Source organism: Onychomys torridus, chromosome 8 (genome assembly GCF_903995425.1).
Source record: "Onychomys torridus chromosome 8, mOncTor1.1, whole genome shotgun sequence".
Taxonomy (NCBI): domain Eukaryota; kingdom Metazoa; phylum Chordata; class Mammalia; order Rodentia; family Cricetidae; genus Onychomys; species Onychomys torridus.
Window position 1 is genome coordinate 61509394 of NC_050450.1, and position 112045 is coordinate 61621438.

A 112045-nucleotide genomic window follows, 5' to 3' on the forward strand; every position below is an offset into this window, starting at 1 on the left:
TGTTGGATGAAAGAGGCAAGATACAAAGAGAGCTCATCCTGTGTGCATGCATGGACTTCCCCAAAAGGCAGGACAAATCTAAATGGCCGCAGACCAGAGATTGCTGGGCGTAGGTACTGGGGAAAGAGTGACCGCAAAGTGTCAGGAGGAGCCAGAGATGGTGGTGCACGCCTTTAATCTCAGCACTGAGGAAGCAGATCTCTGAGTTTTAGGGTAGCCAGGTCTACAGGGCGAATTCCAGGACAGCCAGGGCTACACAGAGAAACCCTGTCTTGAAACACCAAAGTGGGAGGATGCAGGAGGGACCCTTCTAGAACAATGGGCCAGAGAGTAGCTACATGTATTTGTTAGAACTCATCAAACTGTCAAAACAAACAAACAAACAAAGCAAATTCTACCTCAACTTGGTTTGATTTAAAAAAAAAAAAAAAAAAAAAAAAAAAGGAGCCAGAGGGGTGTAGTTTGGCTGGTAGAGTGCTTGCCTGGCATGGCAACACTCTGCTGGTTCATCTCCAGCTCCACATAAACTGTCCTTGGTGGTACTTGTCCATGATCCCAGCACTTGGGAAGTGGAGGCAGGTCAGTCTGAGATGTTTGAAACTGTATCTTAATAAATAAGAAAGAGCCATAGAAGAGGTAAGTGTACCTGTCTACCTATGGCTGAAGAGGGGCCCCAGCCTTGAGAACTGGCAAAGAAACAAGCCTCTTAGTGTTGAGGAGAGGGACCTCTGTCAGCCAGAAGCCTCTTACTACTGGACAGAAGAGGTCTACAGGGAAAGACCCAAAAAGAATGGACCATGATGCCTTGGACACTGAAGGATAGGAGCCAGCCTGGTCATGGCCCACAGTGGGAGGGAAGAGGTCTGGACAATTCAGACAATGAGGAAAAGCCAGCCCTGGGGCCGTGGCTGGTACCCAGCCTTCCCCATAGACCTCCCCTTGACTGTTAGGTCAAGAGCTCTGTTCCAACAGCATTGGAGGGGCTGTTGAGTGTTGGGGTGACTCCCTGAGGATACCATAGAGTGTGGGAGTCAGATTGCCAGAAATAAGCTTTTGGTATCCTGAGTAGCTAAGGAGACAAGTTGGAATCAATGCCACCCACCCTGTTGAGGACTCAGGCTGCCCTCCAGGCCTGGGCAGTGGCTCCAGGATGGGCACTGACCCCCTCCATACCCACAGAACGCTAAATTTAGCCAAGCAGGGGAGGTTGTCCTGGGGCCGAGTCCTTGGCAGCAGGGCCATGTCTCCCTAGAAGGCCCGGCCCAGAACCAGAGCTGGCCACACGTCCTTTGGGCTTATAAGGCAGGCCTGGCAGATCTCAAGTGCTGGAGTCTTTGGGTGGGATCTGGGCCAAGCCCTTAGACTTTGGGGAGCCTCTCTTCCAGCCACAAGCAAACTTGAGAACAGCTTGTTCCATGACCTTTGATCAGGTGTTCAACTTCCAGAGCCTTGGATATTGCATCTGTATAATGGGCATTCTACTACCTGTTTTACAGGCCCATAGTAAAGAAAAGGCTGAAGAACTCCATTGGATGGAATTCTGACATCTGTTTTCCCCACCTGTGCTGACAAAGCCTAGGGCCACAGGTGTCTGTCCCTAAGAGTGAACAAAAGGCATTCACGGTGTGTGTGTGTGTGTGTGTGTGTGTGTGTGTGTGTGTGTGTGTGCAACAGGGTTTTTCACTGAATGTAGAGCACACATATTGAGCTTGGATGGCTGGCCAATGAGCTCTAGGGATCTGCCCATCTCCACCAGTCCAGCCCTGGGGTTACAGATGCAGCTGCTGAAACCCCACAAGTGCTGGGGATCCGAACCTGGGTCCTTATACTTGCACTCCTGAACCCTGTAGTATCATGTGGTTGGCTTACTTTAGCAGGGTTATTATCAAGAAAAGAAAGTTATGCTGGGTGGTGGTGGCTCATGACTTTAATCCCAGCACTCACAAGGCAGAGGCTGGGAGATATCTGTGAGTTCAAGGCCAGCCTGGGCTACAAAGCCTGGTTCCAGGATAGCCAGATTTTTACATAGAGAAACCCTGTCTCAAAAAAAAAAAATTTTTTTTTAAATAAAAGAAGAAAAAAAGAAATAGAAGAAAGCTGTGTCTTTGGCCCCACCTTGGATTTTCTAGTACCTTCAAATGATCCTCTCTGCCATATTTCCAGCTGATGCCCAGGCTGTAACAAATGCAGGCCTGATGGTCTATTCAACTAGCTATAAACCTAGCTTCTTGAGGATGGGATGAGAAGGGAGAGGAAGAGGAAGAACAGGAAGTAGAAGAGGAAGGAGGATGGTGAGAAAGAGGAGAAGGGGGAAGAAAGAGAAGGGAGGAGGAAGAGGTGAAGTGAGGGAGATGGTGGCCGAGGCATGAAGCAGCGTTCTGGACAATGGCTGCCTTCCTCTTCCTGTCTTCTCTCCATCCTTTCTCTTCTCCCTCCTTTGGAGCTGGTCCCTCTCTAGAATATGATGTGAGTGTCGTGGAGGAGGGCACAGTTACAGCTCAGTCTCAGCACCTACTCACTCCTATCACAGGTGGCCTGTCTCCTGGGGCTCAGGTCCCAACAGCTGGACATGAAATAAGCTGGGAGAGGAACAGGCCCTTTTGTTTGGGGTCAAGACAAGGCCAAGGAGCCTGCTGTGGCTCTGGTTCCTCAGAAAAAGAGTGAAGGATGTGGTTCTCACCACCCTGACAGTGGCGTCAGACAGTTGTGAGAGGTCCTACTGGAATGTCAGTGTGTGTGTGTGTGTGTGTGTGTGTGTGTGTGTGTGTGTGTGTGTGTGTTTCAAGAGGGAGGGACTGGTCTTGGGTGCTGGGACGGGACATTCAGAAAACAACCCTGCTTGCACAGGGGCTCGGTGCCCTGCCCTGGGCTGTTTGCTCCCTGCAAGTGGCTTATGAGGAAGAAGATTGCTTATCAGTACTCAGGCCTGGGGTGCAGGACAGTGAAGGCTACCAAGGAGGCCTGTGCTTCTACCTGATTCTTCTAGTAGGCCCAGAGTGAGCTTGCTCTCTCCTCTGACCCTAGGGGTATAACGTGAGCTAGCCTCAGACCTGGGTCTTAAGACCCCTATGCTCAGGGTCTGGGTCACTACTGAGGAAGGCAAGGGTTGCCCTGGACCTGAACCCCTAACTCAACAGTAGTTTCAAATTCTGTCTCTGGGGTTGCTGGGACCCATCCCCCAAGGACTTCACTCTGTGAGGAAAGTGTTACATTATCCCTCTTTACAGGAAGCAAACTTAGAGAGGCCAGACAATGTCCCCAAGCCCTCAACAACTGGCAAAACTGCGTAATATTAGGCTTTCCCAGCTGGGTCTTAGGACCCCACAGACATATGTTTCCCTAGTATTTTCTAGATATCTACCTCCATGTCCCTTCTGGTGGTAGGGAGGGGATGGGAGTGCTGTCAGGAGGTAGAGTCAAGCAGGTCAGATGGAGGCAGAGAAAGGCTGAGGATGGAGAAGCCAGCCTGATGTTGAAGTTAATGGGTATAAAGCAGGCTTGGATTTGAAGGGACTGGTGGATGGGGTTGTCCAAGGACAGTTCTAGGCTACAGGATCTGATATCTATTTCTACCCATCTCCCTCCAGGTCCTCAGGACTGAGCTGCCTACTCTGAGACCATAGGTGTGAGGATGGAGATAGCATTCTGAGGAATTTCACCTCAAGTCCTGGCCACACCCCTCAATTCTGTCCTGTCAGGTTCTGGGAGTTGGGGGGTAGCCTGTAGCTTTATCTCTGCCCCCGTGACTGGTGGCCATGGTGGTTTCCGGCCAGCAGCTCCTGTTTCCGGAGGCCTAGAGGGGGCCCAGGCGGGGCCTAGAGGGGCAGTGGGGCTGGGCCTGGGTGGCCCCACTGGCTCCGCCTCTGTCTATCTTTGGGAATTTAGTTCCCAGGCACCACTGGCCGGTACTCCACTGCCTGCCAGCAGGCAAAAGCTGTTCTGATCACCCAGGGTTTTTCCTCCCAACCCAGACCCCACCAACTAACCCCTGCCTCCTGGCCTCTGGCCCCCAACTGCCCTGCTCTGTTCTTAGGGGGCTGAGAAGTCCCCAGTCACTCCACTGCTATAGCTGTGGATGCAGATGCTGGCCTGCCTTGGACCACAGAGGCCTGTGGGGGCTCATTTCTGAGTCCCTCCTGGCCACCATGGCACGGCGGCTGCAGGATGAGCTGTCAGCCTTCTTCTTTGAGTATGACACTCCCCGGATGGTGCTGGTGCGGAACAAGAAGGTGGGAATCATCTTCCGTCTGATCCAGTTGGTGGTTCTGGTCTACGTCATTGGGTGAGTCCTGAGTCCCCTCCTCGCCACCTTTGGGCACCAGACCTGGGGTACTGACTAGCCCCTCATCTTTCTATGCACTGGAAAACCCTCCTGCTGAGCCTCCATGCTATTAGGAAAGAATAGGCTCTGTTGACCCACTGCCAAGACAGAGATGCCGAGGCAGGATGGGACACACTGCTCTGGGTGCACGGTGAGCAAGAGGTGATGCCATTGTGGGTCCCGAGGAAGTGACATTGTGAATGGTCCTTCCCAGTGAGTGAGTGAGTGGCGCTCGCTCTAAGAGCTTCTTCCACCTCCAGCCTCCCCCAGGCAGCTACTGAGACAAGGCAACACCCATCTTACTAGCCAGAAGACAGGCCCTGAATGAGGGACAACCTGGGGTATCCGGGAACCTGGGAACTGAAAGACCCTTGGATTCTGAACACTCAGCATGTAGATGGAGGCTTGAAGCAAGAGGTAGTCTCCATTCTCAAGTGTGACATCTCCTTCCCGGGCACAGGATCAAAGCTGCACAGGTCTACCTCAGCCATCTGGCTAGCCTGGAAACCATGCAAAGGCCACATTTTAAGGTCTTTTTTTTTTTTGTTTTGTTTTGTTTTGTTTTGTTTTGTTTTGTTTTTCGAGACAGGGTTTCTCTGTGTAGCTTTGCGCCTTTCCTGGAACTCACTTGGTAAACCAGGCTGGCCTTGAACTCACAGAGATCCGCCTGGCTCTGCCTCCCAAGTGCTGGGATTAAAGGCGTGCGCCACCACCGCCTGGCCAAAGGCCACATTTTAAAGTTCAGTCTGGTTGTCCTGAAGTTAACAGGCCTGGCAGAATCTTACATGAGCATGTGTGTTGAGTGGGCTAATGTCATGGTGTCATTCGGAGGTACCTGTACCCTTCCCATGTCCTATATGTCTAGGCATGTACCAATGGCTTTACGTATCCTTTGCTGGATGTACATGCATGTATGGATGTGCCCCTGTCTGTCCTGGGTCTGAGGTAGTTAGGTGCCTGAAGTGTCACATGTAAGGAACATAATGTTTACCCACAGTCATGCCGAAAATAATCCCTAGAGGCCCTGGGGTCACTAAAAGGGCTGGGCCCTGATGAGAGGCTGCCAACACCCAGCACCCCAGGCTGGCTATGCTGTGTGGTGCTGAGGGCTCTGCACATTCGCATTTGGGGGCCTGAGACAAAGGGCCTGAAGAGTTGCCCATGTAGTGCTAACCTCTTGGGAGTGTCTAGCACCCAGAAGAGCCTTTCTTCTGCCCACTGGTCCCCTGAGCTTCAGAGCTGGCCAGATGCAGCCAAGGCCAGGACCCTCTGCTGCCTTTTGGGCTCTGTCTCCCTCTTGCTCACAAATCAATTTGGCCAAGCTTGGGAGGAAAACTAAGGCCCAGAGAGGAGCCACGGAATTTCCAGGTCACAGGGCATATCAGCCTTAGCCCTCAGCCTTTGCTCTGCTCCTCCCTTTCACCCCCACAAGGCTTCTAAGGAACTGTCTAATGGGCACCAAGGGCCACATGTCGAGCACAAGAGGAGCCTGAAAGTCCACCATTCACTTATTCCTAGTTCCTCCAGGAAATAGAAGTCAGTACTCAGGCTCAGCCTGTTCCTCACCTGGGGAGGCCAAAAAGGTTGTCCTCACTCAGGCCCCGAGGGCTCTCTCCTGTGATTTCAGAGCCTGGCTGTCAGAACACAAGGACAGTCCACCTACCCGAGCCCTGCTTAGGATGAGTCCCAACTGCCCCCACCCCCACCCCAGCTCTGACACACTCCTCCAGTGACAGAAACCTCACCTCCTCCTTCTTTCCTTTCTTCTGGCCCAAGATGGTCCATCATTTTCAGATGGATGTAGCCCTTGTTGGTGTGAGGGGTGGGGGTGTAAGAGATGAGGGATGTAACTAGTCTCATTCAAATGTCCAATTCATACAACGGAAGAACCGAAGGCAAGGTCTTCAGGTCTCCAAACCCAGGCTTCCCTGCCCACTGGAATTTTTGCTAACTCTGGCTGTGGCTCCTCTGTCTCTGTCGCCCTCATCTGGCCCCTGCCTGATGCTACACTTACTCCTACAGACAAGACTCCCAGCACCTCGGGCATCTCAAGCCTCAGTTTCCCCAAGGTTACATAGGACAGCCTTTGGAGAGGACCATGCTCTTGCTTATGAAGGGAAGGGCTTTGCTCTAAGGATCCCCCTCTTTCCTAGGTGTTTGTCTGGATATCCGGTCCTGTGGGTGCTGCAGGGAAGATGGGGGTTGGGGAGGAGGAGCAACCAAGGGATTCAGTCTCCAGGCACCAGACATAGAAGCCCGTGTTGGAAATGGGAAGCGTGGAGGTGGAGAAAGCAGCCGTGAGACTTAGGAAGTCAGACAGACAGACAGGCTGAGATGCCAAGATGTAGAACAGGCTTAGAGGAGGGAAGTTTAGGCTGTGGTCTCCATTGGCCATGTTCTTCCTGTAGATTCGAGGGACGTAGGGGAAGCAAGAAACTGCAGAGGGCAGAGCCTCTGCTGGCCCAGATGAAGGTGATGTCACGGATAAAACGCTCCAATTGGAGGGCTTGAGCTATGAGACAGACTGGTCTGGAAATGAACTCGGTTGTGTGAGTTCAAGTGGGCCAGCCCGTCTGGCCAGGCATGGTGGTGCACATGTTTAACCTCAGGCAAAGGTGGGTAGATCTCTGTGAGTTCAAGGCCAGCCTGATCTATATAGTAAGTTCTAAGACTTTAAGGCAGCCGGGGCTACACACAGAGATCCAGGTTTTTGTTTGTTTGTTTGTTTGTTTGTTTAAAGAATTGGTCCAGTTGAATTTTGTATTTGTTTGTTTCTTGAGATAAGATCTACATAGCCTTAGCTCTTTTGGAATTCACTATGTAGACCAGGCTGGTCTCAAACTCACAGACATCCATCTGCCTCTGCCTCCCAAGTGCTTGGATTAAAGGTGTGTGCTATCAGTTGAATTTTTTGTTTGGTGGACTGGAACTTGCTTGAGACTGACTCCAAACACCTTAATATTGACTCTTAACTAACTTGTCTTTCATTTATTTAATGCTGGGGATTGGACCTACGGCCTTGAGCATGCTAAGCACACTGTCTACTATTGGGCTATTCCTTAGCCTTCATTAAAAAAAAAATCACACACACACACACACACACACACACACACACACACACACACACACACACTTCTGACCTGAATTAGGCATGGTAGGTGGTATTTACCTATAATCACAGCACCCAGGAGCCTGAGACAGTCATATTATGAATTCAAGATTAACCCGGGCTACATGGTGAGTTCCAAGCCAGTCTGGTACAAGATGATACTCTCTCAAAACAAATGAAACTTCACAAGTCTGTGGTCATTATTATTACAAGGTTGCATACTTATCACTTCTAATTACATTTCCATTACTCTAAAAAGAAACATTGTATCCCTTGGTAATCAACCCCCTTTCTCCGCAACAGCTTGCCTTGCCTATTCTGGGTATTTCCTATAAATAGAACCATACGCCAGGCGCCTTTTCCCATCTGGCTTCTTTTACTTGCCATGTTGGTTATAATGTGTAACCCAATGTTTTTATGGCTAAATAATATTCCATGTGTTGATTCATCACATTTTGTTTATTAGAGTATCTGTGGTTGGACATTTTAAGCTGTTTCCACTTTTTGGCCCTGAGTGTTTGTGGACCAATACTTTGGTGGACGTATCTTTTTTTCTCCAAGGTATATATCTATTAGTGGGATCAGGTCAAGTGAAAGGCCATGTTCAAAGTTCTGTGGAACTGCAGAGCTGTGTTCTAAACTGTCCTGCGGCATCGGAGATACCTTCAAGATGTCTGCTATGGAAAGCAGATCTGGGTCCCCAAATAAATTAGTTACCTCTCTTGTAGCTGTGACAAAAGCAGATAAAGGTGGAAGAGTTTATTCTGGCTCACGGTTTGAGGGCACATCTGTCATGATGGGAAAGGCGTGCTGGTGAGAGCCTCTCTGGCTGTAGCAGCTGGGGGCGGGGGGGCGACGGCGGGTCTCCCTGTGCCCACAGTCAGGAAACAGATCACCTCATAGTGCTGCCCACATTCAGGGAGGGTGTCCCCTGCTCAGTAAAACCTCCCTTGAAAGGTACTCTGCCAGGGCTGGGGATGTAGCTCAGTTGCATAGCATACACAAAGCCCTGGATCTAATCCCCAGACACATCAACAAGGATGTGCATCCCTGTAATCCTAGTCCTCGGCAGATGGACCCAGGAGTTCAAGGTTACTCTTGACACCATTGTGAGTTTGAGACTCAAATTCCTCTCCAACAATTTGCTTTATTACTTTTGAATTCAGCCTCATTCAAGTTCTCAGGACAGAGGCAGAGTGAGGCCAGATTCTCTGCCATTATATAACATGGATGACCCAGATGGTCCAGTTCCTGAAAGGATTTTTGCTCCCCTGTGAGGCCTTCTGATCTGGGCCCCCCACTATCTGCATTTCTCCTAGCATTCTCGTCTCCTAAACTCCCCTCAGAATGGCCCATGAGGCTCTGTTTACAGCATTCAAAGGCTTCTCTGGCCCACAGCTCCAAACTCTTCCAAAAAGACCTAAGGTTTACATGGTCAGGCTTATGAAAGCAATGGCCCCACTCCTCAGTACCCAGATCTACACTAGGAAGGGTCCTCTACAGGAAGGGCACTGACAGAATGTATGTGTAGCATAGAAGGAGAGTCACCAGATTGCCTTTACACAATAGGTATGAGCCAGGTAGCTCCACAATGGCTGTCTGCATGCTGGAGAAGCTGAGAGCCTGGTAGCTAATCGATCTGCAGAGCTAGATACCTCAGGGGCCTCAATGTGGCACTGGAGGACTGGAAGGTCCTGGGGAGTCACTAGTCCTCAGCTCACATTGGAAGACAAAGAGGCTAGGGGTCTGATATCAGCTTCAACAGTGGCAGCAGCTGCTGCAATGGGCACAGGCCCCTGGAGGAAGTGAAGGCAGGCAGGCCACACTGCTTTTCCTCCGACCTCTTTATCTCTGGGCCTGTATCTCTGGAAAGGTAAAGCTCACTCTGAGTTAACTTCCTCTCTCAGTTAATCCTCTGTGGGCACGTCCTGAGGTGAGTCTCCTAGGTGACTCCAGATGCAATCAAGTTGACAATATCAACCAGCACACAAGCAACCAGAAATGCCAGCAGTCTGTTCAGACTTCTTGAGGGAAGGCTCCTAGAATTTGCTCATTTCTGTGCTTTTGGTATCAAGAACAATGCCTGGCACCAAAGATGGGCTTGATGCATAAATGTTTATTGAATGGCTAACTAAATGTGTAGGCCTGAGTTTGTAAGGGCAGACCATAGATATAGAGGTGGATCTTGGGACAAGTGAACCTGTGACAGCTCACCCAGAACTCTGTCCTGGGCTGAGAATGGAGGCCAGGGGAATGGGGAAGAATTGATGAGAGAGTTTCATTTTCATGTGTCTTGAGTACATAGCCTTGTTAAGGATTTGCTGAGTGGGCAGTGCCTTCGAGGTAGGGGCGTCCTCTGTTATACCGAGGAAGCTGGGGTTCAGAGAAGTTCAGTCTCTAGTCTGAAGCCATACATTTGGCAAAAGGCAGGTCTAGTCCTTAAACATGGGCCACTTCACTGTGTGTCCTCTTCCCAGGAACCACTGGAGAAGGGAGCCCCAGGAGAGGTGAAGAGACTGGAAGATGCCGGTGTCTTTGACCCCAGACTCTTTGATGGCATTCCCAGAGTGTTAACCACAAGGCCAGGTCAAGACATGGCTTTGGGGGAGATGGCTCAGCGGTTAGGAGTATGTTCTGCTCTTGTAGGCGAACTAAGTCAGTTCCCAGCACCTATGGCAGGCGGGCAGCTCATACTCATCTGTAATTTTGGCTCCACAAGATTCAAGGCCTTCTCTTGGTCTTCATGGTTATCTATAGTTGAGTGTTCAACTCCCCACCCCCACCCCCCCACACCCACACATATATATACACAGTTAAAAATAAAATCTTCTTTCAAAGACATAGCTTTGGAATGACAGGCCTGTTGCCGTCATGCCAAAGCTATTATTACCAGGGCTGAGGTCACAAATGCCAGGTTTGACATTCCCTTTTGACCTCCAAGACCAGCAGCCCCAGGGGCAGACACAGCCCAGAAGTTGTATAGGTCCCAACCCACAGCCGAGGCAGGGGAGGAGCTCCGGGGAGATACATCCATACTAGTGCTGTACAACCCTGAATGGGAGACCTCCAGCCCTGGGTCTCCTCCTGCTCCTGTTTGACCTCTGACTTTTGGGAGAGGAGTGTCCTCAGACATCAGTTTCTCCACCTATTGTGTGATGTGTTGTTATTGGGCAAAGAGTAATTGAGGCTCTGGGGATGGAGATGTGAAGAGGGAAAACCAGTGGCTTCTCAGAGAAGACTCAGGATGTGCAACAAAGCAGCCCCTTTAAGCTGGGGTGCGAGACAAAGGCCTGACTGCAGAAAGAGACCATGCAGATGCGGAACCCCTCTCCCTGAGCGGTTCCCAGCAGGGCAGCCTGGCCGCCAGCCTCAGAACCCAGACCTTTGTTGTGCCTCACCTGTTGCTACTTATGGCCTGCAGGGGGCAGCAGTGACCACACTTTGGCTTGGAAAAGGGATGGTTTCCAATGCAGGAGAGGCTTAAAGTTAGTGACAAGGCTGTTTCCCGTGGCCTAGGACAGGGACATGATGACATTGACTCTGGCACTAAGGCTTGGAGAATCCTGTCCCCAGAGCGGATGACTTTGAGCTCTTTGTCTAGGTAAGGATGGAAGGAGCAGAGCATGCGCACCTACAGTTTTCTCCCTGGGGAGGACTGCGGGTATATGCTCCAGTGGGCAACACACACTCAGTCGACTCAAACGGTGTCTTCTAAAGAAAGAGGCTATTCCTGGAGAGACGTGAGATACAAAACTCCCAGTGTAAGCAATCGAAATGAAACTAAGCTAGTTCCCACAATGGAAGGGACTTACTTCGTTGGCTCATGTTCTAATAAAGCCCAGACATTGTTGTTGCTATTGTTTGTTTGTTTGTTTGTTTGTTTGTTCTTTTTCTTTTTTCCCAAGAGGCTGCAGCAACATGGTCAGGAATCTGGGCCTCTCCATCTCCTGGCTCCATCCTCAGGCTATTGCTGGGAGATGGCAAAAATGGCTAACGGTGGTGTTGGCCTCACAGCCGTTTTGTTTAGCCACCCAGCACAGTGGAAGTTCCTTTGCTAGTAAATCCAAGGGAAAAAAGAATCCGGCTTTGTTGTTGATACTCTTCTAATGACAATTAGACTGTACTTCTGCTAGAGGGGTGGGACATTGATCGGCATGCCTTGGCCATATGCCCGTCCCTGGGAGTGAGGTCAGTCCCACTGAACCTCCTGGATTCGACATGAGCCGCTTACACAACAGCCTGAGGGGGGGAGCTGGATGCTGCAAGGGGGAAGGTACGGTCTCTAGCCCCACATCCTGGCTTCCCTTCTCTTTCCCACTTTCTACTCAGTAATGACAGATGGCTTCTTCACAGCGTTGGCTAGGTGCCGGCCCACATCCTAAGCAACTTCTTTGCATTAACTAACTTAACATAAACAAGCACTGGTGTTGTTCCTGTTTTATAGATAAGGAAGATGAAGAGGAAGGACCCACTCTAAACCTCGCAGCACTGAGGAGCAGGGCTGGCTGGGAGACAAAGGCAGACTCCGGGACAGTCGGGCAATCCAGCTGTCCTTCCACTTTGCTGGAAGTTGTGTGGGAAGAAAGAGGGTGTTGGGAAGGAGGACTGGGGTCAAGAGCTGGCCAGCTGGCCCTGACGGACAGCTCTTGGAAAAAGGATTAGGAGGGACAGTCAATCTGTAGCTGCATGGGTTGGCCTCGGTGGCAGTCAGAAAGGTGGGAATTTAGACCCAGGCCAGCAGGGGGCGACAGGCAAGGCTGTCCTGCCACCAGGAAAGTAGCTCAGAAACGGATCTGAAGAGGACAAGAGGGGGCGGCCCAGAGGATGCCAGGAAGGACAGAGGCTTTCACAGCCATTTGTGTCCTTGGATGTCCTGCCCAACACTGCACAGAATCCTAACTCCTCTGTCTTCCCCGGACCTGGCAGGTGGGTGTTTGTCTACGAAAAGGGATACCAGACTTCAAGTGGCCTCATCAGCAGTGTGTCTGTGAAACTCAAGGGTCTGGCTGTGACCCAGCTCCAGGGCCTGGGGCCCCAGGTCTGGGATGTGGCTGACTATGTCTTCCCAGCACAGGTGAGCTGGCTCAGGGCTGCACCATCCTCCCTCCCACAAACTGTGGCTCAAGGATCCCCGAGGGACCAGTCCAGCTACCTGCTCTCTGGACTTCTGTCTCCTTTGCTGTGAGCCCTTTTATTCCACAGTGATGTCATGGGATGTGGTGTCTGCTGGGTGTCAGGTGGGCTCGAGAGCCCTGCTGGGGGGCAGTGTTTAGATGCTTGGGGCTGTTCTACCAACTCTGCCTGTTATCTCCCTGTCCTTCACTTCCAGGGGGACAGCTCCTTTGTAGTTATGACCAATTTCATCGTGACCCCTCAGCAGGCTCAAGGCTACTGTGCAGAGGTGAGGACTCTGCCCCTCTCCTGGATCCACAGGGAGATAACCTAATGGAATCCCCTTGGGCCTTGGTGGTGATGTAGGACGGGCTTTCTGATGAGGTTATGATGCAATGTTGGACAGAGAGTCACACAAAATAACCCTCAACCATTGTTAGTACCATTGTTGGGCATTGGGCCTCTCCATCCCAGCCTCCAGTCCCCTGCCAGCAGCTCTCAGCAGCTGGACAGAAGCCTAGGATAAATGTGGGAGAAGGAGGCTGTGAGCAGGGGTCTCCCACAGAATCTGAGATTTTGCTCCACGTCTACACTGTGGCCCTAGGGGGTGGAGCAGGAGAGGGTACTCCCTAGGACCACACCACAGGGCCTGGGGCCAGCAGCTCTCCTCTCCCCCAGAACCCAGAAGGTGGCATATGTCAGGATGATAATGGCTGCACTCCAGGAAAAGCAGAAAGGAAGGCCCAAGGTAAGACCAGCCCCTTCCTGTCTGCCTCTCTCTGTACTCCACATCTCACCAAGCCGTTCCCCACTGAGAAAGTCTATCCTGCTCTCATCCTGGCCCTCAGCTCCCATGCCATGGAAGTCCACCATAGGGTGGGACACCAGGGGTTTCTCTCTCACTACAGGTATCCGCACAGGCAAGTGTGTGCCCTTCAACGGCACAGTGAAGACCTGTGAGATCTTTGGCTGGTGTCCTGTGGAAGTGGATGACAAGATCCCAAGGTAACTGATGTCCTGTCCTTCCAGGGAGCTAGAGGCAGGGTCCTGACTCACAGACGTCTGTGTCTGGCAAGAATGGGTTCTTTATACTTCTGATCCTACCCCTCACCCTATCCGTGTGGCCCAGGCCAAAGAGTCTCCCTGGTCTAGGAGCCTGTAAGCCTGTGCCTCTGTAGCATGGCTACCCCAACTCCACCATACATCAATGCACGCTATGGGGGACCCCTGTGCACCCTGCTATATGCCAAGCTCTTTCAGAGCATGCAAACACTCTTGGGGAGGGGCACTGAGTGAATGCTGTTTCCCCAGCCCTGCTCTTCTCCATGAGGCTGAGAATTTCACCCTCTTCATCAAGAACAGCATCAGCTTTCCACGCTTCAAGGTCAACAGGTTCGTGGGAAAGGAAGGCAGAGATGCAGGTGGTTTGTAGCAGCTGCAGTGCTCTCAACACTGTCTCCCTCCATCCCTGCTGCCTGCACTCTGGAGACAGCAGCCTTGGCTGACTTTCTGGAGGCTGACTGCTCTGGAGGGGGACATTCTAGAGTTCTTGAGGGTCCCTAGAGCTGAGCGGAGAGAGCACCCTCCCAGCTGGCTGCTACCCATGCCTTCCACACAGGCGCAACCTGGTGGAGGAGGTGACTGGCACCTACATGAAGAAATGCCTCTACCACAAGACCCTGCACCCACTGTGCCCAGTCTTCAGCCTTGGCTATGTGGTTCGAGAGTCAGGCCAGGACTTCCGCAGCCTGGCTGAGAAGGTATGGATGGGATGGGGTGGTGCCGGCAAGGAGTATACAGCTCAAGGTCACAATACAGGCCTGCCAGTCCCATCCTGTCTCCCAAATTTCCCTGGGATAGGCCAAGTGTGTGCATTGGACTTGAGCCCTAGTACCAGAGCCCCGAGGGTCCGCAGGGCCTGGTCGGATCCATGGAGGAGATGCAAAGAATGAAGAGATGTGGGCAGACAGCATCATCTGGCTATTCAAAAAAAAATGATCCTCCCTCCCTTCCCTTCTCCCTTTATTTCTTCCTCTCTCCTTCCCTTCCTTTCCTCTCCCTCCCTCCCTCTCTTTCCTCCCTTCCTTCTCCCATTTTTTCCTTTTTGTTCTTTTGAGTCAAGGTCTCTCTATGTGGCCTAGGCTGTCCTCAAACTCTTAATGCCCTTGCATCTGCCTACTTAATGAAGAGTAGAGGTATGTGTCACCACACCCAGTTTCTTTTTTAATGATTTTTTTTTTCTGCTGAGGATGGGCCTCATGCATGCTCAGTAATAACCCCTAACCTGGAGCTGTACCACAGCCTGAAATCACTGTGGTGGGGATGGACCTCAGGGCTTCTCATGTCCCCTGGATTCCAAGACCACAGTCCTGTCTTCGTTATAAGGCTCTGGATCCAAATCCTGCTCTGCTTCCCAATCAGAGTGTGCCCTCAGCCAGGTCTCTTAGGTTCAGTGTAGCTGGGAATTACCAGTGAAGACAATAATAACACCATTCCCGTGGTGGTGCTGTGAGGATCAAGTGAGCATGCACCTGCCAGCTAGCACTTCAGCTCTGCCCGGCATGGGGCAGTCCTACATCCTGTTCTCGCTGGGTCCTTCTTGTGCTTGCTCTTGCAGCTGCCTGTTCAGGGATGGCAACTCTTCCCTTCTCTGTGAGGTCACTAACAAGCCCCATTCACGACACAGTTGTGTACGGTAGAAGTCTGCAGGTGTTTGCTTCCAAGAGCTACTCCGAGATGGAAGCAGCCAGACAGTGGTTAACTGTGGGTGCTTAGGCTTCTGTTTGTTCATCATGATTTACAACCCACCCTGCTTCTAGAACCCATGCCTACCCTCACCCACTGAGTGTGGAGATCCCTGTTCCTGCCTCCAGGCTCAGCTGCTCAGCTCCCTGCCCACTTCTCTGACCACCTCTCCGCTCTTGGCCTGAGCCACCCACCTGTCCTGCCTTTCTTTCTTTCTTTCTTTCTTTCTTTCTTTCTTTCTTTCTTTCTTTCTTTCTTTCTTTCTCAAAGATTTATTTATTTATTATGTATACAGAAGAGGGCACCAGATCTAATTGCAAGTGGTTGTGAGCCACCATGTGGGTGCTGGGAATTGAACTCAGGACCTCTGGAAGAGCAGCCAGTGCTCTTAACCTCTGAGCCATCTCTCCAGCCCCTTACTTCACTTTCTGAAGTGTTTTCTTCCCACACTGCACAGGTCACTCTAGTTCAAAGGCTGCTTGCTTGTCTCCCACACCACTGTGACTTGAGCCCGCGACTGAGAAAGGGTGACAAGTGCCAGATGACTCTGTCTCCTTGGACCCGACAGTCGTAGAGGACAGAGGTCAATAAGTAATCACACAGAATACACATATGACAAGCCGGGTGCGCTAGCACACATCTGCGATCCCGGCACACACAGGAGGCAGATGCAGAGTTCAAGGCCAACCTAGACTACACAGTAATACCCAGTCTCAAAAAACTACGAAATGGGAAGAAGACTCAGCCGTTAAAAGCACTTGCTGTTCTTCCAGAGGACCCAACTTTAGATTCCCAGCAATTCACATTGAGTGGTTCACAACCACCTGTAACTCCAGCTCCAGGGAACCCAATGACCTCTTCTGGGCTCTGAAAGCACCCATACACACACATATATACATTCAGAAAATACCCATACACACCTATACACATCTCTCAAAATTAATAATATAATTTTTCAAAGATAGTGCAAGCACCAACTATAAGACAGTTGTTGTTGTTGTTGTTGTTTTTCTCTTTTAAACTCATGAAGCCATCTTGCCAGTCTAGACAAGAGTTTTAGAATCCTGAAGCCCAGATCCTATGTGCTTGTGTCTCTGGCAGGGTGGGGTGGTTGGCATCACCATCGACTGGGAGTGTGACCTGGATTGGCATGTAAGGCACTGCAAACCCATCTACCAGTTCCATGGACTGTATGGGGAGAAAAATCTGTCTCCAGGCTTCAACTTCAGGTACCTGAAAGTCTCCTGCCAATTTCTAGAATGCCACAGGTTGACAGATGTACCCAGAGGGGACCAAAGGACCCTGGATGGCCTCCATCCTGTGTGAGTTATCAAACAGGAAGCCAGCAGGAAACAAGACCTTGAAGGCTTGAGTCCCTAGCCCTGGGTCTTGGCTCCTAAGATGTCTGCCTGGTGGGAGTCAGGGAAAGGCTGAGTTCAACTCTCCCGGAAGGAGGCTAATCATTCTCCTTGAGCAATGCCTGGAAGACCTCTTCCTAATACTTTGGCACCTTCTTCTGCCACCTGCCCATCCCCCCACCTCCAGGTTTGCCAGGCACTTTGTGCAGAACGGGACAAACCGTCGTCATCTCTTCAAGGTGTTTGGGATTCGCTTTGACATCCTTGTGGATGGCAAGGTGAGTGTCCCATGTGAAGGGATGGCCGCCAAGGAAGGCCCCTTCCTGCTCCAGATGTCTGTTGTTATGGATATGAAATGTGATGGGAAGGGTGTGTTCAGAGATCTGCTTCTAACAACCATGGACAAGAGGGATGACCCTGGCCAGGCTTAGAGACACTGACAGGACTCCTACCATCTCCTTGGGTCCCAGGAAGCAAGGCCAGGGTTAAAGCCTGGATTTAATGACTAGGAGCTGGCTCTCGGGAGAGTTGGAGCCCTGGGCTACAGGCAGTGGGGATAGTTTGGAGTAGAGGGAGAAGGGCTTGACCTTTTCTAGCTGGGTCCCTTCTTCTGATCCGGCTCTCCTCTGGGCCTTGCCACCAGGCCGGGAAGTTTGACATCATCCCTACTATGACTACCATTGGCTCTGGAATTGGCATCTTTGGAGTGGTAAGTGCTGGGCTGGGTTTCAGCCACTCCTCTTCTACATTCAGTTAGCAGAACCCCCAAAACGTGACTTCAGCTGCCCATCATTTCTGAGGCAGCAGCTGCTTTCCTACCACCCTAGACCCACTGTGTACCTGGGGAAACTAAGGCTCAGAGTTAAGGTAAGAGAGAGGTAGGATGAGGCTGACCTGGTCCCAGGAGGGGTTTGCAGCACCTTATCCTGTCTTCAGGAACCTGGGGTCTGGAGTGGAAGGATTCAGCTAGGACAGGACCGCAGTCAGTAGGGACCGCACTGGGACACGGAAGGCCTGTATCTGCCCCAGATTCCCACTCTCCATCCCTGCCCTCCCTGTCCTCAGGCCACAGTTCTTTGTGATCTCTTGTTGCTCCACATCCTGCCCAAGAGGCATTACTACAAGCAGAAGAAGTTCAAGTACGCGGAGGACATGGGGCCTGGGGAGGTAAGAGAACTCCCGAACTTCTTTAGCAGGGCTCTTCAAAGACCTCAAGCTTGTGGGTCTGTATTGGCAGGCTCTGTCCTGCAGGACTTGGAGCTACTTCTGGGGCCTGATTTGCGTTCTCACATTGCATACACAGGGTGAACATGACCCCATGGCCACCAGCTCCATTCTGGGCCTGCAGGAGAACATGAGGACCTCTTGACCTCAGCCTTGGGCTCTGAACTTGACTCAGTGTGTGGTTTCCGTCAAGGGCTGGTGGCTTCGAGCCAGGGCAGAGGCCATTCCCAGGGGCTTTCCTACCAGGCACACACCAAGTTGCCCACCTAGTTCAGAGTGGAGACAGGCAAGACACTGCAATTCAGAGCTCTGGGTCCAATTCCACACTTCCCCTCCTGAGGGATGTCCCCTGCAGTTTCAGCCACTCTGGGTCCATGTGGTTGGGCTCCTCACACACCTAGACCCTAGCTTTGTGTTTATGGCTCAGGCTCTCACTGTCCATCCCAGGGCCTCACCTGCCTAGATTTGTGCTCTTCTACATGGAAGCCACTAGCCAGATGTGACAATTTGAACTTAAATTAAAATATGATAAAAATACGCCTCAGTTGAACTAGCTAAGTGGACATGTGTGGCCCATGGCTACCACGCTGGACAGCATAGGATGTTTGTCATTAAAGGAAGTTCCGAAGGAATTCCCTGGGAGACTCATCAACAGTGCAGGGGCCTGGCACACATCCCACTTCCTAAACCAGAAACACAGGCCACTTTGTACCTGAGGCTTAAGAATTGCCATCCTGGAGCTTTGGGACTTGTAAGCTCCCAATCAGCCTCGGGTCAGCACCAACTGGCAACTGTAAGCACTGAGCAGGGGCTCAAACACCCCCAACCAGTGTGTAGTGTGCTCATGTGCCACACAGGCATTCACAAACCCCCATGTGCACACCGCCCCTACACACACAATCCTCCACCCCCACTGTGGGTTGGAACAGCTTGGGTACTCCAAGTGCAGCCATCTGAACACACCTACAGCCCCAGGCAGGGACACATGGTCTTCATGCAGTGTCACCACCATGGGACGATGCTCCTTCCTGAGGGAGTCAGGCCAGACCAGCCCTTCTAGCCACAGACCCTTACTCAGCTACCTCAGGTGGAGGTATAAGCTTGATGAATCCTGGCTCCTTGCCTGTGGCCCAGTCCCAGCTTCCATGGCCTGCCCAGCTTGGTTGGAACATGAAGCTGAGGAGGCAAGGGGTGGGGTACAATAAAAAAAAAAAAAATGAGGACAAATTTCTGTCTTCTTTGTTTTCCTTTTAAACCCTTCTGAAGTTCTGTGCACCTGCGAGATGCACAGCTGAGCTGAGCGTCTGAGGTCCCTGTGGGCAGGCTGGTGAGGGGTGCCTGAGCCCAGCTGGGTCAGTGAGCTCACAGTGGTCCCTGAGCTCCGTCTCTGCACAGGACAGGGCACCAGCACTCTACCCAAGCCTGAGCAAGCTCTTCTCCTGGCTGTGAGGGAAGTTGAGCATCCCAGAGGGAGCCTTGGGAAACAGGGTTGAGAGAAGGGCTTATTGTCCCAGGGTGGGATTTGGGGGCACTTCCACAAAGGAAGTGAGGCTCCATGTGGGCACGCCCTCCAGCCTGGGCTCACAGCCAGCCAGGGGTTCTGAGTACCCCCACCCTGCTCTGTCTAGACCAGTCTGAAAGGCACAATTTCTCATACTGATGGATCTGTACAGTTCAATGTGGTGGCCACTTGCCAGGGGTAGCCAATAAACACCTGGAACCATTTCACTTTGTAATGTTTTTTAAACAGTGCTTTGCTATGTGGCTCATGCTGGTCTGAAATTCACGATCTTCTTGTCTCAGCTTCTCAAATGCTAGGATCACAGGTATTTGGCACCGTACCCAGTTCTTATTTACTTTTAATTCACCAAAATAGCTGTATGAAGCCAGTGGCTAGTGGAGTGGACAGCATGGGCCAGTTGTTCTCTCAGACCTTGGCCTTCTGCCCCCTTCCCCAGCCAAGAACCTTCCACCCTCCTCTTTCCCAACCTCCGAAGCCTGTGCTTCCTCTTTCCTCCTGAGTGGCAGGGGGAAAAAAAAAAAGCATCCAAACAGCCCAGATACCTCCAGCCCAGGCAGCCTCTTCTCTCTCACCCCATGCCCTGCGTGTTTTCTTCTCTTGCATACATCTGGCTCATGTTCTGCTGCAGACCAGCCTACTCCCTCTTCATTGCTGCCCTTCCAGAAAGACCAGTTCACCCTTGTCTACAACCGGCCTCCACCCCCATCACTTCCAAATGCCTTTGCCAAGGTCGCTAGCAGAGTCCTTGATGCAAAATCCACAGGGATGCTCGGGCTTGCATCTTGCTTGGCTCCCAGCATTTAACAGTTATTCTAAGATCCCTTACAGTGGTAGCCCAGTGCAGCCTCTCCTGACTTCCTGGCAGGCCTGGAGAGTAGAAGAAGAAGGCCTCTTGCAGCTCTCACACAGCTCACCCTGTGTCCTTGGTGAGTGGCCTCTCTCCAAGACTCCTCTGTATGTTAGGGGAACTGTTACCTCTGCTAGGCTTAGGATAGAGATACACGTAAAAGTGCCCGGGACAGTTTCTGGCACACTGATACACACTATTACCCATTGTCTCTGGATACATACATACATGCATATATATTGTCTTCTTGGTGCTACAAACCTTGCTCCTTAGTTGGGAACATGGCTGCCTACAACTGCTACGCCCACAGCTGTGACACCTGTGTAGCTGTAGCAAGTATGCCGCTGTGCTGGGGTCCAGCAGCTGAAGGGTTGAGGTTGGAGCTTCCCGGAGCGTGGCCTCAAGCGGTTCCCCCACAATCAGCAATCGTCATGCAGCTTGAGGATCCCAGGAAGCCCTGGAGAACGAAATGGCCTTGACAACAGTCCTTGTTGGCACTAATCATGATCTTTCTCTGTATGTCTTATCTGTGTCTTCTCCAGTTAACAGCACAACCAGTACAGGTCAGCACCAACATGACTGACCCAGGTCACCTGTACCCGGAGCACCTCCATTTATCAGACCAGTGTATAAGGAACCTCAAAAGACTTCCTCAAATACATCTCTGGGGTCGTTCCTGTTTAGAGTAGAGCAGCGCGAGCTCTTGTCAGAAACAGCCAGAAAGCCCAAAAATGAAAGTAAAAATAAAAATGTTACGAGGGAATAAACATAGCATGCCAGACCCTTCTAGAGAGAAAGAGTTAGAGAAAATTCCCCAACACACACTTCCCGGGGGGTATACACAGTACTTCTTAGGAGGGAGCTGGAGGACAGCCCCTAGGTGGACCCCCGAAGGTGGAAGTTACCTAGAGCCGCTCCCATATACAGGAAGTTATGATAAAGTTGGGAACAGATGGGTAAATTATAAAGAACGGCTTGGAAAGCAAATGGGTATATGATAGTAAAATATAACCCAGACTGGCAAGAGTTTGGCTCCCCACAGATGTGGTCACTGGCGCGAGACAGATTTCACAAAATTCTGAGATCATGCCCTCAGACAATAGCCACGGTGAACTCGCGCTGCGGAAGTGATACACAAAAATAGATATGGATGTCTCTTGTTATTGTTTCTTGCTGACTCTGAGTAATTGTAAAAAATAATGGCCTGATGTAACCCCCTGCCAAGTTCCTTGATTGTAAAAGTATATAAACATTGCCTATACAGAAGTAAAATTGCAGCAGCACATCAACACATGTGTCTGTCTGTCATTCTCCTCGCCGATTCCTGACTTCTCCTTGAGCCTTCTCCCTGGTTCTCCCGCAGTGGTGGTCTCCCTCTGGGTGGTCTGCGGCAGGTGGCGCCTCGAACAGGGACTTGAAGGACAGGTAATCTTTTCCCCCCTTTTTTCTTTCCTCCTCAGAAGTCAGGTACGGTTCTTACCAGGGAGCTGCAGTCCCGCCGGTAAAGGATCACCGGTTAAGTGTAAGTAATCAAGGAGCCATGGGGCACGCATTGACTAAGAATGAGAAAATGCTGGTAATTATGATACAGCATATGTTAACTAAATCAGGGTTTCGGACATCAGTTGCAGATGTGCAGCAATTTATTGCCTTCTTAAAGAAGACCAGCCCTTGGTTCGTTGAGGAGGGATCATTGACTGTGGATGAATGGAAGAGAGTGGGGACAGAGGATTACGCCACCCCACAATCACAGACAAAGATACCTAGAGATATCTTGCAATTGATAACAACTAATGCCGTACAATCATGGCGAAAAATTCCCCCTCAGGGAACCAAGGGAGGAGCATTGGCTAGTATTAAACAAGGTACTGAAGAATCCTACCAGGATTTTATAGCTAGGCTTGAGGAAGCTGTCTCTAGAATGCTCCCCCCCTCAGAGGGGACGAGTATTCTATTGAAGCAGTTAGCATGGGAAAATGCCAATGCTCTATGTCAAGATCTGATTAGATCAATAAGAAAAACTGGAACCCTCCAGGACTACATAAAAGCATGTCAGGATGCCTCACCGGTTGTAGTGCAAGGAATGGCCTACGCCGCAGCCATGAAAGGACAAAAATTTAGCGCCTATATCAAACAAACATATGGGAATGGCAGGAAAACTGCCCAATCTCCAACTTGCTTTCAATGTGGAAAGGAAGGACATATGCAAAAAGAGTGCAGACAGGGAGGCAGAGCCAGACCTAAAAAGGGGGCTCCTGGCCTATGCCCTCGCTGCAAGAGAGGAAAACATTGGAGAAACGAGTGTAAATCAAAGTTCCATAAGGATGGAACGCCCCTAGGAAAAGGGGGCTCTGACGATGAGCAGGAAGAGACAAAAAACTAAGTCAGGGGTGTTCTCCTAACCCCGCAACAAAGGGAGAGGAGAGGAGGCAACAAGCACCTCACTCAGGGCTAGACCCTGAGGCTCCAGAGTTCACTGTTCATGATTTGTCTAGAGCAACTCCAGAAAGTGCAGGCTTGGATCTTGCTAGCACTAAGGACATGATACTGTCCAGATGGGATGGAATAGCTTTAGTTCCTACCAATGTAAGGGGCACTCTGCTGCCACAAACTGTGGGACTAGTCATTGGACGAAGTTCCAATTATCAAAAGAACTTTGAGGTTCTTCCAGGTGTAATTGATGCAGATACAGAAAATACTATTAAAGTTATGGTAAGGCCATCAGCAGAGACCATACAGATTCACAAAGGACAGAGGTTGGCTCAGCTGATCCTCTTACCTCTTGTTAAATTACCCAATCCTGTCATGAAGGATGCCCGGGGGCAAGGACAATTTGGGTCCACTGAAGGAATGTTCATGGTACAGGATCTCGGAGAGAGACCCTTTAAGTGCATCTTGATTAATGGACGGAAATTTCGGGGTCTAATGGACACAGATGCAGACAGGACTTGTATAGCTGCTTCAGAATGGCCTAGTAATTGGCCCATTCAAAAAACAGGGTCCTCCTTGTTGGGACTTGGCTCTGCTTCAGGGGTTATGCAGAGCACTGCATTATTGAAGTGGAAAAATGAAGGTAAAGAAGGCTTGATACAGCCTTATGTGCTCCCATCTCTCCCATTCACTTTGTGGGGGAGAGACATGCTTGATTCCATGGATATTAAACTAGTGACATCAGATCAAATTAGTTATCAAAATTTTTCATAGGGGCCACTACAGAACATCTGTATACAGACAAAATAGAATGGCTTACTCAGGAGCCTGTGTGGGTGAGTCAATGGCCCCTAACAACAGAAAAGATACAGGCTCTGGAACAACTAGTGCAAGACCAATTACAAAAAGGGCATATAATAGAATCTAACAGCCCATGGAATACCCCTGTCTTTGTTATCAAGAAAAAATCAGGAAAATGGAGACTGCTGCAGGACCTTAGGGCCATCAATGCAGTGATGAAGGATATGGGGCCATTGCAACCTGGCCTGCCCTCTCCTGTGGCTGTGCCTCAAGGATGGCATATAATTGTCATAGACTTACAAGACTGTTTTTTTACCATCAAACTTAACCCCTCAGACAGTGAATATTTTGCCTTTAGTGTTCCCTCAGAGAATTTTAAGCAGCCTTTCAAAAGATATCAGTGGGTAACATTGCCTCAAGGAATGAAAAATTCTCCTACATTGTGCCAAAAATTTGTAGATCTAGCTTTGCAGAAAATAAGACAAAAATATTCTGATTTATATCTCATTCACTATATGGATGACATACTTCTGGCCCATAAAGAAAAACCTCAGTTGGAACACATATTAGAAGAGACCATAGAGGCACTAACCCTGTATGGATTAGTGATAGCCCCTGACAAGATACAGAAAGACAGGCCTCTAAATTATTTAGGACAAATAATTAAGGAAGATTATATTACTTCTCAAAAGGTCTCCATCAGAAGGGATAAATTGAAGACTTTAAATGATTTTCAGAAATTATTAGGTGATATTAACTGGCTTAGACCTTATTTAAAAATTACCACTGGTATGTTGAGCCCTCTATATTCAACTTTACATGGTGATTCTAATCCAAAATCCAAACGTGAGTTGACAAAAGAAGCTATTAAGGCCTTGCAATTGGTAGAACAGGCTTTAACTGCAGCTAAGGTTAAACAAGTAAATTATACAGAGCCATGGTCTTTGATACTTTTTGCAACTTCTTATACACCCACTGCTTGCCTGTGGCAAGATGGAGGATGGAATGGTTACATTTACCACATACTCAAGCTAAGATGTTGGCTGATTATCCTTATTTATGCTCCATATGTAAAGGCCGCAATCGGTCAAAAGAATTGTTTGGGAAGGAACCACCTAAGCTTATTATTCCATATAATAAAGCACAATTAGAACATTTATATCAATTCAATGAAGATTGGATTTTGGCACTACAGAATTTTACAGGTCAGATATTGTTTCATTACCCTAGACACCCTATAATAGAATTTGCAAGAAATATGGAATTGATATTTCCTGTCTGGTTCTCTCATAGCCCCTTAGATCATGCTGTAAATATTTTTACAGACGGTTCCTCCTCAGGAAGAGCTGTGGTTTTTACCCAGACACATGGCCTGTGGATAGAGGAAGGAGAGAAGACTTCTGCACAGCAAGCAGAAATTAGAGCAACTATTTTGGCCTTTGAAAAGTTCTCTCAAGAGTTTAACCTTTTTACAGATTCCAAATATGTAGCTAACTTGTTTCCAGCGTTGGAAACTGCCCTTTTGTCAGGGAAGTCCCCCATTTTACCATTTTTACAGAGATTACAAAATTTAGTCCAAAAAAGGTCACAAAAATTTTATGTAGGACATATTAGAGGACATAGCAAATTACCTGGTCCACTGGCTCAAGGTAATGCTATGGCAGATTTATTGACCCAAAATTCTTCGGGAGTGTTTTCTGTACATGAGGCTCAAAAAAGTCATGCCATACATCATCAAAATGCATCTGCTCTGAGAAAGATGTTCTCTATAACAAGGGAACAGGCCAGACATATAATAAAAAAATACATTCATTGCCCCCCAGTGCATCACCCACAAAAGATGGATGTAAACCCTAGAGGTTTAAAGCCTAATGTCATTTGGCAAATGGATGTGACTCACATCTCTTCTTTTGGAAGAATGGGTTATATACATGTCACAGTAGACACATACTCCCATTTCACTTATGCCTCAGCTAGGACTGGGGAAGCAGTCAAAGATGTGGTTCAACACCTTATACAATGTTTTCAAATCATGGGTCTTCCCTCACAAATAAAAACAGATAATGGGCCTGCTTACACTTCTAAAGCTTTTAAACAATTTTATGGCCAATGGGGAATCGCCCATGTTACAGGGATACCCTACAATCCTCAAGGACAGGCCATTATAAAAAGGACTCATCAAAATTTAAAATTACAAATAGAGAGGCTACAAGCCTCTAATGGATATTTTACTCCTCATCATGTCTTATCCCATGCCCTGTTTGTGCTTAATCATCTAAATACAAATGACAAGGGACTCAGTGCAGCCCTGATTCATTGGGATCGTAAATTCCATAAGACTCCTTTGCCACTAGTATATTGAAAGGACTTGTTGTCCGGTACATGGAAGGAACCGGATGTTCTTATAACTGCGGGACGAGGGTACGCTTATGTTTTCCCACAGGATGCCGACTCCCCCATCTGGATCCCAGATCACCTTATCCGACCTGCAAAGGGAAAAGAGAAGGCGCAAACACCGCTGGAAAAAACAACAGAGGAAACTGATGACGGACATAAAAAAGATGAAGTTCAGCGGCGAGAAACCGAAAATGACTTGGTCACAGATTCGACTTCTGACTCAGAACACAAAGGAACTTTTAATTAAACAGGGAAAACCCCTTACAGCTTCTTTTTATTTCCTTGCCTTTCTAGCTTTAATTTCCACCCCACTGCCGGTCACTCAGGGAATTTCCTACTGGGCGTATGTCCCTAATCCCCCGATTATTCAGCCTGTAGGATGGTTAGATCGAGAGCCTATCAAGGTGTTAACCAATGACTCAGTCAGATTGGGTGGAGCACAGGATTCTGACGCTCGTAGCAGCTCCTCCTCCTTAATAAATTTTGAGGGCAGAGCAGATTCGCTCCCAATCTGCCTGACGCTGCAGGGGAAGGTGCCTTACGGCTGCTTTCCAACATCTTACAGGACCTTCCTGACTGACAGCCCAGACAGAGCAAACACTGGCAAGAGGTGGGTATGGGAGCTCCAGATACAGACTTTAGGGAATCAATTGTATAAGGATAATTTTACTCAAGTCAATCTCATTCCTATCACCCCCTGTATTCAAAAGTACCGGGATAAAGATCAATTTTGGGATTCTTCTCTGTCCAAATTCCCAACATGGTTGACTTGCGGTTTTCCAAATGCAGCTACAAGGTATAAACCACAGGGGTCGTCAGGATCCCTCAGGATATGGGATTACTCTAATTCTAATGATAAGGAGGACACTTATAAGAGTTATCTAAATACTCATAAGGAGAAATTTCATAATTATGTTTTTAAAGGACATGGAGAGCCTCTTAGGAGATGGTTCTCTCCAGGCTTTGTAAAACCTACATGGTTTGCAAAACAAGGCAACATTACTAGGAGACATTCTGGTTTGTTTAGGCTTGTTGCAGCTTCCAACATGATGCTAAAAAAAAGACCTAACCATACTCAATCAGAGGCCGTTGGCCTTAGAGCCTGTGTGTCTTACCCTAATGCCATGCTCTTAGCACAATCTTCCTTTATTAATATTACTCAGGATGGTAATTCTTTTCAAATAATATGTAATTCTTGTAAATTGACTAATTGTATCACTTCCGCGGAGCCAAAAGATCTAGGGACGGTTCTCATAGTCCGGCGACCTCCATTTGTCATGTTGCCTGTAGAGTTGGGCCCTGAACCTTGGTATGACAATTCGGCCTTACAAGTTTTAAATACTTTAAAAGATTTGATTCGTCCAAAACGGTTTGTTGCTGCTTTGATTCTAGGTATTACTGCTCTAATTTCGATTATTACTACCTTTGCTGTTGCAACAACCACATTAGTTCAGGAAATTCATACAGCTCATTATGTCAATACTCTTAATAAGAATATTACTATGGCTTTACTTGAGCAAGAAGCTATAGATAAAAAATTAGAGTCTAAGATCAATGTTTTGGAAGAAGTGGTTTTGGCCCTAGGACAGGACATTTCCAACCTCAAAACCACGATGTCTGCTCGCTGCCATGATAACTTCAAATCCATCTGTGTTACCCCATTGCCTTATAATGCTTCCCAGCCTTGGGAAAAGGTTAAGGCTCATTTACAGGGAATCTGGCATGATACAGATATTACCCATGATCTGGCCTCTTTACAGAAAGATATTTCGGCTATGAGTCAGGCTCATTTGCAAATAGGCGGACTACAAGATCTAGCTACAGAAATAAAAAAAAGGAATTAAGGATATGAACCCCATAGATTGGCTACAATATTTCATTTTTATTGGAGTGCTCATTTTACTAGTAGTGCTTGTTGTTTTTCTTTTTCCTTGTCTTATTAAATGTCTCTATACTTCTGTGAAGACAGTGCAGCAGGACGTGTTTGAACTTCATTTTAAAAACAAAAAAGGAGGAACTGCTACGCCCACAGCTGTGACACCTGTGTAGCTGTAGCAAGTATGCCGCTGTGCTGGGGCCCAGCAGCTGAAGGGTTGAGGTTGGAGCTTCCCGGAGCGTGGCCTCAAGCGGTTCCCCCACAATCAGCAATCGTCATGCAGCCTGAGGATCCCAGGAAGCCCTGGAGAACGAAATGGCCTTGACAACAGTCCTTGTTGGCACTAATCATGATCTTTCTCTGTATGTCTTATCTGTGTCTTCTCCAGTTAACAGCACAACCAGTACAGGTCAGCACCAACATGACTGACCCAGGTCACCTGTACCCGGAGCACCTCCATTTATCAGACCAGTGTATAAGGAACCTCAAAAGACTTCCTCAAATACATCTCTGGGGTCGTTCCTGTTTAGAGTAGAGCAGCGCGAGCTCTTGTCAGAAACAGCCAGAAAGCCCAAAAATGAAAGTAAAAATAAAAATGTTACGAGGGAATAAACATAGCATGCCAGACCCTTCTAGAGAGAAAGAGTTAGAGAAAATTCCCCAACACACACTTCCCGGGGGGTATACACAGTACTTCTTAGGAGGGAGCTGGAGGACAGCCCCTAGGTGGACCCCCGAAGGTGGAAGTTACCTAGAGCCGCTCCCATATACAGGAAGTTATGATAAAGTTGGGAACAGATGGGTAAATTATAAAGAACGGCTTGGAAAGCAAATGGGTATATGATAGTAAAATATAACCCAGACTGGCAAGAGTTTGGCTCCCCACAGATGTGGTCACTGGCGCGAGACAGATTTCACAAAATTCTGAGATCATGCCCTCAGACAATAGCCACGGTGAACTCGCGCTGCAGAAGTGATACACAAAAATAGATATGGATGTCTCTTGTTATTGTTTCTTGCTGACTCTGAGTAATTGTAAAAAATAATGGCCTGATGTAACCCCCTGCCAAGTTCCTCGATTGTAAAAGTATATAAACATTGCCTATACAGAAGTAAAATTGCAGCAGCACATCAACACATGTGTCTGTCTGTCATTCTCCTCGCCGATTCCTGACTTCTCCTTGAGCCTTCTCCCTGGTTCTCCCGCAGTGGTGGTCTCCCTCTGGGTGGTCTGCGGCATACAACGGAGGTTACATTTCCATGTTCTATCTCTTATACCTGGGTCTGGTTATGTGACAAAATTTGAGGTGGTGGGATGTATGGGGGAATGTTCTGTGGCACTTTCTGGGTACTTTCTTTAGGAGAGTGTTGAGCTGGAGAGATAGCTCAGTGATTAAGAGCACTTGCTGTTCTTGCAGAGGACCCAGGTTCAGTTTCCAGTCACATGGTGGCTCACAATCACCCATAGGCACACACAGGTGCACATACATACAGGCAAACCATTTAACCACATAAAATAAATAATTTTAAAAAGAGAGAGTTAGTGTTGATCCTTTGTTGTTTTTCTCCATTCCAAAACCTGGAATGTGTATGTGATGACTAGAGCTCTGGCCCCCGATTCAGAACCACAAGGACAAAGGCCATCTCCAGAGCTTGCTGGTACAGGGGGTGAAGAGAGCCACATCTGGAAGGTTTTGTGGAGTAGAGCCATCATATCCACCCAGAAGTGTTTCTCAGGGCTTACGCGTGAGACTTTTGTTGCCTACGTCAGAATTTTTATTTTACTTGGAACAAGTGTTTTGCTCTTGGCCTTGTTTTAGATGATTTGCTTCATCCTTTCCAATGCTCTACTTAGGACTGTGGGTCCTTGAGGGCTCTCCAAACTGTCCTGTTGAGGTATAGCTCAGCAGTAGCTCACTTGTTTAATATGCAGGAAGCCCTGGATTCCATCTCCAACACTGGGACAAAAATGGCTCTTTGGCCCAGCCCTTTCCTGAATCCCTGCTCTATAGATCCCTTCCTCCTCTTGGAAGATCCTCGAGCCCCGGGTCTCAGTGCCCTTCACCTGAGTCTTTCCCATCAGCACTGGAAACTCTTGAGACCAAGGACTGTTCTTGATTTCTCCAGCACAGCCTGACCCCTGAGAGGTGTCCAGCTGATGAAGGGCTGCTGGCCATTCTGGATATCCAGGACGACATGGGGGAAGGCTTCCTAGCAGCAGAAGTGTTGAGCCCCCAAATACAAGTGGGGCTGGTAGTGAGGAGTGAACTGTGGAGGGCTTGAGGGAGACCTGTTCTCAAGGTAGTGGGGACAATGGAAGATCCTAGGAGGCAGCTGTCCCGTGTTTCTGAAAACCTGTCCAGGTTGGCCAGCAGGCAGTGGGACTGGGTAAGGGGAGAGGCCGGGGGAGACACTAGTCAAGGGGAGACATAACTAGCGGTTGAGCTCGGGGCAGGAGGTGGAGAGAGGTAGGTAGACTTTAGGGATCTTCTAGAGGTAGCATGGCAGAACCACGTGCTACACTAGCTGGGTCAGAAAACCTGCTACACAGGTGTAGGCTTTCAGGTAACTCCCGGTTTCGGACTCCAGCTGGAGACAGGGACACAGGGGAGACCGAGCTGGAGACAACAATATGGGTCTGGGCTTGAGGTAAGCAGTGATGTGGGGTTCTCCAAGAGACTAACAGCAGGATCGAACCAAGGGTCTGTGAGGGCCAGAGTCCCCAGGCCTCTTGGTCCTGTCGGGCTCTTTCCCATCTCTTCAGCCCCACTTAGGGGCTTGTTGCCTCCTGCTCCTCCCCAAATCTGAGTGCTGCCCAACCCAGTCCTCCGCCGGTCCTCCCTTCTCCTGGCTTCTTCCTACCCCAGGAGAACACTCAACTCCAGGCCCTTCTCCCGCTGCCTCCGCCTAGCCTCTCCCTGGCAGGCACCCGGGCCTCATCAGTTCCGAGGAAGGGATGCTCTTGCCTCTACAGGCCAGGACGCAGGATTGAAGACTCGGGAAAAAGCACCGTACGCTTCAAGCCAGGCTGAGGGGCTCACGACGTGGCCCGAGGGATTTCGGGTTCCCTTAGCCTGTCTGTCTGCGGGCGCCGGGGGCGTGACGCGTCCGGGCCCAACCGCAGGGCCCCTCCCGAGCCACCTCCTCCCGATCCCGTCGAGACCCCGCCCCCTCCGGCAGGACCGGGCTCTGATTGGACGGCGCTGCGGGGCGCTGCGCGGCGCAGCCAATGATAGCGGGCCGGCGCGGCGGCGGGCGGGGGAAGCGAGCGCTGCCTGGAGCCGCGGCGCCGGCGGGTTGAGCCGGGCGATCCCAGCCCGGCGAAGCAGGCAGGGCGGGGCGCGCGGCGCGGGAGCGAGCCTGGCGCCCACCGTGGAGACTGTCGCGAGGTGCCGAGGTAGGGGTCGGCGGCGGGGACTTGGAGTGGGGAACTGGGGTGCGGACGGCTGAGCCGCTCTGTGCAGCGAGCGTGTTGTAGAGGGGTGGTCTGCGAGGCCGCGTCTACGTGGGCAGCCCAGGGACCTAGCGTGCAGAGATCCCCACTGTGTCTCCAGGGCCAAGTCTGCGGGGTGGCTCCTCGAGCCTGCGTCTGTCTAAGCCAGCTATGCGGGCGCCCGGCCACCTACGTCCCTTTCGCAGATGCTGTCTGCGGGACTGCAAAGGAGCCCCACGCATGGTGCCCCGGGCCCCGGCTCTGGGTGGAGGCCGTGTCTATGCGGAGTGGGCCTGGACGGGTGCACCCACGTGTGGATCTCGGCGGAGCGCTCCTCCCACGGCCCTCCCGTGAGTCTTCCGTGGAGAGCTGGGGGCGGGGTAATGAATGGGACGGATGCAGCGAGCGGCTTCAGCTGCTGCGTAGTCGTCCCCTGGCTGAGGGTGGCGGAGGCGGGCGATGCAGCTTCTGGTTCTGGTGGGCATAGGATTGATGCTCCGAGGGTACACACGTGCGCGGGGAGCTGTGTGTGGTGTTTGGAGGCGGGTGTGCGTGCGTCACGTGGACACAAGAGTGTGCTTGTGTACTTGGGGGGTGCGTTTCAGGATGGAGTGGTGTGTGAGCACGGGTCACGAGGACATGGGTTACATATGTCAAGGAAGGGGTGTGTGCTTGTCTTGAGGGTGTTGCAGAGTGAGCAGAGCTCTCTGTCACGTGCCCTGGGTCCCAGGACTGTGTTCCAGTGAGTGCCTCTTTGTCTTGGCCAGGTTCAGGATGAGAGAGAAACACACAGCTTGTGTCCTTGAAAATTCCAGGGAACAGGAAGAGGCCAGGCCTTCTTCACATCCTTGTCTCCTCCATCCAACACACACTGTGCACAGGTCAGACTGTTCTAGACCCACACACTTCAGGGAGCCCACTGCTTGCTCCTTGGTCCCTCCACACTCAATCTTTACAGCAGAAGTGGGGCTCATCTTAAACCTCAGCCAACAGAACTGCTTCCCTGCTTAAGACTGTCTGGTGTTGGAGGCCTTCTGGTTTCTGTCTACAAAGGCCTGCCCAACCCCACACCAAGCCCTGAGTCCCACTTTGGGAATGGTCTCTCTTAGGCACAGGGTGAATCCCCAATCCCCAATCCTGCTTAGTGGTCAAAAAAGAACTTCAGTGTCACCACTTCCAGGAAATACCCCCGAGGCCAGTGTAAGTAGACTGTGGCTTCTCTTCAGATATACCCCTCCATCAGGGACCTCTCACGCAGAGCAAGCACCTTCCCACCTCATGGCACTTGCTTCTGTGTGCCAGTCCCTCTGACTAGAGATGCGCTTCCCCAGACGTCCACACTGTTTACTGCCTTAGTTCTCTCATAGCTGCTTAGAGCTTGCATCTGAAATCCGTAGTATTATCATCTTATTCCTGTGCTGTCTTGTTACAATAGCTGTCCTCCCAGGGTATCCCACATAACCTATCATATATTCATTTCTTATTTGTTGCTTCCTGCCTCTACCAGAAAGCGAATGGTGAGAGCAGGGACTTTGTCTTTTGGGTTCACTGGTTTTTATCTCCCAGTCCCTACAGAGCAAATTCCCATGAATAGTCGTGGCGGGATGCATGGCTCTGGATTTGCATGTCAGGAGTCACGGTGCCTGTCTGTTCTGAGGCCCCTGAAGAACCAGGGGCAAACTCCGAACATATTTGCATGTTAGAAATCCTCCCACTAGCGACTGGTGTGGAGGAGGGGAGTGGGATCTGAATCTGGAGGTAGGAAACCCCAGGAAGTAGGGAAAGAATGGTGGAGGTCAGAATCTGGCTGTTTTATCCCCGAATCTGTGCTGTTTATGGGGTTCAACTTAGCTCAGCCTGCCAGCAGTGGAGAGATCAAAGAGGCGTCTCAAAGGAGGTGATGTCTGAACTGGTCTTCAGGAAGTGAAGCCAAGGGAGGCGTGTTCCTGGGAGAAGGCACAGTGTGTGCGAAGGCCTGGTGACACAGAGCCTGCAGTTGGGGAAGCTTGAAGTGGTGGCAGTGGGGGGGGGGGGGGGGGGGGAATAATCCTTCTGAGACTCTTGCCTCTATGGCCGGCACTGTGAGAACTAGGGAAACGGAGTTCCCACCTCTGTGATGGGGGCGGAGGAGAATTAACAGTCCAGGGATGATGCTTGAGTTGGATGGGTCCCTGATGGAGCTGAACTACCCAGGAACAGGGAGGGGAGGAACTCTCTGGAAAGAGGGCGGAGGAGGCTGAGAGCTGGCATAGAAGAGGAGGACCACAGATGTCAGTTTCCACAGGTGGGCCGAGGGATGCCTTGAGGACAGCTGCAAAGGGGGAGGCATGAGCCCACCTGGGTGTATGGGGGATCCCCAGAGGTAGTGGGAGGGCCATCCTCACAGCAGGCATCCTTGAGCATGACTTGGCACCAGCCTCCTGGGTCTCCCTCAAGGGGACTGAGTCATCCCAGGCTGGGGCAGGAGCTGCAGAGGGTACCATTGCCAGAGCCATCAGACCCTTGTCAGAAGCATAAACAGGCTATAGAAAAGCATCCCTGAGATGTCAGGACAACTGGTGTGTAGCCCACAAGGCTACTTACTGCCTCCTTGCATCCAACCCCACCCCCCCCCCCGACACACACACCAGACCTTTGCTGATGAGGGCCTGCTCATCTTCTGCCTGCATGGTAATTGGTCCCTGGTTCAGCCTGGCTCTGGAACATTCTAACAGAACTCAGAATAAGATCTGAAGTTACTGTAGATAGGGCTGCTTGAGCCCGTGTGGGTGACAGCAGGGTCCTCTTCTGGACTCTAGGACCAAACTGGATGGGGCATGTCCTCAAAAGGAGGTCAGACGAAGTGGCCTTCTGAAGCCAAGAGTTTGTGTACATGGGAGTGGCAGACACTTGGAGGGTGGGGTGCAGCTTGGAGGAGAAGCCGGAGCCAGGCCAGTCTAGAGCCAGGCACCTAAAGTGGGTTGTTTTGGTAAAGTGGGGCTCACTCTGAGTTGCTTCCAGATACACACACATTCTAGCCACATATTACTCTGGCACAAACTTCTTCTGTGTCCACAGTTCCATCCACTTCCTTCTAGGGCTCCCAGAGAAGACAGGACAGTAACCATCTATCTTACTCACCTGTGGGAAAACTGATGCTTCAAGAAGCTTAGTGTCCTTACCTAGCCCAGCGTGGTGGTGGCACAGGCCTTTCATCTCAGCCCTTGGGAGGCAGAGGCAGGAGGATCTCTGAATTCAAGGCCACCCTGGCCTACAGAGGGAGTTCTAGGACAGTCAGGGCTACACAGAGAAAACCTGACTCAAAAAACCAAAATAAAAATAAGAACAAAAAGCTTAGTGTCCTAACCCAGGTAGTATAGCTCCCATCTGGGAGAACAGGATTTGAACTTTGCCTAATGAGAGAAGACCTGTGGCTGGGGCTGTTATCTAAGTCAGTGGAGGGATTGACTCCCTGACACCTCCCCACCCCACCCCAGCCAACAAGAGTCTTTGCTGTGCCCTGGGACTGGGTCTCAGCCTGTCTGTCCAGCTTTCTGTTTGTCTGCTTATCTGCTGAGTCAGCTTCTACAAAGCATTCTTAAGGCTTTAGTTTGAGAAAACCCATTGAGTGCACTGCCAAGGAGGAGTGGACCCTCAGGCCAACCTTACAAACCATCACCAATCCCAGGCTGGTGGGACAGGGCATGTGTGGGGAAATCCAGACTTGACCTCTGGAGTTCCGCTCCCCTGGCCCTGGCTACACGCATGTGCCGGTCTAAGGGGCCAGAAGTGCACATGATCAACTGGTACAAGGGGAGCCCTCAGAGAGCGAGAACTGCTTGTCTGCACAGATGTGCTCCTAGGTGCAGCGCCACAGCACAAGGATGCACAGCCCCCAGCCTCTTCCAAGATGTTCTCTCTGGGTCAGACACAGGCCCTCATGCACACAGCATAGCCAGCCACAGGCCAGGCACAAGGCCCTGTCTCCTGGACACTCAGCAGGAACTTTGGGCCTTCCCTGCTGCCTCCCTCCAGCCAAGCCCTGCTTAGTCACCTGAATTTGATCCAGGCAAGAGGGAGGCATGGATGGAGAGCCTGACGTCAGCTCTCACAGCCTCCTCCCACCACCACCCTCGCATCCATCTGTGGCCCCAGCTCATCCCATGCAATCACAACTCTTTCTCTGGAGCTTGTTAGTGGCAGGCGCTGTTCCATGTCCCTGCCAGGCGTCAGCATCTTTACACCTCACAACCACATGAGTGTGAGACTTGCCTTGTGGCTCGCTTCACTGATGAGAAATACCCAAAGTTATCTGCCCTCCCCACCTCTAAGAGCCAGGAAGTGGGCAGCCTGGCATCCCAGCCTGGGTACCAAGCCAGGTCATAGTCTTTAGACCAGAACAGGAAGGCTTCTGCACCCACTTGCTGTGAGACCCCAGAGCATCTGAGGAAAGGGGGAGAGGGAGCTAAAAGGAAGGTGACTTTTTTGGAGTTGTAACCTGAGGGAAATTATATGCAAATGTTATGGGCCAGGGCGGCTTGTGGCTTCTATCTGCTGGGGGCTTCCCTGAGAGCAGAGGGTGAGAACTTCTGACTGTCTTCCATTCCCTGATGTGGTCTACTGCCTGAGGCTAGTTGGGGTTCCCTCACTGAGGCTGCTTTCCTATCCATGTAATGGGAACAGGGCTGTAGAGATCACTATGACGTCGACCACTTGTATTCAGCAAATATTTATCAAGCTCTTATGTGCCAGGCACTGTTGAAGACACAAGTGATCTTATGGAGACAAAGCAGACCGGAGAACTAATCTCAGTGCTTAAGACCTGGTGGGGAGGCCCGCCCTGTGGGGAACGGAAGAGAGGGTGGAGGGAGTCAGGCTTGGGGAGGCTCTTCTCAGCCTTGAAGCTCCCCTCACCCTCCACACCTCTTCCAGGGAGGCCTTTCAGAGCTCCAGCCTCACAAGCTCCCCCATCCTCTTCCTTCCTTCATGGCAGCAGCAGCTCTGCTGCCTCCTGCCTCCTGCCTCTGCTGGCTCCTGGCTCCCAGTCACTCAGCACAGGTGGTCCCAAGCAGAGGCTCTGACCCTTGCCCTGTTACAGTCTACCTCCAAGTCTGCTGGTAGGCAGGGCGGCTACCGAGGCATAGCATCTACCGTACAGAGGGGGAAGCCTGGCTTGCCCCAGACCCGTGGTAGGTTGGCAGCGGAGGTGGCTTCCCTGCCTGTGGATAGGGTATTCCAGCCAGCCCTACCACCTTGACAGCATTCACAGCCAAGGATGGAGAGCCACAGATAGAATGAGCATGTCACCCATGGGACCTGTGTTCTCTGAGTTGCAGTCAGGATAGAGGAAGTCACCAAGCGACCGGAAGGGCAGGGGTTCAGGAGTCCACTTACTTCCTTTTCTGAGAAGATGCAGAGTGAGGCCCAGGAGGGAGCCTTGGGTGGAGGTGGAGCCAGAATATGGGCTGTGGCAGAGATGGTTGTCCTGGTCTGAGAGTAAGCCAGGGGTTCAGCATGCAGCTAAGGGTCATGGCTGAGGTGAAGGGTGGGCCTGAGGCTGGGAGTTGACTTGAGGCTCAAGCCAGGGCTGCTGCTAGGGCTTTTAGCTGATTGGGGAACATAGACTGCAGTAGATGCAAGGTATGTATGAAGCCAGATCCAGGAGCACGTCGGCCCCAGTAAAGCAGCCACAAGGGACGTTTTGTCACATGGGCAGGCCGGAGGAAAAAACAGGAGTACAGACGCTACACTAGGGTCTTGTGTGGCAGAACGGCCCCTAGTGTACCCTCCTCTGGGCTAGGAGCTCCACTGGGACAGGGAGATTTGCTTTGGGGTCTTGAAGATAGTGAGAGGAGGTGACAGAGGCCCGAGACCTCAGGAATGCTCTTGAAAACAGGGAGAGGGACCAGAGTGAAGGTCTGGGATATCCAGAAGGCATTCCTGGAGGAGGTGTCCGGGTCTGCAGCTCCAATGCCCAGCCTGCTTATATATAAGGGGCAATATTGTAATGGTCTGCCAGCAAGTGTGGTGACTGTTGAGCTACTGGGCTGCCTGGATGGTTGGGACTGAACTGACCTGGGACTCTGTGCCTTAGTGTGACTAGGCCTCCAGGTCTGCCACATCAGCCTGTCTTGACTGCAGAATCAGTTTTGTTGCACTTCTCTATGAAGCCATCAGGGTAGGAGTGACTGTACCTATTTTACAGGCAGGGGCATGAGGGGGTAGCGGGCTGCCATGCAGCAGAGCTTGGTGAGCTACTAGGAGTCCCTGGATTTATGTGCCAGCAAGCCAGGCCCAGGGAACAACCAGGAGGTGGGTCTATAGCACTGTGGCTATAGTGGGAAAGGGGTCTTGGCCCAATCCACTTGCCTGGCCAGGAGTGACACTCTCTCCTCTCTCAGGTTCCCAACAAGGTTATACAGAGGATCCACTGACTAAAGGGATGGAGAGTGGCCCAGCCGTCTGCTGCCAGGACCCTCGGGCGGAGCTGGTAGATCGGGTGGCAGCCATCAATGTAACCCACTTGGAAGAGACAGATGAGGGCCCAGAGCCTGCCAGGAATGGTGTGGACCCTCCACCCCGGGCCAGAGCTGCCTCTGTGATCCCTGGCAGTGTTTCAAGACCCACCCCAGTGCGGCCCAGCCTCTCAGCTAGAAAGTTCTCCCTGCAGGAACGGCCAGCTGGAAGCTGTCTGGAGGCCCAGGTTGGGCCTTACTCTACGGGACCTGCCACTCACATCTCTCCTCGGGCCTGGCGGAGACCCACCATCGAGTCCCACCATGTGGCCATCTCAGACACAGAGGTTGGTGAGATGGAGTTAGGAAGGAGTTGTTCATAGGCCTGCCAGGACAACCCGGGATTTTTTCCCCACCATCTGTCCCATATACTTAGCTTTCTTTGATTTGCATACTTTGAGAGTGGAGAAGCTCCCTACCTAGCCAGCAGAGTTTCCTTCCTACCCAGAGAAGAGCCATCTAAAGCAAAGGGTACCTCCTGCCTTTTTCCCACCTTCAGCCCAGACAGAGGACCCTCTCTTGTTCCTAAGAAGCCTTCTGAGAGCTTTGGAAATAGATCATGTACATCCCAACCCCCTGATCATCCCAGGCTCGAGACATAATCCTGCCTCCCGAGAGTGCTCTGACTTAAAAACTGCAGTGTGCTTCCAGTTTCTGGTCTTTCACAGACTTGGGTCTGAATGTGAACTTGGGTAGTTGGTGGGAGTGCAGCATAGGCAGGATTCCAGCCTTCATATTTTCACATATTACCCCAGGCTTCTTGTCTCTTATGGTGGCGATGCTACCCCCCAATCTTCCCTGATCCAAATTTGAAAGGCTGGTGAGAGCTGGGGGGTCTGGGAAGTAGGGCTGGGCCCTGAACGGTCTCCCAAGAGGGGAGCACTGTTGTATCTGAATGAGCTGTCCTTGATGCTCCCTCTTCCCCAGGACTGTGTAAAACTGAACCAGTACAAGCTGCAGAGCGAGATTGGCAAGGTAGGACCTGGGCAGGATTGGGGAGGGGAGTTGCAGAGTGCTCTCTGAGTATCTTTCTTTCCCTCTGATGGGACTGGGGAGTAGAGCCAAGAACACCCCAGCCTGATTGGGTTCACCAGAGGAGGGTGGAGATAACTTTGGACTCTTGACTGACTTCCAGGGTTCTTGATGGGGGTTAAGGGAAAGAAGAGGCTCATGGAGTTGTGAGGTGGGGTGGTTCCTAGGGCATAGGGGTCCCTTCCTCATCTCTGAAATGTGAACCCAAGAACCAGGTGGCAGGAGATAGGGTGGGGTTGGGGTGCAGAGGCTGGGACCAGAGCTGTCAGGCCTGCCATTTCCTGAGCTAGACCCAGAGTGAAGGTGGCTGTGTTTTGGGGACTGACCAATGGCTGTCTGCAGGGCGCCTACGGTGTGGTGAGGCTGGCCTACAATGAAAGTGAAGACAGACACTATGTGAGTCTGGGGTTGGGAAGGGGTGTTGCTTAGGTAGGCTCCAGAAGCCTGGGCAGTAAGCAGGAGTGCTGGGGAAAGGGGCCAGGGCTACCTCCTCCTGGGGAGGTTCCTATTCCTGGGGTGTGCTAAGGGATTGAGCTTGAATGTTCCTTTGGGATACACAAGCAGAGGCTGGCTTCCTCTGAAGGGAGAAGAGAGGGAAGGCCTAGACTCAGTCATGGCATAGCAGACACATACCTGGCCACATGCTCGGTGCCAGTGGCAGCTGCCAGTGTGCCCATCTGGACTGTAATCCCCATGTAACCAGCCTTTTCTAGCCCCTGGTGGCTGTGCATGTGTGATAGTTCTGTTCCTTTCTCCACAGGCAATGAAAGTTCTTTCCAAAAAGAAGTTACTGAAACAGTATGGCTTTCCTCGTAAGTATACCTTGTCTTTGGGGGCTGTAGGCTTGGGGTGGAGCAGGAGGGAATGGTCCCTAACTGCTTTTGACTAGGAGTCGGGGTGGATGGCAGGAAACAGGGCAATGGCCTGGGAGTGGACTAGGCTTGGTGAGCTGGAATGAGATCTCCCGGCCGTGTGAGGGTCTTTCTCCTGGACCAGGGCCTTAACTTGGTTTTTTTTGGTCAAAGGCCGTCCTCCTCCCAGAGGGTCTCAAGCTGCCCAGGGAGGGCCAGCCAAACAGCTGCTACCCCTGGAGCGTGTGTACCAGGAGATTGCCATCCTAAAGAAGCTGGACCACGTGAACGTAGTCAAATTGATCGAGGTAGCGGGGATGGCGAGGGTATGGGAGCTTAGTGGGTGGGTGGGGCGGGTGCTCAGCCTCACCAGGGCCTAGGGAGCAGAAGTGGGTGAGACCAGCCTTGGATGGGGCTGTGGGGGGTATCAGAGGCAGTTCAGGCTGATCCGGGGTGTTCTTGCTGAGAGTGAGGGGCAGTCCTGGAGGTAACTGTGAATCCCTTCTCCATCACGGGGGAAGAAGGACCCAGTGTTACATGGAAGGCCTTTCAAGGGGGTGGGGGTGGGGATGGGGTATCAGTGACACTGAGGCCCCTCTGTTGGTATCTGTACAGTTCCTGCTCTGTGTCCAGGGTAGCTGCAGGGCACAGTAGGGGTCTTGGGTCAGGAAAGGACAGAAGGCCTGGGTTCCCCAACCCCATGCCTTCTCAAGTCCTGTGCCCATGTCTGCTCCTTCTGACCAGGTCCTGGATGACCCTGCCGAGGACAATCTCTATTTGGGTGAGTGACCCAGCTCATTCTCCCAGCAGCTTACCTAGGGCTGGTCCCAGTGAGGGCTCCCCAGGAACACACAGGATGTTCAGGTGGCCATGTACATGCACTGACCTCCTGGACTGTCAAGTCCTGGACTCCCTTGTGCGGTGCTGCAGAAAGAGACTTAGATTAATCAGATTCCGTGCCTATCCCTGGGCCCCACTCCCTGCCCCGAACCAGTCCCAGTCAGCGTGACTCTGCACTCAGTAGATACAAGAAGCTGGCTGAGTCAGTGAGCTTGGGGACCTTGCCTCAGTTTTCCCACCTCTACAATGGGACAGTAGGGTTGAGCGTGTAACCCAGTGGTAGAACACTTGCCCAGCATGCTTGGAGAGCTGCGCTCAATACCCAGCCCTTCAAAATATGATAGTTACAATAATAAGATGAGATAATGGTGGCATATATCTCGGGTTGATGTCAGGAAATGTGCACATTTGTAATTATCCTTATTAGTGTGAATGTTATTTAAGTTCCTTATCCTGATGGTTACTTTGGCTCTTTCTGGAGGAGGTTTGGAGAAATGGGTTAGGAGTTGGAGGTGAAGTTCTAGAGACTGCCCAGCATGAGCAAGACGCTGCATTTCAGTTCATCACAGAGAGGGAGTGGGGCCAGAGAGCTGGCTTCCGCATCAGGAGGCAAGGCTTTAGTCAGGAGTGTTAACAAGTCCGTCCCTTCTCAAGCCTCGGGGGTCCTCCCTGGGAAAGGGGTCCAGGCTGACAGTCTCATCTAGCACCCGAAGATCGAGTCAGGCAGGCCCACAGCGAGCCCGCTCCCATCTGCCCTGTCCCCCTGCCCCTCTCCAGAACAGGGAGGGACCCTGGCACCGGCCATCCTACAGCCTTACAACACCTTTCCTTCTCTTCTTTTCTTTCAGTGTTTGACCTCCTGAGAAAGGGGTGAGTTCCCCGTCCCAGTCAGGCAGGTCATTTCTAATCCAGGTCTCCCTCTCCTCCCCTTTGTCCCCCTGCCCAGGGGCCAGCTAGTGTAAGAGAAAGCAGAGCTGTGCACCTGCGGGAACTCTTGCCTCAGGGGTAATAAGAGACCTGGGACCATTCTGTGAAGGCTGGTGGGGGCTATGGAGGCTGGGGAATCAGGCTGGGAGAGGGATGGGCTCTGAGCCAGACCTTGAAAAACCAGGAAGATATTTGGATGGGATAGGGGCAGGGAATGTTTCCAGGCAAAAGTGTACACACGGGATATAGTTCATACTTGTATTTAAATCATCAAGGCATCTTTGAGCTCTGCTACAATTCATGATTATGGGAGGGAAATGCCTGAGAATCAGAGAAGGTAAATAAATGGCCTGCCTGAGGTCACACAGCAAGTTGTTGATGAAGCCTGGTGTTCTGACACTGTTTGCCCTGTTTGATCTATCAGACCATTTGCAGAGCAGCTGACATAGACTAATGGGCACAGGACCCTGGAGTGAAGGCTGTGAACTATCTCTTTGCTAGTGCTTTCCTGAAAGACTATTAAAACACAAACAAACAAAACAAAACCCCACCTGCATTCAAATCAAGCAGTAGGGACTGAGTCTGTACCTGAGCTGGTAGAGTACCTAGTATGCACCAAGCCAGGGTTCCAATCTCCAAAGAGACTTCCAAAGCTACACAGAGAAACCCTGTCTCAAAAAACCAAAACCAAAACAAAACAAAACAAAACCCCACGGGTAGCAGCTAACATCTGCAATCAGGAGCAGTTCAAGGTCATCCTTAGCTACATAGAGAATTCCAGGCCAGCCTGGGCTACATGAGACCCTGTTTCAAAACAAGTATATGTTTTTTGTTGTTGTTATTATTGACAAGATCTTTATTTAAACTTGACTGAACTTGAATTCATGGATGATCCTCCTTTATCTGCCTCTGAAGTGCTGGGATTACAGGTACTTGCCATAACACCAGGCTGTTTTTTGTTGCTTTGTTTGGAAACAGGGTTTCACCATGTAGCTCTGGCTGCCTAGAACTTGCTGTGTAGACCAGGCTGGCCCCCAGGTGACTGAGATCCTCCTTCCTCTGCCACCTGAATGCTGGGGCTAAAGGTGTGCACCACCACACTAGGTTTAAAAAGTAAAAGTTTTGCATTTTGGGGGGTGGGGATTTAGCTCAGTGGTAGAGCGCTTGCCTAGCAAGTGCAAGGCCCTGGGTTCGATCCTCAGCTCAGAAAAAAAAAAAAAAAAAAAAAAGTTTGCATTGTCCATCTCCGTGACTGATAATCTGGAACAGTATGTATATCTTTTTCACATGCTATACACTCTGAAACATGCTATTTCATTAAAAAAAGAAAAGCAGACCCACCTGATTGATTTCATGACTCTTGGGTCTGGGTCCACAATTTTAAAGCCATTGATTTAAATGGCATCTTTGTAATTATCTGGTTAAACTTAATTCTCGCAAGAACTACAGGCCAGTGGAAATAGAGATAAAGCTCCTTGAAAACATGATTGAAATGGGGATAGATAGGTTACAACTTTTGGGCATATGGGAGAAGCTAGTATCTTGAGTTCTCTGAACCCAGGAGCACCAGGTTCCCTGGAGGGCCTCTGTTCCTCCTTCCTGCAGCCATCTCTATTTCAGAGTCTGCTCTCTTTCCCCACAGGCCCGTCATGGAAGTGCCCTGCGACAAGCCCTTCCCGGAGGAGCAAGCTCGTCTTTACCTGCGGGACATCATCCTGGGCCTCGAGTACTGTGAGTGACACTGCCTGTCCACTGGGACTGGAGCTAGAGGATACAGGAGCAGGCTGCGCCCACGCTAAACAGCCATTGAGCCCTTCCTGTCAGTCAGCGCTGGTCTACCAATCCGCTTTAGTGGGGATCGGGGCGGGGAAGTGTGGGCGGGGCCGTAGCTTACTTCTCTAGGCATGCGCCAGGTCCTTCTCCGTGCATCTCGTTCACAATTGTGTTGTCCCAGGGTGTTCTATCTCGGTCTTTTCTGCTCGATTTTAGCCAAGCTTCCCCTCTGCGCAGGGCTTCAGGAGATGTGGGCTGGAAGAGATTTGTGTCCTGGAGTGATGGTAGGGTGGGTTAGCGGTGAGGAGACCTCAGGCGAGAGAGCTAGGCGCGCATAGCTTCTGTGCCAGAAGTGCATTCGTTTATTTCTCTCGTTCACTTCCCTCACTCATGTGCACCTACTTGGAGCCGCACAGACGATGGTCTAGGACCAAGGGAGCTCTGCCCAGGAGTGGCAGGTGGGGAGGCACAGGTGCTGTGGAGGCTTTCCGAAAGAGGCCGCATGAGATCAGATCCTGAAGGAAGAAGAGTAGGATCTCACCAGCCAGCTTTGAGGGTTGGTGGTGGGAGAGCCAGTCAGGCAGAGAGGAATGGGGCTGTACTGTTTGAAGAATGGCACTCAGTCTGGATGGGGCATCTAAGAGGCAGGGCCTGGTGGCCAATGAACAAAGGTGCTGGAACTGTCTTCGGGCCCCACGGTGAGGGCTGGAAACATCTCTGAGAAAGACTTTCTGACTAAATCCTGTCCATATTGTGAGGCCCTGAGGGCTCTAAAGCAGGGGAAGGCCTGACAGGATTTACTTCTTAGAAAGCTCTGTCTGGCAGCTGTGTGGTGGCTGGATAGGGTGTGAGAGGCAGCCAGCTGGCCAGGGGCAGGCTATTTCCACAGCTAAGTGACAGATGGTGAGGTCAGGATTAGGGCAGTAGCAATGGGGTGTGAAGGAGGTGGGGTGGCCGGCCTGGGGTGACTGACTGGTCTAGGAAGAGGAGGGCCCTCAGAAAAATAGGGTTCTGGGCTGAGTTGGGGAATGGGGGTGCTGCCCATCTCTCTAACATCTTAGCTGGACTTGTGAGCAAATTCTCCCTCCCTGGGTGATGTGTGACTTACAGTGACATGGGCATCTTTATATTGCAGAGCCTTTCTTGTGTCTTCAGATTAATGCTTTGTATGTGTAGGGAAATTGAGGCACACGGAGGCAAATGTTTAATACATAGACTCCAGCAAGGGTTTATAGTATGAGAGGGATGGGTACATTTTATCCTTGGTCTGTTGGTCTAGTCAGCTGCAGGAACAGCTCTTCCGGAGCTTGGCTCCACCCCCTTCCTTTTCTGGGTCTTTCTCCTCTGCTGAGGGCCTGTCTGCCATCTCCTAACTCCACTTCAGAAGCTTGCTAATCTAGGGTTGGTTCTAGGTAATAGCTTCCTCAGGGCCCAGCTGATCCTAATGAAGGGCGTCTCCGGGGTAAATGTTAGCACCAGGGAATGGACAGGTGGAAGAGGAAGGAGCCCCAAAGACTTGTAATTCTGGTCTTGTGGAGGGACAGTTGGAGCTGGTCAGAAAGGCCTGGATGATGTAGGCAGGTGCATTAAGATAGACACTGAGATGCAACACACACACACACACACACACACACACTCACGCACTCGAGTACATTTTTCTTAACTTAGGTGTCACTGTGTGGCCCAGGCTGGCCTCCAGCTCCTTATCTACTGCAGTCTTTTAAGTGCAGATTATGGTGGATGACAATGTGTACCACTCTCCCCAGCTTGGATTATTTTCACCTTGGCCTGTCATGGCTACTTGCTCCGAGGCTGAGAGGAGTTGTTGAGGTCTTTAGGATCAGGAAACAATAGAGGAAGAACATGGAGTTTCTTTTTTCCTTTCCTTTCCTTGCTATATTGCCCAGCCTGGTCTAGAATTTGCAGTCCTCCTGTCTCAGCTGGATTACAGGCATGTGTTACTGTACCTGGCTAGAACAGAAGTTTTCTGTTTTGCTGGTGATGGGGGTCGTAGACAGATGTCAAGTTCTGATACTGAGATGTAATTGATATTGTTATCTGTTGGACATCCACACACATACAGAGCCTGAGTTTCCTCTGACTTCCCTCCTCAGCAGGAAGTGTGTTGTTTGTCGTGGAAGTCCAAAGACTCCCAAAATTCCCCTCCGTGTCCTCACTTGCATAATGGAACAGTGAGGCTCTCATCTTCTGAGGCTCTTTCATATCAAGAATGAATGTGGGCTGGGATGCAACCGCTTGTTCCTAGGCTGGGTGAAGGCAGGAGAGGGGCTCTGGGCAGCGACCCCCAGGCTTGCATTACCACCTGCTTCTCTCTGCAGTACACTGCCAGAAGATCGTCCACAGGGACATCAAGCCATCCAATCTACTCCTTGGGGACGATGGGCATGTGAAGATCGCCGACTTTGGGGTCAGCAACCAGTTCGAGGGGAATGATGCTCAGTTGTCTAGCACGGCAGGGACCCCGGCGTTCATGGCCCCCGAGGCCATTTCTGATTCTGGCCAGAGCTTCAGTGGGAAGGTGACTTTCAGGGCCTGGGCTAGGTTGGGGGTTCAGGTAGAGGGGCAGAACAGCTTGCCGTGGGGGGCCACTTTGCAAGCTGAGGGTTCTAGGCTTCTTGCATTTGGATAGTGGCATGCTTGCCTCTTCCCTGGAGCCCAACACATACTCCAGCTGTGGCTCCTCTCATTTCCTAGCAAATGGTTACAGTCCCACTTGTATCTGTTACTGCTGCTTGTCTGTGTGGGGCTCTGTGCTGGACTGTGGGCCAGGCAGAACCAACATAGCCCCAGTCATATCCTTCTGCACGGTGATGAGGGCTGAGAGTCATGGCCCAAGGAAAGCGGGGGCCTCCTCAGGTCTAGACTCGGCCATGGAAAAAGGGAATTTGAGATGGAGGCAGAAGATTGAAGGGCATAGGGCTGGGTGGAGTTTAGACTCTCATGTGGCCAAAGGTAGTTATGAATGCAGCCCAACACCAAAATGTAAGCTTGCTGACGACAGAGAGCAGGGTGGGGAGTGTGGTTTTCTTTGGTTGCATGGGGTTCTAGTGCCTGGTTTATAGGCTTGGAATTTCCTATTTGGGCTGGGTATATAGTTCAGTGGTAGAACATTTGCCCTGTGTGTGTGTGCGCGCGCACTGGGGTTTATTTCCCAACTCTAAAACAAAAAAAGATTTTTATTTTTGCTATAATTCTAAATTCACTGGAAAGTTAGAGCATAAAGGCATACGGTGTGACTTGTAAGATCAGGAATGTTGTGAGTGTTTGGCTTGCGTGCATGTCAATGTATCAAGTGTGTGCCTGGTGCCCACAGACAGAAAGGGCGTTGAATCCCCGAGAAATGGAGTGATAGAAAGCTACGAACCACCATGTGGGTGCTGGGAACCAAACTTACATCCTCTGGAAGAGCAACCAGTGCTCTTAACCACTCTCTCCATTCCCCCATGTAACTTTTTACCCAGATTCATCAGCTTTGTCACATAAGCTTTTTCGTTGTCCTTATGTCCCTGCATATTTCTATTGTACTTTTCTGGGCCATTCAGAAATTCATTTTGAGAAAACAGAAACAGTATATCTGTTTATCACTATGTACTTCAGTGGCTTTCCTAAGAGGGAGGACATTCCCTTAAATAAGCTTGGTACAGTGACCAAGGTCAGGAGTCTATCAGTAATGAGATTGTCCTACAACAGATTGCACACATCTACATTTTTATGAAATGGTGTTGAAATGGTGTCGGCTTGCCCGGTGTTCTGTTTGTTTGTTTGTTTGTTTGTTTGTTTTCTTTCCGGATCCTGGAGGAGATCATCAGGCTCACTTGTCCCATCTCCTTAGAGTTCTCTGATCTGGAGTAGTCTCCCCCACTTTTCTAGGGTGAGGGGTGGGGACGGGGCTCACATATCCCATGCTGCCCTAGAACTTTCTGAGAACAACCTTGAACCAGTGATGTCCAGCAGCTACCTCCCAAGTGCTGGTTAACAGACATGCTGTCCTCTGTCCTTCCCACCCTCCAGCTTCTTGGCCTCTCTCTCTCTGTCATTCTGATCTTGGTGTTTTGAAAAGCAGCCTGATGTCTGGTGTCCCCTGGTTGGATTCTAGATGATGATGATGGTGGTGGTTGCTCTCTGGCATTGGATGCAGTTGTGCAGTAGCTGAAGTGAGAGCCTCTTGAAGCTGGAGCTGGTTATTGAGCATTAGTTCAATCCATACTGCTATTTTGAGAGTACATCTGTGTCATGGAGGCAGCAGATGACCCCACGGTGAAGTGTGGCTTGTAACCTGCTGAGTCAGAAACAGTGTCTCTTTTGGGCTTGTCCCTGGAAGGTCCACAATCCCAGGAATGTTGCAGTTCTGTTCTGGTTATCCTTGTGATCTCCCGGTGCTCAGCACAGGGTCCAGCATAGAGCAAGCCCCAGGGAGTGTTTGTTGATAAATGTCTGCCTAGGGAAGGAGAATCCCCGGGGGGCTCTTCGATAGCCTGGTAAAGCTGGGTGGGGATGGGGGTGAGGATGAATTGGTGGAGGTGCTGGCCATGTTTACTGATGTGAACTTGTTTCTCTCTAGGCCTTGGATGTATGGGCCACCGGGGTCACTTTGTATTGCTTTATCTATGGGAAGGTGAGTCCTGAGGAGCCTGCAGAACTGACTCTGCCTGGATCCAGGGACCCAGGAGTGGATGACAGATGCCGGACCTTCTTTTGTGTCCCTAGACAAAATGGCTTTGGAAAAAGCCCACCTGGGCCAGGAAGGTTGAGGGAGGAGAGGCCTTTTGTTTGTCTTTCTCCCCTTTGGGAGGGATTGAGTGGAGTCCTGGGACAGCACACATCCAAGAGGAGGTGACAGGTGTTGCCTCCTCCTTCCAGCCAGAGTCAGCCCTGTCCTCCTTTCTCTTGATGCCATTCATTCCTTCATCCACTCAATCATTTATTCAAATTGTTGGGTCTTGGGGACCTCTAACACTGATATGACGTAGATTCCTGCCCTCGGGTGCTTTGGCTCTGGTGACCACATTTAAAAAAGCAGAGGGAACCTCAGTAAATGGGTCCCCAAATGCCAGACCCTGAGAGAGTGAAGGTTTCACTGCAGGCAGCTTTACTGCTGGTGGCAGATGCAGCCAGCCTCTGACTCATCTGCTCAGTTACATTTGCTGAGCCCTTGCTGTGTGCCCTGAACAAGTTAGGTGGGGCCCTTCCCCTCCGATGGTGGGGGTAGGGCATGAGCTGCCTCCCACCCCTGGCCCCTTGCAGTGCGGATCAAGGCCTACATCCTGTCTGTCTCCCTTTCCCACAGTGCCCATTCATTGATGAGTACATCCTGGCCCTTCACAGGAAGATCAAGAATGAGGCCGTGGTGTTCCCTGAGGAGTGAGTTGTCCATGCAGGGGACTGTAGAAGCTCCCACCCACTCCTGGGGAGGGTATCTGAACGTCAGCAGAGCGCTCACCCTGTCAGGGTTCCATTTTTTTTTTACCCTTCAGAGTTAGTGTGGGGGGGTATTGATACCTGGGAGGGGCCAGAGCCGATGGGGAGCCTCCTGTCCTTGCATTCAAGGAATGTGGTTAGGGTTATTCCTGGTCCCTAGGAGGGGAGAAAGGGGTCCTCAATCAACTGTGGCATCCTCATCCCATGCCTTCCCTCCGCTAGGCCAGAGGTCAGTGAGGAGCTCAAGGACCTGATCCTGAAGATGCTAGACAAGAACCCTGAAACAAGAATTGGGGTGTCAGATATCAAGGTGGGTCTGGGCCAAGGTCTCTGTCCCTTCCTGAAGGAACCTATACTGGCACGTGTGTGGGGTGGTTGGGATTTGAGGGTTGAGGAGTCTTTCAAGGTCAATGTTAGGGATACCCGGGCACCTTTGCTGGTTGCTGTTTGTATGTCTATGGCCCTGACCCCTCCCCATCTCCTGGGCTCTGCAGTTACACCCTTGGGTGACTAAGCATGGGCAGGAGCCCCTCCCTTCAGAGGAGGAGCACTGCAGTGTGGTGGAGGTGACTGAGGAGGAGGTGAAGAACTCAGTCAAGCTCATCCCCAGCTGGACCACTGTGGTAAGAGGACGAGGGGTGGGGCCCTCTTGTCTTAGAGTGTGGGGTACTGCCTGGGCTTGCTCTGCTCTTGCCTTTGAGGGAACAGTGGGGCATCAAGCCTGTCAGCCACAGCACAGGGGCCATGGAAGCCCTGCTCTATTGGAGTCTAATGGAGCAATTAGACTTATTCAGTTGTGGCAGAGACCTGAGGCGTGGTGAGGCCCGCCACAGGAAGAAGCAGTTCCTTGCATGCATGCATTCACTGACCTGCTGCCCTTCCCTAGATACCACACTGGTGTCTAGGTGTGACAGTGAAAGACCCAGAGACTTGGTTTAAGGCTCCCACCTGTCGGTTAGACCACACCCTACCCCCAGAAGCCTCCTGCTTGCTTAGGCTGGGACTGGGTGTCCAGGCCTGTTCTCCATACTGACCTGTGCTCCCCAGATCCTGGTCAAATCCATGCTGAGAAAGCGTTCCTTTGGGAACCCATTTGAGCCCCAAGCACGCAGGGAAGAAAGATCCATGTCTGCACCGGGAAACTTACTGATGTAAGTACAGTAGGCTGAGGCCTGTGGGCTGTTCCTTGGGCTGAGGTGTGGCACCAAGGCACATCCCTGACTTGTACTAGTGTGGGAGCTGTTCCTAGATCCTGGGGATGTATCCAAATTTCAGAGCAGGGTCTCATTTGCACCCCTGGCCAGGCCCAGTGTCCTTCACACACACACACTGAAGGGTAGATCATCTTTTGGAAGCCTGCTGTGGTCATGCTCTCCTACTGGGTCCAGCATAGCTCTCTGACTTCCAAACCTGTGCTTCCTTCAGCCCTTGGTAGTCAAAAGTCTGCAGACAGATCGGGTCAGCTCCTTACCAAAGGTTGGTGTCTGTGGGGAAATGGCCACTCTGTCCACTTTCCTTAGCCCCAGGCTGGCTGTTTGATGCTCTTCTGAGTGGCTCATGTCATCCACAGCCAGCATTTTGTGAGTGTTTGTCCAGCGAGTTCATGTGGACAGGCTAGCTGACCCCTGTGTACTAAGGGGTCCCTGCTTTGAACCATATACATGGGTTCAGCACTTTGTGGAAGAGGCCAGAAAAGCAGTTCTCTGAACTTTGAGTCTGGCTTCCAATTTTTCTGCTGTAGTAAAATTCACCTGCCAATTAGAGTTTGTGCACAGACCTTCAGAGAGTACTACTTTCAGTACCAGAACATCCTGGTTCTAGGGCAGTTGGGCACCTCTCCAGGCTGTGAAGGGAGCTCCAGGGAGAAGGACTGTACTTCTGGCTTGCCCTGTGGTGAAGGTACTTTCCCAGGGACGTGACTGTGGACATTGTGTAGGTGCCCTTCCAAGGAGTGGCCGCACAGTGAGAGGTAGAGCTGGGAGAGCACTGATATCTACAAGTTTCCTGATTCTTCTTGAGGTAGTTGATATCAGGGTCCTGATGCTGGAGTTGCGCCTGGTGGATCCTATAGACTTTGACAAACTGGAACAGATCTGAGCATGAAAGGGAGTCTGTTAGTGATTATGTGGGCTCAGCAATCTGAATCATTGTGCAGTAAACTGAACATCAGGCCACTCCAGCTCAGTGCCTGTACCTTGATGCCCCCTGGTGGTGGAATGAAGCAGCCACTGGTTAAGGACAGGTCCTAGCTTCCAGTTTGTTCCCTGGAACTGCACAACACTAACAAGGATAAAGTATGTTTTAACCTCATCAGGGACCTTGGGGTCCTCTGTAGACCACATTTTTTACATTTTGTGGTATTTTTAGTCCAGTTCCATGAGGTTTATTCTTTGATTGGATAGTTTTAAAGCAAAGGTTGGGAGTGGGGATGCGTGATCAGATTCAGGAATCTGTCGAAGAATGGAATTCCAAGACTGATGGTAACTCTGCCCTGTGTCAAGGCAAAGAAAACACAGACTGAAAGGCCTTCTACCAGTGGGGGCCAGTCAAGGTTAATGTGGAAGGCCTTTGACCCTTTGACCTGGCCGGTACATCTGGGATTGCAGGAAGTCAGATCACTAGAGGTTCCTGAGAGTTTTAGATTTCATCTCAGTGGGGAGCCACACAAGAGTTGAGGCCAGGGCCTGGGGAACTAGCAGAAAGACTGCCATGATGGAAGAGATCCTAGGGAGGCCTAGTGTGGAGTTGGGGTGTGAAAGGCTGTAGCTATTCCTGTGTGAATGTGTGTGAGAGTCCTGGCGTACACATTCTACCTCCTGAGGCCCCTCGTGTTTTCTAACAGGAAAGAAGGATGTGGAGAAGGGAGCAAAAGCCCAGAGCTTCCCGGAGTCCAGGAAGATGAGGCTGCATCCTGAGTCCCTGCATGTGCCCAGGGCCATCGGCAGCATGCTCATTCCTCGCCTCCAGAGGCCCACCGCCCTCATGCAATAGTCGTCCCTGCAGGCAGGGGGCTGGGGACTGCGGCCCCTCTCCCGGCCCTCCTCCCCCATTGTGCTGCATGACCTGCGCACAGGCACATCCATGGACAAGTTTGGAAGGTGTATCATTTGGGGCTTGGGGTTCCTGCTTCTCTCTGTTCTGATCCATCTTGTGGGGAAGTCTGGGACCCACAGACTATTAGAAACCGTACCTGACTGGCTGGTGAGGCCCAGGGCAGAAGGCAAGAGACCAAAATGGCAGATGGAGGCCTGGTAGGCTGCATCTCAGAGAACTCCCATAGGGCTTGGTGGGCCTTCCCAGATGCCACACCACAAGGAAGGATGATTACCTCACCTCTGTGTGGAAGGTGCTGAGTGCTAGGCTACTCAGATCTCTGGTGTGGATGCTACAAATAATGTGTGCCTGGGAGAGGACTGGTGTTGGAGAATTCAGATTCCTCTTTTGTTGTCTTTTACCTGAAGGCTGGGGTGGGAGCAGCTGTTATGGGGAACATCTTCCTTCAGCTTTGAGTAGTTCCTGGCACATTGTTTGGCAGTCACGTGGACCTGACATTCATGGACTGTGTTTTATACTCGGCACTAGCCGGAAAAAGGGCTGAACTGAATCCAGCTCAGAGCATAGGCCTGAGCCAGGAGCAGCGCACCCTCCCTGCCTACCTCCCTTCTTCCCACATGGATCTCCAGAGCCAAGGGTGCAGAAGAGACATCGGGAGTGACGCTGAGGGCTATGAACACTCAGAACTGTGGCCCTGCAGATGTGGAAGTAACTGGGATCCAGGCTCTGACCCTACACTGGCTTACCCATCACTTGCCTAGGATGAAGGATGACCTGCCTAGGTGGGAGGCTCAGACAGATGAGGGACCCCACAGGATGCACACCCTGCAGGCAGGTGGCCCTTCTGCTAGTAGCTTCAGTGCAGGACATCTGTCAGCCCATGCAGGGCAGAGCTGCACGCTTCGGGCACACATGTGGACAATGCTTTCTGGAGCAAGTGTCAGCTGTCTGGATTCTGTGATCGTCTGGCTATTCTAATGTTTACTGACAATGCTCATAGAGATTGGTCCCCAAAGGGTGATGACCAGGACTCAGGTACACCCCACCCCCCAAAAGCATCCCATGAGATCTCAGCTGCCCACATGGGTTGCAGAATGCAAGAGGGCTGGACTAGAAAAGAGGGAGATTTGGTGGGAGCACTGAGTTCCAATGCATCTCTGTGCCAGTGGGTGTACATTGCGCCTCCATGTGCACTTGTGTGTGCGTGCCCATCTGCTGTACACAGCACACTTGCATGTCTCGCCCTGGCACATGCGTCTGTAATATAGTTTCTACATCTACTTAAGCCTAGGAGCAGAGGGTAGCCCAATGTCAATGGGCTCCCATTTCAACCCAGCTCCTCTGCACAAAGGCAGCCAGTGTAACCCAGGTCTTAAAAAAAACAATCATCTAAATATATCTCTAAGAATACTTTTATAGAGTGAACGAGAGAGAGGCAGCTTTCTGAACGGGACCCACTTGGGAAAAGCTTGGAATTGGGTGGCTGGCCTCACTGTCCCCAGCAGAGCCAGGAAGGCATGCTCACTGTCATCGGTTGCTGAGAGCTTTGGTTGGCATTGGTTTTGAATGTAGCACAAGTGAACAAACTCCATAAGAGTGTTTTAAAAATCAACTTCTTAGGAAGTGAATTAAAAACAATAAAAAGCCCATTGTTGAGTTTAAAAAAGAAAGAAAGGCTTTGTATATCTTCTGTGTCCAGACGTGTGTTTTTCTTGTCCCAGCTGACTTGGCTTGATCTTCTGGAAGGCTCTGAGGCACTGTAGGCCGCTGAACAGCATGGCAGGATAGTAAGAGGTAGGGAGAGGAGAGGTAGAAGGAAGAAGGAGGTGGAAGAAAGGTGGCTCATGAGGCCAAGGAGTTCCTGTCCTCTATGCAGCTTAAGCCCCAGGGCCCCCACTTGGAAAGAATTGGGTGCTTGAGAACCAGTGGGGTGGCCACAGGATACACTTCCTGCCTCATAGGGGTACAGGAAGGCTAAGCTGGGTAGCTGGCCTGCCCTGTGTCTTACCCATGCCTTATCAGACTCCACACCAGTACTGTAGCCATAGGGTCCTCCAGGCTAGTGATGTCAAGTGTCATTCTTGAGGGCAGACAGCCCTGAGCTTGAACACAAATTTGGCTACTTACCTGTCTTAGGGTTTCTGTTGTGAAGAGACACCATGACCATGCCAACTCATAAAGGGAAACATTTTATTGAGGTGGCAGCTTATAGTTTCAGAGGTTTAGTCCATTATCATCATGGTGTGGGGAGCATGGCAGCATGTGGGCAGACATGGTGCTGGAGAAGGAGCCGCTGCATGTTGATATGCAGGTAACAGGAAGTAGACAGTATCACACTGAGTGAAGCTTGAGCAAAAGAGACCTCAAAGCCCGCCCCAGCAGTGACACACTTCCTCCAACAAGGCCACATGCACTTCAACAAGGCAACATCTCCTAATAGTGCCACTTCCTGTGGGGACCTTTTTTTTTTTTTTCAAACTACCACACTACCTAATAACCCTGACACCTTTGGCAGGTCATTAAAGGTCATTTTCTTTATTGGGATAGTGAAAATAGTATCGGCACTTTTATGGAGTTTTTGTGACAGGAAATTGAGTCCTTGTTTCAAAAGCCTAGCTGTAATACATACTCAGTACACGAGCTCTTATGGGGGAAACCTGGGGGTTATTGCTCAGCCGGGCTTATATGCCTGCTGTTTGCCCAGCTGTGAACTTGCAGCTGGATGAAGCCAGACACTGATGAGTGCTGAAGACCAAGAAGATGACCAAGCTAGGGGCTGCCCCAGGGGGTGATAAGTTTTTTCCACCTGAGAAATGCAGACCCTTAGTATTCCTGGCTGCTTCCTGGTCCTGTGAGGGGCAGTAAGTACAAGGCTGTAGCAGGAATCTTAAAGGTACTTATTAATAAAATCAAACCTGAGCCAGTTATTGGGGTGAATGCTGGAAGATCAGAGAAGCAGAACAAGCCACAGCTTTCTCACCTCAACAGTTTCTCAGCTGGTCTTGTTTCCTCAGACTGGAAGCTTCTGTGTCTTCATCCAGAATGGCTCTCAGCTGAACTGCTGCTCCAAAGCCTAAAAGCTTAACCAGCCAAATGCTTCTAGTTTCTGGTCTTCACGCCTTATATATCTTTCTGCTTTCTGCCATCATTCCCTGGGATTAAAGGCGTGTGTCACCATGCCTGGCTGTTTCCAGTGTGGCTTTGAACTCACAGAGATCCAGAGGGATTTCTGTCTCGAATGCTAGAATTAAAGGCATGAGTGCCACCATTTTCTAGCCTCTGTATCTAGTGGCTGTCTGTTCTCTGACCCCAGATAAATTTATTAGGCTGTACAATATTTTGGGGAACACAATACCACCACACAAGGCCTTCTCCAGAGGGATGATGGTGGCCAGACAAGAGTTTGTCAAATACCATGCCAAAAAGTGGGTTTTGTTCCCATTCCCTTCCTATCCTTTCAGCCCTTACCTGTCACCTCACTGGTCTCCAGCCCTTAATCCCTGCCAGCTGCCTAGTAAGAATCCCACTTTGGTATCCAAGGTCTGCTGCTGGCTCTCTGGCTACTCTGCTGACTCAGGTTCTATCTGCCCCCCCCCCCCGCCCGCCTATTCTCTTCCATCCCCACTATGTTTCTATCTCTCCTATCCTTCCAGGGTACTGCCTTTCCCATACCTCTACCTCTGCCTGTCAAAGTCCATTACACTCTTAAGCAAGGTCTATTGAGTCATGAAACTTGAAGAGCATCATGGGTGCTTGATGGGATTTTCCCACGAGTCTCATCCTTTTAGTGTGCATACTGGTGGGACAGCTGAGGCCCAGAAAAGTGATTTAGGAAAGGGCCAGGTTAGGGCCTGCATCTCTTGCTCACTGAACCCCCACCCAGGCCTTGCCACACAAGCTCCCAGGAGAACTGCCAGCCCTACACATGCAAAGATGTCTGGGAAAGCCAGAGTCTGAAACTACTATACCACATAGCGGAACTGAGCTCCAGTAACAGTGGGTCTGCTTAAAGGTTTGGGAGGCAGTGAAGTGTGCCTTGGGGAGCCTTGGTGCCTACCAAGGCCTGGGAATGTCTGCAAGCTATGAATCCTGCAGACCCTTTCCTGATCTCTGTTTCCTTGTTCACTCAGCCTACAGGGTGGCTCAGCTGGGGCTGAGGGCTGGAAGTTATTGACCGGGTTCCAGCTTTACCAGGGGACACACACCCCAGGTTACAGGGTTACCTTCACTATAGACAGATGAGCACACTCCAAACAGCCTTCATCTTGAATGAAAATAGACAGTATCCTCTCTGGGGAGCCAGGTGGTAGGTGGTGCCGAGTCCTGGGTGCCTACTGAAGACGAGGTCAGTACAAGTAGCAGTCTGGCTGGACTAGGCCTCTGAGGTGTCAGTACTACTTAGTTCCAGGCTTAAATGGCCTTCCCTCCCTAACCCCCCCCCCCCCCACACACACACACACATGAACTCAGCTCTACCTGGTGGCCACAGAAATTCATTTCTCTAGCTGATAATGAGAACAGGTCAAAGCTTGGGTCTTCACTGTCCTAAAAGTCCAGTGTCCCACCTGTTCATCCCTGCCTGCTCCTTTCCACAACCAGGGACTAGTTACTAGAAAGTCACGTGGTTGGAATTATACAGAATGTAACTTTTCTCTGCCTCAGGTAGTTTGGTGAACAGTAGGATTTGACATGGGGAGGGCTCTCCTGTGTTCCAAGCTGACCTTAAACTTGCTGTGTGGCCAAGAATGGCGTTGAGCTTCTGATCCTTCCTGCCTCCACCTTGTGAGTGCTGGGATTACAGCCGTGTGCTATCATGCCTAGTTTGTTCTGTGCTGGGGATTGAACCAGGGTGTATGCTGGGTGAGAACTCAGTTAAAGCAGCCACACATAGCCCAAATCTTTGTTTTCATAATGGAAAGGCATATTTTTAAACTTTTAACAGTTATTTATTTTACTTTTTTTTTTTTTCTCTATAGATCAGGATAATCCTAAAAACAATTATCCTGCTTCAGCCTCCCGAATGCTAAGATTACAGGTGTGAGCCACCATGCTCAGCTCTGACTGTGTGGGCATGTGCTTGTATTTAAGTATGTATGTATGTATGTATGTATGTATGTATGTATGTATGTATGTGTTCAAGTGGGTGTGTGGAGGCTAGAGATAAATGTTGAGCCTCTTCCTTGATTATTTGACACAATTTTTTTCTAAAGTTTTCTTTCTTTCTTTCTTTCTTTTTTTTTTTTTGGTGTTTTTTTCTTTTTTTCTTCCTGCTCCCTCATAGGACTCATACGTTTAATTTAAGTCAGTAGCCTATTTTCCAGTCTAGGCTCCACCTTTTTTGTTTCCTTTGATATTTGGGGCAAGTAACACATGCAAGCTTTGTACTCCTAACAGTCTTACAAGAATTAAAGAGGAAAAAAAGTGTGCCAGTATTTGTACAGAATTTAGCATAAAAAATGCTTTAAATTTTTTTCCCTTTTCTTCCAAGACGGAGAATTAGGGGTATAAAATCTGTTTCACACTTCTAGGCCAGGTCTTCACTAGCCTTGGGAAGTCGGCAACAGTTATCCTAACTTTAACTGAAGATGCAGACAGGGTGCTTTACAGGGTAGGAATGAGAGCCAGGGAATACCTAGTCTTTGTAATCTTCCCTCGGAAAAGCCACATCTGGTTTCCTGGAGGCGAAGAGTAGAACAGGAGCATTCAGTTTCCTGTTTTGAGACAGGGTTTCTCTGTGTAGCCCTGGCTGTCCTGGAACTCACTCTGTACACCAGGCTGGCCTTGAACTCAGAGATCTGCCTGCATCTACTTCCCGAGTGCTGAGATTAAAGCTGTGCGCCACCATGCCCACCCAGCTTCTAAAGATTTTTTTAAAATTTGTTTTAAAATTATGTGTGTATGTCTGTGGATGGGTTTGTTACATGAGTACAGTGTACTCAGAAGTCAGGAGAGGATGTCACATCTGGAGCAGCAGTTGTGATTATAAGCTGGATGTTGGTGCAGGTCCTTCACAAGAGCATTATATACTCTTAACCACTGAGCCATCTCTCCATTTATTTTTTAGACACTTGAGTCTAAAATGTCAGAACATTCTGCACTTTTAACCACTGAACTATCTTATCTTTACTTTAGTTCTTTGTTTATCTGTTTTGTTTTTTGGTTTTTTTGAGACAGGGTTTCTCTGTGCAGCTTGTGCCTTTCCTGAAACTCACTTGGTAGACCAGGCTGACCTTGAACTCACAGAGATCCGCCTGCCTTTGCCTCCTGATTGCTGGGACTAAAGGCATGCATCACCACCGCCAGGCCACTTTAGTTTTTGAGACAGGATCTCTCAGTAACCTAGATTCCCAGACTAGCTAGGCTGGCTGGTCAGTGAGCTCAGGGATCTGCCTGTCTCTGCCCCTCTAGCACTGGGGTTTTAGATGCTCACCACTTTGCCAGGCTTTTACATGAGTGCTGAGGATTCAGAACAAGGTCCTGGAGGAACTTTACGGTTGAGCCAACTCTGCAACCCCATTAGCTGTAACTTTTTGAAAGTTATTCTTTACCGCCTCCTAAATTCTCTGTTGTTTCACATCACCAGGCTGCACAGTGGACAGGGAGGCAGAAGAGGTGAGCTGGGTCAAGAGAAGGGAACAGAGCCGCCTGGGTAGCAGCCTGGAAGCTTAGTGTTGACTTCCCGATGTCCCTCGCTAGCTGTGGCTGCCCCATAACTTCTTTTGTATTTGTTTTTGCTTTTTATTTATTTATTTATTTTTGATTTTTTGAGACGGTTTCTCTGTAGCTTTGCGTCTTTCCTGGATCTCGCTCTGTAGACCAGGCTGACCTTGAACTCACAGAGATCCACCTGGCTCTCTCTCTGCCTTCCGAGTGCTGGCATTAAAGGCATGCGCCGCCACCGCCCGGCCCCACAGCTTCTTTGAACTGCAATACCAAATCTCTCTGAATTGAATCCTCAAGCTGCAAACCTCTTTCAGGAGGGAGATAGGCCTGTGTAGCTGAGTAATTAACTGCTTCTGCCTCTCCTACCTCCCACACTGTAGGCCCCCAGAGCTAGTGTGATGGTAGGGTTCCTGACTGTCCTGCCCAGCTGGCCATCCCAAACATAAACATTTCTTTAAAATACACACTAGGGAGCCAGCGGAGGTGGGACATACCTGTAATCCCACCTCAGAAGGTGGAGGCAAGAGGATTAGAAATTCAAGGTCATTCTACCCTGCAAAGTGAGTAGCAGGCCAGCCAGTTGCTACAGGGCAAGATCCTGTCTCAAAACCAGAGAACAGATATAGCTCTTTGGTCAAGGGTTTTGTTAGTATGCTCTATTGTCAGTACAGAAAAAAAAAAAAATGGAGAAAAAAAATACATTCCATTCTGTCAATCCTGTAGGGTAAAAGGGCCAGCCAAAGAAACCCACCCTGACCCTGAACTCAGAGCCAGTGAAAAGGACACTTTGGCCCTGAACCTGAACCAAAGAAACACACCCTGACCCTGAAACCAGAGCCAAAGAAACACACTTTGGCCCTGGAACCAGAGCCAGTGAAAGAAATACACCCTGGTCCTAAAACTAGAGCCAAAAGGTTGAAAAGGACCAGTGAAAGAAACACTTGGGCCTGAAACCGGAGCCAACTCTGCCCCTGACCAGCTGAGCACAAAACCAACCAGCCCCTGAGCACAGAATGCAGCCAATCTTTGAGCTTGTCCAAACTCAAGGATTGAAAACTGACCAAGTCCCACCCTGAAAATCTCCACCCTGGAAAAACTGCCTCCAAGAAGCCCAGAGTAAGCCCTGTGCCTGTTCAGTTTGCTGCTCCCCTTTTCCACCCTGGCAGAGGCAGCCACCCTCCTGGATTCTTCCCTCCAGACAAATCTCTTGAATAAGGTTTGGGTGACGACCTTCTTTGGCAGGAGCAGAGATCTAGCCTGAGCAGGGCAGAGCACGGCTGTAACACTTCATCTGGAGAAACCTTCCTCTAGTGGAGCAGAGTTGTTACACTCCCCAGGACCTGAACAGAACTGTAACAACTTTGCTGGGGAAACCCTCCCCTGCCCAGGCAGAGCTGTTACATTGGGGAACCCTTTCCCTGGAGCAGAGCTGTAAACTGCTATGCTTTCAGTGACTTGTGGTATTCCTTGGCTCCCGACTTATCAGGATCCCTTCCCATCTGAGCTTCAATGCTTACAAACCTAATTTTGTACTTACTTTCGCATTACATTCAACCAAAGCTACCTATCTAAGGAATTCCATCTTTGTCCCATGGTGTAGGCCCATTTTAAGAAAAAACTTGGATGTGCTACACCACTCCCCCCACCCCATCCCCCAGACAGGGTTTCTCTGTGTAGCTATGGTGTTTGTCTTGGATCTCACTCTGTAGACCAGGCTGTCCTCGAAGTCACAGAGATCTACCTGGCTCTGCCTCCCGAGTGCCGGGACTAAAGGCGTGTGCCACCACCGCCTGGCTTTCTGTTGGATTTTTTTTTTAAAGATATTTATTTATTATGTATACAATGTATACAATGTTCTGCCTGTATGTATGTATGCCAGAAGAGGGCACCAGATCTCTTTCTAGATGGTAGTGAGCCACCACGAGGTTGCTGGGAATTGAACTCAGGACCTCTGGAAGAACAGCTTAAGTGCTCTTAACCTCTGAGCCATCTCTCCAGCCCTCTTTCTGTTGGATCTTATAACCCCATATAATAGCTCATTTAGCCTTGCATTCTTCTCTGGAGGTGTGTATTGTTCTATTTTCTGATGAAGGAACTGGGACTTGAGGGTTAAGTGGCATGCCTAAGAACACCCCCGGTATGTCTTATCCTTGAGTTTTCTGTTTTAGAATTATTGGTCTGTGAATAGATTTTTTAGGGGCTCGGATATACTATGGTCTCACCTGTTCCTGCATCAGATTGGGAGATAGGTCTAGAGAGGACCCAGAGCTAGCTAAAGGTGACACTGGAGAGATACAAAATCAGCACTCATGGCAGTCAAGAGGTACCTTCTGGAAGTCTGAAGCCTTTCCTCTTTCCCAGCCAGACTCTAACTAGAAACATTTGCAAGAAATCATTCTAATGAGTCTTTGATGGGTAGAGCTCCCCAAAGCAAGAAAACGGGGTCTAGGCTCTGGCTTTGCCCCTTGGGTAGATCACTACCATCTTGGAAGCCCCCCCCCCACTTAAGATAGGTCCATAGCTTAGGCTGACCTCAAGCTAGTTATGTATTGAGCTCCTAATCCTCCTGCCTCTATTTCCCAAGTGCTGGGAATACAATCAAGTATCACCATGCCCAGCTTAAATTTAGGCAGGGTCTCATCTTGGAGCTCTGGAACTCACTATGTAGATTAGGAAGGCCTAGAAATCATAGAGGTGTGCCTACCTCTGACTCCTGAGTGCTGGGATTAAAGACATCTAACCCTATGCTGGGCCCCAGCTTTAAATATTTGACTACATAAAATGGCTCAGTTACTGGAAGACACAGGTTTACCGCGCAAATAACTTTGTCAACATGCATATTGCCAAGAGATGATAGATTATAGTTCATTCTGGGCTCTGAAGCCTGGTTGTCAAGGCTCAGATCCAGGTAATCATTTAAATAGTTTATACCTCGAGAAAACTAGCCCCAGTTTTCTCCTATGTGAAATGAAGGTAATAATAAAATCTTATTCATAGAGTTGTAAGGGTTCAAGCCTTGAAAGTATTAGGCACATAGTAATCGCTCAGTAGTTTTTAGGAATATAGTCCTCAAAGTGGAGGTATTTTGGAACCTCAGACGACGCTCCACCTCCGGCTCTGTTTGGTCCCACCCCCTCCCCGCGAAATCCCGCCCCAAGCCGGTCCCAGGTTCCCGGGCCCCCAAGGGGGCGCCAGAGAGAAGGACAGCTTTCTGGTAGAAACGGGCGACGCTCTGGCTGACAGCGGCTCTCCTCTGTGGTTAGCGGCGGCGGCGCTCTAGGCGGCGGGTTGTGAGGGGCGGGCTTTCTGTGGTGCGGCCGGCTGGCAGCTATGGCGGCCGTTCGCGGCCTGCGAGTGTCTGTGAAGGCAGAGGCCCCGGCTGGGCCCCCGGCTTTGGATCTCCCGTCGCCCGAGGTGGAGTCCGGCTTGGAGCGTGGCGAGCCGGAGCCCATGGAGGTGGAGGAGGGCGAGTTGGAAATCGTGCCGGTGCGGCGCTCGCTAAAGGAACTGCTCCCGGTACGGGCGAGGGGCGGGGGCTGAGGAGGAGGTCGCCGAGCCAGTGTCCCTGGCGAGGCGCAGAGGTGGCGGACCGCGGCACTCGCCCAAGTCCGGGACCCCGGAGCGGGGCGCGAGCGCCGAAGGGCGGGGGCCGCGCTTGACCCGGAGAGAGCCGGAGCGAGAGAAAGGACACCCGGGCGCCCGGAAATGGGTGCAGAGAAGGCTGGAGGAGGCGGGAGAGCTGGGAGAGAGTTGGGGACGCCCCCCTCTCTGCCCCTCGGTGCCGGCCGGTGGCCCGGAGCGAACGAGCTGTGTTGGGCTGGAGATCAAAGGGAGCCGCGGGCGGGAACAGAACCTGGAGCAGCGCTGAAAGGAAGTGTTAGGTGGCGCTGGCATCCAGGTCTCCTGGTGGGTCCTGCCCCGGCGGCGGAGTTAGTGCCTCTTCAACATGGCCATTCGCTCTTCGCTTGAGAAGGTTAGACCTGTCAAGCAGCATGTTGGTGTTGTGGGTGAGGGTCATCCTGTCCCCGCGCACCTTCACTGCGTTCACTCGGAGGTCCCAGCTTCTGACGCGCAATGACACTTGATCTGTCTTTTACCACAGCGGGTATGAGACGAGGAGGAGTGTGTTGCTTGTGGTTCGGTAGTCACATGCCCTATTCTTAAAGCTGGTGTGAGGCCTGGGTAGCTCGGTTTGTAACACACAACATGAACTACTTCCACCCCCACCCCCACCCCAATTACATGATAGCTAGTCTTGCTTGTACATTTGACGTTGTGAGTAAAGGCTTAGGTAGTGATGGCGACAGTGACTTTGGTAACAACATTATAGCAACTTTAGCATTTTCCACATTCTATCATCTAGAGTTCACTGCGGTTGTGACTTAGGTGTTATCCATTCATTCAGTTTAACATATATGTATCGCACCCCCACCACCACCACCACACACTGTGTGCTAGATATAATCCTAGGTGTTTGATTAAGATCAAACTCCCTCTTAGAGTTTGCCCTGGTAGGGGACAGAAGTAAATAAATACTTTTCTTTTGTGTCAAGTACTACGAAGAAAACACACTCTGTTAATAGCATAGAAAGTACAGTGCCCTGGAGGGATGTGAAGCAGTCAGTGTGTGTCAGGATGTATAGGGAAGTTCCCTTATATAGTCAGATTTAACCTTAACCCTACATGACAAGAAGAGGCAACCATGTCAGTTGGATGGGAGCATTTCCAAATAGGGAGACAGCAAGCACAATGTCTCTGAGATGGAAACAAGATTGTTTTGTTGGAGAAATGTTGGGATATATTAAGCTCAAAAGAGGAGAGTAGAAGTCAGAGAAAGACAGATAGCATAGAAGAAAGCAAGGCTCAGAGATGTCCAGGGTATTGATGCAGAGCTGAGACTTCAGTCCTCACTCAATCCGTTTCCTCTTTTTTCCTTGTATTGGGCTGTGTTTTTCCCAGAGATCTGGGACTTTATGTATTTTTGTGGTGGCATTTGCTCCACCTAGTGGCCATGAGGGGAATTTGTCCAATCTGGGTTGGGGAGCTAAGTGACTCTCATTTTTGACATTTTTCCACACACGCCTTTAGATTTTCCTTTCTGTAGATACTCAGTTGACAGAATTACTAATATTTTGAACAGGCTGCTGTCTGGGGTCTGAAAGACTTCTTGTTAGAATGGTCCGTTGTTACTGTGGAATCTGAGAGAGAGAGAGACTTCCTAATAACACAGGTGTTAGGGTGGAGAAGGCTGCTGAAGAGAATGACTTCCAAAAGGGCCGGTTCTCAGACTGCCTTTAATCGTGGATTTTCCTCCCAGAATTTCCATCTTTTCTCTTCTGTTAGGACACAAGCAGAAGATATGAAAACAAGGCTGGCAGCTTCATCACCGGAATCGATGTTACCTCCAAGGTAAGACAGACTGTGATTATTTGTTCAGTTTGATAAGTAGGTGAAATTAATAATTGGTCCTTAGGACTTACTGATAGTAAATATTCTTTGCCTCCTTTTTTCTTTTGTTACATATATATATATCATATATAATCATATTATCAAATATCTATATTTACCTTTCTACCCAAGGATGCCCTTGTATATTCCTGATATACGTCCAGGCAGCATTTGTAGGTGCTTGTATCCATGAAAAGATAATCACTATACTTAGATGCCTGTGCTTAGCTATTTCCAAGAAAGAGCTTGCACTGGGAATGTTTATTTTAGTATTTATTTATTATTGTATATGATGTATGTGTGTCTGTGTGTAGGAGTGTGTCCATGCTATAGTACACAAGTAGAAGTTAGAGAACAGCCTCAGGTATTGGTTTTCACCTCCCAGCTTTTTGTAGTAGTAGTAGTGGTGGTGGTGGTGGTGGTAGTATTTTTAGATTTATATATATGAGTGGTTTGCTTGCATTTGTGTAAGTGTGCTACATGCAGACCTGGTGCCCGAGGAGGTCAGGAGAGGGCTTCAGATCCCCTAGACCTGGAGTTTCAGATGGTTGTAGCTGCCTTGTAGGTATGGGGACTCAACCTGGGTCTCTGCAGGAACAGTCAGTGCTTCAAGCTGCTGAGCTGTCTCTCCAGGCCCCTACCTTGTGCCTGCCCCCCCCCCCCCCCACACACACACACTCACTCACTCACTCTGGCTGTTAGTCATTGTACTGCATACGTTAGGCTAGTTGGCTTGCACGCTTCTGGGGGGATTCTACCATCTCTGCCTCCTATCTCCCACTCTGCTATAAGAGTGCTGGAATTACAGACATGTGCCACAATGTCTGGCTTTTTACATGGGTTCCAGGAGTCCAGACTCAGGTGGTCAGGCTCATGTGGCAGGCACTTTTACCCACAGAGTCGTGCCCTGCCCTGGCCTCGGGGTGCTTACTTGGATGTCATTTGCACTCTTTAAAAATGTGTTTTGTTTTCACTACCTATAAAACATCAAAAGCACCCAACATGTAAATAAGCCCTTGGTGCATGCCAAGGTAGGAAAATAGGGTTTTCTAGTTGTGTATGTGCTTAAGGTCTGAGGACCATGCCAACCGAATTAGTTCCAGCATCTTGACAATATTGCCTTTTGCTAAGTGATTGCTGTTACCATTGTACCCCTTCATTGTGATACCGCAGAGTAGTATCTTATTTTCCATGTGAAGAACAGTCAGTGTACAGTATATTGCTTTAATTCAGTTCAGGCCCTTTTTTTTCTTCCTGATTTAAATGTGTACAGTGCAGTTCGGATATATATGTATATGTATGTATGTATGTTTTTTGTGTCATCCCCCCTCCCCCAGTTTTTTGAAGCCCTATGTGTAGCTCTGGCTATCCTGGAACTCTCTCTGTAGACCAGGCTGGCCTTGAACTCACAGAGATTTGCCTGCCTCTGCTTCCCAGAATTTTGGGATTAAAGGTGTGTGCCAACCAGCTTCAGTTGCACTTTTTATTTTGTATGTGTGTATATCAGTGTTTTGCCTACTTACATTATGTGCATGCCTGGTACTTGTGGAGGTCAGAAGAAGGCATCAGATCCCCTGGAACTGGATTTATAGACAGTTGTGAGCTATACCATGTGGGTGCTGGGAACTGAACCCAGGTCCTCTGTTAGAGCCACTAATGCTCTTAACTGCTGAGCCATCTTTCCAGGCCAATTTAAAATTTAAAGAGTGTATATCTATATGTTGGATGTTTAAAAACAAGAATAAAAATAAATATATCATATTCATACCAGAAACTATAGTTTCTCTGTCTCAATTTATTTCAGAATACTTAAAGGCCAAAAGAAAGCTGAGCACCTCTAGTCCAGAAAATAGTACAGAGTGAAAATGTACTCATTGTAATTAAGAAGTAGACTGCTCTTAACCCTGCAGCATTTTTTAGTATATGAAACAGGTACCTGGGAGGAAGGGTTTTGTACTTGAATTGTTAGTAAAGGATTTGCATGGGGAGATAGCTCAGCCCTTAAAGTGTTTGCTGTGTCATCGTGAAGACCTGAGTTCAGATCCTCAGCCCCACATAAAAACCACAGGGCAGTGTGTTTGCATTTATAATCACAGCACTAGGGAAGACCTGCTCCCCGACCCTCAAATGCACACACGTTCCTCCTACACACTAGAGTGCACGCATAACTCACTCACTCACTCACTCACTCACTCACTAAGAAAAGTAGATTGTCATTTGTGCTAAGTAGACTTCAGTGTAAAATTAGCCTAACTATTAGGAAGTAACAGGAGCATTGCTGCTTCCTCTGTGCCACAAGTTTGCTTCAGTCAGACCAGTTAGTTAGGGGTTCTTGAGCCATTAGAGAAATCCATCAATCCAAAGCAGAGTTGGACCTGAATTTATTTATTTTTTCTCTGAGGACCAAACCTAGGTCCTTGTGCTTGCTAGGCAAGTGCTCTACCACTGAGCTAAATCCCCAACTCCTGAATTTATTTTTACTCTTGCAAGAAATCTACAAAGCTGAATGTTTTTCAGCAAAATGTCACTGCTCTTTGTCACTTAAAAATGAAAACAGGCAATTCCATGCACATAAGGCTGGAATAGAGGAAACTGTCTTTGCTCCTGTGTTATTTTTAAATGGGGGTGTGACTTTTAGGGAGTGGATCATTCAGGCAGACATAATGTGGAAGAGCATAATAGGTGTGATTACTCTGCCCACAGACAATGTAAAGTGATAATGGTAGTTGTGGAGTTCCTAGAAATATCACTGGATCAGATCTGTTCTTAGCTAGTGGAAATATTTTCTCCAAACCTTTTTGCATTTTTGTATCTCCATTTCTGCACTAGGAGAATTTGAGAAGTTGAGGTTATTTGTTGCAACTTCTTGGCATGATTGCTGATAACACATGAAGTATCCAAAAACTTTATAAACAAGTGTTCATTGAATTCCTACTATGTTCTGGGTGTAGTCATAGGCTATGATAGAATGGAGATGATTTGGGCAGGGCTACTGTAAGCTGTGCATGTCCAGTTCACTGCAAAACACATCAAGGCACAGGTTGCTTACTTCTTCTGATTTATTTTAAGGTTGCAACATGCTGTTTGTGATTTAACATTCCTCATCTTCCTTTTATCTCTGTACTTTGTACTTCCCAGGAAGCAATTGAAAAGAAAGAACAGCGAGCCAAGCGCTTCCACTTTCGAGCAGAAGTAAATCTTGCCCAGAGAAATGTAGCCTTGGACCGAGACATGATGAAGAAAGGTACAGTGTGTTTGGGGAAAAATTTTTCATACTGTTCTGAGAGTAACTTTGCCTGCCATCACTTCATGTTTCTGGCTTTGTCCTGTATGTCCAGTCCTCATCCAAATACCCAAGAGGAAGGGATTCTGACATCACTGGTGTAAAGGTGAGATGCTGTCAGATGTTTCTCAGAGCTAGAATAATGGAACAAAGGAGGTTGTGAAGGGAGGCTTGTCAGAGATGATGTGTGCTGTAGACCTCCTCGTTGTCTGCTTCATCGTGGTGATGTAAGCCTCTTTGGCTTTAAGAATAGTGGAAGTGTCCTACAGTGATGCTTTCTTTTAGGGCAGTTGGAGCACTTTGGGAATTGGTGGGGATTTTTTAATAATGTCAATACATGGTACCTGCAGACCTCCTAGTAATTATTGTCAAAGAGGCCTAAACTAATTGTAGTCTATTTTATTTAGGTATTTTGCTTCCTAGAACTCACAGCGAGGCAGTTGATAGTGGTGGGTTTTTGTTTGTGATGATAGGTGTAACCCTGAGACTTGCTCATGCTAACAAGTCAAGTCACCACAGCCTCAGCCCAGTTACTCATTTTCTGTTTGCTTGCTTGAGACAGCGTCTCATGTAGCCCAGACTGGTTTCAACCTGAAGATAATTTTGAACAGCAGTCTTTCTGCTTCTCCCTCCCAAGTTCTAAGATTACAGGGGTACACCATATTGATAGCAAAGCAATTTATAAAAAAGTGTTCCGGGGAGCATTTCCCTGGAGTGAGCCTACATTCTTTTTTATTACCCTCTAATCTAAGTCCATGCATACAAAAGGCCTCTCTCTGTTGTATTTGCCAATATTGGTATTTATAAAGGGTTCAGGAAGCAGCCTTCGACTGCATGTTGAAGGTCTGTGTGAGTCCTTTTAGTCCTGTTTGGTTGATGAAAGCAGTTCGTAAGCCTGATGGATGAGGGAAAGAATGGCTACTGTTTGTTGGGAACATGTTTTTTTAGGGCAGTGGGTTAAGTACATTATATATTTGTTTCTCAAAGTAACTCTGCGGAATATATATCTATATCTATCTATCTTTTTTTTTTTCGAGACAGGGTTTCTCTGTGTAGCTTTGTGCCTTTTCTGGATCTCGCTGTGTAGATCAGGCTGGCCTCGAACTCACAAAGATCCTCCTACCTCTGCCTCCTGAGTGCTGGGATTAAAGGCATGCCCCACCACCGCCTGGCAAGGAATATATTTTTTATCATTATTTTACAAAAGAAGAAACAGGTTGTAGAAGTTTAATGCATTGCTCAGAGCTAATGAAAGAACCAGGATTTCAACCTAGGTTTATCTGACTCTATAAAGACTCAACAGGTGGTCAGACTTAGTTGCAAGTGTCTTCACGCTCCAAGCCATATTTCACCAGCCCTATGCTTAACATTTAACCTTACTTCTAACACTTTTGGTCTATTGGTATAATTTTATATATGTGAATATTTTAAATGTAATGTGTATATAATTTCATAGTCCTAGACCATGTCACTCTTTAGTCAGTCGTGGTGGGACAGAGTAGTGCCTGTGCAGGACTGGTTACTCTTTTTGCATTTTTGCAGACTTTGGGGTTTCAGGCCTACGGGGATCTCAATATAAGGAAAAGTCCTATGAAGTCCAGGGATAGCTATCTAGCTCCTCAGTCATGTGCTAGCACAATGTAGGCCTAGGGAGACCTTGAACTCTTCTCTCACAGCTCAGCTTTGAAAGCTCAATGTTGGACTGCACCTTTTGGCTTATAGTCCCAGCCACAGTTGTTCATGCTTTTCTCTCTGCTCATTTGCCCTCTGTGAAGCATCCCTGATTTTGTGCTCAAAACTCCCTCTTCTATTGGTGCTTTTAGGATCACAAACCCTCATGGAATCTAGTGCCAGTTCTTTTGTTACTTTGTTACTAGGACAAGTTACTGAACCTTTTTTTTTATTAAATATGTTTATTTATTAAAATTTTTTTCCATTTTACATACCAACCCCAGTTCTCCCTCCCTCCCTTTCTCCCACCCCCTCACCTCCCTCCCACACTGCCCCCATCCACTCCTCAGAGTGGGTAAGGCCTCCCATGGTAGTCAACAAAGTCTGGCACACCAAGTTGAAGGAGAGCCTAGCCCCTCCCCATTGTATCAAGGCTGAGCAAGGTTTCCCACCACAGGGAATGGGCTCCAAAAAGCCAGTTCATGCATTTGGGATAAGTCCTGGTCCTGCTGCCAGGGACCCCACAAACAGATCGAGTCACATAGCTGTCACCCACATTCAGCGGGCCTAGTTTGGTCCCATGTAGGTTCCTGAGCTGTCAGTCTAGAGTCAGTGAGCTCCAACTAGCACTGGGTTTCCCAGTTATGTTCTCGACCCCCTCTTCTTTTTTTTTTTTTTTTTTTTTGAATGTTAAATGTCATTTATTGAAGGAGGGAGGAGGTCTTAAATACAGACTTACAGCACAATGGGGGAACCCCAGTTGGCAGAAGTTTGCTTCTGATTTGTTTTGTTTTGTTTTAAGCTGATGATCGAACCCCGGGCCTTACGCTTGCTAGGCAAGCACTCTACCATTGAGCTAAATCCTCACCCCTGCCCCTGATGTTTTACAATCTTGCATCTAAGCAGTTAACGCCCAATATGCTGGATTCACAGACCAGGAGCTTCCCTTAAGCATTTAGGAGGGTGGAATCTCGCAGGGAATTAGCATAGGGAGGATATCAAGGTCAAGGTCAGCAAGCAAGGCAACAGTTACCCAAAACGGGCCAGGGACCTAATTACTGAACCTTTTAAAGACTTTTTTCTTGTCCACAAAATGGGAATACAATATCTATGTTATTAATAGGATTGTTTTGGGGTTAAATTTTAGTCAAAAATATTTATCCTGCACATGGAAAAGCAATCAGAATCTTAAGTTTCTACTTTTGTTTTAGGCAGAATCTCATGTAGCCCAGGCTAGCCTTGAACTCTGATTCTCCTGCCTCTGACTCCCAAGTTCTGAGTTTATTGGTATGAGACAACATGCCCAGCTATACAGATATTTCATTTAAAAGACAGTAGCTTTGCCTGGACATTACCTGGGGAATATTGCTCATTTTATAATGCAAGCTGAAAATGAACCTTAGGCAAGATGGCTTAAATGATGTCTCTGAACCCTGGGGAATGCTGATACCTATCTAGATGAATTTAAGGTAGAATTGTGGGTAGATAGGGTTGGATAAGCCCTAGAGGTAACTGTTATTGTTTTGGTATCTTCTGGGTAATTTTAATGCAGAGTCAGGATTGGACAGGATTGGTAACCATTAGTTTTGAGCCAAGGTTCTGAAGCCCAGTTGCCTGGATTCAGATTCTTTTTGTAGTTCTGTAGCTTGGACAAATTGTCTACCACTGTGAACTCTTGGAAGACAGACAGAATTGACAGGAGTCTGACAAAATGTTGCAGCTCTTCAATTGGTGCTTAGCACATAATAGGCACCCAGTAGATGTTAGTTATCTGGCATTCAGCTAAGTAGTCACCTGAGCAGCCCAGTCTTAGAGAGAGAGGAATTGAAATAAGTATCTTCATACTCACAGCTATACAAGATGTCATGTGATTTTTTTTTTTCTTATATCAACAATAATAGCACTTGTTAAATGCTCACTGAGTTACGGTTGCTCTGCTTTGTGGCAAATTTATCCTTTTAGCAATTCCCTGAGGGTTTTTACTGATGAGAAAACCAAGGTGATGAGAGGTTGAGAAACTTGCCTGAGGTTCTACAGCCATGTATGTAACAGGGCTGTGCTTGAAGGCTGGACTGACTGGAAGCTTGGATTCCTATTTTGTTAGCCTCTGTCTTTCCAGTGCTAGAATTACAAATGTGTACTACAAACATACCATGCCTGGCATATCTTCACCCCCCTTTTCCCCCTGCCTCCTCAGTGTGGGGTTAAAGCCTACACCAAACACAGCCATATTGCCCTTTTTTGTTTTGTTTTTTGTTTTCAAGACCAGGTTTCTCTGTGTAGCCTTGGCTGTCTTAAATTTACTCTGTAGACCAGGTTGGTCTTGAACTCAGAGATCTGCCTGCCTCTGCCTCCCGAGTGCTGGGATTTGTTGTTGTTTGTTTGTTTGTTTCTAGACAGAATTTCTCTGTGTAGTTTTGGTGTCTGTCCTGGACCTCGATCTATAGACCAGGCTGGTCTCGAACTCAGAGATCTACCTGCCTATGCCTCCCCAGTGCTGGGATTAAAGGCGTGGGCCACCATCACCTGGCTAAAGGCAACTTTTTTTTTTTTTTTTTTTTTTTTTTGAGACGAGGTTTCTCTCTGTAGCTTTGGAGCCTGTCCTGGCTCTCACTCTGTAGTCCAGGCTGGCCTCAAACTCACAGAGATCCTTCTGCCTCTGCCTCCTGAGTGCTGGGATTAAAGGCGTGTGCCACCACCTGTATTGCTCATTTTTCAATTGGATTTTTTTTTTCTCTTTTGCTGTTGGAGTTTTGAAGTTCCTTATATAGTCCAGATGTTAATTTCTTGTTGGAGGTGTAATTTCCAAATATATTCTTCCATTTTATAGATTATCTTTTCATTCTGATGATTATTTCCTTTACTGTGAAGAAGTTTGGGTTTAGTTTTGTCTTTGTTTCCTGTGCTTTGGGGATCTTATCCAAGGAATCCCTGCCTAGTCCAGTGACCTGAAGCTTTCCTTCTGTTTTCTTCTGGTAATTTGTTTTAGATTTTACGAGTCTTCTAAAAAGTTTTTTTTTTGTTTTGTTTTTTTACTCTTATGCGTATGGGTGTTTTGCTTGCATGTATGTCTGTGTGCCATGTGCATATAAACCCTCAGAGTACCTGTGGGTGCTAGGAACCAAATCTGGGTCTTCTGCAAGAGCAACAAGTTTTCTTAACCACTGAGCCATCTCTCCGTCCCCTAAGTCTTTTTCAGGTGTGCCTAACCTGTGCTCTGTGGGCCACATGTGCCCCAGGATAACTATGAATGTACCACAGCACAAAGCTATAAGCTTTGTTAATGCATGATGAGATTTTTGGATGTGTGATTTTTTTTGTTGTTGTTGTTTTGGTTTTTTTGTGTGTGTGTGTGTGTGTGTTTTGGCTTTTCGAGACAAGGTTTCTCTGTGTAGCTTTGTGCCTTTTCCTGGAACTCACTTGGTAGCCCAGGCTGGCCTCAAACTCACAGAGATCCGCCTGGCTCTGCCTCCCGAGTGGTGGGATTAAAGGCGTATGCCATCACTGCCCGGCCGATGTGTGATTTTTGTTCTGTTTTGTTCTGTATTGTAACTTGGTTACATAGCTCTCGGTCCTGAACTCTGCCGATGAAGGATCTGTTGAAGCGTCAGGGATTGGGCATGGCCGAATGCACTGTGAGTTGATGACAAGCACTAGCAGGGGTGTGGAGGAAGGCACTGGGTGCTTCCTTACTGCTGTGATAAGATGCCCGACAGACCTGCTGAAGGAAGGAAGAGCTGACTCTGGCTCAGGACTTGAGAGGGTCACAGCATGTCATGGCAGGGTAGGAGACGTTGGTTAAATTCTTGCAGCTGTCACAGTGGGCTGACTCTCCAGATATAGTGCAGTGGAGGGGAAGGAAAACACCTGACTCTGCAATCCACAGGCATGTAATCCCCCTGGACAGAAGTTTGGTCCACAGTAGTGAGACTGTGTGGCAGAGAAAGGCTGGAACCATAGGTGGGTATAACTTTCAAAGTCACTTCTGAGCATATTTCCAAAGAAAATTAGTGTGTAAAGAGACATCTGTACACCTGTGCACTTTGTTATTTATTGTAACACTAGCCGCATATCCAAGACAGGGAATCAAGTTAAATGTCCATTTGTGGTGGTAGGGATTAAAGCTGAGGCCATACACATGCTAAGTAAACCCTATCTCTGAGCTACATCTCCTCCACAAGCTGATGACTAGATTAAGAAAATGTAGTACATATTCACATGGAATACTTTTCAGCTATAAAAAAGCAAAACCCTGTCCTTGTGATAGAAGTAGAGATCACTGTGATAAGTGAAATTCAGTTTGACACAGATGAACAGTAGCACATGGTTCCATGTATGAAATCTAAAATGCATGAGTTCAAGAAGAGTAGGTCATCAAATGCTGGTTACCAGACTGGGAGAACAGGAAGATAGAGTGGTCGGGAAAGGTTGATCAATGGGTTGTAGTTGTAGTTTGGAATAAGAAGATCTGGTTGTGGAATTGCGTGGGAGGGTAATTACTGAGAACATTTATGTAATACATATTTCAGATGTCTAAAGGAATGACATTTGAACATTTATACCAGAAAGAAATAATAGGTGTTTGCTTTACTTTTTGTTTTTGAGACAGAGCCTTACCCTGTAGGCCAGGCTTTCTGAAACTCCCTATGTAACCCAGATTAGTTTTGCATTCTTGGTGATCTTCCTGCTTCAGCCTCTGAGTGCTAGGACTACAGGCATGAGTCAGCATACCATTTTCATGTACCAGTTAAAAGGAAAACATGCTTGGAGTAATGGGAGCTGAATTCTTGTCAGACTGGCTTCAGAAGAGGAGAGGAGGTTATGAAACCCTAGTTTTGTATGAGATGTCTCGTTTGCATGAGCTTTAAAAAAATTAATGCCACTTGTACAGATTGAGAGGACTCTGTCATCTCCAGACATATACATGTCAAGCTTTGTTCAGCTGCATCCTTCCTGCCCCTACTTCCTTCTCACTCACTGCACCTGGTCCACAGGCCCTTTTCTCTGCTTGAGATCTTTTGAGGGATTGTAGATACACATGGATTTGCAAATTCTTAATAACATATTTACATATTTTGCAAGTATTTCATGGAAACACTCAGGTTCTTTTTGACCATGGCTGTCAACTTTTTTTCTCATCAGATGTAATAACTGTTTTCAATGCATTGTGAATGGGACCAGGCTTTTTTTTATAGCTATTAAGGTGTTCGATGTTGTGTAATGATGTATTTATTTGAAGGTGTGTGCGTGCTGACAGAGGTGAGAAAACAACTTTCGGGAGTCGTTTCTTACCTTCCACCTTGTTGAGAGAGGCTCTCACTCTGCTGTGCTGTGTACTCTAGGCCAGCTGACCCATGAGCTCTGTCTCTGCTTCCCATCTGTAGAGGCTGGGGTTACATATGCATGCCACCCTACCTGCCTTCTTATGTGAGGCTGGGGTGGAACTCAGCTCCTCACATTTATGTTGCAGCCAGAGCTCTCTTTGGCCCCAGGAATTTTTGATAGCTTTTTTTTTTTTTTTTTTCCATTTAGTGTTTTAAAATAATCTGGTATATAATCAATCAATCAATCTCTCTCTCTCTCTCTCTCGCTCGCTCGCTGGCTCGCTCGCTCGCTCGCTGTGTTATGTTCTGTAGTTTTATTTGGGTAAACCATGATTTACTTGATATTGGGTAAGCTGTAACTGATTACCCTCAGGGCTGCTGGATTGTTAGAAGTAGTGCTGCCCTGAACATTGTTGTGTGTGATATGATCTAGTGTGTGTTAGGGTTGATGCTGAGAATTCATAGGTTTTTAGGATATGTGCTAGACTATATTCTCTTACCCTTTGGACTATCCTTGTCCATGCTTCCACTAGCAGGAGGAGCAACTCCTCCCGTGTAGCCAGTGTTTCATGCAAAAGACAAAACTCTGCTCACTGGAAGCTGGTATCTTTTTTGATTGGTTTTAGACTGGGTCTCATTATGTGGCCCTGGCTGGCCTGGAACTCACAGTGATCTGCCTGCCTGCCTCCTGAATGCTGGGATTAAAGGTATGCACGACTACACCCAGTTTAGTATCCTCTTAATATGGATTTTCCAGTTTAGTTGGAAGTCAACCCTCTCTTAATATTTATCTGCCATTTTTATTTTTTTATTTATTAATGTTTATCTGCCATTTATATTTCCATCTGTATAAATTGTTTATATCTTTTGCCCATTTTTGTTTTGAGGGGGTTTTGTTGTTGTTGTTTCTTTTGAGATAGGATTTCTCTGTGTAGCCTTAGCTATATTGGAACTAGCTCTTTAGACCAGGCTGGCCTTAACTCACAGAGATCCGCCTGCCTCTGCCTCTGCCTTCCAAGTGCTGGGATTAAAGGCGTATGCCACCACCACCCATCTGAGTTGTCGTTTTACTGATTTGTAGGATATCTTTTTCGTGTGTGTGTGTGTGTGTGTGTGTGTGTGTGTGTGTGTGTGTGTACATGTACGTATGTACGTACAGTAAGGTTTGAGACAGACTCTAATACTTGAGCCCAGGATGGCCTGTAACAAACTATAGCCCATCTGGCATGGAACTTGTGGCAGTCCTTCTGCTTTAGTATTCAAATAGTGGGATTGTAGGCACCATCATGCCCAGTGATTTGTAAGGTTTCTGGACTCTAGCATCACGTATAGTTTAATTTCAGAATCAGCTTGTCAAGTTCCATGGCTAGTAGAGAGAACTGCCATATAGTTTACTATTGCTCTATTCCTCAGTCTGAGCCCTGGGTAGCTGTTCTGAATCACGTCATTTGCTTAGTGTAGTTTAATGGTAAACGTTAGTGCAGTTAACCTTACTATCTTGTGTGGTGTTCTTTTGAAATAATTACTGTTTTAGCTTCTTCCTCTTCTAGACCCATTATCTAAACCACTGTGAAGAAGTGCTAGCAAGCTGTACATAGCAGGTAGGAAAATTCTGTCTGTTTTTTTTCTTTTCTTCTTTTTTTTCTTTTGTAGCAATCCCCAAAGTGAGACTGGAGACCATCTACATTTGTGGAGTAGATGAGATGAGTACTCAGGATATCTTTTCCTATTTTAAAGAATATCCTCCAGCTCACATTGAGTGGTTGGATGATACCTCCTGTAAGTATACCCACGTTTTCTGTTTAGTATGCTTTTATTTATGATTTTTAAAAAGTTCTTGCTATCTTTGATAGTAAATAATTATGGACCAAACTGTTTATTTTTAACTTCTGTTCTTAGTCTAGGAGAAAAAAAGCTAACCTGATAATACTTACATAGCAGTCATTGTGCTTCAGGAGGGTTTTCTTGGGGGTAGGTCTTACTCTAGCCCAGCCTGGTCTAGTACTGGAAATCCTCTAGTCTCTGCCTGCCAAGTGCTGAGATTGTAAGTGTGTGTTGCCACACTTGGCTTCAAGCAGCTCATATGCATAGAACAGTTATTTTGTGGAAATGGGCTTGGGAGTGTAGCTTTAAACGATGTTCATCAGGCATTTTCCCACCACTTTTATACTTTTTTCATGAGCTGGTTTTTACTTTGACTGACAGCTGTCTGTGGCCAGTAAGACTGTGACAATGAACCTGATGCCAAATCCGCTCTCAAAAAACGTAGATTTGAATGTGTGATGTTTTATTTTAGGTAATGTGGTTTGGCTGGATGAGATGACAGCCACACGAGCTCTCATCAATATGAGCTCTCTGCCAGCTCAGGATAAGATAAGAAGCAGAGATAGCAGTGAAGACAAGTTGTCTGAGAAGAACAAGAAAGGTAACTACACACAAAGGAGCCCTTGCCCATTCTGTACACTGACCAGTTCTGGGCCTTTGAGTAGAGTGATATGAACACTGCATTACCAGATGTTTCTGAGGTAAATTATGATGCTTGGGTTATCAGTCAATAGGAACAGAAAACTCTGAGCTTTTAAAATTTTATGAGATGGGGTTACATTAAGGTTCCTCTTGTCCCTCACACTCCATTTTAGACAAGCAGGAAGACAGTTCAGATGATGAAGAGACTGAAGAAGGAGAAGTTGAAGATGAGAATTCAAGTGATGTAGAGGTTAGTATTAGGACAAAGATATTCTGCAAGATTTTATTGTTAAAAAAAATGCTTACCATCTTTTTAATGTAAGGCTTAAAGAATTAGTAAGCTGTGTTTTTTGTCTAGCTTTTACCGTGGAACCTTCTGAAGGTGCACCAGACTCTTAGCCTTTTAGTTTATGTGGATGTAACAGTTCATCTTGGAATCTTAAAATAATGTTTATACTTGTGAGGAAGAGAAAATGGGTTTATTAAGAAATACTTTGAAGTGTTACCTAACCAATAAAATATGGAAAGGCAACTAGGGTTTGCTAGAAATTTTGGAGTGTATTCATTTGAAACATTTTGTGTGTGCGGTGCTAGGGCAAACCTAGGGCCTTGGACATGCTAGGCAAGTGCTATACCTCTGATCTGTATCCCTAGCTAAGCATATTCATTTGGAGTTTAAATATTCAAATGATAAGTGTTTACTGTGTACCAAATTCTGGGAACCCCCACTGGAGGCTACATGCTAAAAGGGAAGACAGATACACAGTTACATGCTGTTAGGAGATACCTGAGCAGGATGAAGACAGAAAAGGGTAAAAAAGGGAGAGAGGATTAGGGCTTCAGAGATGGTGTATGCTATGCCTACAGAAGACCTGAGTTCAGTTTCCAGCACCCATGTGGGATGGCTCATAACTGCCCCTATAAGGCATCCAAAACTGTTCTGCCCTCTGAAGACAACTGCACTCATGTGCACATAACCCTACACAGATGTAGAAACATAATTTTAAAATGTTTACACTGAAAGAAAATGATGGAGGTTACTATTTTAGGCAAGGTTGTCAAAGAAGATCTGGCTTCAGAGGTCTCCAGAGGAATGAGTACTATAACTCTGATGGGTATGACAGATAGAATGCTTTTGGGGGGTGGTGTTGAGGGGGGTTCAAGATAGGGTTTCTCTCTGTAGTTTTGGTGCCTGTCCTGGATCTCACAGGTTGGCCTTGAACTCACAGAGATCTACCTGGCTCTACTTCCCGAGTGCTGGGACTAAAGGCGTGCTCCACCACCGCCCAGCCTAGGATGCTTTTTTAATGGTAACCACAGAAAAGGTGTGAAATATGCTTTGATTTTTACCTTGAAAATGTTTTCTTTTTCTTAAGTTGGACACATTGTCTCAGGTAGAAGAAGAGTCTCTGTTAAGAAATGATCTTCGTCCAGCTAACAAACTTGCTAAAGGAAATAGGCTATTCATGAGATTTGCTACAAAAGGTAAATTTGATACTGATTTTTGATCAGAATGATGAATTACTGAGTGAAACTTTTCCTATTGACCAGAAGTTAGCTCAGATAATTCCAAAACTCTCTTTAAACAAACACTTTATGAAAACTAGCTTACTGATTGAGAAGGAATTTTTGTACATATGTATTTGTTAGTGTGTATTTATTATGTAGTGATTAATTTCATTGTTACATTCCCATACATGCTTGTAATGTACTTGGACCCCATTCATTCTCTTTACTTCCTGTTTATACATTCCTTCCCTTCTTTTTACCTCCCCAATAGTTCCCTTTTACTTAACTCTGAAATTCCACATAGGAAAAAAATAGGATACTTGGTGAGCCTTTAGTTTTGTTTTTCAAAACAGGGTTTCTCAGTGTAGCCCTGGCTGTCTGGGAACTCACTCTGTAAAACCATGCTGGCCTGGAACTAAGGTATCCACCTGTCTCTGCCTCCTCAGTGCTGTGATTAAATGTGTGAGCCACTATACTGAGACTTTGTTTTTAAGAGAAGGGAGTTCTGTTAATAAAAGTAGAAGATTTGTAGGAACCATAGGTGCTGGGCACGGGACCAGAATGGCATTGACAATGCTCAGGGTACTCTCTAACATGCGGAACCCACCATTGAAGTACTGCTGTGGATGAAGATTTAGTTAGGGGTACACTGATCTGATCCAGGGCTTTATCCCAAATATACCACCATGTCTGACAAAAGAGCTGGCTTTGAAATGAATGTGATTCCTTGGGCACACACTGAGTTTACCACTGTGTCTATCCTGGTCAGCATAGATAACAGTGATAGCCAGGAGCAAAGGTGTTCTTTCAGTTCCACTATCACCCCATTTGAATCTTTCTGGAATTGCTGGGCCAGGGAGTCTTCCATCAAGGCCTAGGCCAGCTGTGCTGGTAGAAGTCAGATCTTACAGAAACCAAAGCTGTGTGTGTGTGTGACCTTTGCCTTGGTGTCTTTGGGCTAGTTTCAGGTGAGATGAAGCTGAGCAACCTAGGTGCTCAGTGTAATAGCCAGTGAATACTGAGGTTCCCCTTTCTTCACTGGGAGAGCCCATTGTCTACCATGTCTACCTGTTTCATAAAGTTCTCATACATCTTTTCATAGAGGATACTCACCTTCACTAATGCTAATAAACAAGCCAGTAGTCTGTGCCCAAATAACAGATATATGAGTCCTGCAGTGCTAATGCACTGCCACAGCTTCCTAGGGAATAGGGGCACATGGTGGCAACCCATTGGTGATGGTTGTGTTAGGGTTGCCACCCGTGTCTACCATAGTACCAGATGAAGGTGCTTTGATATCTGTCTCTACATAATTTCTGTGCCCTATATTCCGGCAGAAGAAATGTGCCTGCTGGTATCTTGTCTCAGTAGAAGATGCCACTATATGTCCCAATTTGGGAGAATGCCATGAGGTTATTGCAGGGTCTTTTGGGGGTGATGGAATAGGCCATTGCATATAATATTTTGATAACTGGATATGCAGCTATCCCTATAGTTATGCTAATTTTGGCTCCTTTTGGACATATATAAAGTAGTATAGATAGATGAATTATATGCCCTTTTTATTGCTATATTGTAAATTTAAGGCCAACCTGGGCTACGTGAGACCCAGCTTCAAAAAACAAATTCAAAATCAAGCAGTCAATATTATCTTCACACTCACAGGAAACCCTAAGTAACTATTCTATTAACTTTCAGATGACAAAAAGGAACTTGGAGCAGCCAGAAGAAGTCAGTATTATATGAAATATGGAAATCCAAATTATGGAGGCATGAAAGGAATTCTTAGCAATTCATGGTGAGTCTAAAACCTTAAAATATTATGGTTGTTTATCTTAATGTTTTTATTAGCATATATTAACTGCACATAATAGGCTTCATTATCGTATTCACATACAGGTATATAATGCATTTTGATAGTTTGATCTTGGCCTCCCCTATCCCTACCCACTCCTCTTCCAACTAGTTCCCTTCTACTTTGATGTCTCTCTTTGGTGTGTGAGTGACCCATGGGTTTCCTTTTTACAGGAGCATGGGTACCTACTAGTAGTCACTGAAGAAAATCTCTCCCTCCCCACTCAACTACAAACTGCGTATAAATCATGGGTCCTGTGAGTCTCTCCCCATTCCATAACAGGGGTTGATGAACTCAATCTTGTGTAGGTTTTGTGCAGCTGTGAGTTTAAGAGTGTGGCAATCATGCTGTAACCAGGAAGTCAGTGTTCCACCCCATTTCACTCTTCTCCAGCTCTTACATTCTTTTGGGCCTTCTTCTACAGTGTTTCTTGAGACTTGGAAGGGATGACACAGATGTCTCATTTGTGGTTAGGCATTCAAGAGTCTTTCATTCTCAGAACTTTGTCAGTTTTAAGTCTCTATCTTCACTGGTCACCGTTGCAAAATATTTTGTTCTGGTTTTAGTTTTTTGAAAGAGTGTCTCATGTATTCCAGGCAAGTCTCAAACTCTTATGTAGCCAGGCAGGACCTTGGACTCCTGATCCTCTTGCCTCTACCTTCCCAAGTGCTGGGATTACAGGCATGTGCCACCAGGCATGGCTTAAAAATACAGTCATTTGAACACCTCTTCAGCTGTTTTTCATCCTTCAGTTGGTATTCTGTGGCGGAATGTCAGAACCTCCTGTGGACTGAAGGAAAGTGAGGAAGAACTCATGATTCTTAGCTGTGGCAAATGATAGGAGACACTGCTTCGGCACCTAATGCTGTGCCATTGTGGAGCTGGAATGAAGTGGATTTCAGCATCCTTCTTATTGGTTTCTGATGGTGTGCTTATTTTGGCAATATTGCAGGAAGCGAAGATATCATTCCCGTCGCATTCAGCGGGATGTGATCAAGAAGAGAGCCCTGATTGGGGATGACGTTGGCTTGACGTCGTATAAACACCGACATTCCGGTAGTTGCCTGCTCAGCTCTTGGGTAGACACACACATGTTTGGCTCTCAAAATCGTATTTTTATTCTTAACACAGTCTTAAGGTTCCAAACTTTCTTATCCTCTCTTCTTTGCCCTCACCCTGTGCCAACATAGAGGAAAGTAAGTCAAGTCATGGTTAATTTTAAACTGCCCATAAAAGAGGTCACATGATTTTATAAAACTGTTTTAACAAAAAGGACCATATGTTACAGAGAGAAAATGAAAATAAAAATTTCTTAGGAACTTAATTTTTCTACTATTAATATCAGCAACTGCATGAAAAAAACGTTATCGAATGGACTGATTTTGTTTCCTTTTCCGATAATGTGAGTAGACTGCTGTGTTGAGTGTTTTTACACATTGGTTTTTATATATGAATGCTTCTAAAACATGAGACATTATGACTTGAGGTTTTTTCTTTCTTTCTTGTGTGTTTATTATAAAGGATCCATTTTCATTATGCTTTCTAAAAGATTCACTTTTATTTTGAACTTATGGGTACCGTCTTCTGCATGCTTTGTAGAACTAGGTAAGTCAGCATACAGACAGCGTGCACAGGTGTCATTGGGATGAGACAGGAAGAAATAGAGTGTATACACTTTCAGCTAATGGGTGTGTACAGAATTGTACCTTTGAAATCTATGTATTAGTAATAAGCATAGTTTCTGTTATACGTTTCCAATTTCAGTTACTCTAAGATATTGTCAGCTGGGCATGTGCCACGTGACTTCAATCCCAGCACTCGGGAGGCAGAGGCCAATGGATCTCTGTGAGTTCCAGGCCAGCCTGGGCTATAGAGCTAGTTCCAAGATAGCCAGGGCTACACAAAGAAACCCTATCTTGAAAAACAAACAAAAATATTATTGTAACCTATTCTTTATGCTCATAGTAAAGAAATTAGGAAGTAAATTGCCCATAATTCAAGTATTCTAATACAGTGACTGATTTTATTTTACCTTTATCTCATTGGTCTATTTTTATATAATTATAATTAGTGTAAGTGTACTTTGTATTTGTTTTTCCCACTAACGACAAACATTATTCATATTTATTTTTTAAAAAAGATTTTATTTTTAATTATGTGTGGATGGGGTGTGTTGGTTTGTATAGTACCTGTGGAGGCCAGGAGAGGGTGTCAGATTCCCTTGGAGCTGGAGATACAAGCCATTGACTCTGGGAACCATACTCTAGTTCTCTACAAGAGGAGTATACACTCTTAACCCCTGAGCCATCTTTCTAAGGAAGCCTCATAGCCCACAAGCTTTAGAGTTAATGTTCATTTTTATTATTGAGGGTTCTCATGTGGCAGAAGTTACACTGAATATTGAACCATCTAAAACATCTGGTCAACTGATCAATATGTAACCTTGCTCTGACCATTTTTTAAATTTAAATACAGCTGATTTAATATGCACTATTAATTAATTGGCATTGATTTAACAGCTGACAGCGCTGTAACTCGTGCCTGAATGAGGTTTATTTAGTATAGGTATTTTCTTCATGAGGTGCACCACCATCCTTTTACAACACATAACATTTCATCACTCGCTGTATTTAATGGGACCTTTTTTTTTTTTTTTTTTTTTTTTTTGGTTTTTCGAGACAGAGTTTCTCTGTGTAGCTTTAGAGCCTGTCCTAGAACTTGCGTTGTAGACCAGGCTGGCTTTGAACTCACAAAGATCTGCCTGCCTCTGCCTCCTAAATGCTGGGATTAAAGGTGTGCGCTGCCACTGCCCAGCTTGGGACCTTTTTTTTCTTTTCTTTCTCTATTTTGTGAGACAGAGTCTCTCTTTGTAGCCCTTGCATCTGGAACACATTGTATTGTAGACCAGACTGGCCTTGAGCTCTCAGAGATCTACCTGCTTCTGCCTCTCAATGCTGAGATCAAAGGCATAGACCACCACACCCAGCTTAGGGACCATTTTTAAGCAGTGAAATTATCAAGAGAAAGCATAAAACGTGAAAACACAGCAGTTAATAAATTGAAAATTACCTTGCTTACAGTTGAGTCATGAATAAAAAGGTGCTGGTGCTGTTGCCTTGGACAGGAAGAAGCACATCTGGCTACTTAGTTCTGTCAGTCTGCACATGTTTACAGATGTTCTTGACAGTACCTTGAGCATTGATTTAGGAGCCACAAATAAATCTGATAGATTTATAAATATAGAACAAATAATGAAGATTATTCATGTTGTACATGAGTTTATACTACTACATTCATATTTTATCCAGTCTCTTGGATAAGTAAGTAAGGATAAGAATATCATCCAGTTTGACACTTTTACAGGTAGTAAATACCCCAGTACAGTCTCAGAGGTGGTGTTCTTCCCTTCTCCCAATGTAGAGTAGAAATCATGCTTGTTAGTTTAGCCTTAAGTTTAGTCCTCTCTAACCTTTGGGTTAAATTTCTTCAGGGTTGGTGAATGTTCCCGAGGAACCCATTGAAGAAGAGGAGGAGGAGGAGGAGGAGGACCAAGACATGGATGCAGATGACAGAGTTGTGGTGGAGTACCATGAGGAGCTCCCAGCTCTCAAGCAGCCGCGTGAGCGGAGTGTGTCTAGGCGGTCCAGTGCGAGCAGCTCAGACTCAGATGAGATGGACTATGATTTAGAACTGAAGATGATTTCCACTCCTTCCCCAAAGAAAAGCATGAAAATGACCATGTATGCAGATGAAGTGGAATCTCAGTTGAAAAGTATTAGGTAAATACTTTTCTTCTTCTTCTTTTTTTAAATTTTTATTTTTTGAGACAGGGTTTCTCTGTGTACCCCTGGCTGTCCTGGAACTCACTTTGTAGACCAGGCTACCCTCTAACTCAAGATCCTGCCTCTGCCTCCCAAGTGCTGGAATTAAAGGCCTGTGCTACCATAGCCTAACTAATACTTTTCCTCTTTTTATTCAATGTTAACTTTAAATTAAATTTACTCATTTATGTATTTTGGAAATATCGATGATTGAACAGAGGACCTCTTATGTACATACTAGGCAAAGCACTCTCCAACTGAGATATATTCCTACTCTGTAATTTGATGGTTGTTTTTTTTTTTTAATTTTTATTTTGAGTGTATGAGTGTTTTGCCTCCATGAATGTCTGTACCATCTTAATTCCGTGCCCTCAAAGGCCGGAGAACGCTATCAGATCCCCTGGAACTAGAGTTACAGATGGGTGCTGGCTGCCGTGTGAGTGCTGAGATTCAAACCCAGGTCCTTAGGAAGAACAGTCTCTTAACTGCCGAGCCGCCCGTCTCTCCAGCCCTATAATTTGCTTTTTAAGTGGTAATTACAGGTGCCATCCCTCTTCATGTTGCAGTCATTTTTACCCTGATTTTCATTCCTTTGTAGGTGTTTGATGGAAGCACCCATTTTTCCTCTCTATAAACAATAGTTGTTGCGTAGACAGTACAGAAAGTGAAAACCATTGTATTCCCAGACATCTGTTAACTTTTCCACCGTATGTAGTGCATTGTTTAACACTATCATCATTTATTTAGTTACTTAGAAAAGATTTCTTTAAATGTTTTCATTTGCTGGGTGGTGGTGGTGGCGCACGCCTTTAGTCCCAGCCTGGGCTACAGAGTGAGTTCCAGGAAAGGCGCAGACCTACACAGAGAAACCCTGTCTCGAAAAACAAACAAAACAAAACAACACAAAAATGTTTTCACTCCTGACTATGCTACAGTACACGTGTGGCAGCCATAGGACAACTTGTAGAGCTGCTTCTCTTGTTCTGCCCTGTGGGTCCTGGATATTGAACAGAAATGGTCAGACTTGGGAGCAAGTACCCTTACCTCAGAGCTATCTTGCTATTTATTTTTCATTTTTTGAGACTGAGTTTCAGTGCATAGCTCAGGCTGGCTTTGTGTTTGCATTCTCTTCCCCAGCCTCCTGAGTACTGACTGGGATTACAGGTGTACAACACCACACCTAATCCCTTTTGATAGTTACTTATGTTTCTGTTAATATTGCGCTAGCTAAATAGATTCTTCAAAGTCTATCTTGCTATAGAAAATAGTACACTGGGTAGTGGTAGCGCATGCCTTTTATCCTAGCACTTGGGAGTCAGAGACAGGCAGATCTCTATGAGTTCAAGGGCAGCCTGGTCTACACAGCAAGTTCCAGGACAGCTAGGACTACACAGAGAAACCCTGTCTTGAAAAAATAAAAAAAAAGAAAAAAGAAAGAAAGAAAGAAAAAATATGGGTTTTTAAAAATATGTATTGCAGAATTTCCTTCCTAGGGCTTTACCCACATTACTGCCTATGGCTCACACTCTTACCAGGTTTAAACTATTGTTCTTCCTAATTTTTGTGGACCTCTGGAACAGAGGACATAGTTATTTTAATGAGCAGATTCAATAAATATAGATTTTATTTAAAATTAGTGAAATTTTGAGACAGGGTCTCACTAAACCAAGTAGGCTGGATTTAAATGTGCTCTGTAACATAGGCAGGATATGAATCTGTGATTGTTCTTAGTCTCCCAGGTAGCTGAGCCTGCAACCTGTACCACCAGGCCTTGGCTTTCCAAGGCACTCTCAGATAGGAAGAAAGGGGGCTATTACTGTTGATTTGTGTGGACTTGTTCACATCTTTGTGTTTAGTTTTCACAGAACTAATAGAGAATTGTAGCAGAGTAATGCTCTCTATCATGGTAGGGTGGTCTGTAGACAGAGAAATAACATCTTTAAAGAAGGAGATTATAGATTTACTGTGGCTGGACTACATCCAGATTGCACTGGGTGAGCAGAGTTCCAGCCTCTTTGAAACATCTGTTTAGTGTTTGTTTGCCCTTGGAGAAGAAGGTGACCATCAGTTATGTGTTCTGTGATAAAGTGTACAGGCATCATGTGGAAACCACCCTGTGAAAGTCAACAGCTGGCTGCCATCACCATCTCTTCATAGCATGTTAATCCTGGTTCTAAGCGAGCTATCACCAGTGGTATTTGTAAGTGAACAGTGGTCCTCTGAGATTAAGTTTCTCTGAAGTAGGAGACTTTGCTTGTGTCTTGTCTCACAGTTGAAGTTGGTTACTTGTATTCTCCCCACTTTTTTTTTCCTTCCTTACAGGAACTCTATGAGGGCAGATAGTATATCCACAAGCAATATAAAAAACCGAATTGGTAACAAATTGCCGCCTGAGAAATTTTCAGATGTTCGACACCTCTTAGATGAAAAGCGTCAGCACTCATGTCCACGGCCAGCGGTTGGCAGTACTAAACCAGGTACTGTTCTTCTTCCTTATGCTCCTGACTTCCTTCTTGTAAGCCCCTCCAGTGGCCAGGCCTGGCCACTAGACTATAACAGCTGTATTGGCTGTTTCCTGCCTCTTAGATGCAGGTGGCCAAGCTCTATCATAGAGAGATTAAAAAGCCCAAGTTCAGGCCACCCTGGAAAGTTCCATCCCCACAAGAAACCCTGTATAAACCCGCCTCCTGCTCATTTCTTTGCTGCTTCTCCAGAGCAGAGGCAGCCATGGTCCTGTGTCTTTCCCAATAAATCTCTTGTGTGAGGCTTGTTGTGCTGTGTGACTTTGTGGTATTCATAGGCTTCTGATTGCCAGGATACCTTTCCCCTCAAAGGTATAACATACTCTGAGCACCTGAGAGCAGGTGGGCTCAGGATAGGCTCTTCTAAACTGATTAAATTGTTCTTGTTGTATCTAAATCTTTAGCTAGGCATTAGATTCATGAGAAAATAACACCAGATTTTTGACAAAATTAGCTTTTAGTATTTTTGTCTGAAATAATAGATGATATTAAATAATAAATAATATTATTTCCCTGGTATACTTTATACTCCAAACCAGTAAAGTTAAGTTGTATGGTTAGATGCATGATTGAGTGTGAACTAGATAGTATATGTGAGTAGACCTGATAGAACAGTGTGTGGGTGTGCTTGTGGTTAGCATGTGCAAGTCTCTGGGGAGGCTGCAGCATCTGCCATAGACCTGCTAGAGAACTGGTGAAGGCTTGGAGAAAACAGCTTTGGATCTTGGTCTTGGGAGGGAATAGAATGCAGTTGGTAAACTATCTTTTGAGGAGGGGAATAATCTGATTCTTACTTTAGAAAGATGATTTTGGAGGAATAGAATGTAGTGGGCACAAAAAAACAAGGTAACAAGGGCTGAACTTGGTCAGGGACAGTGAAGATTGAGGCTATGAATGGGACCTTGGGAAGAGGAAGGATGGAAGAGAAGCCAAGGAGGAGGCTCAACCTGAGCTCTGGGGGGAGGAGGTTACATAAAATGTCAAAAGCTGACGCAAGGCTCAAGGCCGATGAATGTGTAGCTGCTGTTTGTTAGTGGAGACCTCAGGCCCAGCGGCTCTGTGACAGGCTTGGAGGAGAAATACGCATAGTTTAGGACATGATTCCTTTATACTTGGCCTATTGCCAGCCTCATTATACTTGTTGGTTAAATGTAGTAAGTTTATTGAGAACAGCTTGTATGTCCAAGGATTGTGGGGAGCTTGCAGTCTTGTTACTGAAAAATTTGGTATGTTACTTAGTTTTGCTTGGTTCTGCCAAAAAAGAAAAAAGAAAGAAAGAAAACTTTCACTTCAAGCAATCAGCTGATAGCCTCTACATCCAAGTTTTAAGTTTTCCTAAGAGAAGCAAGACCAATCATGAACAGAACAGGCTTTAGAAGCCTTCTCATACCAAGTCCTGTGCCTTCACTGTGGGAGATGGTCCTTAGAGAGCTGTGCTGACTAGTTTTTTTGTCAGCCTGAAATAAATTAGAGTTATTTTGGAAAAGGGAACCTCAACTGAGAAAATGCCCCTCTCAGATTAGCTTGTGGGCCAGCCTATGGTGCATTTTCTTGATTAATAATTGATATAGGATGGCCCAGCTCACTGTGGGCAGTATCACCCCTGGGCTGGTTCCTGATAAGAAAACAGGATGAGCAAGCCAGTAGTAAATAGCACTCCTCAGTGGGTCCCTTATCAGTTCCTGCCTCCAGGTTCCTGCCTTGCTTGAGTTTCTGCCCTCACTACTTTTGACAATAAGTTATTAATTGAAGTGTTCAGTGACATAAACCCCTTCCTCTCCAAATTGCTTTTGGTCATCGTGTTTTATAACAGTAATAGAAACTATAGCTAAGACAAAAATCTTTGGTGTTTAGTACTTACAGTAAAATACACATGCTTAGTAACAGGTATACATTTTCTCTTTTTTTTTCCAGATATTCGTCAGCGGTTAGGAAAAAGACCATATTCTCCAGAAAAGGCTTTTAGTAGTAATCAAGTGATTCGGAGAGAGCCCTCTTCAGATGTACATAGTAGGCTAGGTGTTCCCAGACAAGATGTTAAAGGCCTCTACTCTGATACTCGGGAGAGGAAATCAGGTGAGCAACACTTCACACTGCTGGATGGGAAGGAGTGGAGAACAGTAGTTATAGCATAAGTAGAGTCAGTGCTTATTCCTCTCCAGTTACCATAATTGCCTTTGTAGGTGTCAATCAGTATCATGCCTACAGCAAAGTTCAGAAAGGAGAAAAGGGTGCACACCTTTGTTTAGCAGGCTTTCTTTTGGGCCACTAACAAGCTCCCAAATCATGACACAGAGACTTATTATTAGTTATGAATGCTTGACCTTAGCTTAGGCTTGTTTCTTGCTAGCTCTTATAACTTATTTTATCCTGTTTCTCTTCATGTATGTTTTTACCTTTCTTTCATTCTGTATGTCCTACTTTGTGTCTGGCTGGCCTTGACTCTTTCTCTCTCTCTCTCTCTCTCTCTCTCTCTTTCTGTCTCTCCTCTCTCTTGTTCTCTCCTGAGCCTAAATTCCTCCTATTTAATTCTCTGCCCACCAGCCCTGCTTGTCCCTCTACTGCCTAGCTATTGGCTGTTCAGCTTCTTATTAGATCAATTAGGAGCCATAGGCAGGCAAAGCAACACATCTTTACATCGTTAAACAAATGCAGCATGAACAGTTGTAACACTTTTACATAATTAAAGTAATATTCCGCAACATAAATAAATATAACACATCTTTACATAAAGTAATATTCCACAACACCCTTGCTTCTTTTTAGTTTCACACTATTTAGTTTCTTTGTCCACACATATATCTAGTTCTTTTCTTTTTTTTAAAGATTTATTTATTTATTATGTATACAGTGTTCTGTCTGCACACCAGAAGAGAGTGCTAGATCTCATTATCGATAGTTGTCAGTCACCATGTGGTTGCTAGGAATTGAACTCAGGACCTGTGGAAGAACAGCCAATGCTCTTAAGCCACTGAGCCATCTGTCTAGCCCATATCTACTTCTTTTCATGTAGCATTTTTCCATAATAATCCTTCCATGTTGCCTCACTCTTCATAAATAAAACTTAATTGCTTCATAGTGTATCTATGCCACCACATTCTAAACACATATTATTTGTTAGATTTTAATAAACTGTTCTCCTTTTTTGATTTATATGTTTTGCTTGCATATTTGTCTGTGTACTGTGTATATGTCAGTTGCCCTTGGAGGTTGGAAGAGGGCATTGGATCCCCTGGAACTGGAGTTATGGACTGTTTGTTGTAAGGTGCCATGTGAGTGTTCAACATTTAACCAGGTCCTCTGCAAGAATGAGTGCTCTTAACTACTGAGCTGTCTCTTCAGCCCAATAAAACTCTTTAAAAATTAATAGCTGGCTGGAGAGGTGGCTCAGAGGTTAAGAGCACTGGCTGTTCTTCCAGAGGTCCCGAGTTCAATCCCCAGCAACCACATGGTGGCTCACAACCATCTGTAATGAGATCTGGTGCCCTCTTCTGGCCTGTAGACAGAACACTGTATGTGTAATAAATAAATAAATCTTTTAAAAAAATTAATAGCTGAAAGCCTGAGAATTGTCATAGTAAAAGAAACTCTTCAGTTTGCAGAATGTTAGAGCTGGCGGTTCCTAGCAGACTGAGGTGGTATGCACCTGGGGCATGATGCCTCTCACCTGGGAAAGGGACAGGTATGGCAGGAAAGTGTAAGGTGTCCTATGCCTGATGTGAGGACACCTGCTTTGAGCTGTGAGCCTCAAGCCATCAACTTGCACAAGTGCCTGGTCACAAGTGCCTCTTCCGATGTTTTCTGCCTGGCGGGTGTTGGCAGTTCACCTGCTTCCTCAGAACTATCTGGTTCTCAAGATTGACTGCCAAACTGAGGTATCTTCTCACCCCAATAGGTGGTTTATGGACTCGCTTAGGATCTACACCCAAGACCAAAGAAAAGAACACCAAGAAAGTGGATCACAGGCCGTCTGGTGCTGAGGAAGATGACTCGGAGCTTCAGAGGGCATGGGGTGCTTTGATTAAGGAGAAAGAACAATCTCGCCAGAAAAAGAGTCGACTAGATAGCTTGCCATCGCTCCAGATTGAAGTCAGCCGGGAAAGTAGCTCTGGTTCAGAGGCAGAGTCCTGATGCCCTGGCCTTGGCAGCTGCCCTCAAATCTGACATTCTTACATAGGCTGGGCACACAGTAGGAACCTCCCTTGCAGATGTTGGCGCCCTTCCCTCCTACCTGCACCCTGAACTTCTGCTGTCCCAGTGGGCAGATTTAGAGTGTGATGAGTGTTGAAGAGCGTCTTGGTCTTGTGCTGCAGAGCTACAGTTCTGGGCCCTCAAGTCTTCTCCCCACCACCCCACAAGCTTTACCCTTGGAGAAAAAGGCAACCCTCCAGATTTTGTAGACGTTTTCTTAATATTTTTAACATTGTGTCTTTTAAAAGAAATGTTTTACACAGTTCATCCAAAGAGCAGAGAACTGAACTTCTCACTGTTGCCTTGGCCCTGACAGCTCTTGCCGGCACCTTTTCCCAAGAAAAGTCAGTTTCCAGGTGCTTATTGGACAGTCTTTGAGGGGGAAGATGAGGGACGCTGCCAGCCCAGCCTCCCAGCACCTTAGTGTGGGGGCTGACTCTCAAAGACCTGACCTGAGCTGCGTCTGCCCTCCCGGGTAGGTAGAGCTGGAGCAGCAATGGCTTCCATCCCTCCCTGGGGAGTTTCTGTTAGGACCTTTTATTGGCTGTTAGCCTGATGTGAAGACCAAGGTCAGTGCTGTGGGACTTCTAGGGAGAAACAACTGTGACTTCTGGATCTGGAGTTGATTTCTGTGCTTAGGGATGGGGTCTTGGGTTAATGTTGAACACTTTTTAAGTCTGTATTATGTTTAAAAACTATTAATGACTTAAAAGTTTAAATTTTTAATTTTTATATGTGGATATTCCTCCTGTTGGCTACAGGGGAAGCTCCAGTGGTGTCTCTTGTGTTGTTCAATATACATTATATACTTTGGAAGAAGGCAAAGAGAGGAGTCTCTTTATTTTGAAAGATACTAATTGTATGGTCTGTTGTACACGAGTTCAACTTGCTTTGTGGCCACTGTAGGAAAAACTGTCTGTCTGCAATGGACTCTTGTTCATTACACTTTTCTAGAAGGGATGGGTTGATAATTCATTCTTTCTGTCTCTGACTTGTCACTGAAGACTTATTCAAAACTAGCAAATAAGACAATAGTTTCAGAAAATTTTAGTTTATTTTTAATCTTTCAAATTATTTTACCATGCAAAGGCAGTAGATTATTTGGCCTCTCATCTGACTTTTACTTTGCAATATTCAATACTGTATTCCTCTACAAGTGTAAAAATGGTTTTTCACTTGAGCACATTAGAATCTTGGAGTTAGAGATAATGGTGAGCCTTCGTCCCTTTGGGATATCAAGCTCTTCACCTGCTTGGATTGTTCTGATCCATAGAGCACTTGACTTGTGGTTGAGCACATGTCTCATTGATGGTTGACTACATTGTGAATGAACAGTGTCATAAGCAGAGAAACAGAAGGCTTAAGAACTGAAAATTGTAACAAACTGTATCATATGTATTATTTGGTTAAACCCCCACCCCCATCCCCTTTAGAAAGATGAGAGCATATAACCAAAGTGGTTTGACTTCTGGGAATCCTAGAAAGGTAGTTTTGATTTCTCCACTAGTTCAGACCTAAGGCTCCCGAAGTTTCTAAGCTCCTCGTGCCCTGTGTAGTTCACAGCTCACAGTCAGGTTCTTAGATGTTCAGGCTTTGGTAGAGTGGAAAGAAAAATGGTCTGAGAGCAGACCTGGATGCCAACCAGGACTCTGCCCAGTGGGCCTGATCCTTTGTTTCTCCATGAAGCAAGTAAATGGTCTGGTGCAGTTTCTGGCTTTGTTGGTATCTTAGTGATATTTTATTATTCTTGAAGCTGTGGCTGCAGCATGTTTTCTGTTGAGGTGGCCAAAGTGTCAGGAAGACAAGGTAAGTATGAGGTTGTGGACAGGCACTGAGCCCAGGCTCTGGTTCTGCCAGTTCGTTGAAGGTATAGATGTGCTTCCAACCTGACATGGTTTCCTCAGGGTTTAGACAGCTCCCCCGGCTTGCTTTCTGTTTCTCAGTTATAGTGCTTTCCATCCACCAGTCCTGGCCCATTGCCTAGGGTCTTAGAGCACTTGTCAATCTCCTGCTAGAGATGAGGGGGGGACTTCATGGAAGATAGGTAGTATATATTCAAAACTAGTCCTTTGAGCTGACCTAGAAAGATGCCCACTTAAGCAGCCTTGCATTTGAACACAGAGAACCCAGAAAGGTATGTACTGCCTAAAGTGATGGCCTTCCCAGCCTCTCTCTCCAGCCTGCCTTTGGAGCTGCTCAGGTCTTCAATGCCTTGAGCCCCTTGTGCTTAGGAGTGACAGTGGATAGTCGGGACAGCCCAGCTGACAGCTGGGTATACTTTATCCAGGGCACTTTCTGTGCATGTGGGGTTAGTCTCTACATGTAGAAGATTTTAAATACACTTCTGCTGCTTGATAATAATCGCAGATAGCTCATCTGTTTCCCACTCTCCCTCTTGAGAGCCTCTGGCCTTCCTCTAGCCTGATATGTGCACCCTCCCTGATTCTGTCCTCCCTCACTGCTGCAGCCTTTCTCGGCCCTTCCTCCCCGGTCTTCACAGTGTAGCCGGGTGAACCTTTGCTTGAGAGATTAAAGTGCACGTTTCAGCTGGCTGTAGGCTATTTACAGAGTTGTATAGCCGTCATCATAATCAACTGTAGGGCATTTTCATCACCAAAACATCTTGTTCCCACTACTAGTCATCCTCCATTCTTACCTCTCCTCAGACCTGGCACTGCTAACCGTTCTGTCCTCGAGGGCTTATTTGCCTATTAACGGACATTTCGTAAATATCCTGTGCTATGTGTCTATATTATTTCAAGATTCATCCATGCCATTTCAGTTCTTTCTTTTTCTCTCCCTCCTGCCTTCCCTCTCCCCCCCCCCGTGTGTGTGTGTGTGTGTGTGTGTGTGTGTGTGTGTGTGTGTGTGTGTGTGTTTAGACAGGTTTTAATTGTGTAGCCCTGGCTACCCTCAAGCTCCCTATGTAGACCAGGCTGACCTTGAATTCACAGAGATTGTCTTCCTCTGCTTCCCAAGTGCTGGGTTTAAAGGTGTGCGGCAATGTGCCTATGTAGACCAGGCTAGCCTTGAACTCACAAAGATCCACCTGCCTCTGCCTCCCGAGTGCTGGGATTACAGGTGTGCACCACCACCGCCCGGCATGTTTTCATTCTTATATATAGGAGTGGAATCAATGGATCATATGTTAGCTCTTACTTTCAGTCTTTGGAGAAAATGCCAAATCCCATGGAGTGTATCAGGTTTCCAGTTTATCACATCTTCTCCAATACTTACTCTCCACTGTGAGATGGTATTTTATTTTGTGTGTGTGCACCATGTTTTGTTTTGTTACAGTGCAGGGGATCAAACCCAGGACCTTGCACATGTAGACAAGGGCTGTTCCACTGAACTACATCCCAGTCCCTGAATGGTTCTGAGTTGCTAATGACAAGTGCTGTTGGCCAGTATTTCTTCCTCTTCCTCCTGCTCCCCCACCCCCTGTTTTTTCTTTTTTGTTGTTGTTGTTTTGTTTTGTTTTGTTTTTTTGTTTTGTTTTCCTGCCTTTTCAAGACAAGGTTTCTCCATGTAGTCCTGGCTGTTCTGGAACTGGATTTGTAGACCAGGATGACCTCAAACTCAGAGATCTGCCTGCCTCTACCTCTCAAGTGCTGGGATTAAAGGCCTCCATCACCATGCCTGGCTATTGGGCATGTTTTCATATGTGACAAGATGAGCTTTTTTTTTTTCTTTTTTCTTTTTTGAGCTGAGGATCGAACCCAGGGCCTTGCGCTTGCTAGGCAAGCGCTCTACCACTGAGCTAAATCCCCAACCCAAGATGAACTTTTAAAATATCAATCTGATCTTACTGTTACTGTGCTTAAAATCTTTGCAGAGCGTCATCGTTGCTTCCAGAATAAAATTCCAAACTTCTCTGATAGCCTTTGGAGCCAGTCGGATGGCCTCTGGCAGTATCTGTGGCCGGCTCGCTCCCCTGCCTTCCCCCCCAATCCTCTTGATCCCACTGACTTTCCAGACTGCACAGGGCATGCCTTAGGCAGTGCCTTTTTTAGTTCTCTCATGATCGAGGTTTTAAGAGGCAGTCCTCAGTGTTGGCTTCCTTATGTGTGTGTTCCAGTGTGCCGCTGACTCCAGGACTAGATCATAAGTCAATGCCTGAGGTTAAAATTGAGTGTAATCTGATCAAAATACCTCTTGGAAATCCCAAGGCGGGTGCCACATTGAAGGCCCGCATCACAAGGTTCTTGCAGTCAGCTCTTGCCTTTGTGGGAAAGGGTCACTCTTTGGTTGAGTACTAGGTGAAGCAGTTAGGCCTGCAGTTTAGGACGGTGCCATGCAAATGTTGCCTTATCTTGGTGTCACCACACTCAGTGAGGTCACTTTTAAGAAGCTTGGGAACTTGGGCCCCAGGAGCAGCCGAAGAACAAAGGCTGTCCAGGTCCTCCCCTCCAGCTTGCCTGGGCTGAGGGGGGATGGAGGTAGTGTGGCTCCATCGCTCTGCAGCTGTTTTTGTTGTCTGTTTACTTTTCAGACAAGCGCTTCATGTTTCATCCTGTGGCTTGAGTAGTGCAGACCACATGCCATTAGCCCAGCACACCTCAGTGGACTTTGACTTCTTGTTCCTGGTTAATATGTTCACTAGGCTGTAAGCTCATGGGAGCAGGGACCATGTTTGGCTTTTGCAATGGGCCTTCTCCATGCTTGTCACCATACCGGCCCAGCAGGTTCTCCATGAACATTTGTGAGATTGTAAACCTTCAGCCAGAAGAGCAGCTCTGCCCTCAGGCCCGTGCCTCTTAACGCTCCAGTCCTCATTTTCCGCCATGTGTATGGTATGCTTTATTTTCGTCTTTTGTTCTTGTTTTCCTTCCAGCCTGTGAGCTCCTAAAGAGCAATATCTTCATGTAGTTTTCTCTGTATCCCTGAACCAGGCCAGCCCGGTGTAAGTAGTGTTTCAGAAGTATTTGGGAAGTGACCGAACACAGCTCACACACCATTTTGTGCAGGTTTTTTGATTCTAGCTGAGCCCCCCCTCCCCCAGATGCAAAATGGCCAGAGTATTCATTGCTCTACCATGTGTGCAGAGAGCTCTCGTTAAGTAGATCTCAGAAAACATCAGAGGTTGATGATCTGCCATATCTGAGCTGGACTTCATCCAGCTCCAGAAATGTTGCCGGGAGATCATTTTGTTTTTCAAACTTGGGGACAATTTTATTGGGGTTTAAAAGAAAACTACCAGGCAAGTTGTAAATCACAGCAAATGACAAGGAAAAGGAAAGAAAAGGCCACACTGCCTGAGTTAAGCTGACTGAGACCTCAGCCATGTCATGGCCAGGAGAGGACTTCAGAGAAGGAGTAAGCAAGTCCATAAAGTCCATAGTACCAGAAAGAGCATGCTTGGGTCCAGCCAGTATCTGAAGGAAAAGGATTAGGTTCTTTGAACAATAGTTGCACACAGTCCTGAGCTAGGAACCCAACCCAGATCCACTACAGGAACAGAGTTGCTCTTAACCTCCGAGCCATCTCTCCCTCTCCAAAGATTTTTTTTTTAAAGTGTTCATCCTCCCTAAGATAGGAGGAAAGAAGGCCGGCAGGTAAGTAGAGGCCTGGAAGAGGGAACATTGAACCAGTTCTTAGCCTGTGGTCCTATAAATGACAGCAACCCAGAACAGGAGGCAGGAAGTAGCAGCCTGCTAGAGCAGCTGTTGCGCCTGGAGCAACATTCCTCTGCTACCAGAGTGCTGTCCCAGGTGAAGTGCTGCTGTGCACTCTGGGTAGGCCGCGGTAGTGTTGCTTTAACTGCTGCGTGGATAAGTTTGGTGTTGAAGTCTTTGCTTTTAAACCTTATAAGTAAGATGTAACTTAGAACTTGAGCCTTTTCCTCTCCCCTTAAATGTAAGAACTCAAAGAAGAAAATATTTTATTTTTGGTAATATTGAGAGTAGTACTTTTGCTTCAAGACAAGATTGTAAAGTGCGTAATGTGACCAGCAGCAAATGGCTAGAACTAGTCTTATATTTATGTGGCAAATCTTAGCATAAAGAGTAGTAGTCCCGACTCCTCCGAAACCCGATAAGCATTTCACAGAACTTTGATATTTCTGGAAGCAGTCGGGGAATTGCCGCCTCAAAGCCTGTTTCAAATGGTCTCTCCTTGTGACACAAGCTGTCCTGGCCCAGAACCCTGACTAGTCTAGAGCTGTCAATCCTGCATCGACATACCAAACACTGGGATTACAGATTTGCCTTGGCTCTATAATTTTTCTTTTGAAATAATTGTAAAATCACAGTAACATTGAAGATAGAACAAAGAATATTTTTTCTATATTTTATTTACCATTAAGCATGGTAAAGCATGAAAATGGTATTTTACTGTACTATTGATAAACTCCAGTGCCTGTGCTACTCAGTGTACCAAAGTCACTAGTCATCTGTTTAAGCAGTTCCAGAGGCCCTTTCTGGATGCTCGGATTCTTCAGTAGTTGAGACTTCGTGTGACCCCAGACACCTCTCCCCCTGGACCAGTGAGGACCAGTGTAGGTCAGAGAGCAAGAGCCTCACACCATTGACAAAAAGAGCCTCTCCCTATCCTAGTGTTGGGTCCAGTGATGTGCCCCTTTCCTGCTTGTGTACAAAGGTTCCCGAGTGCCATGAGCAGTTGGCAGCACTTTTAGCTCAGGTAGAATATTTTTTTGAAGGAAGGCAAACAGGCCAATGGCTGGAGCTGAGACAAGTGATGGGGACTCATTCTTGGTCACACAGCTGGAAGATGGAACATGGCCTTCCCTGGGCCTTAGTTCCCTTGTCCAATAAGTGGGGGCCTCAGATGGGTGACCTCAAGGTTCTTCTCTGCACATGGTAGTTGAGATGGGAGGGACTCCTGCTGTGCTTTGCAAGGAGCATTGGGAGTCTCCAGTAGGAAGGAGATGAGGTCATCAAGAGACCCACCTGACCCCACAGCAGTGCAAGCTCCCTTCCAGCCCTTCAGTCATGAAGGGACAAGGACCAGTGAGGTGGCTCAGTGGGTAAAGGCTCTTGCCACCATGCTAATAGCCTGAGCTTATTCTGTAGGATCAACATGATGGAAAGAAAGATTCCTGCAGGTTGACCTTTGACCTCCACACATGCACTGTGATGTGTTCATGTGTGAACATGCGTGTTCAGTCTTTAATTTGGGAGCTACTTGAAAAGATAACCTAAGGCACTGGTTTGCTTGGGCAGCTATGACAAGATACCACAGAATGGATGGTTTAAACAGTAGACATTTATTTTCTCACAGACCTAGAGCTACAAGAGGAGAGGGTTCCGACATGGCAGTTCTCTCCTTGCTCACATGGCCTTTCTCCTCTGTGTGCCTGTAACCCTTCTCATATCACCAGCCCTATGGCATTAGGGCTGGGCCCCACCCTTTTGAGCTCTTAAACTTAGTGACCTTCTCAAAGCCAAATTTCTAAGTTTAGAACTTGAATACAGAAATTTGGAGGTGAATGTTGTTCAGCTCTTGGAACCTGGGAATGCAAGGGTGCCAGTCTGTATTTTTGCTTTGTAAATTCTCAACAACTCCTGATCTGAAGAGAGGGGTTTGTAGCAGTTCAGGATTCTAGTTCTGGAAGAGACAGTCATGTCTGGCTCCCAGCTCAGTCCTTAGCCTCCCTCTGAGAGCAGCACCATCAGCCATGAGATTACACTACCCTCTGATAGAAGCTCTTCCAGGAGGCCTTGGCTCTGCCTATCCCCAACTCCCTGTGGTCCTCATCTTCAAATGTACTCTTTGCAGTTTCTTGAGGGAAGGCTGGCTGTAAGAGACTAGAACCACTTCTGAGGGCAGCCCCCTCCACTGGTGTATGTGTCACACTTCCTGTTTGCTTGTGACTCAAGACAGCGTCCCACCTGCTGCACACCTCTCTCTAAACATGTATCAAACTTCTCTTTGGGAAGAGGTGGTGAGGGAAACGGGGTCTCCTTGCTGCATAAGCTGGCCTGGCCTAGAACCCTGACTAGAGCTTCCAATCCTACGTCAACCTGTACAGGTTTGCCATGGCACAATACACTTTTTCTTTTGAAATAATTGCAAAATCAGTAGCATTGAGGATAGAACAAAGGACATTTTTTTCTGTATTTTGTTTTACCATTCAGTCTTTCCCTTGTCTTCATCACCAACCCCCAAAAACTATTTGAAGTATTTTGCACTGCATTCCACTTTACCCTCACCATGCTTTGTGTTGTGTCCATTGGATAGTTACCAAGTTCAGAAATATGTAGTGTCTGGTCAGTATAATAATTGCTCATTTGTAGTTTGGGCTTTAGGCTTCTAGCTGTTCAGCAATGCTGTTTCAAGCATTTTTTTTTTCCTGGTTTAGGACCTAATCTGGCATCAAGCAGTGGACTGCCTTTGTTCTGTGATGGGAACATGTCCTCAGCCTTTCTCTGTCTTTCATGACATGGGTATTTTGGAGGGGTACAGTCTAGTTGGTGGTATAAGACTGGCATTCAGGGTTGGTTCCCTGAAGTATGTATTTGCTGAATTTACAGCCTAGGACTGGGTGCTATGAGAAGAACAGAACACGAGACCGCAAAGCCAAGCCCTCACTTAGGGACCTGAAGCCCTGGTTTGTAGGAAAGCATTAGTATCGGGTGGGCTGGCCGGGGCTCCTCTGCAAGTTGTAGTTACCGGCCTTGACAATCTTGGGTGGGTACAGGAAGTAGCTGGCACTCTAGAGTCTACAGAGATGGCAGAAAATGCCCCTGCTCCCTGTGCAGCTCTTGGCCACCCACATTGCCCAGCATCCTGAGATGCCTGGGATTCGCATTCAGTCTTGCTGCTTGCAGAGTTGCTAAGTGAGCTGTCATCCCAGGCTTTCCTACCCTACCAAGGGTGTGATTTATGATCCTAGACTAACCCCTTTCTTCCCCATGGGCCAGGGTTGGGAGAATCCTTGAGTGGTTCTACCGAATGCCCTTGGATCTGGGAGGAGGTGGGCACAGAGGAGTGATGGGAAGATGGGTTGGCTGCGGGTGCCACTGCAGCTTGGGACAGGCCTGTCTAATAGCCTCAGGGTGCTTGCACTATGGTGTGGCAGTGAGTCGTCAGACCTGGATCTCTGCTTTTCTAGTGCTGCTAATCTGCTAGTGGTGTGCGGAGAGAAATGGTGAGTCGTGATCTCTATTCGAGTAATTGTGTGTAAGATCTAGTCAAATGTCAGACCAAAACTGACAGTGTAGAAATGTTTGGAGTGTCATTGAATCTTCACAGAACTTTGGCTACGTAAGTTTTCCATGTGAAAAACAAAATAAAATTCATTCTCATGCAGTCATTAAGGTCACGTGGTTGTCTATGTTCATACAGTAACACTTCAGAATATTCTTTTACATGCATGTAAGAACAAGAGGTTTAATGCCTAGCCTTTTTGAGTTAAGATTGAGTACAGTCTAAATTTCAATTTTCTCCATGCACTGGCATCATTTTAACATGTCAGTCACTTGTGGCTGGTAGCTCCAGTTGGACAGCAGGGTCCAGAGCAGCCCATCTTTGCAGAGAGGTCTTACTACATGTCCTAGGCTGGTCTCAAACCCAGACTTGCCCTACACTTCTAAATGCTAGGATTGCACTAGGCTTCCCTGTCCAGGGTTCTGCTGGGCTGCCGTGTGGAGAGACTTCCTGCCTTCATTGCTGTGTGGGCAGATTTGACCATTGAGGGAGTTGGTCTTTAGGTGTGACTGCCTCTGTTAAGTAGTAGAGTTTCCACAACCTGGGCTGGGTCAGAGCTGTACTGTAAAGCCGTGGAGCCTACCTCTTCTGTTAGGCTGAAAGCTCAAAGCCCTGTGAAGCCAGTAACTGCTGCAAATTTTGGGGACAGTTAAGCAACAGCTGTATTGAAGCAATGACTTCAGCTAATACATTGGGTCTTCATGCTCACCCAGTCCTCCTCAGCCCCAGGCCTTGAGTCCAGGAGCATATATAAGAGCCCAGTTTCTAGCTGTGGGGCACTGTCTATGGGAGGGGTCCAAGACTGGGCTGGAAGCTGAACTCATGTGTCTATCTGGGGAGCATTCTGGACTGGATGGACTGGAATCCACCTACCTAGATGACTTTCTCCTGCACCTCCTCTATCTGCTGCAGGACTACCACCAGCCAGATCTTCGCTCATTCATGCATGAAATGGTGTGTCTAGTGAGTGATGGAGCTGGGCTGACAATTGTCTAAGTTCCCAAGACACAGCCCACAGCTATGGGGGAAGCCACATGCTGGCCTTGTATAAGCCAGGATGGCTATGTCTACTTGAAAGTACCTTTGGGCCTATGGGCCCTTGTCTGTATATGCCTCTGTCCCCGCCTCCTGACCTCCGGTAGAGGAGGGGAAGCTGAGTGCCTTTTGGTCCTGTGTCGCCCTACTCAGCTCACACAGCTGCATCTGCTCCAGCTATGAAGTGGCTCTTCCACATCCTTCTCTGCATGGCCAGTAAGTCACCTTTACCCCCTGCCTTCAGACGGACTGTCTGTCTGTCTGGACTTTAGGGTTAGAGGTCAGAAAAATGGGAGCTTCTCCAGGGAAGTGCTCTTGCTCAGACATATCTGTAGGCTTGCTGGGAAGGAACTCTTCAGTGTTGGTGGCCCCTGGCTACCCTCTTTCCCTCTTTATCCAGCCTCCCCTCATTGCCACAACCTCAGGTCTATGCCTAGTTAGTGCCCAGAGTGTGGAACCTAATGTATCCCATGCCACCCAGAAGAGGACCCTTAGTTAATAGAGTGGTTTCAGCTGCTGGGAGTAGTGAAGACTTGGGAGAATGTAAATACTGGTAGGAAACTTGGGGCGAGAATCTACAGAGTGAATGTTGAGGGGAACATGTTTCCTGTCTGTGGTGTGGAGGTGGGGAAGGTATTTCTGTCTTTAACCCTTTGTGGGAGCTGCTTTTGGATAAACTGTCCTGGGCACACCTAGGAGGTCCCAGAGACAAGCTAGCCATGGTCTTGCCTAGTGATCTGGGTCTCTTTTTTTGCTCAAGCTTGGCAGGAGAATAAGGTGGGCATTAGGCACAGCAATATAAAGGCTTCTGGGAGCTGTGTCAGTGAAAGCCAGTTCATGCCAATCAGTGAAGATGTGAAAAAGCTGAGCCTTCATAGGAGGAGGATGCAGGATGGGCACCCACCATGAGCCAGAGCACCCAGGAAGCTGTCTAGACCCTGCCAAGATCGCCAGTGCAACATGTTTGGGAACAAATTTTGATTTTTTTTAAAAAATATCTGAGGGGCCAGTGAGATGACTCATCAGGTTAAGGCATTTTCTACCAAGCCTGATGAACTGAATTCCACCCCAGAGACCCACATGGTAAAAGAGAAAATTGACTTGTTTTTGACCTCTACATGGTGCCATGCAACACACATGTGTGGGCATACACATACTAGCTTTTTTTTTTTTTTTTTTTTTTTTTAGCTAAGGATCGAACCCAGGGCCTTGCGCTTGCTAGGCAAGTGCTCTACCACTGAGCTAAGGTCCAACCCCATACTAGCTTTCTTTAAGCATCTGAGCAGTCACCATGGAAAGAAGAAAGTGGGTTTGAACTTTTTGTTGTTTTGCATCCTAGACCTGTCTTTATTTTTGTTACCTACAGAGTGTGAAGTAGGATCTCATTTTTTTTTTTAATCAGAGCTCTGATGCCCATCAACAAGGCTGTCTAGAGAAGATGCTGAGACTAGACTAGCTCACTCCAGTATAGAGGTGACTGGGGCTTACAGACAGACTGAAACGGTTGTGATCAAGAAACAGTGGAGACAGAACCATGTCCAGGTCTCTGCCCTGCCTCATGGCTCCAGGACACCCCATGGCCTGGAATGATGACCCTAGTGGCTTTGGGCTCCTGCCCACCTTTGTTTCCTGCAGCTCCACAGCACTCACCTCAGCACCTCCTTTGCGATTCATCACACCCCTGAGGCCCTAGCACTTCCCAAGTTGAAATGCAGCAAAGAGCAAGATGGAGCCCAGCAGTGGTGACACATGTCTTAACCCTACCACTCTGGAGGTAGAGGCAGGCTGATCTGAGTTCCAGGACAGCCTGGTCTACGTAATGGGTTCCAGGACAGATAGGGCTACATAGAGACACAAAAAAACCCAAAAAACCCAAACAAACAAAAAGCAAGATGGGCAGATTGTCACTGAGGCCCTGTAGCCTGTGGGTTGGCTATGCTGTGGATAAGGTGAGAGCTTGGCTTTAGTATTTGATGGGAAAAGGAGATGGATGGCTCTGCTCTGTACTGTGATGCCCTGAGGCCAGGCCTCAAGAATTTCCTCGAAGTTTTCTAAGGCTGAGTCCTCAGGGCTTTGGGAGTCAGAAGCAGGCAAGGTGGTACCAACAAGGGTAAGAATGAAGTCTGAGCACAGGCCTGGACTCTCAAGCCCTGTGCCTGGCTGGCTTCACTGGGTTGGGGCCAGTTTACAGATGTTCCTGATTCAATGGCTCTGCCCTTCTGCCCTTCCAAGCCACCGACTGTGGTAATGACCTTTCCCTGTCACTCATGGGAGAAATGAGCTAAAGACTGTCTAAGGAAGGTTCAGAGAGAATACAGATACAAACACACTGAAATCTATAGCAGCCAAACCCCAGCTTCCAGCCCCAGCGTACACTGATGTCCCCAAAGTCAATGCAGCCCTGACTCATTCTGAGGCCACAGGTACTCACTTCCTCCTGAGACTCAGAGGTCTAGTTTACTTCTTTTGTGTAAAGGGAACTTTACTATGAACCTGTGAAACCTCGTGCATTAAGAGTAAGGAACCAGAGTCCAGGGGTAGGCTGAGGCCTGTGGCCCCACTGGGGAAGCTAGGAGGTGGCTGGTCTGGTTCCTTCCAGGCCTAGTCTACACCTGTGTGCAGATGTGAGAGTGCATCTTGGTCCTCAGGAATAGGGATCCTGTGGGTACCTGAGACATGGGAAGGGTCTCTGCAAATAGGCTGGCCAGGAAGAAGGGCTTTAGGAAGCAGCAAGGCCTGGGCACATGAAGAAGAGGGAGGAGGAGAGGCATGGGAGCAGAAAGCTGTTTACTCTGATGATGTCCTCCCCATCCCAGATTAGGGCCTGCTAGGCCCCAATGTGATAAGAAAGCAGGCTATACACTCACTGACTTCCCTAGTCCAGGGGAAGGTCTATGGAAAGAGCCAGGAAACACCACTCAGGCAGAAAGGATAGTCTAAACAAAGGTGGACAAGCCAAATGGAACTGCACATCTTTGACCTTGGGAAAACTATCTTGTATATATGAAGTATGTGTGGTATGGCTAGGGAATGTATGGGATGTGAATAGTACAGATAGGGTATTTATGGTCTGTGTGTACTATTATAGACTATATGAAGTGTACACTATGTATAAGTGTATAGGCTATGTAGTTTATGAGACATGGCATGCATGAGTTATATTGATTTTATATGGGAATTACATAGGATGTGTGGAGCATATAGTATGTGTGGGGTTTGTGGAGTATGTGTACATGATACATGGAGTATATATGGTATGTATGAGTACATGTGGGATATGAGTGGTACATGGGATTGGGCTGATGGGATATGTATAATGTATAGGTATCCAATGGGGTATTGTGCACAGATGTACATAGAGACTATGGAGTGTGTACTGTCCACAGGTGTATGGATGTATATGGGGTATGTGGAAGACATGGATGCCTGAAGGCTCCATGATGCTGGAATTGAGCAGTGTGGAGGACTCAGAGTGCCAGGTTGAGGGACTTCATCATGAGGGCAATGGGAGGGAAGCCATGGATGGTCCTAGCATGGTAGGGGCAGTCACACTTGTATAGAAGATGGAGTTAGGGGTGAGAGGAAACAGCAGAGAAGCTGGTAGGAGGCTACAGCAGTGGTCCATCCATGAGTGCCAGGGAGGGCAGGCATGTGGAGGTGGAGGTGCTTGTAGGGATGTTCAGGGGAAACACTGGGAAATTCACATGTGCTTAGCATAGCGCTGTGCCTTGCATTCAGGAATTGTCTGGGACCGGTGGCCATTTTTGTCACCAGATAAACTAGAGGTGAGGAGGCGGGGCTCTTCGGGTGCCTGTTAGGTTTGAGGTTGAGATGGAAAGGCTCTGGGAGAAAGATGAGGGGCTGCTCCTTCCAGACAGGTGTTCTGTGGATGCATGTGATCTGAAGATGGGCATGGCCCTCCTCCGGGGCCTCTCTGGGCCTCTGGACCAGGCATCAGGATGCTGAGTCTAGTCTCATTTCTTTAACCAGTTCCTTATAAAACTTTGGGCCTCATTTATTGGGAACAGTGATGACCACCGTGCTGTGAGGAGACATCAAAAATGCCCAGTGCAACAGAAGAGGTAGGGTGACCGCCAGGGCGAGACCTTTGACTCAGAGGCCCATAGGACTGGAGACAGTTCAGGGAGCAGCCCTGTGGGAAGAATAAGTCTACCTGGGCTCTCATGTCTGACTTCATGACAGGTTTGGAGGAAGAGGGTGGGCGGTGAGGTTCTGAGAGAAGTGACAGCCCATCTCCTGTGGTCAAAGAGCCTCTTAACAGCAGCATGCACACACTAAACCTCCACTCGACGGGCCTGGGCTAGCTCAGCCATGTCAGTGAGAAAACCAAAGCAATGGGACAAGTCAAGGTCCTTCAGTGACTCCATGCCATAGCAAGGATTTGAACTCAAGACTTGCTGCCCTTGGGGCTCATACTCTGAGTCTCTGTGGGAAGTATGAAGCACAGAAGCATAAGCAAAAATGCAATATAAACCCCACAGCAGACTCCAGGTACCACCACACATACACACATGCACACACACACACACACACACACACACACACCCCTATGCATGTACATACCCATGCTTGCACACACAGCTCTGGTGCCCCTGCCTATACAATCAGCTCTCGACAACCTAGTTACCTGCCCTAACGCAAGGCTCTGCCCTTGTCCAGTGAACCATAAGAACAACAGGGAGCCAGGTCCAGCAAGCCACTGCCCAGCTCCTCAGAGCCGTTTTTTTGTTTTTTGTTTTTTCAAGACAGGGTTTCTCTGTGTAGTTTTGATGCCTGTCCTGGAACTCACTCTGTAGACCAGGCTGACCTTGAACTCACAGAGATCCACCTGGCTCTGCCTCCCAGGTGCTGGGATTAAAGGGTGCATCACCACTGCCCGGCCCTCAGAGCCATTTGTAACCCCACTTTGTTTACCCCTCAGTGCTTCTAACTTTTGGGAAGGGCCTTGAAATCAAGAAACCTGGGCCTCAGTCACAAATAGACAACTTACTGAGTCCAAGAGCAAATTGTTGGCCTCATCCTGCAGCAGCAGGGTGCCTGAAGTCAGCGAGGGCCCTGGGATTCAGCCAGTATGTTTTCTCAGTAACTTTCCTCTCCCTTGAGGGGTCTATCCAGACCTCTCAGTTAAACAGAGCAAACATGGGCATGGGAGCGGGGAGGAGGAGGGCTGGCTGGCCTATTATTTTCAGGGTGTCTCTTCTGAATCTGGCCCTGAGCTCGGCTGGGTTTTGTGGTTTGGGGGTGTCATGGATGACTCAGATCGGATCACAGGTTGGGGGAGGCAGATTTAATCACTCATTAGTTTATCAGGATGGGGTTTAGTCAGAGCCATCAAATACCACAGGATGCTAAGTGGGTTTGGGGACCAGTGAGTTTCTTTACCCAGGATCTGGACTGGCTAGCTGGCTGAGCAGGGCCATAAGGTTGACCTTCCAGACACATGATGACTGATGAGGAAACGTGGGATGGAGGGAACAGCTGGGCAAGGTGGAATGGATGCTCAGGGATTTCAAATCCACTCTGTCAATCAATTACAAGCAATGAAAATGGAAGGAAGAGCCGGGCGGTGGTGGCGCACACCTTTAGTTACAGCACTCAGGAGGCAGAGGCAGGTGGATCTCTGTGAGACCAGCCTGGTCTCCAAAGCGAGTTCCAGGAAAGGCACAAAGCTACACAGAGAAACCCTGTCTCGAAAAACCAAAAAAAAAGAAAATGAAAATGGAAGGAAGAAGCTCCACCCCTACCTCCACTTACCCTGGAACAATTGGCCGTTCCCGTTTGGTAGTTCTTTTCTCTTCAATTGACTCACTTCCTATTTCTCCCAACCTGCCTCTCTGAGACGTGAGGCTCGGTCTCGGTGTGAAATGAGCCAAGAAGGCTGAGTCTGAATCCCAAGTCATCTTTACCTGAGCTTCAGAGACACAGGAAACACCGTCATTCTCTTCTCGGCTTGGGAATCCTGATTGGGGAATCCTGACTGGGATGGCGGTAACATTGACACAATGCAGATTACAGGAGAAAACGGGGTCAGATTGAAAGCATGGGGAGCAGACATAGGAGCGGATGGTGACTTACTTAGTACTCTGAACTGCAGAAAAAGAGCAGGGGCCTGCGGCTGCTGGGCCTTGAGGTCCTTCTGAGAGGGTGGGAGAAGGATGTGGAGATGCAGCCAATGCCCTCCAGGTCTAAAACTCACCTCTTCCTGAGGCTACTCTCTCAGGAGGATCTCCTTTCTAGACGTGAAGCTGATTTTGTTTTTAGCAACGGACTTTTCAGAGCTACCATGTTCCTGTGTCTGTAGTTCCTCAGCACTTCAGAAGTATGTTTTGGAGGATCCCTTCTGGTCTCCTGCCATCGTATTTTGGGATTTTGATACACTGCACTTGGGGGAATAGAGAGACTCTGCTGAGGGGGATCAGTGATCTCCCAAGCACCTGTGAGCACATGCTCCCCTGATGTTTTCTGAGTGGCTTCAGGGCAGTGGGATGGAGGAGATGAATGACAGCTCTGGGAAACTTTAGCATCCAGTGTTCTCCCTATGCTAATCTTCAAGGAAATGTGTTTTGGTTTAAATAAAAATAGCAATTGTTGCCGGGTGTTGGTGGTACACGCCTTTAATCCTGGCACTCGGGAGGCAGAGCCAGGCAGGTCTCTGTGAGTTCGAGGTCAGCCTGGTCTACATGGAGAAACATCTCAAAAAAAAAAAAAAAAAAAAAAAAAGCTGTTGTGCTCCATCAAATAGGCTTTATAGGCTTTTGAAACAGAGCCCTTCTATGTAGCCCTGGATATCATGGAACTCTCTAAGTAGGCAAGGCTGGCTTCAAACTCATAGAGACCCACCACAATCCATGGCCAGAATAATTTCTCTTTTCTGTATTGTAGACACCATGAATGACATTGACTGATCTCCACTCAATGGACACTTTTATTCAACTAAAATGTTATTAAGCATCTACTGAGCCCCAGAGCTGTGTCCAGAGCCCAAAGTGGGGCTGGCTTAGAAAGTGCAAGGATTCACTGTTGGACATGCCAGTTGATAAAACAAAACAGGGTTGGGGATTTAGCTCAGTGGTAGAGCGCTTGCTAAGCAAGCATAAGGCCCTGGGGTCACTCCTCAGCTCCAATAAATAAACAAACAAACAAATAAAAAAAATAAAAACCAAAACAACCAAAAACCTGACTTCCTTCTGTCCATTTTTTTTCTTGCTCCATAATTTTAATGACTTTAATATTGCGGTGCCATGCATTTAGTATTTTTTTTTTTTTGTATGCTGAATGCCATTTATTGAAGGAGGGAGGAGATTTTTTGTTTTGTTTTGTTTTGTTTTGTTTTTTCCCCGAGACAGGGTTTCTCTGTGTAGCTTTGCACCTTTTCTGGAACTAGCTTTGGAGACCAGGCTGGCCTCGAACTCACAGAGATCCGCCTGGCTCTGCCTCCCAAGTGCTGGGATTAAAGGCATGCGCTACCACCGCCTGGCAAGGAGGTCTGAACCCTGGAGGTTAGAAGTTCACTTCTGATCTTCTGATGTTTTACAATCTTGCATCTAAGCTGTTAATGCCCAATATGCAGGATACACAGACAAGGAACTTCCCTTAAGCATTCAGGAGGGTGGAACTCGCAGGGAATTAGCGTAGGGAGGATATCAAGGTCAAGGTCAGCAAGCAAGGCAACAGTTACCCAAAAGGGGGGGCAGGGCCCTGCAGGTCCCCCTCTTTTACTAAAAAATGAGCTTCTGACTTAGGTTGCATGGGATGTCAGCAGGTCACCTTATCCGTCATGGAGACACCTGTCCAGGCCACACAGGCGTTCTGTCTTAGGTTGGTGAGCACCCCCCAGGAATTACCCATCTCTGAATACTCATTATCATATAGGCTCAATCGTGTGAGAGCTGCCGAGTAAACTGTTGCCAAAGATCTCTAAGTGGTGCTGGGCTTGCAATCTGTGTGTTCAACACAGAAAAGACCAACAGAAGTCTTAACCCACCCATAGCCGGTAGGCTGAAGGGAACTGAGCCATTCCCTTCCTTAACAAGCCTTACTGCAAATTGGAGTCCTTGTAAGATGGTATCCCGAGAGCAAATGGAACTTGAGTTTGTAAATTTATAGCTTTCAAGGCCAAATGAAATGTATATAACTATTGATTTAAATTTATCATGCCCAATAGAATGAAAGATTAATTAACTGTGGTAGCTACTTTTGCTGCCAGGGTCTCCACTGTGCTAGCTGTAGTAACCAGTTATGAAATGGCAATCCCAGAAACAGTAATAGCAGTGGTTGTCATTGTTATAGCAGCAACAATGACAGCACCGATGCCAAATTCTCTTCTGGAGCCTGTGGGCATCCACTGGCATGGACACAACTCCAGGAACACGAACTGCCAAGGACCATTTTTCTTGATCCCAGCACGACTTAAGCTGCAGTGCCATGCATTTTTATGTATCAGCACAAGTTATTCTGGGCAAGGCAAAGGTAAAGATAAAGGAATGGACTGTGGAAGCATGGGGCTGGGAAAGTGGCTCAGTGGGTAAAGTGTGTAAGCGTGAGGACTTCAGTTCTTTCCTTTTTTCTTAACATGGGATCTCACTGTGTAGCCCCAGCTGGACTGAAATTCACTGTGTAAAACAGGCTGATCTTAAACTCACAGAGAATTTGAGTTCAGACGCCCAGCATCCACATAAAAACTGGGAGTAGAGGCGTTTTTCTGTGACTCCAGCGCTGGAGTTGGAGGTGCAGAGTCAAATGGGGTCCTCAGAGCTCCAGTCCAACCAGTCTACCAGTGGATGAGCACCAGGTTTTCAGAAATAAGATGGACAGACACATGATGCCAATCTCTGGATTCCATACACAGGGGCATACATGCACACATACCCACACAAACACGCACATACACTACACTACATATACACACACATCAGTAAAAAAGATGTATATAATAAGGTCACAGGAGTGTTTAGTGTAGGAAAATATAAGGTAAACTAAATTTGTTTTTTTCTTGGATCCCTGTGTCTTAAGCTCAGACAGAAGGACTGGGAATTGAACCAGTGGAAGGGTTTTCCTGGCAAGATTTCAAGTGTGTCTGAAGGTCTACAGGATACCTGCAGCAAGTTCATGTGTCTGTCACACATGTGACAAAGTTGTCAGGATTCCCACACACTGGCTGCACTTCTTTTTCTCTCTCTCTTTACCAAAGTATTTTAAAACTTCCAAAGTGGGTCTAAGGACCTGCCAGCTGTAGTCATATTCATGATGAAGAGGCTTGTTAGGCCCCTGGCCCTTCCCTGTCCTCTTCAGAATCTGTGACTTAGGATCCTCAGGTATGCCTGAGCATGGTGGTACAAGCCTGCAATCTTGGCACTTGGGCATTAGAGGTAAGAGTATGAGTTCAAGACCAGCCTGGTCTACATAGCGAGTGCCAGAACCCACACAGAAGTCAGGTGGGTGTGGCAGCCCATCTGTAATCTCCACACAGGAGGCAGAGACAAGGAGCAACTTAGCTCCAGTTTCACCAAGAGACCCAGCCTTAATATTTAAGGTGGCGAGCAATCAAGGAGACAGACACCTGATGTCTGTTTCAGGCTCTGCATGTATGCACACAAATACGCGTGCCTCCACACATGCAAATAGAGATACACGTACGCAAATAAGCAAGAGTGAAACCAAGATCCCCCGAATACTCATTTGCTTGGCAGTGGCTCAGGGGCCTATTTCTTTTCGGATAACAAACATTTTTTACCTCTAAACACTTTGTGCGTTTCTAAAGAATGTAGCGCTCTCTTCCTCTGCCACATGTTATCAGCTAACAAATGAGTTTGAACCATTTCATACCCCATCTCTATGAATATCAGTCTCAAATTGTCTTTTTAACAGTGAATTTGCTCATATTAAGATGCAAACAGGGCCTACAGTGTTCCATCATCACCAACACTTGTCTGTGTTTGCTTATAGCCATATCACATGCTGGCTCTTAATTTGCCTTTCTCTGATAGCTAATGAAAATCTTAGGTGACTGACAGCCACTTGGATAAACTCTTGTGAAATCTCTCTCTCTCTCTCTTTTTTAATGTTAGCCTTTATGCTTTTATTTCTTAGTGATTTGTAGAAACTCTTTACCTATTCTGAAATAATTCATGAATGAGTTGCAATTATGTTATGTTAGTCTATGGCTTTTCCTCCCTCCCTCCCTCCCTCCTTCCCTCCTTCTCTGCCTCTGTCTGTCTGTCTGTCTGTCTGTGAATTCCAGTTTCAGCAAGAGTCTCTCTCTCTCTCTCTCTCTCTCTCTCTCTCTCTCTCTCTCTCTCTGTGTATGTTTATAAATCTAACCTTACTATATATCCTTGCTATATATATATATTCCCTTCTTTTCTTCCTCTTCTTCCTTCTTTTTTTGTGTGTATGTATAATTTGTTTTTGTTTTTTGTTTGTTTTTTCCTTTTTTTTTTTTTTCCCTAGACAGGGTTTCCCTGTGTAGCCTTGCAGCCTGTCCTGGAACTCACTCTGTAGCCTAGGCTGGCCTCGAACTCACAGAGATCCACCCTCCTCTGCCTCCTGAGTGCTGGGATTAAAGGTGTGTGCCACCACCGCTGGCAATTTGTTGTTTTTTCGGGTGGGGTTTCATGTAGCCCAGGCTAACCTTGAACTCCTAATGTAGCCAACGATGACACTGAACTCCTGACTCTCCAGTCTTCATCTTCCAGGTGTCCAGCTCATGGGCCTGTGCCCCATCCCCAACTTCTTCTCTTTGTACATGGGTGTCAGGCTGTGCAGTTCCTGAAATCACTGCTTTAACTGTGTCCTGCAGGTTCTGATTTCTCATATCTTAATCTAAGCACTCAGCATTTCCGTTGCAATTTCCTCTGTGACTCTGGGTTATAACCAATCTAGGCCTCGTCTGAACTACAGTTCTCTGAGGATGTGTCAGGTGGAGTAGTTAAGATAGTGTAGTTTATACTATAAATTCCCACAGTGATCAAATGTTAAAGATAAAACAGTGCAAAATGTAGTATTTTTGTTGGTAAATGGAAATATTAGTTCATTAACATGTGACTAAACTTGAATGTTTTTAATATCAGATAATTTGGTTTTATGTTAATTGCATGTTTATGAGCTTTGGCCATTTTTACTTAATATTTTAGTTTTAGGGGTTTTCTAGACTTATTTTATTTTATGTGTATGAGTGTTTTGTCTGCATCTACATATGTGCAACACCTTTGTGCCTGGTGCTCACAGAGGTCAGAAGAGGACATCAGACCCCATAGAACTGGCTTGTTAGCTGCCATGTGGGTGCTGAGAATTAAACCCTGGTCCTCTTCAAGAGCAGTAAGTGCTCTTAACTGCTAAGCCATCTCTTCAGGCCCCAATATTTTAATTGTATTAATCCATTTGTATAAAATATTTATATATTAAAGACTTAATTTGTGACTGCAAAAGTAAAAAGAGGAAATTGTAAAAAAAAAAAAAAAGGCTCACTGTTTAAGTTCTGAGAA

General features: G+C 47.6%; 3 protein-coding genes across 5 annotated transcripts; all 3 read left to right on the plus strand.

Moving 5' to 3' along the window:
* The first annotated feature begins 3975 nt into the window (after nt 1-3975).
* On the plus strand, nt 3976-19093 carry P2rx1 (purinergic receptor P2X 1). Its single transcript, XM_036196828.1, has 12 exons — nt 3976-4282; nt 12357-12504; nt 12760-12831; nt 13221-13290; nt 13451-13547; nt 13854-13934; nt 14161-14302; nt 16389-16516; nt 16833-16923; nt 17289-17354; nt 17711-17812; nt 17949-19093. The coding sequence occupies exons 1-12, from the start codon at nt 4146-4148 to the stop codon at nt 18012-18014; spliced, it is 1200 nt and encodes a 399-aa protein (XP_036052721.1). The 5' UTR covers nt 3976-4145; the 3' UTR covers nt 18015-19093.
* An 11913-nt stretch (nt 19094-31006) lies between these two features.
* Camkk1 (calcium/calmodulin dependent protein kinase kinase 1) lies at nt 31007-53231 on the plus strand. 3 transcript variants are annotated; one of them, XM_036196681.1, is made up of 16 exons: nt 31007-31139; nt 37556-37956; nt 38597-38644; nt 39044-39097; nt 39462-39513; nt 39727-39860; nt 40297-40333; nt 41241-41262; nt 42962-43050; nt 45432-45631; nt 47675-47728; nt 48401-48474; nt 48754-48841; nt 49026-49154; nt 49579-49682; nt 51374-53231. In XM_036196681.1, the coding sequence occupies exons 2-16, from the start codon at nt 37597-37599 to the stop codon at nt 51444-51446; spliced, it is 1518 nt and encodes a 505-aa protein (XP_036052574.1). In that variant the 5' UTR covers nt 31007-31139; nt 37556-37596; the 3' UTR covers nt 51447-53231. The 3 variants fall into 3 exon arrangements, with proteins under 3 accessions (XP_036052574.1, XP_036052573.1, XP_036052572.1); XM_036196680.1 differs by lacking the exon at nt 31007-31139 and adding an exon at nt 31395-31525; XM_036196679.1 differs by lacking the exon at nt 31007-31139 and adding an exon at nt 37416-37466.
* Nucleotides 53232-61525: 8294 nt separating this feature from the next.
* Nucleotides 61526-91154, plus strand: Ncbp3 (nuclear cap binding subunit 3). The gene is made up of 13 exons (XM_036197515.1): nt 61526-61764; nt 63592-63657; nt 66835-66940; nt 75628-75753; nt 76271-76399; nt 76614-76690; nt 77817-77925; nt 79648-79747; nt 80757-80860; nt 83295-83583; nt 85948-86102; nt 88062-88223; nt 90043-91154. Exons 1-13 carry the CDS (start codon nt 61579-61581, stop codon nt 90276-90278), a joined length of 1845 nt encoding a protein of 614 aa, XP_036053408.1. The 5' UTR covers nt 61526-61578; the 3' UTR covers nt 90279-91154.
* Nucleotides 91155-112045: the final 20891 nt, after the last annotated feature.

Coding starts and splice junctions, on each gene's coding strand:
- Ncbp3 (XM_036197515.1), top strand. CDS start 61,579: ATGGCGGCCGTTCGCGGCCTGCGAGTGTCTGTGAAGGCAGAGGCCCCG. Junction 63,658..66,834: donor GAATCGATGTTACCTCCAAG/GTAAGACAGACT, acceptor TGTACTTCCCAG/GAAGCAATTGAAAAGAAAGA. Junction 79,748..80,756: donor GGAATTCTTAGCAATTCATG/GTGAGTCTAAAA, acceptor GCAATATTGCAG/GAAGCGAAGATATCATTCCC.
- P2rx1 (XM_036196828.1), top strand. CDS start 4,146: ATGGCACGGCGGCTGCAGGATGAGCTGTCAGCCTTCTTCTTTGAGTAT. Junction 13,548..13,853: donor GTGGATGACAAGATCCCAAG/GTAACTGATGTC, acceptor CTGTTTCCCCAG/CCCTGCTCTTCTCCATGAGG. Junction 14,303..16,388: donor TCCGCAGCCTGGCTGAGAAG/GTATGGATGGGA, acceptor TGTCTCTGGCAG/GGTGGGGTGGTTGGCATCAC.
- Camkk1 (XM_036196680.1), top strand. CDS start 31,456: ATGCGGAGTGGGCCTGGACGGGTGCACCCACGTGTGGATCTCGGCGGA. Junction 37,957..38,596: donor TGGCCATCTCAGACACAGAG/GTTGGTGAGATG, acceptor CCTCTTCCCCAG/GACTGTGTAAAACTGAACCA. Junction 39,861..40,296: donor ACGTAGTCAAATTGATCGAG/GTAGCGGGGATG, acceptor CCTTCTGACCAG/GTCCTGGATGACCCTGCCGA.